The sequence below is a fragment of the Mastigoproctus giganteus genome, chromosome 7 (assembly GCF_048544385.1).
Source record: "Mastigoproctus giganteus isolate SK-2022 chromosome 7, ASM4854438v1, whole genome shotgun sequence".
In the NCBI taxonomy this organism is placed as follows: Eukaryota; Metazoa; Arthropoda; class Arachnida; order Uropygi; family Thelyphonidae; genus Mastigoproctus; species Mastigoproctus giganteus.
In genome coordinates this window covers 14200912-14345090 of record NC_143581.1, presented here as the reverse complement: position 1 = coordinate 14345090, position 144179 = coordinate 14200912, and the positions used below count along the sequence as shown (strand labels likewise).

At 36.7% G+C, this 144179-nt stretch overlaps 2 protein-coding genes and 1 long non-coding RNA gene across 3 annotated transcripts; 2 read left to right on the top strand and 1 right to left on the bottom strand.

Annotated features, from left to right (window-relative positions):
* Positions 1–5658: 5658 nt before the first annotated feature.
* Positions 5659–19386, bottom strand: LOC150082543 (uncharacterized). Its single transcript, XR_016547232.1, has 4 exons — positions 19353–19386; positions 11297–11339; positions 10936–10978; positions 5659–6186 (listed from the first exon to the last, which is right to left on the bottom strand). It is a non-coding gene; the product is annotated as an uncharacterized LOC150082543 (long non-coding RNA).
* A 19335-nt stretch (positions 19387–38721) lies between these two features.
* Pdp (pyruvate dehydrogenase [acetyl-transferring]-phosphatase 1-like protein, mitochondrial) lies at positions 38722–47247 on the top strand. The gene is made up of 2 exons (XM_090378678.1): positions 38722–38900; positions 45948–47247. Exons 1-2 carry the CDS (start codon positions 38739–38741, stop codon positions 47241–47243), a joined length of 1458 nt encoding a protein of 485 aa, XP_090234804.1. The 5' UTR covers positions 38722–38738; the 3' UTR covers positions 47244–47247.
* A 30157-nt stretch (positions 47248–77404) lies between these two features.
* LOC150082541 (ras-related protein Rab-31-like) lies at positions 77405–143184 on the top strand. Its single transcript, XM_090377837.1, has 7 exons — positions 77405–77470; positions 98080–98159; positions 110454–110535; positions 123480–123551; positions 131108–131231; positions 137634–137726; positions 143093–143184. Exons 3-7 carry the CDS (start codon positions 110464–110466, stop codon positions 143182–143184), a joined length of 453 nt encoding a protein of 150 aa, XP_090233963.1. The 5' UTR covers positions 77405–77470; positions 98080–98159; positions 110454–110463.
* The last annotated feature ends 995 nt before the right edge of the window (positions 143185–144179 follow it).

Below are 144179 nucleotides of genomic sequence, written 5' to 3'. Positions count from 1 at the left end.
TCAGGAATTTCGACAAGGAGGGTTGCTCTGCAAGAGTGTGTACTGAGTCAGTGTGTGTGGCAAATTTTACATTGCCAATCACTGTACCCCTACCATATCCAGAGTGAACTTTTGCCAGTGGATACAACAAGTCCTGAACCCCCAATTTTTAAACATTTTGTTCGCTGACAAAGCTGGGTTTACTCGTGATATTTTTAATTTTCATAACTGTCACGTTTGGTCCGACAAAAATCCTAATGCAATTCACGAGTTGTGATGTCAGCAATGTTTCTCATTGAATGCTGGGCAGGACTACCAGGAGACCATCTACTTGGACCACTTTCTGCAAAACAGGTTAACAGGCGGGCTGTACCTTCAATTTCTGCAGAATGTTCTAGACGATAATGTTCCACTTCAGCAATGCCAGAACGTTTCTGCATGATGGTGCACTAGCACATTTTGCTCAAGTTATGACTCGGTATCTAACTAGAAGGTATGGTCGACGGTGGATAAGTAGAGATAGGCCTGTAATGTGGCCTCCCAGATCACCAGACTTAAAATCCTATGGATTTTTGTATCTGGGGTCATGTAAAAAGCTTGTAAAGCTTAACACAGTTGAGGAATTGCAGCTTCAGGTTGAAGGAGACTTTCTGCAAATCAGAAATGACCCAGTAATGCCTGAAAATTATTTTCAACTCAATGCATAGAAGGCTACAAAGCTGAATACTGATGCAAGGACAGCATTTTGAGCACCCTTTGTAACATCATATAACATCTGTAAAATCCTGTGGTGTTGAAACCAAAAATTAAAAATGTATTATCTTATGTTTAATAAAACCACCCTTAGCAAAGGATTCACAGCTTTTAGCTATACTATAGACAGTGGCAGATCTTAACAGAAAATGTGCATTATCTCGATAACAGTTCATTTGTGGCCTAATGTTCACTGGGACTTTTTTGCTTATTTTAATTTGTACTTTTCACCTTTAAATTATTGACCATTTTTGAAATGCCATGTATAAAAAATTTTTGATCAATAAAACTTAGTCTAAAAATGTCAAATTCATTAAAGTATAAACCGATGAGCCAAAACATTGGCCAGTCATTATGCAAATCGAAGCAACTGGAGGTGAGCTACTGCGTGTCAGGAAACCATATAAAAAAACACTTGATACTGAGCTCCATTAATCAGTGTTACTCTTGTTCTTCAGATGGGAAAGACAGTGGACTTGGGCGAGTTTGACAAAGGCCAAATTGTAATGGCCAGCCCATATCCGAAACGGCATGGCTGGTGGGGGTGCTCACAGTCAGCCGTGGTTAGTACCTACTGAAAGTGATCCGAGAAGGGGAAACCCACAAACTGCCAGCAAAGTGTTAGACAACAACAGCTTGTTGATGCTCGAGGTAAGCGAAGGCTCTCCCGGATGGTATGTGGCAAGAGAAGGGCGACTGTGGCAAAACTTGCTGGTAATGGGAGTAATGTGTCACAACACACAGTACATAGAACCCTGCTGAAAACGGGGCTGCGTAGCCACAACTGAGTTCCCATGCTAACCATGGTTCAGCAGTGACATTGCCTACAATGGGCGTGCAAGCATCAAGGAAGAAGGTAGTCTGGGCCAACGAATCACGTTTTCTCCTGTACCATGTGGATGGCCAGGTACGTCATTTACATGGGGAAGTGATGGTGCTTGGATGCACTGTGGAATAAAAACAAGCTGGTGGTGGTGGGGTTGTGCTTTGGGAAACGTGCTGCCAGAATACCCTGGGTCCATTAATCCTTGTGCTGGGCACTAAACATCATTGCTGACCAGGTACACCCTTTCATGGCAATGGTCTTCCCCTCTGGTGGTGCCATCTTTCAGCAGAATAATACACCAGGCCACACAGCCCAGATTATTCGAGACTGGTTTGTGGAACATGAGGAAAACCTCCAAATTTTCCAGACATCAATCCCATCGAGCATCTGTGGTTTGCGTTGGAACAGTAACTCCGATCTGTAGTATCTCGACCACAGACCTTACATGATCTGGTTACGGGTTGGTACCTGATAAAAGACATTCAAAAATCTTGTAGTGTCCGCGCCTTGCCAGGTACAAGCTGTTTTCGCTGCACGTGGAGCTAGGTGGTCAAGTTTCAGCTCATCGGTGTATGATATAACAAAACACAATGGTGAAACTACCTTACAAATGATTTTCTTCCCACAAGCACAAGCAGACAGCTTTTCAATTAAGTCTTCACAGGTTAAAAAATGACACAAGATATGTATTAATAGATTAGTTGTCCTGGTGCATGCATGTAAATGACCATATGAATCAGAAATGAGGAACATTGATAGAATTACCATGCAACATTCATTTTCTGCCTACACCAGAGGTCACAACAATTGTAAGGCATTTATTTATCAGTCCAAACTAGATTGTTTGCGTGGTATTTTCTGACCTGCAATTTTATGCAGTTAATAGCAGAGGGTAACCTGTTCAAAAACCTGTTGGTTAATTCATCAATCTCTAAGTGTAAGGCAGACTGTGTAGTGGAATGGTGTCCAACCTACAGCCCACAAATAATTTTTAGGTGGCCCACACAGAAAGTAAAGTAAAACAGCATTTTAAATTTTAATTATTGCAAGAACCATGTACATTCAATAAGTGGAAATAAACAAATTTAAAAGCTTGTTGCTGCAAATGAGTTATGAAGACATGGTGTTGTGAATTTTTTTTGGATCAAATGTGCACATGCCTGTATATACGAAGTGCTGAAAATGTTCCCCGACTCCAATTATGGTGCACCTTCTGCTTGACCTTGGTGGCTGTGCAGCAAACTTCATTGAAAACACTAATTTTTCTTGAATCACTCAGTGCAGCCTGCAAAACATTCAACTCTGAATATGGCCCCTGTATGGGCAAAGGCTGGATGCCACTAGTGTAGTGGAATATTTATAGGTGTTGAACTGGTTAAATTTGATTTAACCAATGTAGTTGAATTGATTAATCCAAATATGGAATGATTGTGGGGTGGGAGCAAGAGATGCAAGTGCCAGTATCTTAACCAACATGGTTAAGTGTTCCTGTTCTGTGGTCTCACAAACCTACCATGACTAGCTGACACAACTGGGCAAGGCTGCCTTTGGCTTATCCAAGGTCACATGACACCCAGTAAAATGTAGGAATAGCAAGACCAATATTCACACGGATTATGCACATACAAGGCAATAGCAGTAAACAGCCATGCTTACTACACCTTGCACAGGCACCAACACTGGATGGATATGGGAAAATCTGTCTCCTGGTCTGATGACTCCTGTTTACAACTATATCATGTTGGTGGATGTATGCAAATTCAGAGAAAGCAACATGATGCTATGGCACCTTGATGCAGTGGTGTTTGGCAGGCAACAGAGGTATGGTTTGCAGTTTTTATGGAAAACCTGGATTCTCTCATCACTGTGAACAACTTGACTGGAACTACTACTTTTCTATTGTTACCAAGTTCTCTTTGTGATGGCACCGTATCCAGACAACTTTGGCATCTATAGACAAGGCCTGGCAGGTTGCTAACTATTCAGTCTACCCATGTTTCCCAACTCAACCGAATTGAGAATATTTAGGACCTGCTGGAAAAGGTCATTTTGTGCCATGACCACCAGAATGTGTCAGCATTACTGGACACATTGTGCAACACTTAGGTAGCAACCAGTAGTGCTGTGTTCCAATATACCACCAGTAAGCAAAATAAAAGTTGCCACCCTAAATGTTGAATACTGATAAGCAGTAACCAATTAGAAAACAATATTGAAAAAAAATTCTGTGCCCTCTTGAACTGTCACACAATTACCTCGCCTACCCACTTGTGGTGGACCTAGGTAGTACCACCACAGGCCAAGACAATGGCCCTGCAAAACATCAGGTGTTGCTAATGCAGTCAACTCAGTGTACATTAGCTGTACAGAACCATTGGCTTAGTTGAGTGAGCCCACAATCTTGAGATATGCCATAATTATTTCCATGACCAAAAACAATCTGTTGACAGCTGCAGTCCAGTTTTTCCTCTCCATCATAAATCAAGCAATGCTCCTGTAAAAAGATACTTTATATAAGAAGCAGCTTAAGTTAGTAACACCAATTGTGTACTTTTTTTTTTTGATGAACTAGTCTTTGAACCTTTAATGTCACTGTCCCCCAAACAAACTGACAAATACTCTTTGCTGTCAGCTATTCATGTTACCCATCAAAAATTAGAGCATTGCAGCATGATCACACTGCTGCCATGTGAGTTGCCTAGAAGTGTTCCACAACCAGTGTGCCACCACAGCATTTGAGGTGTTCTGCCAACTTTGCTGAAGCTGTTACCTATAAATAATACAATTTTATTTTATTTTTTGGTTAGTTGTTGCGGCATCGGCTTCTGTGGCCATAATGCACCTCCAAAAGGTTTTTGAAATACTCTGATCCAAGCTCGAGGTGGGATTCAAACCCACGACCTTTGGGTTGCCAGGCAGGCACTTTACCCACCCGGCTAGACTGGTCGGCAAATACTACACATATGATTACAAATTGACACCTGAGAACTTTTCTGCAATGCAAAAAAAATCTCTTCCAATTAACGTACAAGAGGAACTAAGAGATGTGAAGGTGAACAGAACAATGCAATCATAACATCCAAGTGCAGTTGGACACATTTTGGTTGTCAATAAGGAAAGAGTATCCAGCTAGCTCTGAGATAGCAATTAATGTGTCTACCATTTTCGACTACATATTTGTGCACTGGACTTTTTGACCTTGACTGAAATTAAAACAGAGAGAGGCCTAGATCCATTGATGAAGAAATGAGGCTTGCCTTGTCAACAATTCTGCCACACATCAGCTGTGTTTGGCAAAGCAGGCACAAGTATCAAAATTGAAGATATGCATAGTTATTTGGTTTAATTCTAATAGAATTTTTTTTGGCTTTGCTTTTGTACAGCAATTTATGATTCATAAAATGTTAATATATGCAGCTCTCCAGACAAAAATTTAATGTCTTGTAATTCATAGTATATAAAAATTAAAACAGATAACCAGTTACATAATTTAGTAGGGAAAGGTAAGACTTATTTGCAGATTTAAAAAAAATAGCAAGGGTTAGCAGATGTTGTTACAGATTTTACACTTGTCTTAGTTTTTTTATATATAAAAAAAACTGTCATAAAATAAATTTATTCAATATTCTTGAAAATAAATTTCAAAATGGATTTAAAAACATAATTACTTAAAATGATTGACAGTAACAAGTAATGCACTGTAAATTTTTAATAATAAATATAATTTTTTAAATATTTTTTCATCATTGTTTTAAAACTAAAAATGTTCTAGTTTTTTCCTAGCATTTGAATTCTAGATCTGGTAATCCTATGCTAGCAAAAGGTTAAACTAATTTTAGAACAACTAAATTATTCTCTCAGGTGGCCAATTTTTAGATGCCAACTTGCATGAAGGAAAACAAACTTTCTCCCATCTGTGATTGCTTTGGAAAATTGAATAACATGTTACTCGAGAAGATTTTATTAATACTAAATTTTTCTAACAAAAGATCAAATTCGGTAGTTTTCATTATGACAAATATCATTACAATGCTTTTAACAAAGGTGTATTTTAGCCTTTGCTGGGACTTTCATTTAGATAATAAATTTAAATGATTAATTGACAATACTGCACATATAGTTTTACATTATATCTTACGCTATCAAGTTCAAGATATGTTACACTATACCGTAACGATTACAATGTTAAATTAGTTATATCCTTAACAAAAAACGATGTCTGGAACGAGAACAGATTGAACAATAGTAATCGATGGATGTATATTCCCATTGTGAAGCAGTGCTTCAACTTAGTTAAAAACTTTCTATTGTCACTAATGCCAGTTTCTAGATAAATACCAATTCAAATCAAAACAGCACACAGATTCAGCAAGTGTAACGGTCTTTTTTTTCAGGCAGAAGTCTTGCAGCTGATAACCACTAGATTGCACTCTTAAACACTTCAACGACTCTGCACTTAATTAGAATTAAGTCCCTTAAGTTATCTAATTCTTGCTGATGAGGGAAGTGTGGCACTTTTGCTGGAATAGACTGAGGTGTAATCCCAATTGTCCTGTCACCAGATTAATCATCCAATTCTGGAGTTCTCTACAGAATTTGAAAATTCACCATTTGGTAGTCATGACAAACTAGAAGAGAAAAAAAATACAATTATATGAATACTACAGGCTGTTATAACTGCCCACTGGCTCGCTTATGTAATACATATAAACAATGAAAATACAATACCTCTTTCATCAACTGACATTATAGAAAAACAAACTACTGGATTTGGCACAAACTGAACAAGCTTTTTTAGCGTTAGGGAGGAGTCACTGTTCTTAAGTGACTATTATATAAACTTATCCTCTCCTCATGCCCTCTATGATCAGACAAGTTTTTCTTCAAGCTCTGAGAGGTAGTAAAACCCAGTTGAGATTAGTAATTTGGATTATTGCAACAGGGATGATCACAGAAGAGAGCAAAAGTTTTAAGCAAACAAGATACTGAACATATCAGTTTGCATTGGGTGTCTGCTATAACTTCATATAACAGTAAAAAATCGGGCTAAGAAAAATTCATATTGTCAAACAAACAGTTTGGATGCTTTTATGCAAATGGCTTCCCTAAAACCTATCCTTATCACTACTGTAAAATTATTTTATAGTGCTTGAAAGGAGAACAATATTGTGCTGGTTTTCAGTCTTTATGTACAAATTTTCAAAAGCAGCATTTGTGTACATGTTATGCAGAGTTATTAAGGATTTTGGACTAAAGATGATATGGCTAAAATAAAAGTAATGATGAACAAGTATGCCACATAAAGGGATATATAATCATTGAAGGAGCAATAATAGAAAAGGTGGATCCATACCTGGGACAAGTCATTAGCTGTAATAATGATAAATGGCTGGAATTCAAGAGAATAAATTTCAGGTGGATTGCATTCAGGAAATATAGTCACATATTGAGGAGTAATGAACCAATGCATACTCCCCACCCTGACTTATGCAAGTCAAATTTGGACACTCACCAAAAGAATGGAAGAGAAGCTGAAAACTTCACAGCAAAGAATGGAACAAATTATACTAGGAATCAGACCTTTAGATAAAAATAGAAACATGGATTAGGCAGCAAACATAAGTAAAGGACATTCTTATCAAAACTAAAGAACTGAAATGGACTTGGGCAGGACACAGCTCAAAGATATGACAGAAGAACTAAGAAAATTTTAGAGAATGGTACCCAAGGGGAGCTAGAAGATGGAGATGGGCCATTGCACAAAACAGAAGAAACTGGAAAGCTTCTGGAGAGATCATCGTACAGTGTATTGAAAATTGCTGCTGATGTGCACACATGCCACATACACACACACAAAAAAAAAACCCTTGTAAGTTAATGTATATTTGTTTGCTCTACATCCATCAGTTACTAAACTAGAGCACAAGATGGTATGCTGGAGAAGAAAGACCAGGGTCCAATCCATCATAAGATTTCATCTGCAAGGCAAAGAAGCAATCCAAATCCATGATATGAAAATTGTGGACAAAAATCCTATCATGTGAAACTGAAAAAGACAGTTGGGGAATGGGCAAAGCAGTGTTCATGATTACCATTGTGGCTAAAGTGAAGTGGAATAGCTAGTTCTTGAATAGAGATGTGATAATAAATTCTATAGCAAATGAAGAACATTAGGAGTGGGTCTGTGTGCACAAGAATTCAAAGTTGTATATGTCCAAGGATGGTTCTAAGATTGACACTTCCAGGAAAAATTTTTTTGAAGATCTGTAGACTTTACCCAAATTATGACAATGAAACTGTAAGATTGTAGTGATGTACAAAATTTGTGTATCATTAGCAACTACCTGATTTTCTCTGCTACCTCCCTGCTCCATGGATAAAATTATAGGCATTTCTTGGAGGTATTTACCCACTATATACAAATTTTTCCATGCCCATTGTGAAAATTCATGAATATTTGAGCATTACAATACTAGTTATCTAATGTATTCATGTCAAAGTAAAAAAAAAAAAAAAATATTACAATAGCAATTTTCACCTACAGTTGACTCACACTAAGAAAAGCTGCCTCATCCAATAGGTGGATCAGTTCCAAAATTCCAAAATGCATTTTATTTTGAGTTAACTCAAAATAAAACATTTTGTTTAAGAGTTAGTTAAGACTGGTGTACGAATGAGTGTAATTGGCAGACAGTGATTATAGATATAAATGTGTGAGTGTGATGTCAAGCAACCTGTATTCTGCAATGAATTGTGGGAGTCAGGCTCAGATGTTTATTTCTTCTGGTTTTATGTACCTGAAACAGTTTTTTTTTTTTTTTTTATTTCCAGCATTTTATGCTATTGGAAATATATACTGTTATTGTTAGTCCACTTTGCCTGCAAAAAAGCTGAAAGTAAAGACCTATTTTGTGTTTGATGGCTAAATATATATATTTTTGTTACCCATAACTTAGGCCACAAATGGTGGCTCCATCTAATGGTCCTTTCTGCAACTAAATTTTTTTCTCTATATTTGAAATATAATGGTTTTTACATTCTAAAAGTAACTTCCCAAAGTTGTTTTAAGGTTTTAAAACTATTAATTGTAAAATTTTATAAAGTTATTTCTCTAGTAACTAAGAAAAAGACACCATATTTACAAATAGATATTTTTTTTTGTACAAGATCTACTAAGAGAAAAATTAACACAGTCACTTATATAGGTACAAAGCTGGTCTATCTGAATGGATAGGCTGTATATTTCAATGTGTAGGCACAATTTAGTTAATTGATCTTACTGCACTGAATATGCCATATACGTTGAACTCAGTTTTATCCCCTCTTTCGGGCAAAATTTTTTCTGCTAAATGCCTGAAAGAGGCATTTAGCAGAAAAAGTTTTGAACGCTGGTATACGACTCAGCAGTTTGGAGATAATGTGCATAAACGTCGTTAAAAGATACATCGAATGAGTTTGTAAACACCGGAATTTTAAACGATCTCTAATGCTGTCAAGGTGTTCCAATATAACAGTTTGCATCAGTAGAAATGGCAGTTTTTCATTTTCTAAATGCTGAAGATATCAGAGATTCTAGTAGATAAGGCTACGTTAGACTACAGTACCCACCACCATTTGATGTAATTACCTCATTGCTCCAGATGAGCACTATCGACGCTCTGGATGTTGAAAAACCACTTTCATTAGCAGCATATGGATTCCACTCTGCATTAACGTTAACATTTACTTCGTCTTCATATTCAACATCAGCATTAATGTCTGGTGCATGAGCCTCATGCTTGCCACCGGCCGAACCTATTGATAACACCGAGGCTGATCGAGATATACTTGACAAAGATATATTGGCATGGTATGCCCAATGTAGGCTTATGCATGGTTTGAGATGTCCTTCAATGTTTCACCTAAGCTATAACTATCAACCAGTAATTGCTGTGTAGTCAGGGAATCGTCGCTGTATTGTTCATCACTAACAGGAGTTGAACATCACATATTGGGAAGATGATGACTCCCAAGCAAAACCTTCAACAATATCAGCTACTTCTAAAAGGTCTACATCATCACACAAATCCAAAGGGTTGCAGCACATGCTTTTTCCACTGTAAGGCTCAACTGATAACAAACACAGATTGTGGCTACAAGACTGTAAAAAAATGTGAGTAAGATGAAGACAACACCACAAAATTAGTCTTTAAATCCAAACGCAGATTCAATTGTTAAACCCAATATAACCAATCAGGCTGCTAGGAAATACGAAACTTAACCAATGAGGTGCTTGGGTATATATCTGTGTGAGCGTGCACCCGGATTCAGTACTTTTACTATGGAGTTTTTCTGAAATACAGATCACTCTAATATGTATAGATTTTAAAATGTGAGTTATAACTCAAAATAGAAATATTACACCAATGTCCATACAAAATTTTTCATCCCTATACTCAATAGAACATGCTCCCAAAGTTTGAAGAAACTTTTCAAGAACACCCATGTGCAGGGGATTATAATTAATGCATCATTTTAGTAAGTTTCTGCCACTTGAAACAGGGAGGGAGGAAGGAAAGAAAGAGGGGGAAAAAAAAAAATCACACCTGCATACAGTAAACAAGGCAAACTTGATACCCTTCCTAGAATTCATGTCGTATTTCCTTGGCATCTTACTGAAGGACACTGTTAATGATACACAATGCAAACCTGCTTTTTTTTTATTTTTGATACCCCGACATGATTAAAATAGTAGCACTCTTCAAGAAATCTGCACTAAACTTCTGTTAACAATACCTAAATCAGCGGTTCCCAAACTGGGGTCCACAAAATAATCCTCAGGAACTGGTCATATTATTCATTTTATGTATAGCAAATTGATGATAAAGATAGATTATATATTTATGTAAAGATAAGAATAAAGTTGAGTTGTTTTAAACAAAACTTTGAATTTTCTTTTCAGAAAACCCACTGTGCATACATACACACATAGAAACATATGTCCATAGATCTCAGTAGTTTGGGAACCACTGCCCTAAATGTAAACCATGATTTGGATGAAAAAATTTTTTTTTGAAACTAAAGTTTCCATATTCTGCATTACCATGAGAAATAACATTAAAAAGTTAAATTAAAAATCACTGTTATCAGTTCTCCAAGGTGAATGAGTTCTTCACAAATTCATAAGAAACAAAATATCATCATGTAACAGTGACATTTTGAAGAATAACCAAACTATTTCTCTGATAATACACTAGTTATCTTTCCATTTGTTACTTTTAACAATGTAAAGTAATTATAGAAAATATACTTGCATATAGAAAAGCCTAGTTCAAAATAAATTAGGATTTTGGATTAATGAACAAAATTTAAACATGACCCACCCCACCTGTCATTACCTTTGTCCATCACAATAAGTCTGCTCTTGAGTGCACCACTGATCTGGAAATAAAAGGAAGGCATAATTTAAAGAAAATGAACAATAAAAAAAGTTAAATTAAAAAAAAAAAAATATCACATCAGTTCTCCAAGGTGAATTAGTTCTTCACAAATTCATAAGAAAAAAGAAATCATCATCATGTAACAGTTTTGAATAATAACCTAAAACTATTTCATTGACTAAACCTAAACAGAAGAACTTAAATAACATTAGTTCTTTCCATTTATGTTACTTTCAATGACATAATTATGTCTACATAGGACAAACTTAATTCAAAAGCAGATTAGACTTAGGATTAACAAAGAAAATTTAAACATTACCTTTGTCCATCACAATAAATCTGCTCTTGACTGCACCACTGATCTGGAAATAAAAGGCATAATTTAAAGAAAATAAACTAAAAAAGTTAAATTAAATTTAAAAAAAAAAAATTCACTGTCATCAGTTCTCCAAGGTGAATGGGTTCTTCACAAATTCATAAGAAACAAAATATCATCATGCAACTGTGAATTTTGAAGAACAGCTAGAATGAGCACAACCAAATGGTTAGTAATCAAGCGTTTCAATAATTAAAATATTAACATTTGGCTGGCTTAGTTTAGTAGAGCTTAATGAGTCGATATAGGGGCAACAAAGGGCCAACCTTAAGACACAGCAGTCATGAAAAGATAACTATTGTGCTCTTCCTGCCCCCGTTGAAAAGGATTATGGTTAATAAAACCGATGGCACAGATTTTCAAAATAACCTGGTACAAAAACATCTTACACATCCATTGCAATGGGCACAATAAATTTCAATAAGTAAATAATTGCTACATTAATTATGAAACAAAAAATGCTAGTGAACAGAATTAAACTAAGGTTATCAAAAATCCATAATCAATTATGACCATTACTAGTCCTGTTAGTCCCAGCAACATTAATTCCTTTTAAATGGATTTTCTTCAAAACCATGTAAATAATAACCAAACAAAAACTAACTTTATGCATTTAACACGTTGAATGCCGAGTAAACTCATACTGGTATGACTTGCCTTTCAGGTGCAGCTATGAATATATTTGTAGCAAATATGTGCAACTGATGGATAGTTGGCTTCTGGGATAAGAATGAAAAATCAACCATGGCTTCAGAAAACAGAATTTCTTCACAAAAAGAAAAATATTTTCTTCACACAAAGAGCTAGCTTCTCTTAGCGTACTGGACAATAATAGTGTGTTTCGTGGCATTTATTTCTCGTACGTACTCAACACAGCTTAGTTGGGCATGGTTTTTTTTCCAGTTGGCAGTAGAGCCAACTGAAATTCTAAATAATGAATTTTACGTTCAGACCTAATCTTCTTTGGAATGTTTAATTTTTTCTCCAATCAAAGAATCAATGTAACTTTTCCATTAAGTTACCAGTTCCACCATAAAATGTCCGAAATTCAGAGAAGCCCATAACTTGATGGTAAAGGGTGTATGCATTTTGCATATATATATATATATAAAAAATGCAGTTGATGGTTTTTCTTAGTGCTGAATAATACGAGAGCATTTGATCCGACTGATCTATGAACTAGGACCGCCCAGCTTGCCAAAAAAGCTCTTCAAATTCCGAGTCACTCATATTAGCATAGAGCTCAAGCTCTTATCCAGTCAGTGGTCTCTTCTTATCCATGTTTTGGGTTCTTTTTAGTACGTAACAAAGTACTAAATACAACGTACACGGCAAAGTCTGCGTCATGGCAGCGGATTTACGCACAGCAGATATATATACAGAAAATTCTGCAAGTTACAACACTTCTGATTTAATCAAGTTAACTCTTAGTTAGCTGCCACGAAGAATTTTCTATTACATACGCCAACGAGATAATTCACAAGGCTTCTTTTTTTTTTTTTACAACAATAAGCATTTTTTTTATGAGTTTTAGCGAATATATATTATAATTTGGGTTTTGAATAATTTAACAAGCCTAACTCAAATTGGTGTCAGAGACCAATTAATTCTTTATTTTTTTTTTAATTGTTCTTACAGTTAAACTTGCAAGTCCTAAATTATGGCACACATCCGCTTGTCGTTGACCGGAATCGATTCGCTTCAAAACGTCTAATTTAATTTTAAAATTCAGTCTTTTTCTTACATTTATACCCTTCATTCTTATTGGCCATTATTAACTCTTTGCAAATGTAACTGCGTTGGTTGCATTAATTATGATACAATGTTCGAGTAAACTGTCCGTTACGCACAATGTCTAATACTGTACTGAGTGACGATTAGTCTTTGGAGAAATGCATATAACGCAAATATTACAAGCAATATATTTGATAATTTTTTAAAATGTTGATCTCGGAACTACGTAACAAGTCACTGTACTGCACTAAATTAGCGTGCGAGAAAATTTCACTGAGCATGGAAAACGTTTTAATGCTGTTTTGCTATTCGTTTTCAAGCTATCGACTCCATCAAATGAAACGATTTCGTATGGCAAAAATGCAATCCGTAAAAGAGCATTGTATGATCTGTGACAGTGTTATAGTCAGGTACGGGTTATAATATAATATAAGAAAGCGTTATAGCGAATCAGCGTAAAGCAAACCACGTTATAACGGGGGCCTGCTGTATACTATTATGTGGTAGTCACACTTAAAAAATACAATACCGTTCAATAAAATTTGAAATTAATTTGAATTAAACTTGCCATTTGGGAAGTTGTTTATAAGCTAATTCAAACGAAGTTTCTAATATAAATGAGGGGAGTACTAGAGCACACAGACAATCAATTTTATTTTAATCCACAAATAACAAAACAAGATACCCCAGATTTCTGACCCCTGTGCAGTAGCAATTCAGAGTACGGTGTTGTGAGGAGAATTTAGAGCTTTATGGGAAGGGATCCTGACACTTCTTGCATCTTCAGAATTGTCACGGATGATGAAACACTGGGATCCAGAGACCGAGCAAGAATCAATGCAATGGAAGCACAAGGGTTCTCCCCTACCCAAAAAAGTTGACAACTTCAGCTGGCAAGATTACAGCTGCCATTTTTTGTGATGCTGGGGGAATTTTCATTCATTACTTGGAGCACAAGCAGACAGTCATATGCATCTCTACTGTACAACCTAAGGGATGTCAAAGGAAAAATGCTACCAAAAACTTTCCAGAGATGTGCTTCTTCAGAATAGTGCACAGGTTACGTGCCATTGCTGCTGCTTTGAGAGATATAAACTTTACAAAATCTACCCATCCACCATACAGGCCAGATCTGGCCTGTACGGTGGATGGGTAGGAGAATTTGCCACTGGTCCCCAGTGACTATTTCTTGTTTCGACACCTCAAGAAAAACATGTAGACATCGCTTTGCTGGACAGACAGGACATAAATTTTATTTGTCTGGTATTTTCTCATTGCCAAGAAAATGGAACAAATGTATTGAGGTTCGGGGAAGTTACATTGAAAAATAAAACCAGATGATTTTCCCCCTATCTCATTTCTTTCATCAGATTTTTTTTGAACATCCCTTGTACTACCACTTACATTATAAACGTTACCCACTTAAGACTGTTAATCCATATAAAATTATGCAAATGAGGGGATATCAAACTGTCTTGGTGAATATTTTATTTTCTTCACTCAAGATAGTTGGTATTCAAATAAACACCACATACTTAAAACATTAAGTTGGGAGTGATTCAGACAATTTATAACAGCAGTTATAAGACCCTCCCAAGTTTCCATGGATTACAGCACAACAAACAAGCTGGATATCTATAGTCTAACACAGGCAGTGGGCAACATACCCCAATGATGTTTCCCCCCCCTTTCATTTATAAAAATTTCAAACACTAAAGGTGTTAGAATCTGTAGTACTTAGTACCATGCATGGGTTGAAAAGATGAAGAGAAATACTAGTTGAATAATGACTAGGCTTGAACTTGTTGTTTTTAATTTTCATGAAATACACGAATGGATAAATTGGGAAGAAAAATTGGTTCTGCAACTTTGTAGTTAGACAGTAAGTGAATGTCAACTAACTGCATCATGTGCATGGACTGGGTTTAAAAAGCGGGGAATTGTAGATGCCAATTCAGAAGAACAGTGCCCGGCTAAGTATCCATAGAAAAGGCACGCAGTAGAAACAACATCTACAGGACAGTGGAGATGGTTCAAAAATTAACCTGCTGCCCTCTTGAATTGGAGCCTAAACAAGGTGATGGGGTACCACTCCAAATGCAGGAACAATATTTCACAGGACAGATTTGATATTTCGAGAGTGAGTAGCCATTTAGAAGAAAATGTAGTGCTGAAAGCAAAAGAAAAAACCTGGTATTTTAGATGCAGAGGAAGAAATTTTTTGTGATGGGCTTATGCCAAGAGAGATTACAAGTCAGGGCAATCCCTAACAGAGATGTGATGTCTGGAAATCTGAGTGTGGGTCATCAAAGATCAGTACAGGGGCAGAGAAATCCTTTTTGAGATTAGACAATTTGAGTTTTAGAAGGATTGAAATTAAGATATTTTTGATCCGCTGTAAAAGTACCTGGAGATCGGCATTTAAGGAACTGATGGTGGTTGATATTCGAGAAGTTGAAGCTGTTTGCACAGGGCAAGGTTTCTCAAACTAGGTCAAATGCAATGTGATATCATTAGCAAAATTATAGATAGGATTTCCAGTCAGTGGACGAAATTCATCAGTACTCACTGGTGTGCAAAACTTAAGTACCAATACTATTTCTAAAGGTTACAACCACAAAATCAAAAGAAACAGCCTGTGGAGATTTGCATAACTGTAAGTAGAAAGCAGTAGAAAGGCCATTAAGTAGAAAGCAGATACACATGCAAAAATTTGAACCGTGATGAGAGGGCTCACATAAACAGATAAAAGCAGCAGCTCAGCAGTTATGTGCAAATTACCAAATGGTGAGCATGATTGTTAGACATTCAATTGGTTTCATACAGTGCTACAGACAACGAAATGGCCAGTAGATAACACTGTATGACCATACCCAGGGTGAATAATTGGGAAGCTCGAAGTGCGAGTGGAGTTTGGTATTGCCAATAGCATTGTCTCACTTACATGGTTGGCCGTCAGAATGACAGGTACAGCTGTTTGAAGGACCAGTGGTGGTCGTCCACAAAAAAACAATGCCCAATGATGACCACTATATACTCCTACAGGCCAAGAGGAACAGACACCAGACAGGACATCACAGTTTACCATGGCCAGGCAACTCCACAAAAGGTGAACTGTTTGCCCAACAGCCAGTCCGCTGTGTCCCTTTAACACCTGCCCATCAGAGACATCATTTACAGTGGTGCATTGAACACAAGGACGGGACAGCAGCGCAATGATGTAAGGTACTCTTTACTGATGAGAGTAGATTCAGTCTCAGCAGTGATTCTGGACGTCAGCTAATCTGGCAAGATAGGTTTGCACAGGGTACCACCCCACAAACATCACTGAAAGGGATTGATATGGTAGTCGAGGTGTTCTCGTCTGGGGAGGCATTATCTTGGATGGACGTACACAACTCCAGATACTGGAAGACAGTACTGTAACCAGTGCATGCTACTGTACTGAAGTAATCTTTCCCCATGTGTCTATTCCAAGGTGAAATTGGCCCCAAGTTAGTGTTTACGGATGATAGTCCCACATCCCATCGCACGGCAGCTGCGATATGTTTTTGGAAAGTGAGGACATTGTTTGTATGTGTTGGCCTGCCTATTTCCGCCGATCTAAGTCACATTGAGAACACATATGGGACACACTGGCGGCACACCCACCAGAAAATGTTCACCAGCTGAAGATGATAGAGGAATGGACAATGTTACCACAAGAACTTATCAACAATGTTGTTCTAAATATGAATAGGTGGTGCAAAGCCTGCATCGACATTAGGGGTGGCCATATCTCCTACTGAGGACCACCTCTTCCCTTTGTTCCATCTTTGGCAGTGATGCAACTGTATCACGGTAGCCAGAGCTATGTTGCTATTTTTGAATAAAGTCCCCCTGTACCGTTTTGTTTCCATTGTTTATCCTTAATCATTTCTGTACCTCACAAGGTTCCTTTCCCCATATCTAGGCCACTCCTACGAGTAGCTACAGGTGAAAACCTGACTGGCCCTTAAGTTTTGCACACCAGTGTACAAGAGGAAAAGAGAGGGAGAAAGAACTGAACCTTGGAGAACACCAGCATTAGTGAAGTTAGAAGACAGAGCTATCTACCACTGTCAAGTGAGAGAAAACTGGATACCCAATCACAAAAATAAAAAAGCCAATCCATAATTTGAAAGCTTATTTAGAATACCTTTATGCCAATCACAATCAAAAGCCTTTGTTCCACTGAATTTGTCCATGTGCAAATAAATCACCAGCTGATCAGTTGGAAGATTAAGATGGTTTAGTTAGGAGTTGGCAATTAATGGATTTCCCCATTACTTTAGAAAGAGTGGAAGTGAGTGCAACAAGATAATTAGATGGAAGATGTCTCACTCTTTTTAGGAACTGGCTGGATATCAGCAAATTTCCAAGCAGAGGGGAAAAATACCAGTGGAATAAGAAAGTATAAAAAGGCAACACAGAACAGGGGTAAACCAACAAGCACAGAAACATCAGGACCCAAAACTTTCTTGGCATGGATCATTCAAAATTCTTCTGACATCCTTTTGACGGAAGACCACAGGAGGCATCAAGTGGAGTGTTATGGGAATGGTAGGAGCTTAGTTTATCAAGATCACCAATAAGAGTTACATAAAAAGCTGGACACTAGTAAGTCAGCTTTTTTTTTTTTTTTAGCTGAAGTGACAAGGGAACCAGAGTAACTGAGGTGGGATGACAGAGGGACAAAAGCTGTGACCTATTGCTTTCATAAGAGACCAGAATGCCCGACTACCATTTAGACAAACAAATTTTCTACTGTCAGCTTGTTCAAAATTTCACTGCCAGTTTTTCGGACAACCTTTTTTAACCCAAAGATTAACCAAATGATTGATGTCTTTTGAGGTTATGATGAACACCATGGCGAGATCCAAACTTCCTTACATTTCGAGGGTGCAGCTCTAAAGCAGTGTTTGCAGGCCGGCCGCTAGTTAGTACACTGGACCGAACCTATTGGTAACTCTAGGAGGCATCCAGATCAGCTAGTGTATAATCATGCTACCTCTACTCTACCAGACAGTGACTGGAGGGAGTCCAAGTAGTAAATGGATGTTGGCCAGTGGCACATGCTGCCACCACACAACATCCATTTACTCTCCAACTACAAACTCACAGAACCAACTTTATCTTCTTCACTTAACTGCAGTTTTCTGGAGCAACCCTCCTTCATATGTATTTCCTGAAAATTACAATCTACAGAAATTCAAATCTAAGTACTATAGGTTCTAATACCTTTCATTTTTAGGGTTTGATTAAAAAAAATCTGCATTGGAGAGGGCAGACATTTTTGGGCTTTCTTTTCACTATGACTGAATTAGCCTGCAGCAAAGGCTGCTAGACAAATATATTTTTATATGTGAAATTGGAAGAAAAATTTCTAAAAGCAGGGTGGCTTTCCCTCCAAGGAGAGTGTGGAATAAAAGATTGCACTTCACACTAAAATAATTTCAACAGGATTGGAGCAAATATTGACATGAAGATTTAAAACACACAAGGAAAATTGAAATCTTGTAGGCCTCATTTTGCATTCTTGTAATGCCAAACGAGGCTGAGAATGGACATGAGAAAGGCTCCTGGAGAAGAGACCACAACCAAACTGTTATCTGAGGTGCCTAGAGGACCATTCATCTTGACCATGTACTTGGAAGGGTTATTCGTGAGAATCAAGTGTTGGTTGTTTGATTGGTGTACACGCAAGTATACATGCACCTGTTTCTATTCTTAGCTACCCTAACACAACCTATGTGTTTACTTGTAGGTAAATGAATAATCTGTACAATGTTTAGTTGCAAAAGCCCCAGCATCTTGGCCAGCTGCATGTATGCGAATAGAAAACTGAAGCTGTGAATATTAAAATCAAAGGAAAATCACCTCACTATTAGAAAAGTTAAACTGGAAAAAATTAGTGTTTCAAAGAAAGGATGTCAGAGTTTCCAGTGATTAGTGGAATTAGGAGATTGATACAGGTGAAAGATGAATCTGACAGAATGAGGTAGAGATTTTAAACCAGAGAAGATCAAAAAGAGGAAATTCCAAACTGCTTAGTCTCTGACAGGGAATATTGGTAAAAACAGTGATGCTAATCTGGACAAGCAGAAACTTCAGTGGTAAGTCCCCTCAACCACATAAGTGCCCATGTCAAAAAAAAAAAACACTTTAGGTTTTGCTCTCAAATCTTTATTAAAAAAATATTTTTTTTTGTCAAGTCCAACAAATATCTTGTTTCACTTGTACTTACATTTTATATTCGATTTGTCCAACGACCATTTGCCTAAAAAAAAATAATAAAAAAAATAATTAGTAAGCAATGATATAACTAATTGCATTTATAACTAATCATATTATCCTTAAATCAGATATAATTATCAATCATTAGTTTTCTGTAGTCTAACATGTGCAACTATTCACATCACTTTAAGGATGTTCTCTAAACACATAAGGGGGGGGGCGAAAAAAAATCATACAAGCTTTACTAAAAATTTTAAAACCAGAAGTCCAATAACCTCATTTCACTTGTACTTACCATGTTTTATAATCCATCAAGCCCAGGGTTACTTCTCTGAAAAGAGAACTAACAATTAGTAAGCAATAAATAATATATTTGCAATTATAGCTAATTACATCATCCTTAATCAGATATAATTATCAATCATTAGTTATCTGTAGTCTAACATGTGCAACTATTCACATCACTTCAAGGATGTCAGTATATTCTCTAAATACACAAGGGGAAAAAAATAATAAAACCTGGAGTTTTACTCTTGTAACGCTTTACTAAACCCAGAATTTTTTTTTTTTTTTTTTTATCAAATCCAATGATAACCTCATTTCACAAAGCAGCATTAATGAACAAACAAAAAGCCAAGTTGAAAAGTCATTCTACTACTGAAATTTCAATTCATTATTCCACTTCACTAATGGCAATTTTAATTTTTTGCTGAAGATAACTTTTATACCATTCCCAAAGATTAAGTTATTAATTTTTAGTATAAAAGTGCTGTTTGTCCAATAATATTGGTAGTGACTAATGAGCCTATTTCTCAGATAAACATTAATCAAATTACAAAACCATGTAAAACAGAAACATTTCATTCAAATTTGTGTCACAAAAAATAAAAAATTACATAGAATATTATGTTAGTTAACCTTTTCTGCTCCCTTGTCAAGTGGGACCCAACATGACAAACATGTACCCAGGACTTTTTTTTCTAAATATAGAGGTATTAAAATTCTAGTACCTCTATATAAAGAATAAAATTATTATATAAGTATATAATTTGAGAGTAATCAAAATTGAGTAGGAGTGTGCTATAAGCCTAATGACTCTAATGAGTATAATAAGAAACTGTACAGGGAAATAGTGGGCCAGTAAATCAGTCTTATAATGGGGGATTTTAATTTCCCAGATATTGACTGGAAATTGGGGGTTGGTCACTCACACACTAGCAAAGCTTTTGTGGATTTATTGGATGACTGTTTTCTACATCAGCATGTTCGAGGGGCAATTAGAGGGAGTAATACTCTTGATTTGATTATCAGTAGTGATTCTTCACGCATTAAGAATCTGCAGATAAATGAACTATTAAGTGGCAGTGATCACAGCGTGCTGAAGTGGAATTTACTCAAAGAGGTAACTACCATTGGGGTAAAGGGAAGGGTTATTGCTTTAGTAAAGGCGACTACGATGGACTGAGACAGTATTTAAATTCTATACAATGGGACCAACTGATGATGTTACCAACAGCAAATTCAAAATGGGAACCATTCAAAGAACTTATCTTGGAAGCTACTAGGCTTTACATACCAACTAAGAAACAATGTTCAAGGTTTAGGCCTAAATGGATGTCAGATGAACTAATGAGACATTGCAGAGAAGAAAAATGCATGGGATACATACAAATTAACACGTGACACAGAAGCCTATGATAGATACAAGTTGATCTGTAACCAAGTTACAAAGGAAGTTAGGCAGGCGAAGGCAGATTACGAGAAATCTTTGGCAAGGGATGCAAAGAAAAACAGCAAAGAGTTCTTTACTTATGTAAACTCTAGAAGGAAGGGGATGAATCAGATTGGTCCACTTGATATCGATGGTTCAACTGTTGATGATCCTGCTCAGGTTGCTAACAAACTAAATGAATATTTTGCATCGACATTCACAAATGAGGAGTTATTCAGCGAGGGGAATGCCAGGTGTATTCAACTCTGGCAGTAAGATAGAGAATCCTGTAATAACTAAGACAGTAAAGTGGAGGAGAAATTGTTGAAGATTAACACAAGAAAGGCACCCGGGGTGGATGGAATCTATCCAGTTATATTAAAGGAGGCAGCAAAGGAAGTAAGCAAACCCTTAGCCATAATTATGAGAGCTTCCTTGGACTCAGGGGAGGTACCCACAAACTAGAGATGTGCAAATGTGACCCCAATTCACAAAGGAGGATCAAAGGCTGACAAGTAATTATAGACCTGTGAGTTTAACTTCTGTTCCAGGAAAATTAATGGAGGCACTGGTTAAAGAAGCACTGCAGGATCATCTAGACAAGACTTCAATTATAGCTCAGACACAGCATGACTTTGTTAAGGGGAAGTCTTGCCTGACCAGTTTGATTGGATACTATGATGCAGTCACAAAAGAACTGGATGCAGGGAATAACTTTGATATTATATATTTGGATCTTAGAAAGGCTTTTGACACTGTTGCACATGGAAGACTGCTGCACAAATTGGAGCAGTGTGGCATTGGAGGCAAATTGCTGCTGTGGATTAAGGGGTGGTTGAGGGGGAGAAGACAGAGTGGTAATCAATGGACACTACTCATCGTGGACTAATGTTATTAGTGGAGTTCCTCAGGGTCTGTGTTGGGTCCATTGTTTTCTGTATTTATAAATAACATTGATAATGGTATATCAAGCTTAATTTCCAAGTTTGCAGACAATATGAAGGTTGGCAAGGTTGTCATGGACACTACTGACACTATGCTGCTGCAACAGGATCTGGAAAGGTTGAGCAGATGGGCTGAGAGGTGGCAAATGAAGTTTAACATTGACAAATGTAAAGTACTACATATGGGAAACAGCAACCCCAGCGCAACATATCAACTCTGGTACTACACTGACAGTGATAGAGAATGAAAGGGACCTGGAGGTGGTTGTGCAGGCAGATATGAAGTTCTCTGAGCAGTGCAAACGGGCTACATGGTGTATTGTCAATGATATATAGGAATTTTTCTAGCAGGGATAAGGAGGTGATTATTCCCTTGTATAAGGCAATGGTCAGGCCACACCAAGAGTACTGTATACCGGTCTGCAGGCCTCATTTCAAGATTGATGTAGAGCTGCTGGAACGAGTACAGAGAAGGGCAACAAGATTAGTGAATGGAACAAAGGGGTGCTCTTACGAAGAAAGGCTTAAGTTTTGCAAATTACAGTGTCTGGAGACTAGGCACCAGCGAGGTGATTTGATAGAGGTGTATAAAGCCTTGAATGGTTCGAGCATGCTCAATGCTGATGGGATTTTTCCTCTTGCTCAGAATAATCACCTGAGAGGGCATAAATTCAAATTGAGAAAAGACAGATGTAGGATAGGCGTGCCGAGTGGTTGGTTGGTGGAACAGACTTCCATCCCTGGAAGTTGATAGCCTAAATAAGTTTAAGGCTCAGCTGGACAGGTATTTTGAACGAACAGAGGGGTGAAGTGGAAGTGGTTTTCTTTTTCTTTTTTTTTGGCTGATGCTGCATATGCTTGCTTTCTTGCATCAAATGCCTCTACTAATGCTAATTTGTATTATGAATTGTAATTGTTTATAATTATATTATAACAACTATAGTTTATATATAAAATAAACATATATAATATATAGGAGTTGTCTTTGATGATTTTTAATTATTAAGGGGTGTTAACAGAGTTGTGCTACGTTAATGCAATTGTTTAGGGACAATTAGCCATTATACGTGCATAGTTTTTATATGTACTGAACTTATTTTTCTTATTGAATTTGGTTCTACATGGGGGCATCAGGTTTGTGGTGACCCCAACCAACCCACTAGTTATCTATTCTTGCATGGTGATAATGATCGGTGTCTTTACTTTATATGGTGTTTATAGTCCTGCAAGTAGGGTTTGAATCTGGACATCCAGGTACCTTGCAGATAGGTGATGAGCCTCGCCTATGCACAATTAACCTGGGGCTAATTTTTATCTCTAATAGGGGCGTTTTTATTTTGTGGAAAAGATTTTTTCTATGATACTATTAGGATTAATGTTCATTGGTTGCTGTTTGAGTTTTGCTTGTATGGCAGCATTTATATGGTGTCTGATGTAATTATTAGGTATATTGTTATTGTTGAGGGTATTTTACAGTTTTTTCAAACCTTCTATCATGTTATCTGGGTTATTGCATATATGTATAATTCTGTTGGTTTGTGTGTATATGCTTGGCTAAATTAGTTTCCCAGTTTGTTAGTTTAATAGCTGGGAAGCTGAATTGGTCTCGTTTACTGTAGTGGTTGGTGTATACTATGTCGTTTGCAATTTTGATTTGACTATCGAGGTAGGTGGCTCGTATGTTGCTTTCTGTGTTGGTTCTTTACGTGGTCAGATCTTTGGGATAAATCTTTTTAGCCATGTTGTCAAAATCTGCATAACTGATAACAAGTACATTGCGATGTATTTTGTGTCAACAAGATTGTTGTTTATAATGTTTAATTTGGTTTTCCATATGCAGCTAGCTGTTTTGGTGCAACTATTTCTGCGCATGGTGATGAACCTTTTTCCTGTTGGAATTTTGTGGAATTAAATTTCATATTTTTAATTTAATTTTCTTGTGTAATGATATTAGTTTTTTAGTAATGGTGTTAGGGGTGGAGTTGATGATCTTATAAGTGTCCCAGCAGGTGCACAACAGGAGTTGGCACCTCCATAGCCAGGAGCAGCAGTGCATAGCACACACTTCTCAATTAAACTGGGGTTCAAGCCCATGACCACTGCATATCCCAGGAGCAATATGGCCTTAGTTGCTAATGCTCCTAAAAAAAAAAAAAAAAAAAACACAGATAACCAACTCCTGTTTTAGGGTTTTGTAGAATCTCTTACAGATGATGCTTAAGTTATTTGCTTTGTATTGGTGATGACAAACTTATTTGGCAGGTTGATTTTTTGTTTAATACTATTTAAATTGTATATCTTGTGATCATATTGGTGTGCCATGTCTCTGAATCTAGTTATGATTAGCTTTGTGGCAATGTTAATCCATCTTTGAAACGCTTCCATCAGGGTGGTATATTTGTATGTTGTTTTATAAGTGAATTGCAATAGATCCATATTAATGGAGTTGTATGTTTTTCAAGCAATTTTGGAGTTTGGTCTGAATTTTGTTCCTTTGTTCATCACCTCTTGTAAGGTTTTGTCTTCAATAATTAAGGTCGCCAGTAAGGATGTGTTGTGGGTATATATAATTTTTGTATTTCTCTTAATGGCAGAAACAGGGTTGTTCTGTAGTGTCCATATTGGCTAGTTTTTTTTTTTTATAGTTATAGAAGGTAATCCCTATGGGCCTGTCATATCTATATCAGGTTTCTATACTGATATTATTTATTGGAAGGTATGTTTTTGTTTTATACAAGTTTCTGAGATTAACATGGTCGTAGACCCAATTTAGAAATTTAATTGGGCAATATTCTTTGTTTGTATTTTCAGGGTATACTAACCCGATTCTGAACTTAATATCTTCTAAAGTGTGTTTTAGATGTATATTTTTAATTAATAGACATTTTATGGTATAATACTATATGTTTTATATATATAGTATTATACCATAAAATATTGTATAGCTTGTTTAAGGCTAATACGGCTATGGAGATATTTGTAAATTTGTTTTTGGAAGTGTCTAAGCTCTATTTTGTTGGTGTATTTTTCTGTATCTGTGCTATTTCTTACCAACCTTATTCCAAAAATTTTCCCACCAAGTTTTGACCTAAAGTTAAACTAGCAAAACTGGTATAGAGATTACAAAAACGATGTGTGAAACATTCTTCTAGTTTGGCTGTGTCTGCTCAAAGCCCCTGAGGAAGTAGCAAACATTTCTCCAAATTACTCCAATTTACATTAATTTCAATGTTATATATTGCTATATATTTATACGTAACTATCGTACATTAGGCTATCCATTCCAGGGCTAGTTTATAGACTAGTGGTTTGTTTGGGGGGGTCACCACAAACCTGATGCTCCCATATAGAACCAAATTTAATAAGAAAAATCAGTTTACTTCATATACATATATAATATACAGAGATAATCAGATCTAACAGGCAGAAAATTGAGTAGGAGTGCCACAAAATAAAATAAATTACTTAAGGGTGCCATTATGGTCAAAAACCACTGGGCTGTTGCAAGAAGGGAGACAGTCTAATAAACAAATTAACATATTTTATCAATTTCTTTGCAAATATTTAATCCAATATAAATCAATTTAAATTCTATATATTCACCTAAATAGAAGATCCAAAAATTAAGAGGATAATTATAGCTTGACTATAATACTTATATCAAAATATGCCTGCATTTTTAATTTTAAGCTGTGCTCAGTTTGCTATATATGAACTCACTGAGAACTACAAAAGTAATTCTCTCAGTATTAGCATGGCTACCATCATTGCACAGTATGCTGGAAAACAAATAATGCAATAGTCAATACTAACAGAAGCACCAAGTGAATACCAACAAATGCACTGACACATTGTATATAAGATTACTGAATGTCCAGTCATTTTTCTCATGTCCGACAAGCATTTTAAATAATTTGATATTGTCCAGCTTTTCAGTCCCTCCAAATTGTATAAATTTCCTTTTTAGAGCACTTATGATCTCTTTGGTGGTCAGACTACTGTGTGTGTTACACAAATTCATATTTCATGATTTGCTTTGTTATAGTCTAGTATTTACTTACAACTTGTATAAAAAGAATACTATTCTGATGTTACTAGGACTGGATCATTAAGTAAGACGGAAGCACCACTTGCAAAATGCAGAGCATTTATTTATAATATATATTCTTCTATGTGTATAATATATAATCAACTATTTGGCATTACACTCAGGGTGACCAGGGGGTGTGTGTGTGGGGGGGGGGGGTAATTGTGCAGTCAGATACAAAGTTCTCTGCACAGCAAAGACAAGGAGGCGATTATACCATTGTACGAGGCAATGGTCAGGTCACATTTTTAAAGTAGTCTTTAGAAAAAAAAAAAAAACAACCCACTAAAATTTAAATAATTTTAATAATGAGAAACCTATGAAGGACTCCTTTGGGCAATCTTGGATAAATGCGATCAATTGGGATTCAATCAGAACCCACCACTGTGATGACCGATTTTGAACATGCAATGTCAATGCTATTTAGTCCCAGGCCCATGTGTCATCTCATGGCTGTTTTTACCATCTCACCTAAAGTACATGGCAAAAGGTGCAAGTTTAGAACAATACTGCACACAGGAAACATTTTTGTGGAGTGTTGAGTGGACTGGCTTTTCTACCTATAGATGAAGTGGCCAATGGGGTGGATTAATTGATGACGAATATACATGTTGAAGGATTGGAAGGCTAGTGGACTAGTCGTCATATCCAGCCACCAGCTGTTCCTGATGGAATACTTCCTCCAGTATGCATAGGAATAGTTCCTCCCCTGTCTTCACCAGTTATGGAATGTCCATCAGGCAACCACTGGTGAGGATTGCACCAGCAACCCATGCAAGAGCCACACTTTTGCTTTTCATGGGATTGTGGAGCATGACTACTCAACCAACTGGAAAGCCATTGAAAGTATTAGAAAGGTTCAAGCTCTTGCATCAATAGCCCTAATTAAGGATTCTCATGAGCCTCCATGAAAACAAGTCAAATGTACCACAAAGGAGTATCAACATGTCTGGACTATACGAATGAGAGAAAGACCTTGGAGGAATATCTGAATGGCATAGGTCTCAGCATCAAGTGGAAGCAAAATAAACCTTAAAGCTTATGAGATTTTTCACATTGTGCTTTATTTGTTTGATTTTTAATAGATATGATATGATGTTCCCTTTATGTTCATTTTTATGACTGTAAAGTTGGGTTCTGTGATTTGGTGATTATTGTGAATGAGTTTTGTATCGTCAAGGAGGAGGGTGCTTATCAACTCATCCTACTGTTTTAAAATTAGGCATGTCAACCTAGGACAGGAGAAAACAGGGAGTGGCGCCTGCCAATCACTGCCTTCTTTCTGAATTTTAGTTTAAGTATGGAGAGGTACCAAGATCTGAACCTTTACCTAATTTTGTTCTTCTGTAAAAGAGTGAGCAATAAATTTATAATACAAGTGTTAATGATACATTATAATACTAATAATGCATTCTTTATTGCAGGCTTATGATACAGTGAATGTAATATCTTACACTTACTGTTTGTCACGGGGGGGGGGGGGGTCCTCCAGTGGACCAAAAAACAAACCGACAAAAAAAAAAAAAAAAAAAGAAAAATATATATATATATACAGGCCTATCACAGACACCATTAAAGGTACAAAAAGCAATGACTGCTAATTCCAAGTCGGTCATAGGACAACACGAGACTACCACCAAAGTATGTGAAACGAAAGCGGATTTTATTTTATTTTTCTATTTTTGACTAAGGGCAAACTTATAGTATCTAGCTTGCTGCCAGCGTTTTGTTAACGCTAACACTCTTCTATCAAACTTGAGGTTTTCAGAACGCCCACTTAAAATGAACAAAACTCCAGAAACTTTTCCTATAGTTAGGGAAGGACCTTATGGTCATTATCAAAAAAACTCAAAAGTTACATTTTTAAGTTCAGAATAAAAATCAATTAAACAAAATTACATCACTGTTAATAATTTTGCGATTATTTCTTCTTTCCCTTTTAAGATTCCTTGGTTTATTTAAAAATAATAATAAACAAAAAAAATACATAAAAGAACACAAACACATACCTAACCGCGACAACTAACTCCAACGAACAAAAGAATGATCGCATAAATTGCGCTCAGCGATAAAGCACAATGCTACTACTGCCACCTACATCCCCAGAAAATCTAAAAATCGAAGCAGAGCACTTCACGACAACCGCCTACATCCCATAAATACTGACCAGAAAAATTCTAAATAGATTATAATTTCGAGGTCTTAAATATCGAAACAAATAATATTAGTGCCTTGTTATAATAAAACTTTAAGGGTGTTACCAGTCAATATCAGCTAGCCAGAATCAGTTATCAGTCAATAAATCAATATCATTTAATTGCGAAGGATCTGACACAAAGTAGTGTCTGCTGTATGTGCCACTGCTTTTCTGAATGCGTTTGATAGGATCACGCCACATTATAACTGTAGGTTGAAGCACATAACAAGCGAAGTGTTGCCAGAGCATTTTCATAAAACAAAAATGTCTAGGTGAAGTGCAACATCGTATGTCATTTAGCAAAAATTTGGGGGAAAGAAACCCCAGGGGTCACTTAAAAGCTAGAGTAAGAGGACTAAAATTTGTTCAAAGCGAAAAAGACAGGTGTTATACGCTGAGTGATCACTGAATTATGACAACCCCTATGAAAACTGAATGTGACCAGTTGACCACGTATGGTACGAGAGTGCGCAGTTAGTCGACCTACGTAGTATAGATAAGGTGTCAGTGGTTCAGTAGGTAGTAAAATTCCGAGAGTGATGGGTAAAAGGAAAGATTTATCGGACTTTGATAAAGGACAGATAGTGGGTGCTCGACAAGCTGGTGTCTCAGTTTCCCAAATGTCTGAACTGATGGGGTGCTCGAGAGCCTCTGTAGTTAAAGTGTACCAGTGGCGTCAAAACGGTCAAACAACGATCCGACGGCCAAAACTGCAAAGGTCAGCGAAAGGTTGATGTAAGAGGTGAGCGCCGGGTCCGACGAATCGTACAGGAGAACAGGCACAGCACTGTTGAAGAGTTGACTACCCAATACGACATGGGCCAACCTGGAACAATATCTGGCATGACCATGCGTCGCACGCTCGCACATATGTGCTATACCAGCAGACTACCACTACGGCATCCTCTCCTATCCAAGGTTCATTGGCGTAAAAGACTTGCCTGGTGCAAAGAGCATGCAAGTTGGACGTTAGAAGACTGGAAAAAGGTGTGCTGGTCGGATAAGTCACATAATTAACCCCAGGGGCTCACATCTGGTGAGTATGGGCTTGGCACACCCAGGGTCCTCAGCTGGATATCATCATTCTTCTCTTTCTTGGTGATTTCCTTCTACTTCTCTCTCTCTCTCTCTCTCTCTCTCTCTCTCTCTCTCTCTCTCTCTCTCTCTCTCTCTCTCTCTCTCTCTCTCTCTCTCTCTCTCTCTCTCACACACACACACACACACACACACACACACACACACACACACACACACACACACACACACAGGGTAACTCAGAAATTTTTTTTTGGCTGGTGCAGCATAAGCCTCAGGCTTCCTTGCACCATATGGCTAATAATAATAATAATAATAATAATAATAATAATAATAATAATAATTTACTCCACACATTGGATGGTCGTGTACAGATTTGGCGTCAACAGCATGAGGCTCTTCGACATCATGCATGGTATCAAAAGGGTATGCAGGGTATGCATGCCGGTGGAGACAGTTGTATGGTGTAGGGCATGTGTCACTTGCACTAACGTGAACCCCTGGTGCATGTGGAACAATGTATCACTGGTCTCCGCTATCGTCAACTGCTTGCTGACTGTGTACACCCCGCTATATTACACTTTTTCCCGAATAGCGATGGTGTCTTCCAAGATGACAATGCGCCAAGCCATCGAGCAAATGTTGTGCAGGAATAGTTTGAGGAACACAGTTCTGACTTCCAGCATATCGATTGGCCTCCGAACTCCACCGATATCAATCCCATAGAGCACTTGTGGGACACTATTGAAAGGTATCAGGCATCTGTATGCACAAATCACCTCCATTCCTGCATTGCTGACCGCGTTACACATAGCTTAGTTGGCCATACCTCCTGAACTTTTCTGATATCTTGTTGAATTAGTGCCACGTCGTATAGTTGCTGTATTGAGGGCAAAAGGGGGACCTACGAAGTATTAGGTAGGTGACCATAATTCAACGATCACTCAGTGTATGTCTAGACTTTCAGAGAATTCAATGTTCACTTATCCATATGGATTAGTGAACATTTAATTGTTGGACTAGCGTCAAAATGTTCAAACAATGATCCGACGGCAAAATTCAAAAGGTCAGCGAAAAGTTGATGTTAGAGTGAGCGCCGGGTCCGACGATTCGTACAGGCGAACAAGCGCAGCACTGTTGAAGAGTTGACTACCCAATACAACATGGGCCAACCCGAAAAAATATATGACATGATCATGCGTCGCACGTATGGGCTATACCAGTGAGGGCGAACCTTTTAGGCTCGTCATGTCAAAAATTCGAAAAATGTCTAACTTGACTCTGCTGGCGTGTCACCCCTCCCCCCAAGGGAACAAAAGAGAAACAATTCTTTACATATTCATTTATTTAAAAAAAATACAGTCCAATCATATGTGGTGTTATGAATTATAAATTGAAACGTCAAATAATTTCAAAAATGAAATACGAGTAAAACAAAGTAAAATAATAATAATGAAAAAACAGCTTCATTATAAAACAGTTTCATACTGCACATTAATCAAACAGGAGTTAAACAGCAATTATGCAGAAGTATAAAGTGAGAAAAAGTAAAAGAGAAATCAATAATTAACAATAGAGAAAACGATATACACACAGATAATTGGGCTTAAAATAGTGCACTAAAAATTACCCTACTTTTTAACAGTAATTTTGAATCTAACTGAAAAAAATATATATGGAACACATTGCATTTGATTTGATTAACATCAATGAATGACTTTTTTGTTGCTGAATCTTAAAGGTTAACCCCAGGGGCTCACATCTGGTGAGTATGGGCTTGGAACACCCAGGGTCCTGAGCTGCATATCATCATTCATCTCTTTCTTGGTGATTCCCTTCTCTCTCTCTCTCTCTCTCTCTCTCTCTCTCTCTCTCTCTCTCTCTCTCTCTCTCTCTCTCTCTCTCTCTCTCTCAGCGTAACTCAGAAGTTTTTTTGGCTGGTGCGGCATAAGCCTCAGGCTTCCTTGCACCATATGGCTAATAATAATAATAAGTCTGAAATTGAAGGTAGGTAGGTACTTTACGCACTTCAAGCCCAGGCCAGCAGCGCTAGCTTCATCTGTCAGTCGGTTTCTTTTGTCCGTTTTAATGTTATTTACCTCTGAGAATAAGGTCACGCAAGAGTATGTAGAGGAAAAAATTGTGAGTAAAGCTATTGCTAGATTTTTAAGGGTGCTAAAGGTTTCCGGTATTCGGTTCCAAGCATTCAAAATTTTTTGTTCGTAGTGGTACTCTTCATTCTGCAGGCGATTTATTTCCAGATTCTCAAGTTGAGACCTCAGATCGACAAACACTTGAGTCCAAATGCTGGCCTGGAACTTTGCTAACATCTCTAATCCTTCAATTTGCAGCCGTTGGAAATCGTTTAATTCCATAGTAGTGTAGACTACTACATCCGGATACGTAATTATTTTAATTGTCTGTTCTAAACTTCTGAATTGATTAAATCTTCCGCCAAACTGATCAATTATTGAGTTCAAAATGTGCTGGTACTTTATATGCAAGGGCTCCATTTCATTTTGCACATCTGAGCTGACCTCCTCGAAATATTTTTTTAGTCGAGGAAAATACTTATAAGTTTTACTCCCCACATCTCTTTCAAAATTTGAAGTTTAGTTTCAAAGACTTTTATGTATCCAAACATAACGTCAATACTTTTGCCAAAACCTTGTAAATTTAAGTTCAGTTCATTCATATGAACCGAGAGGTGTGTAAAAAAACATCAGTGTGCTAATCCATGTACAATCACTGAGCTGAGGAAACTTTTCCAAATTTTTATTCTCAACATACAAATATATATTATATATACAAATATATAATTTGTATAACTTAATTTCTTCGTAGAACTCCACAAATCTTTCGAGGACTTTCGTCAGCTCAACTACTCACAATGTTGTGCATAAGCAGTCCGCTGTAAGATGATTCACCTTCCTGCAATAGTGCAGAAAATTCTCGCTTTTGAAGGGGTCGAGCAGCTATTAAATTCACTATTTTTTTTACAAATGTCATTACATTAGTAGTTCTGTGAATCCTGCCTTGACACACAACACTTCCTGGTGGATAATGAAATGAAACTGCCCAATTAGATGTCCAATAGCTTCCATAAACAGTTTCACAAATCCGACCTTTTTTTCCCACCATATTGGATGCTCCATCTTTCATCACAGACACAACTTTAGACAAATCACTGCTTAGGTCATTGATAGAATATTTCGTCACTGTTGAATATTTCGTTGTCTGATGTACTTATTTTGGCACTGTTTCTAGCTTTACCAGCTCTTTTCTCATTGTCTGACCATCGGAAAATCTAGCACTGACGGTCAACCGAGCCGACGAGGTGACATCAGTAGTTTTGTCAAGACAAATCGAAAAATATTTACAATTATTTAAGTCTTCTTTTAATTGATGTCATACGTTGGAGATCATTGTCATCACTGAGTCTTTAATGGTATTTCTGCTGACTGGTAAATCAGAAATACGCTTAATAATAGCATATTTATCTTGCATATCTTGAAACAAAAAAGATGCACATTTCAGAAGAGTTTCTTTAATAAATTCCCCTTCACTGAAGCCTTTCCATGCTGAGCTATGGAGTGAACAAGCTGAAACTTGCTGATGTTAAATTTGTAGGGCCTGTTAAGAATTTAAGGAAATTATTTAATTGGCACTCTTTGCGGTGTAGCTGCTAAGAAACGTATTTTTTCCTTTCTTCCTAACTTTTTTGCAAAAGGCACTGATGATTTGTTTCAAAATGTCTTTTTACATTCCAAGTTCTGCTTATTACTGTTTCATGGCACAATAGGCACAATGATTTGCCATTTCTGTCAATAACGCCATACTTCTCAGTCCATGCATCTTGAAAGCTTCGACCACTTCCTTTACCACTCAATCGGGATTTTTTAATTTGAGGTTCCTCCATAACAGGGCTAGAACATTAAAGAAAAATAAAAACTTTGTATTACAAATTACGAATTTCACATGAAATGAGAAATATTTATTGATATTCGATGTGATTTAGATCGGCGGAAACAGGCAGGTCAACCCATACAAACAATGTCCTCACTTTCCAAAAGCATATCAACAGCCGCAGTGTAATGGGGTGTGGCAATATCATCCTAAACACAAACTCGGGGCCAATGGCACCTCAGAACAGACACACATGGGGAAGGATTACCTCAGTACATTAGCATGCACCGGTTACAGTACCGCCTTACAGCATCTGGATTTGTGTACGTCCATCCAAGATAACGCCTCCCAGACGAGAACATCTCAACTGCCATATCGATCCCTTTCAGTGATGTTTGCGGGGTGATACCATATCGCAACTTCTTGCCAGATTAGCTGACGTCCAGAATCGCTGCTGAGACTGAATCTACTCTCATCAGTAAAGAGTACCTTACACCATTGCGCTGCTGTCCAGTCCTTGTGTTCGATGCAACACTGTAAACGGTGTCTCCGATGGGCTGATGTTAAAGGGACACAGCGTACTGGCCGTCGGGCAAACAATCCACCTTTGTGGAGTCGCCTGGCTAGAGTAAACCACGATATCCTGCGTCCTGTGCAGCTGGTTTGCGATGGATCCCACTGTCTGGTGTCGGTCCCTCTTAGCCTGTAGGAGTATATAGCGGTCATCATTGGGCGTTGTTTTTCGTGGGCGACCACCACTGGTCCTTCGAACAACTGTACCTGTCTTTCTGAAGGCCAACCACGCACGTGAGACGATTATATGGGTGATACCAGACTCTGCAGCCATACTCTGAAAAACTGAAAAACTGAAAAACAAGATGCATGGTATTTCAGAGACTGCTGGGAGCCATTGCGGTACAAGTAAACACATGGGTTGTGTTAGGGTAGCTAAGAATAGAAACAGGTGCAGGTATACTTGCGTGTACACCAATGCTAGGAGTTTAGTAAATAAATTTGATGAATTTGAGGTATTGCTCAAAACATCAAAGGCAGATATTGTTGGGATATCAGAGACGTGGTGTCACACAGATATAAGGGATGCCGAACTGCAATTTGGGGAGTACAACGTCTACAGAAAGGATAGACAGGATAGGAAGGGGGGAGGGGTTATGCTATTAGTTAAGAAACACATAAAAACCAAGGAAGTGAAGCCAGTCGACATCGCTGGACAGTGCAGTGTTGAGTCAGTTTGGTGTGACATAAGCATTGGGAGATCAAAATTGAGAGTAGGAGTGTGCTATAGGCCTAATGACTCTGATGAGTATAATAAGGAACTGTACAGGGAAATAGAGTGGGCCAGTAAATCAGAGAGTCTTATAATGGGAGATTTTAATTTCCCAGATATTGACTGGAATTTGGGGGCTGGTTACTCACACACTAGCAGGGCTTTTGTGGATTTATTGGATGATTGTTTTCTACATCAGCATGTTCGGGAGGCAACTAGAGGAAGTAATACTCTTGATTTGATTATCAGCAGTGATTCTTCATGCATTAAGAATCTGCAGATAAATGAACCACTAGGTGGCAGTGATCACAGTGTGCTGAAGTGGGATTTACTGAAAGAGGTAACTACCATTAGGGGTAAAGGAGAGGGTTATTGCTTCCGTAAAGGCGACTACGATGGACTGAGACAGTATTTAAATTCTATACAGTGAGACCAACTGATGATGTTACCAACAGCAAATTCAAAATGGGAAGCATTCAAAGAACTTATCTTGGAAGCTACTAGGCTTTACATACCAACTAAGAAATATTGTTCAAGGTTTAGGCCAAAATGGATGTCAGATGAACTAATGAGGCATATGGCAGAGAAGAAAAATGCATGGGATACTTACAAATTAACACATGACACAGAAGCCTATGATAGATACAAGTTGATATGCAACCAAGTTACAAAGGAGGTTAGGCAGGCGAAGGCAGATTACGAGAAATCCTTGGCAAGGGATGCAAAGAAAAACAGCAAAGAGTTCTTTACTTATGTAAACTCTAGAAGGAAGGGGATGAATCAGATTGGTCCACTTGATATTGATGAGTCAACTGTTGATGATCCTGCTCAGGTAGCTAACAAACTAAATGAATATTTTGCATCGACATTCACACATGAGGAGTTATTCAGCAAGGGGAATGCCAGAGGTGTATTCAACTCTAGCAGTAAGCTACAGAATCTTGAAATAACTGGGAGTAAAGTGGAGGAGAAACTGTTGAAGATAAACACAAGAAAGGCACCCGGGGTGGATGGGATCTATCCAGTTATATTAAAGGAGGCAGCAAAGGAAGTAAGCAAACCCTTAGCCATAATTATGAGAGCTTCCTTGGACTCAGGGGAGGTACCCATACACTGGAAATGTGCAAATGTGACCCCAATTCACAAGGGAGGATCAAAGGCTGACACAAGTAATTATAGACCTGTGAGCTTAACTTCTGTTCCAGGAAAATTAATGGAGGCACTGGTTAAAGAAGCACTGCAGGATCATCTAGACAAGACTTCAGTTATAGCTCAGACACAGCATGGTTTTGTTAAGGGGAAGTCTTGCCTGACCAACTTGATTGGATACTATGATGCAGTCACAAAAGAACCGGATGCAGGGAATAACTTTGATATTATATACTTGGATCTTAGAAAGGCTTTTGATACTGTTGCACATGGAAGACTGCTACACAAATTGGAGCAGTGTGACATTGGAGGCAAATTGCTGCTATGGATAAAGGGGTGGTTGAGGGGGAGAAGGCAGAGAGTGGTAATCAATGGACACTGCTCATCGTGGACTAATGTTATTAGTGGAGTCCCTCAGGGCTCAGTGTTGGGTCCATTATTGTTTTCTGTATTTATAAATGATATTGATGATGGTATATCAAGTTTAATGTCCAAGTTTGCAGATGATACAAAGGTTGGCAGGGTTGTCAAGGACACTACTGACACTATGCTGCTGCAACAGGATCTGGAAAGGTTGAGCAGATGGGCTGAGAGGTGGCAAATGAAGTTTAACATTGACAAATGTAAAGTACTACACATGGGAAACAGCAACCCCAGAGCAACGTATCAACTCTGTGGTACTACACTGACAGTGGTAGAGAATGAAAGGGACTTGGGGGTGATTGTGCAGGCAGATATGAAGTTCTCTGAGCAGTGCAGACGGGCTGCAAGAGTAGCTCATGGAGTATTGTCAATGATATACAGGAATTTTTCCAGCAGGGATAAGGAGGTGATTATTCCCTTGTATAAGGCAATGGTCAGGCCACATCTAGAGTACTGTATACAGGTCTGGAGGCCTCATTTCAAGAAGGACGTAGAGCTGCTGGAACGAGTACAGAGAAGGGCAACAAGATTAGTGAATGGAACAAAGGGGTGCTCTTACGAAGAAAGGCTTAAGTTTTGCAAATTACAGTGTCTGGAGACTAGGCACCAGCGAGGTGATCTGATAGAGGTGTATAAAGCCTTGAATGGTTTAAGCATGCTCAATGCTGATGGGATTCTTCCTCTAGCTCAGAAAAATCACCTGAGAGGGCATAAATTCAAATTGAGGAAAGACAGATGTAGGATAGACGTGCGGAAATTTGCCTTTAGCCAGCGGGTGGTTGGTTGGTGGAACAGACTGCCATCCCTTGTGGTGGAGGTTGATAGCCTAAATAAGTTTAAGGCTCAGCTGGACAGGTATTTTGAACGAACAGAGGGGTGAAGTGGAAGTGGTTTTTTTTTTTTTTTTTTGGCTGATGCTGCATAAGCTTGCTTTCTTGCATCAAATGCCTCTACTAATGCTAATGCTAATGCTAATACTCCTCTCACTTCGACCTTCCCAATTATTCGACCCCAGGTAAAGTCATCCAGATGTTGTCTACTGGCCATTTCGTTGTCTGTAGCACTGTATGAAACCAATCGAAAGTCTGAACAAACTTGCTCACCATTCGGTAATTTACACATAACTGCTGAACTGCTGCTTTAACTATTTATGTGAGCCCTCTTATCACGATTCAAAATTTTGCATGTGCACCAGCTTTCTACCGAACGGCCACAGTTTTGCAAATCGCCACAGGCTGTTTTGTTTGATTTTGTCGTTGTAACCTTTAGAAATAATGTTGGTCTTTAAGTTTTGCACACCAGTGTATAATTTTTATCTGTAAAATAATGTCTTAATAAAAAATGAACTGTGCAGCCACCAGTCAAATCTCATGGCCATTTTTGCGGCCACTAGAAAAAAAATCTTGAAGCCACTGATGTAGAATCATCTATAATATTGAAACAGTACTTCCACTTTCGAGAATGTTCCAGAATTACTACAATGTTCATGAATCTTGTACAATGTTCTCTCACAGTGAGGAGTCTTCTATACCTTTCTGGAATATTCTCGAGAATTAATATTCTTGAAATTTCTTAATATTATTTTTGTGCTTTTGATTTTTATACACAATATAAAATATTTTAATAAAAATTGGAAAACAAGTTGGACCTATTTAAATAAAAACTTTGTAAATTAATAAAAATGAAAAGCGATTCCGAACTTTTAGGCGGGAGTGTGGGCATCAACTATTTGAATTTTTGAATTTATTTAAGGGAAGTGGACCATTCCCAAAATATATTTAGATCCATCAAGGAGGAGGGAGAAAGAATTCATTTACCTGCTAAGTTAGCAGACCGTGAGAGCGATGCTCTCTCTCTCACAATGACCAGTGCCTAAATGACGAGAGTCCCAACTAACTTTTTTATGGTTCTATATTTTGCTATTATTAGTTGCATGTTCATTGATCAATAAATTATTGGTAGAATTTGATGTAAATTTATTTATTGTACTTTTGTTTCATATCAAAGCATACCTCTTTCCAAATATTACTGATAAAAAATTAATGCATTTTGTGGATATGCGATTTTCACTGTTTGTTATTTAACTTTTGGACAGCAGTGTAGTATGACTCCCCCACATGTCCTTAACCAGGTGCTTTAGTTGACCATTCAGTATATTATAGTAATCAGTATGATATATTCAAATCCATACCAGAATAACTTAAATAGTAGCATATTTTAAAGAACTTTGAAGAAAAACAAATAAACTACAATAAGAGAGTTAAAAAAAAACTGTGACGTCACTGTGCAATTTAAAAATTAATTTTTATTGCCATTTTAAAATACTTTATTGAAAAGCCCCAATAAGCGGCAATAAAGAGTTATAATCTGTGACGTAATATCCTACTGTATTTCGTCATGGATTTTAACATGTGTGTATACATATCTTGTGAGTTTAGAGTTGCATGCTCGATGTTTTTAATCCAAATTATGTTTCTAATAACTTAAAGTTACCTTTTCATGCAAAATTACAATGGCTTGTGAGGGTAATCTGATATTTTAATCTGTTTTTGTTATATCACGTTTGTTATTTTGGTCGTGCAGGTGTAGTATCATCATGGCATAGCTTAAAAAAAAAAAAAAAAAAAAGGAATCTAAAAGGTTAACGAATAAAGAAGGAATGGATCTCCTACTGCAAATCAGTCGGCTTAAAATTCATCTTCTAGATCAAGTTCTACTTGGATCAAATGTCTATCGGGGGATCTCATTTTGGTCACGTTTTCGTGCTCGTTTTAAACGTTGGAAACATTCATACGGTGTTCCTATGCTTAGTCCACAAGAGGTAAGTAGAAGTGCTTATGGCGAAGTTATTTATGGGCCATTTTTAGATGCATTTAGATATAACAGGTATGTAAAATGGATTCGGGTAGCCATCTCACTTGTAGCAAAGAAAATTAACATCTTAGAAAAATCCACACCAAATGAACTTTAACTTTTATTAGGCTACCTTTTAGCCCATGATTTGTTACCTCACTTACCCTTTCTACGTAGGTTATGAATGAAATTTCAATGTTCAAGAACACCTTTTTTTCTTTTCCAACACTCTTAAGTTATGTGGGTTTGTTTTTTTAGAGAAGTATACATTTTATTTCCCATCCCCCGAGCGAATTAGAGAAATATGATACTATTTGAAAAAAAACCCCGCATGTATGGTCATAGAAACACAGATGTATAGTAGCTTTATATAGCTAGTGAAATTCTGCCGGCACCATAATATGCATTTTCTCTTTTATTATGCTTATAGTATTTTGTACGGACTATTTTAATATGCATTATAAGTAGAATGCGAATTATTTATTCCGTGTATACCAAACTTGGTGCTTAATTCTGCTTATGAGCAGGATAAAGCTTTGCATTAGAGCTAAAATAGTATTTAATGACCTATTTAACATTACTATGACATTGTAGAATTCAGATATGTTCATGTATCATATCTGTTCACTGTGTGAATATTACAGTATGAAAAACTGCCAAGAAGAAAATCCTGAACTTTTATTCTCCAGATAGAAATCTTAAGTAAACTAAGATTTTTGGAGGAGAGTGGAATTTAAGTGAAATTTCACCAGTTCCAATGACAGAGGATAAAAAATAAATATTCAGTTGGTAGAGAATTTATGTAGTTTTAAATAACTTAAAATAATGTTTTTCATATTCGTGTCAGCCCTTGTTTGCCAAAATAATGCACCTCCATCCAAGTAGCATTTTCCAAGGGACTTGGTGAAAGCCCTTGTTTGCCAAAATAATGCACCTCCATCCAAGTAGCATTTTCCAAGAATGGACTTGGTGAAATCACATTTTGGTAGAATAGTAAGAGTCTGGAAATTAATAAAAATGCAAGTTCAATTAATTTTCTTTTGAGTTGCTTAATTAAGTTCAGTTTTTCAGTGGTATGCTGTTGCATTCATACAATACCCAATAGCAATTAGAATACATATAGTCAGAATCTTAAGTGAAGAGCTTAAGAGTTTATGCTAAATATGCATCACTGGTATAATTAGGGTTGCCTCCTCATAGGTAGTTATTTCTACTTTTCTCCTAGGAGGATGGGGGGGGGGAATAAAAAACTTAGTGGCACCCCAAGGTGTCTCTATAAAAATGAAGTAAATTATCTAAGTTATTTATGTTGAATATTTATTTACAAGGTATGAGTAATCTGATTATTATGCTACTAAAGTACTTACCCACTTCTTTTCTGGACAGTAATAATTTTAAAAAAAACTAGTGGAAATTGTCCCAATAACCCATGTCACTAAAGATCAGCAAATTTCTTAGAACAGACTTGTATTTATTTACCTGTAATCTGGTTAACTAAAGTGGCTAAAATTCTGTACTTTACTTTCTTGGGGGTCATCCTTCATTTAAAAATATAAGAAAATATGTATTCCAGCAGTAGGATATTAAATATGGTGTAAATCAGGGCCAATGTCAAGGTGAGGTGCCTTGTTGTTGTTATTATTATTTGGTTTTTACGAGCATTAGCAACTAAGGCCATATTGCTCCGGGGATATGTGGTGGTCATTCCCTGACCTTTCCACATCCTCCATATTTGGTGGTCACGGGCTCGAACCCGGTCTAATCAAGAAGCGTGTGCTACGCACTGCTGCTCCTGCCCGCCTAGCTACAGAGGCGCCTGTGAGATGCCTTACTGATGTAACAGTCTTTATTACTGTAGGATACTGACATCATAGTTGAAGGATAGTATTTTTTGGCTTTCCTTTGCACCATGATTTTTTGCTATTTCATTTCTACCTTATTCTTTATTAGAATAAAGGACCTATGCCAATATTCTTTCTAATAGGCATAATCAGTAATGGATTATCCTCAGGAATAATATATATATATATATGTATATATATATTTTTTTTTAAAGAATGTTCTAACAGGATACCACAACAGAACTGAATAAGTGTTTTATATTCTAAAAATAATTATTAGAGTATATTACTTTTTTTAATGGCTTACTGTGTGCATTTTTAATAAATACTGTTAAAATAATCACTGATTTTTAATGGTATTTATGCATCATGATGTTAAAAAAATTTATTCCCATAAGATGCTACAAGTAAAATGAACAAAAGCAATAGCAGCTCCTGTTTAACTTTAAGCTATTCTTAGTTTGGAGTTGACTGTTATCAGCATCCTTCATGACTAGGTGCCTTCGACAGAACTTGGTCATGATATTAACCAATAGTCTAGCCTTTCTCGAAGGTTGTTTATTGTTAAGTTTTGCTTTCAAAGGAAATTTTTTCAAAGGTGGCCTTCAACACCAGTTGAGACCCAGAAAACTCCCCTTTTTAACTTCGAAATGTATACATTTTGAATAATTATATTGTTATTCTGTGTGATATTTCATTACACACATTGGCATGTTTATGCCTACATGCACTGGGCATGCTTTTAGGGAGCACCAGAAATTTAAAATATACATTCAAATACACTAAATTTTGTACCACTTAGGGTCCCAAGATCCCATAGCACACTTTGTCCCCATACTGATTTAAACATGCCGCTGATTACATATTGAAATTTGCTTAATCTCGTTCCCAAACTTTCGTGGGAGTCTGCTCTTCCATAGGGTCACTTACTAATATTAATCTTATATGTAAAAAAAGCTAGTAATTTTTTTAATTTCTGTTTTCTATGGAAAAAAATCCCATTGTCATAACTTTCAGTGTGCACATCTAAAGTTATGTCATTTTTACCATCTGTGACTACAACAAGTAAAAGAAGAAGAATACCTAAATTTATGGAACTTACCTATTTGATTCTTTTACTTCTTTTACTTTAATATAAAATATATCAATTAACGCCATGTAGCCTGTGAATAACAGACTACATGGCATTAATAATATAGTGAAAATAGAAAGGAACTGTGTGGTAATCATCTAAAGTAACTTTAAATACCACATTGTTTATTTTGATGGTATTAAATCGTTTATTTGTTTAATTGATGCTATCTTGTAATTAGTAACCCCGGGGGCTCACATCTGGTGAGTATGGGCTTGGCACACCCAGGGTCCTGAGCTGGATATCATTCTTCTCTTTCTTGGTGATTCCCTTCTACTTTTGACTCTCTCTCTCTCTCTCTCTCAGGGTTACTCGGGAACTTTTTTTTTTTTCCCTGGTGCAGCATAAGCCTCAGGCTTCCTTGCATCATATGGATATTAATAATAATAATAATAATAGATGGTGAAACTGATAATCATGATGGAGTCATTCTGAAGAATTAACAAATGTTTCAGAAATTATTCCATTATGATTATCAGTTTCACCATCTAAATTTTTAAATAAAGCAAGGGAATAAACTATTCTTCAATGGTATTGTTTGTTACAGCTAGGTGCACAAAAGAACTAAAAAAAAAACAAATGGTGATTGAAATGACCCACGCACATAAATGCCATTGGATTTTTTAAAATCCTATTTTGCCTGTGGCCCTGGGTTATTATGTGCAGACACCGTTACACACATTGCAAAATTGAGCCAATGTAGTAGTAATGGCATGTGATGCAAGAAAGCAATTGCATGAGCTTATGCAGCATCACCCAAAAAAAAAAAAAATCACACCATTCCCTCCAAATGCCTGTCCAGTTCCTCCTTAAATTTATTCAACCTATCAACTTCCACAACGACAGATGGAAGTTTGTTCCAGCAATTAACCACCTGCTGGCTAAAGGCAAATTTCCGCACATCTATTCTACATCTGTCTTTTGTTAATTTGAATTTATGCCCCCTTAGGTTCATAATCTGAACAAGTGGGAGTATCCCATCAGAATTCAGCGTGCTCACCCATTCATGGCCTTATACACCTCAATCAGATCACCGCCTAGGTGCCTAGTCTCCAGCCACTGCAATTTGCAGAACTTAAGCCTCTCTTGGTAAGAGGATCCCTTCATTCCCCTCACCAATCTTGTTGCCCTTCTTCGTACACGCTCAAGTAAATCTACATCCTTCCTAAAATGAGGCCTCCAGACCTGTATGCAGTGCTCAAGGCGTGGCCTGACCATTGCCTTACACAGAGGGACAATCACCTTCTTTTCCCTGCTAGCAAAATTCCTTTATATCATTGACAAAACCCCATGACCTGCCCTGGCAGCCTGTCTGCATTGCTCAGAAAACTTCATATCTGACTGCACAATTACTCCCAGGTCTTTTTCATTTTCTACCACCTTAAGTGTAGTACCACACAGTTGGTATGTTTCTCTGGGGTTACTTCTACCCATATGCAGTACTTTGCATTTGTCAAGGTTAAACTTCAGTTGCCACTTCTTAGCCCATCTGCCCAAATTATCTAGATCCTGTTGCAGTAGCACACTGCCTGCCATTACTGTCATTAACAACCCTGCCAACCTTTGTATCATCTGCAAACTTCGACATTAAGCCTGATATACCTTCATCAATATCATTGATAAATATACAAAACAAAAGTGGGCCCAACACCAAACCCTGTGGAACTCCACTAATAACATTAGTCCACAAAGAGCAGCACCCATTGATTACCACCCTCTGTCTTCTCCCACTTAATCATTTATCCATTGTAGCAACTTACCCTTAATACCATTCTGCTCCAATTTGTACAATAGTCTTCCATGCGCAACAGCGTCAAAAGCTTTCCTGAAATCCAAATATATGATATCAAAATTATTTTTTGCATCCAGTTCCTTTGTAAACACATCATTATATCCTATCAAATTTGTCAGACAAGACTTTCCCTTAACAAACCCATGCTGTGTCTGAATTATTGCTGCAGTCTTGTCTAGATGTCCTGCAATGCATCTTTAACCAGTGACTCCATTATTTTACCCGGAACAGAAGTTAAACTAACTGGTCTGTAATTACTCTTGTCACCCTTCAATCCCCCTTTGTGAATTGGGGATACATTTGCACATCTCCAGTCCGTGGGAACCTCCCCTGAGTCCAAGGATGCTCTCATAATTATGGCTAAGGGTTTGCTTAGTTGCTTTGCCACCTCCTTTAATATAACTGGATAGATCCCATCCACCCCAGGTGCTTTTCTTATGTTTAACTTCAACAATTTCTCCTCCACTTTGCTCTCAGTTATTACAAAACCATTAAGTATCCTGCTACAATTTGATAACCTTCTGCCATTTTCAAACCTTAATAATTCCTCATGTATGGATGTAGATGCAAAATGCTCATTCAGTTTGTTTGCTATCTGAGCAGGATCATCAACAGTCGAACCATCGATGTCAATTGGAACAATTTTTTAGAGTTTATATAAGTAAAGAAATCCTTGCTGTTTTTCTTAGCATCTTTTGCCAAGGATGTCTCGTAATCTGCCTTTGCCTGCCTAACCTCCTTTGTGACCTGATTACAGACTAGCTTATATCTGCTATAGGCTTCTGAGTCGCTTGATAATTTATATGCAACCCATGCATTTTTCTTCCCTGTCACGAGTCTCATTAGTTCAGTAGATAACCATTTAGGCCTAAACCTTGAACAATATTTCTTAATAGGTATGAAACTTTTAGTAGCATCCACGATTAATTCCTTGAATGCTTCCCACTTAGAATTTACTGTTGGTAACATCGTCAGTTGATCCCACTGTACAGAATTTAAAAACTTTCTGAGACCACTGTTGCCAAAAAACTGTGATGCCAAAAAAATTTCATTGCCCATTGTTAACTGTTATGCTGATTTATTACTGGAATAAAGCATTCACAATGAAGTTGGGAACTCCTATAATCTCTTGAGACCTCAAAAGAACCAAAAAAAATTAAGATCAAAATGACCATACATATACATGTAAATGGATTAAGATTTAAAAAAAGCTGCTAGCAGTTATGGTCCAGGGATAATGTATGCAGACACCTATGCACATTGCAAGATCAAGCCTCTCTCCTAACACATAAATTCAGCATCCATTTTTTAACTATTGTGCGGTTTGTTGACTGCAATAAAGCATTTATGATGAAGTTAGGAACTTGTCTGATCCCTAGGGGCCATAAGGGAATATAAATTTTATACTGTATATATAAAACTGACCATATTTATTTGTGCTTCTGAAAACTAGGCATACATCAGAAAAAATAAAGTTCTATTTTTCTTCTTTTAGTCAATTAATTTTCCTTAATAGCTGCCAATGAATTTGACCAAGAAACCAAGAATTATATCTTCCAAAGCAATTTTGTAAGAAAGGAGGGAACTTCACACCCTATAAATTATTAGCTGGGTGGGTAGACTGGCTGTAGTTACCACTGGCAGTTTTCGACAATTTTGGCCTCAAATTTTTTTTTTTTTTTTTTTTTTTCTCTCCAGCACACAACAAATGCTATTAGCCTGGTGGAAATCAGAAATCACTGCCTATCTGCCTGGGCCAGTCTGCTCTTGACCATTACCAAGCTAAAATAAGCCCCAAAAAATGTATTATCAAGGCAGTAACAGGAATTTGATTTCAATTTCCCCTGTTTATGATGTAATTTGAATTTAACAGGAATTTGATTTCAATTTCTCCTGTTTATGAAGTATGTAAATGCTATGGCTCCCATAATAAATATGTATTTATTAAACGTGAATTTGTTGTATTTAATGAAAGGTATATATGTGTATAGAAGTAAATTTTAAAATTAATTCTCAATGTATTGTATAACAGAAATGTGTGCATCTGTTTTCAGTGTATTTGTTCTTATATGATTTGTAAAATTGACCTATACAAGAACTGGTGCATTTCATATGCCAAAAAAAAAAAAAAAAAAAGTTGGAAATCTTAAGGTAATGACTTTTTTTATATTGTAGTCTACAACTTTCATTCTTTTTTGATAATAAGCACTAAATTTCCAAATAATTAAATCAGTTCTCTTAATTTTTCAGGTAACTACAATTTTGAGGGCATGTGAAACAAACTGCGAAATCAATTCAGGATCTATTCGTGCTTTTGATGCTAGTCAACTTGCTTCAAACTCTCCTATTGAGGATCGTCTCACGGGAGGCCGTTGTTTATTAACAACAGGATTGTTGTTTGGGGTATTTGATGGCCATGGTGGTCATCATTGTGGAGAAATTGTTAGTCATAGACTTTTAGATTATATAGCTGTTTCACTTTTACCTATACCTCTCCTACAAGAATTTATAGATTCTTCTAATGAATCTCTGCCATCATTATTAGAAACTTTTCATAAAGTAGAACTGACAGGGGAACAAAAAGCTATCCATCTATCAAGCTTAGTAAAATTTGCTGAAATTTTATTAACTAAGAGTTCACAAAGTTCAGAATTTCACATGCAGAAGGCAATGGTTCGTGCTTTTGTTAAGCTGGATGAAGATCTATCAATGGAAATTCAAAGAGGAATTGCCGAAGGTGATTTGGAAATGTACTCATTAGCAGTCACAGGTGCATGTGCATGTGTTGGCCACATAGATGGCTCTCATGTGCATTTAGCTACAAGTGGAGATTGCAAAGCTGTATTGGGAGTACTGGATGATGATGGTAAATGGATATGTAAGCCCCTTACTGTGGAGCATAATGCAGACAATGTTAAAGAATTAAAGCGTATCCTGGATGAACATCCAAAGAGTGAAGAAAATATTGTCATAAAGAATGAGAGACTGCTTGGACAGCTAGCACCATTACGTGCATTTGGAGATTTTACTTATAAATGGAAACTTAAACAACTGAAGGATATACTAGTGCCTGCATTTGGCCCAGGAGTTATTCCTCCCAACTATTATACTCCTCCTTATCTTACAGCATCACCCGAAGTCATCCATCATCGTCTAACACCTCGTGATAAATTCCTAGTCATTGCAACTGATGGTCTGTGGGAGCAGATGCTGCCTCACAAAGTTGTCAAGTTTGTTGGACAACACATGAGTGGGAAGCAAACACTTGACCTTCTCAAATTACCACGAAAACACATGATTTTGAAAGAAATAAATGATATATTGTTTCAGCGACGTTGGGGTTTGAGCAAAAAACCAACTGATACAAATGCTGCTACGCATCTAATACGCAATGCCTTGGGTCGTACTGAGTATGGTATTGAACACAGCAAACTTTCTGCAATGCTCTCTCTTCCTGAGGATGTAGTAAGAAACTTTAGGGATGACATTTCTATATTTGTTATTTTCTTCGATTCAGACTTCTTACGTCAGTCACCAGCATTATGATTAAAATGTAATGAATCAAACTCAGGTTATTTAGTTTTTAATAACATCATAATTATTTTCTTATCTTAAAACTGTAACCTTCAGAAATTTTAAAATATGATCTTCCCTTCGGCTTGTACTTAATATGCAACATAGTGTATATTGTAATTGACTATATTTTGTGTGCATCTTTTATTCCACCATTAGTAAATAATTTGTATAGTTAGTAAGATTTATTATTGTAATATAATTAATTTGTAGCATAGCCAGTGCTTGCCGATACCTAAAATATTGTATATATAAATATAAGATTAAATTAAGTTTGTACATAAATTAAAATAATGTACATATTAAAAGACATATTTATAAGATTGTGATCATTTTGCATTCTTACCTTTCTTTAAACAATGTTTAATTGAAAATCTTAACATTTCAATAATCCTTGAAGAGATGAAATACTTTTATAAAAATATTTTTGAAATTGTTTAAAGTGAAATACTTATTTTTCTAACATTTTTTTTTAACAAAGTTCATATAGACAAATTTGGACTTTCTTGCATCCTAAGCACAGCCTCATTGCAGGCCTGTTCATTCAAACATGTAAAATGCATGTTTGAGAACAAGCCTGCTACTACAGAATTTAGTCTCTTTTAGTATTACTATTGATAAACTGTTTAGATTAATTGTTCTAAAACTTTTTTATTCTTCTATTGACCCTGAGAACCTCTTCAACCTCTCTCTCCACTGCCAAGGTCAAGAAACTTGATTTGTAGCATATAATCATGCTTAATTTTTAACCTTACATTGCTGGTATGGCACTTTTTAAAATTTCTCTTATTTTTTGATATTGTACATTTGCCCATCAATATTCTCTAACTGGTATACAGTATTTTCTGTTTTCATTTTGATATACTATGAATTACGAGACAATTTTTTTTGTCTCATAATTCATACAGACACCAGATGAGTAAAAGTGTCTGTCTTTTTCCAGGAATTTCCCATTCCCACTTGGCCTCTGCGAAACACCAGCAATGGGCATCTAACCTTGCCATAGAGCTTTTATTTCACCAGCTAAATGCAAACAACTGACAAAAATGCAGACGTTTGTGTTGTGTTTACCAGAAACTACATGAGCATCTGGGTTTCAGTCCAGGGAATTAGTGACCTTAAATTCTAAAACATACAGTAAACTTATTATTAGTTTCTCTCGTTTTATCTTTGTTCATTATTTTTTAATTGAGTTAGCAGATCATATTATATCACTATTTTCAATTCAATAAAAAAGCTAAAATTTTTTATAATTAAAACAAAACAGGAATATCACACAGATGCCATGTGAGTATTTTTTAAATTGAGGTCCTGAGTAATAGAGGGCTAAGTTAGTTTTTAAACTTTCTTAGTGACAATTATTACAACAGCATAAGAAAGGGTTTGCAACCATCTGGAGAAGTCACAACTTGTTTGAGAAACACCGATTAGTTAACTCAATGTTATAAGCAACTGTAAATTGACAAAATCAGTATTTTTAAGTAATGGTCACTTTATCATTTATTGATTAGATAGAAAGATGCTTCTGTTTACTTAAATGGAAGCATATTCATAAAACTGGGTAATTCAGAATCCTATTAGAGGACGTTAAGCATGCATGTTGTAAATTAGCACAAGTCACTAAATGCTCCTGAACAATCTTGACAATATTATATCAAAATCATGAAAGGGTACAAACAGAAGTGCAGATATATCTTTCCTTGGGTAGAGGCCCCTGCTCTGTTTAAAACATGTCTTAATGAAAAATGGCAGATTGCTGAAAGTTTTCCTCACGTTAAATTATTGCTATTCGCAATAATTACATTCTCAGAAATTAATTGTGATTTCCTAGACTGCAAAGTTGAAGACATTCTTTTCTTCAAGACCTGTTCAGAATGATGCAATAAAGGCTTCTTTTCCTAACAAAGAATTAGGGGTTCCAAAATCAAAATTTGCACCTCCTATTGGACTGATGGAGTGTGATCAGTAATAAAGAAACTCATGAATATGTGTCCAAAAATGCTTTCTTTCCTATCTAATTCTTTATTTTACTACTCAGACTTTGGGGGAGGGGCAAAAGCCCCAATCACTTGTGAAAATTTTATGTTAAAAATATTAATTAATAAAAAAATTACTACTATAGATACAGTTGAAATGTAATCATGTAGGCTTTGCATTCCAAGTGAACAATGTGCTGTGGGCAGAAAGGGTCAAAGTCCTCCCAGATTCCAGAAGAATGTTAGCACAATATGGAGAAAAGTATTAAACAAAGATGTGTGAATGATTAAAAAGATATAGAAGTGCCAAAACAATTGTTGTTGACAAAGACGGTTCAGGCCATCTAAGAACTTCACCAATGATAAACAATGCTGATGAAGTTAATGCTTTTATTCAGGAAAACAGATTACGGTTTCAGCTGAGACTAATACGTTTTTCTCAATACTGTGCTAACATTTTGTTAATTTTAGAGGATTTGACTCATCACAAAAAATATGATCACAGCATGTTGTTCCAATTTGTTCCACTTACCAATTGCACTGTTAGTGCAACTGAAATGTGGACAAACATGATTATGCTTCAACTATATAAAACAGATTGAGTGCAGGAGACTGGTGACATGACACATGTCATAAAGGTGACTACAGTGGTCCCAGACAATTATTAAATTCTATACAGTGGGACCAACTGATGTTGTTACCATCAGCAAATTCTAAATAGGAAGCAGTCAAGGAATTAATCATAGAAGCTACTAGGCTTTTCATACAAACTAAGAAATACTCTTCAAGGTATAGATGGATGTTAGATGGATGTAAGAAATACTCTTCAAGGTATAGATGGATGTTAGATGAACTGACGAGACTCATGGCAGAGAAGAAAAATGCATGGGGTGCATATAAATTATCAGGCAATACAGACACCTATGGTAGATATAAACTGGACTGTAATCAAGTCACAAAGGAGGTTAGGCAAGTGAAGGCAGATTATGAGAAATCTTTGGCAAAGGATGCAAAGAAAATCAGCAAATACTTCTTTACTTATAAGGAAGGAAGAAACTAGAAGGAAGGGGATGAATAAAATTGGTCCACTTGATATCGATGGTTCAGCTATTAATGATTCTGCTCAGGTTGCTGACAAACTGAATGAGTATTTTGCATCTACATTCACACACAAGAAATTCTTTAGGGAAGTGGATGTTTATCAAACTCTAATACAGAGCTAAATGATTTTGTAATAACTGAGAGGAAAGGGAAAGAGAAAGTATTGAAGTTAAACATAAGAGGAGCACCTGGTGTGGATGGGATCAATCCAATTATATTAAGGGAGACAGCAAAGGAAGTTGTTGTTGCTTAAGGGCTTTACGGCACAAGGACAGCAAAGGCCATAATGCGCCTAGCAAAGGAAGTAAGCAAACCCTTAGTCATAATTATGAGAACATCTTTAGATTCAGGGGAGATCTCCACAAACTTCAGATATGTGAATATATCCCAAATTTGCAAAGGGGATCAAAGGGTGACATGAGTAAAAACAGACCTGTTAGTTTAACTTCTGTTCCATGGAAAATAGTGGTCACTGGTAAAAGAAGTAATGCAGAATCATTATAGACAAAGCTGCAATTATACTTCGGATACAGCCTGGGTTTGTTAAGGGGAAATCTTGGAGCGGTATGGCATTAAGGGTAAGTTACTACCATGTTTAAAAGGGATGGTTGAGTGGGGCAAGACAGAGAGTGGTAATCAATGGACATTGCTCTTTTTGGACTAATCTTATTAGTGGAGTTTCCCCAGGGTTCAGTGTTGGGCCATTGTTGTTTTCTATATTTATCAATGATAATCAAGGTATAATATTAGGCTTAATGTCCAAGTTTGTAGAAGATACAAAGATTTGCAGGGTAGTTAACGACAAGAATGATTATATACTAGTACAACAGGATCTAGAAAAGGTAGGCAGATTGGCTGAGAATGGCAATCGAAGTTTAACCTTGAGAAATGCAAAGTACTGCATGTGGGCAGCAGTTATCCCAGAGTAACACACCAACTGTGTGGTACTACACTCAGGGTAGTGGAAAATGAAAAAGACATAGAATCAGATATGAAGAATGCCGAGCAATGCACACAGGCTGCCAGGACAGTGCATGGGGTTTTGTCAATGATATACAGGTATTTTTCTAGCAGGGATAGGAGGTGATTATCCCCTTGTATGAGGCAGTGGTCAGGCCACATCTTGAGTACTGCATACAAGTCTGGAGGCCTCGCTTTAGATAGGATGTAGAGCTCCTGGAATGAGTGCAGAGAAGGGCAATGAGATTGGTGTGGGGGAAACGAAGGGGTGCTCTTTGTTAAGGCTTTCTATTGATTGAGCAATCTCAATACTAATGTGATTCTTCCTTTTGCTCAGACTACACACACAAGGAGCACAATTTTAAATTGAGGAAGGACAGTTGCAGAATAAATCTGCAGAAGTTTGCCTATAGTCAGTGGGTGGTTGATTGTTGATCAGCTGAATAAATCTCCATCTGTTGTGAAAGTTGATAGCTTAAATAAATTCAAGGAAGAACTAGACAAACTGTTGGAGGGAATGAATAGGTGAAATGGGAAGTGTCGTGTTTTTTTTAATTTATTGTTGCCGCATAAGCTTGCTTTCTTGCATCATTTGCAACTAATAATTCTAATGCTAACAATGTAATAGGGATGATGGCTGATATGGGAGATGTTAGTTTTACCCATTATTTTTATTTTTGATTTACCATCATATAATATTTAGCCGACCGGGCTAGCCGGGTGGGTAAAGTGCCTGCTTGGCAACCCAAAGGTCGCAGGTTCGATTCCCGCCTCGGGCTTGGATCAAAGTACTGCAAAAACCTTGGGAGGTGCATTATGGCCACAGAAGCCTATGTGCCAACAACTACCAAAAAAAAAAATATATATATATATACATATATATTGTATAAAATCATACTTCTTAAATTTAGTATAAATCAAAAATAATTACATTTTTTAGTAAATAAGTATATCAGGCTAAGTTTGCAGGTGATACGAAAGTTGGAAGGGTGGGTAATGACAGTATGCTGCTGCAACAAGTTCTAAAAAAAATTAAGAAGTTGTGCTGAGAAATGGCAAAAATGCCATTTTACTCAATTGTCATATTACATTGTACTTTATAAGTAGCTTTATGGATCTAGTTATGCTTGTTATTTTTAATTTAGATAGAGATTTTGTAGGTTACTACTTAATATACATAAAATCATTTCATTCGAATCTTGCTGCCATTGTTATAGTAGTGAGTAGTAGGGAATTCAAATTTTTAATTGTGGTAAATAGGTAGCTAATGAAAAACTAGATAGCATAGTATGTATCACTACATTTAGAAATCTATTAAATAGTGTAGTATTGATAATTGATTAATTAATTTTCATTGTATTCAATTGGATATCATGTCCCAGACTAGAGCAGCAAAGTTATTTTTGGTTTTTAGGAGCATTAGCAACTAAGGCCATATTGCTCCGGGGATATGCGGTGGTCATTCTCTGACCTTTCCGCATCCTCCGTATTTGGTGGTTACAGGCTCGAACCCCGAGTCTAATCAAGAAGCGTGTGCTGCGCACTGCTGCTCCTGCCCACCTGGCTACGGAGGCACTCCACAGCAAAGTAGTAGGGCTGGCTCAGGGAGAATCGAGGGAGATGGTTCTCCAAGGTATCACAGCCTCGAAAAATGTGCAGCTTGTGAAATATTTGTGGACTCTCTGGAACAGGACATGATCTAGCCAAGGAGGATGTCTTTTGTATATGCTAGTTGCAGAGAGTGTCAAGAAATTTGGCACCAACTCAGCATTCTGATGGGTGCCTATGACAGAGTGAAGAGTCTGGTAGTTGCCTTTTGAAGGTATTAAAGTGGAGGACCCAACAAGCCCTCAGCTGCTCAACTCAATGCTAGAGCTCTCTTGTGCATCAGGCTACACAGTGGCTATCTCCTTGTCTCTCAGGAGATGTCCAGGATCCGGCAGATTCTTTTTTCTCTCATGAAATTAGAATTCAATATTCGCTTTTGCTGGATCCCAAGCCACATTGGGATCCGGGGAAATGAATCGGCTGATGCCGCTGCCAAATCAGCCATTTCCCCGGATAATCATTGCCTGTCAGTCCCCTATACAGACTACAGGCAAATAATACGTTCTAAATTACTTTCCCAATGGCAAGATTCTTGGCACGGACAGGCCACAAATAAGCTACATCATATTAAGCCTGTAATTATGCAGTGGCAGTCCAGTCTACGCAGGGTCCGAAGAGAGGAAGTTGTTCTTGCTCGGCTCCGCATAGGTCATAGTCATTTAATCCATTCCTACTTGCTGAGGGCGGATGACCCACCTATGTGCTAGATGTGTAATGTTATTTTAACCGTTAGTCATATTTTAATAGAATGTCCTGTTTTTAGAGAAGCACGATGCTTGTATTTTACCGCTTTTAATAATGTGACTGAGCCATTTACACTCAGTCAGATTATAGGTGACAGACAATATGTCCGACGTCTTTAACTTTTTACAAGCTTTTAATTTTTATACAAAGATCTAAGTTTTTATGCTTTTAATTGTACCTCTTTTACATAAAAATTAATTGCTTGACGTGGTAGCCTTGGCTACCAAAATGTTTAGTAACGTTTTAAATTTGACTTGCCGCATTATGGTCTTAGCTGCCAATGCGCCATAAAAAATCAAATCAAATCTCTCAGGAGATAGTTATTGTTGGTATTACCTATTACCTATTACAGGTAATATATTACCTGTCTCCATTGTCAGGGAGACAGATAATATATTGTGTAAAAAATATAGGTGGAATAGGACCAGGGTATGTCTGCCAGGGGCAAAAGTTGATGAGCAGATAGCTTTTAAGAGCACAAAGGGTGATATTGTTGTACACGGCACTAATGACATTAAGAGTAGATGTGCAGACTTACTTAACAAGTACAGGTCAATGTTGAAGAAAAGTCGTGAGTTAGGGTTAAATTTGAAAGTGCAGTTCTGCCCAGACATGATAGGATGGAGTACACGATGAGAACCTTGTCGATTAATTTAGTCCTGGAGAGATTGTGCAAGGCTCATGGGGTAGATTTTTTTTTTCAGCGTGGTCTGTGCTTGTTAACAGGAGAGACTGCTTCTACAGGGATGGGATATACTTAAATAGAAGGTGCAGGAATAGGAATATTTTCTAATGCTATTGAGCCAGTGTTAAGTGGGTCAGAAAACTAGCTTGGGGGAATTCACAGACAAATAGATTAACTAGAGCCACAGGTGAAAGTGATTCTTGCACTGCTATTAGAATGGAGGACAGGATGCTGGGGTTTTCAGGGACTGGTTGGAGTCATCATAGAAGAAATAAATACATGGGCTATGTTAGGGTAACTAAGGTTAAGAATACATTCATGTATACTTGCATGTGCACCAATGCTAGAAGTATAGTAAATAAATTTGATGTGCTGGCAATGAGAGTAGGAATGTGTTATAGGACTAATGACTCTGATGAATACAATGATCAACTGTACAGAGAAATAGTGGGCGAGTAAATCAGATTGTTTTATAATGGGGGATTTTAACTTCCCAGATATTGACTAGAACTTGTGGGTTATTAGTAGTAATGGAGGCATGTGATGCAAGAAAGCAAGCATATGTGCTTATGTAGCATCAGCCAAAAAAAAAAAATTCATACATCCATTCCCTCTAAAAGTTTGTCTAGTTCCTCCTTAAATTTATTTAAGCCATCAACTTCCACAACGACAGATGGAAATTTGTTTCAGCAATTAACCACCTGCTGGCTAAAGGCAAATTTCCGCACATCTATTCTGAAGTTCTTGATAACCTCCTTCAAGTTGGTGCAATTTACACCAATATCTAAGACATTTCATAAAGTCCCGTCCAAAAAAAATTCTGGAAAAACTTAAGCTATATGGTATCCGTGACCCTTTGCTGTCATGGCTACATAGCTATATTACGCGTCGTTCCTTGAGCGTTATCATCAATCAAGTGAACTCGGAGGTGCAATATAGCCAAAGCAGCTTTTGCACCACAAAACTACAAACAACAAGTAAACTCGGACCATTTCATACCACTAAGTGGAGTACCTCAAGGCTCCCCCCCCCCCCAGGTCTTTTCATTGTGTTCATAAATGATCTTCCTTCTTTTGTCTGCACCACCAATATTCAAGTTGCTCTTCTCTGAATGGCTTGTCTGCTAACCCCTCAAAGTGCTCTCTCATCCTGCAGATCTCCACAACTAATAAATACGGAGTATACTTAACTCTGTGATCATCGAAAGGTGTGACCAGGTTAACGACTTGGGGATTCTCTTCTCCAGCAGTGCTAAATTTGATGCCTATGTCCATAAAATCACCAGGAAAGCATTCAAAACACTGGGATTTATCAAACGGAACACCTATATGTTTAAAAAACTACAGATATACTGTTATCCTTTATAAAACTTGTTCTGCCAATCCTTGAATTTAGCTCACCCATCTGGAGTCCTCACACAAAGACGTTAATTAACAAAATTGAAGCAGTTCAAAAAAAATTTATCCATTACCTTACATTCTGTAATCCTCTATTTTATCATTCAGTGTACTATAAATTGCTGTGAAATTACTTTCATCTGAGGCCTCAGTGCATTAGAAGAGATTGCTGACATCACCTTTCTAGCCAAAGTACTCACTGGAACTAAGGAAGCATCTGATATCCCTAGTAAAATCAACTTCCATGCTCCTTTAGAAAAGTCAGGAGTCATTTTCTGATTCTGTTCAGTCCACTGAACAGAATCAGAAAATGATTCTCTCATTGACTTTTTTTGACAACTCCCAATCATTAATGAACTCCATCCACAAGTATGCCTGTTCTCTTGAACTGCAAAATGACTAGCTCTCATTTGTTTATATAGCTTATTATTATTTTTTTAATTATTATTTTCCTATTCTCTAATTTATTTATTATTTGTTTTACTGGTAACTTAACCTAATGTGTACCTCTTTTGTACATATGATTTTAATGTTTGAATCTATATAGGTTATTAGTGGGGGTCCCCCAGGGTTCGGTGTTGGGCCTGCTGTTATTTTGTATATTTATCTATGATATGGATGAAGGTACATCAGGCTTAATGTCAAAGTTTTCAGATGATACAAAGGTTAGCAGGGTTGTTAGTGACAGTAATGGCAGTGTGCTAGAAAATGTAATGGCAGTGTGCAAGAGGATCTAGAAAATTTGGACAGAATGGCTGAGAAGTGGCAACTGAAGTTTAACATTGACAAATGCAAAGTACTGTATGTGTGTAGAAGTAACCGCGGAGAAACGTACCCTAAGTGTGGTACTACACTTAGGGTGGTAGAAAATGAAAAGGACCTGAGAGTAAATTGTGTAGTCAGATGTGAAATTTTCAGAGCAGTGCAGACAGGCTGCCAGAGCAGGTCATGGAGTATTTTCAATGATATACAGGAATTTTGTTAGTAGGGAAAAGAGATGATTATCCTTTTGTATAAGGCATTGGTCAAGCCACTCCTTGAGTACTGCATAGAGGGCGGGGAGGCCTCATTTTAGGAAGGATTCAGAGTTGCTTGAGTGAGTACAGAGAAAGGCAATGAGAATGGCGAGGATAACGAAGGGGTCCTCTTACCAAGAAAGGCTTAAGTTGTGCAAATTGTAGAGTCTGGAGACAAGGCACCTGTGAAGTGATCTGATTGAGGTGTATAAGGCCTTGAATGGTTTGAGCAGGCTCAATGCTGATGGGATTCTTCCTCTTGCTCAGGAATCTGAACAAGAGGAAGCATAAATTGAGGGGGCATAAATTAAAATTAAGGAAAGACAGTTGTAGAACAGATGTGTGGAGATTTGCCTTTAGCCGGCAGGTAGTTGATTGCTGGAACAAGCTTCCATCTGTTGTTTTGGAAGTTGATAGCTTAATAACGTTTAGAGGGAATGGACGAGAGTGAGAGTGAGTGCCACATATTGTAGTGTGTAGATCTCAAGCAGTTTATAGTCCTGAACTTGGTTTTTGCTTGGTTTTTTTACATTTTGTGTCCGGCGGTCCATTACTCTGACTGCTGGATAAACATCAATTTTACAAAATTAAATTACACAGTACATATTCTTGGACCAGTCATAATCTTCCCTCAGCACAGGGGGATTCTAAAATCCACAGTGTTTAACAGAGAGCAACACAGAATAAACAAAATGACTACCCACAACAATTTATTCTGGGCAGTCTCCACTTTTCACCTTCCTTCCCAGAAAAGTAGTGTCCAAGTAAATGTCTTGCTTTCTATGAGCCGGGTTCAACATTTCAGTTACTTCCTTGTAGATAATAAGGGTATAAAATAAGAAGTCAAGACCACTAAAGAAAGAAAATCTGATTGATTATTTAATTACAAAATGGTTTAACTTTTTCCCAGTATGTATTATGTGCGGACCATGTCAACCGTGGATTCGTTGCTTTGTACTTTTTCAACTGATCAGCTAGTTTTGAAATGTTCTGGAAACAAAATATCCCAATAGCTTAAAAAATAATATCACACCAGCATACTGAATAATAAATTGATATGGTAACACGACTCAGGCTGCATCTTTTGCATTTCGTCATTGGTAATTTTTTTTGGCTATGCGTGTGCAATATATTCCAATAAAATTGTTTTTCTGTGGGGATGTAAGTTTAATTTGTATAATAAATAATATTAGTTATACAAGGCCTGATCAAAAATTGAGGCACTTATGTTTTTATAAGTGGCCCCTCTTCCAGGAAGTATTACTAGTGGTAAATGATGCAAGAAAGCAAGCTTATATAGCATCCCCCCCCCAAAAAAAAGCCACTTTCCATAAGAGTATAAAATAAGAAGTCAAGAGACTTCTTGACTTCTTCAAACTATCCACTCCCACAGTACCAGATGGAACTTTGTTCCAATAAAACTACCTGGTGGATATTGTCAGCTGCTGTGTTGGGGTAGTTAGAGAACTGTGAAAGTTGCACTGCTCTTTCTGACATTCCCAGACATTCTCAATTGGATTTAAACCTGGAGAATAAGGTGGCCAGGGTAGATGTGGGAAATCTTTGAATGTACCTTGAACCATTCAGGAGCAATTTTTGCATTGTCTTGAAAGAATCCATCCCAATGTAGGTAAAAATTGTGTGGCGAGGTTTTTTGAAATTTTTAATGGAAAATTTTTATTGGAGGTAAGATGACCTAATGGCATGAGTGAATCTAGTTTGTACCTGCATAACATGTCCTATATCACCTCCCTCTGCTTGAGTGGTAGACATGAGATGCTGGGTGCACAGCTTTGTAAGATTTGTGCCACACTTTCACGTTATTGTTAGTACAAATAAAATGTAAATTGAGAATGGTCAGTCCACGTGATCTTTTTTCAGTGTTCCCCAGTCAGGTCTGAGCATTGATAGCAACACTCAGTCACACATTTTCTACATAAAGAGTTCATTTGTTATAGATACAACTTACTGAATCTCAGATTCAACTCCTACCGCATAGTTCTGCTGGAAATAGATCTTTCTTTGGATAAATTTAATTTTTCAGTCATTTGCTGCATGCTGGACCTTCTGTTGTGGTGCACAATTCTCTTTAAATTCCTGCATTCTCATTCTTTAGTTTGAATTTTCTGCTGCATTCTCCTAGGCGCCTCCGTAGCCAGGTGGGAAGGAGCAGCAGTGCGTAACACACGCTTCTTGATTAGACCGGGGTTCAATCTCGTCACCACCAAATACGGAAGATGCGGAAAGGTCAGGGAATGACCACCGCATATTCCTGGAGCAATATGGCCTTAGTTGATAATGCTCCTAAAAACCAAATAACAGCTGCATTCTCCATTCACTTTCCGCCTGATATACTGTTGAGATGGCTGCTTTTGAGACACCGGAGATTATGAGAGCTTCCTTGGACTCAGGGGAGGCACACACAGACTGGAGATGTGCAAATGTGACCCCAATTCACAAAGGAGGATCAAAGGCTGACACAAGTAATTATAGACCTGTGAGTTTAACTTCTGTTCCAGGAAAATTAATGGAGGCACTAGTTAAAGAAGCACTGCAGGATCATTTAGACAAGACTTCAGTTATAGCTCGGACACAGCATGGTTTTGTTAAGGGGAAGTCTTGCCTGACCAATTTGATTGGATACTATGATGCAATCACAAAGGAACTGGATGCAGGGAATAACTTTGATATTATATACTTGGATCTTAGAAAGACTTTTGATACTGTTGCACATGGAAGACTGCTGCACAAATTGGAGCAGTGTGACATTGGAGGCAAATTGCTGCTATGGATAAAGGGATGGTTGAGTGGGAGGAGAAGACAGTGGTAATTAATGGATACTGCTCTTCATGGAGTAATGTTATTAGTGGAGTCCCACAAGGATTCATTGTTGGGTCCGTTGTTGTTTTCTGTATTTAGAAATGATATTGATGATAGTATATCAGGCTTAATGTCCACGTTTGGACAATACGAAGGTTGGCAGGGTTGTTAAGGACACTAATGATAGTATGCTGCTGCAACAGAATCTAAGAAAGTTGAGCAGATGGGCTGAGAGGTGGCAACTGAAGTTTAACATTGACAAATGTAAAATATGGGAAGCAGTAACCCCAGAGTAACGTAACGACTATGTGGTACTACACTGAGAGTGGTAGGGAGTGAAAAGGACCTGGGGGTAATTTTGCAGGCAGATATGAAGTTTTCTGAGCAGTGCAGACCACCAGCAGTAGCTCATGATGTCTTGTCAATGATATACAGGAATTTTTCTAGCAGGGATAAGGAGGTGATTATCCCCTTGTATGAGGCAATGATCGGGCCACACCTTGAGTACTGTGTACAGGTCTGGAGGCTTTATTTTAAGAAGGGTGTAGAGCTGTTGAAACGAGTACAGTGATGGGAAACAAGATTAGTGAATGGAACAAAGGGCTGCTCTTACGAAGAAAGGCTTAAATTTTGCAAATTACAGTGTCTGGAAGCACCTGCGAGGTGATATGATTGAGGTATATAAAGCCTTGAATGGTTTGAGCATGCTCAGTGCTGATGGGATTCTCCCTCTTGCTCATTATAATCGCCTGAGAGGGCAGAAATTCAAATTGAGGAAAGACAGTTGTAGGAAAAATGTGTAGAAGTTTGTTTTTAGCCAGAGGGGGGGTTGCTGGAACAAACTTCCATCTGTAATTGTAAAAGTTGATAAATTAAACATATTTAAGGCAGAACTAGACAAACGTTTAGAGCGAGTGGACTGGTGAAATGAGTAGGGTGTTGTTCCGAAGTCTTTTCTGTAATAATGTAGGGCGCCTGCTGGGCAGCGTTTAATACGGATATCAAGACTCCCAGGCAGGTTTCCAGCACTAAAATGAGAAACCAGAAAGACTAGGATTTTATATGAGCGTCTAGCGTTAAATTAGGACAAGATTCTGTGCTCTAAAACTCACCCAGATGGACGTTGGGCAAGAATGCAGCAACGAGAATTGCGTTGTGATGATTAACTCTAAGGCCCTTTGTGTATTGGCCTTTGAGCCCGCCTTTAATGATAGTCTATTTAAATATATATATATGCTATCAAAAGTGTGTATTTCGGAATAGTCCTGAAGAAAGATAGATCAACAACAAGGTATAGTTTATTATACATACATGGACTTGTGTATTTATTTACAGTAAAAGAATTAATAAGTAAAACAGGGAATTAGAATTATATTATGTTGTAAGTGTTAGCTTTACTCAGGATAGCTTTACATTTTCTAGTTAATGGATAGTAGTAACATGGCACCTTTCTGCCATTCTTCGACATTCTTCATGTAGTTTCGGTAAACAATCGTTGTTAATATACAATAGGTAGAAGAGCATCCAGCTATTCGAATTTATAGGTGAATGTGTAAGATTGACATATAGTTATGTTTACCGTTACTGGAAACGCAGTATCCAGTAGTTGGTACAATAGATGACACATTCTGGCCTTAATATAGAAAATACATATGTGAATTTAGCTGGGAGGAGAGAGGTTAGTATGTGATATTAGGTGGGGAATATAATAGTAGCTGTGGTCGTTCAGTAATTCCAGATAACCGGTCGCTAAACTAAAGGACGAACTTACCCAAAAACTTTCCTCGCGACTTGCCAGGTACGACTTCTTCTTCGCTATATCTCATCATGGACGTTTTTAAACTCTGTTTCCATCTTCATCCCACCAAAAGACCCTCGGTTTTCCCATAGTCCCAATATATACATCCCTTTCCCCTTTTGATGGCCCTGTTTTTGATTGGTTAAGAGCCTATTTCTGTGGGGAAAAGCAAATCTAGGATCACCTGTCCTAGTAATTAGACACGTTTAATTTGAGAAATCTACCGTGAGAAAGGAGTAAATTATTAATTGATATACGATGATACTTCCGGGTTATACCAAGGTATTCTCTTCACTCAAAGTCTATTTACCTCTGTCCATCATTTTCCAACAAGAGTCAGTTCGCAGTAATCAGTTCGAATTTCTCTCAAGAATACCTTCCTCATTCCGATTTACTCACTGGCCCCCACAGATTTTGCCACTGTATATCTGAGTAATGCAAACGCAGCACTACTTAGCTGATCCTATCGAATGTCGGCTTCATGTAGTGGATTGACCGAACTATGGGAGTGAGATGGAAATTCGATTACTGCTTTCCTAAGAATAGAATCGGACAAAACAACTTTCAACACGGCCTTATTACTCTACACATATAGTGACTGGCAAAAGTAATGTGTGGCTATTTATGAGAATATTTTACGATATAAAAATGTTCACATTTTAATACACCTCCCGTCTACGCCGAAAATTTTCGAGCAGGGGGGAAAGAAATGACCTCTTGCTCAAAATTTTAGGGTTTGAGATGCTTTTCTAATGAAAAAAAAAACATTTGCATGGAGCTTTTTGGATGGGGGGGGAAGAACCAACCTGTCTCCTCTAACAAATTGAACTACCCTAATCTAATATATATAATACAATATCGAAAGATAATAACATAACAATTTTCCAAGAGTCATTTGGGTTCCTCTGGACAATAAAGTTATCTTGCTACTTTGAACAGAACAGTTCCTCCCTTCTTTTGTCTCTTCAACCTACCTTGGTCGTCACAGATTTCTTTCTGCAAGATCACATATGAACAAGCACTAATATATTTTGTAATGTTCTGTTTATGAAATAACAAATGTCTATAGGTTGTATAAAACATAAAAATGTCTCTTGTATCGCGCACTGTTCTTTATTGACTACGTTGTAAGAGTGTTCTCTCATTGATGACTGTCAATCTTGGGGAAACCATGCTTTGAGCTCCTGGAGAAACTCTACACTAACGGTCCAAAGGGCACTAGGGTAATTTTCTCTTCTAGGACTGGCTGCATGTAGCTGCTCCGTCAAACTCTTCTCTCCAATGTAACATGATATGAAACAGAGATAAACAACAATTAGTATCTGCTCTTGGCTTTAAAGACAATTACAAAGTATCATATACCTTTAGCATTAAACATGCTTCAATACCAAGTAATACGTTATACATACAATATTATTCAATGATTTGTATAGATATACATATATATATTTAGCATTGGATATGAATTTTGTTCCTGACCGTTATTATATAGTCAGCCTATACCTTAAACACACATGGTTATTATACACTTACGTTGATAAACATTTTGGCTACACATAAAATAGACTAGTTGATAGGATAATAAATTTGGTTAACTTAAAAATATAATTCTGCACGGGGTTGCATGGCTATTTTTTTTTTTTTTTTTTTTTTTTTAATTATATAGTCATATGTGCAGCAGCAAAAATCTTCATATTTAATAAGCCAATATGACAAACACTATATTGCTGTCTCACCAAAAATGTAATCAGACTCAATATTGCCTGGCTATAATATTTGGCTAGAAAAAGATGTAATATACTACCATAGAATGAGGTAAGCTCTCATAGAATAAGAACATCTACATATCTACCATTGGATATGTTCATTAGATAGATTACATAATGGATATATATATAACATACACTTAACATAGGTGGTACATATGATTAGATAACACTGCAAGTTTCTAATATACAATGCTTCCTGCAATGCTCTATGAGCACCAAGTTTACTATTAATAGTTATTCTGTTACTCCAACCCACCAAGGAAAAAAAAATTTTTTTTTTTTTTTTTTTATTTATAATTTTTTTGTTTGTTTTTTTTTTTTTTTTTTGAATAGATATAGTAATTTTAATTAGTAAGGTAATATATTTGGTTACTTAAAAATATGTATAATATTTGAGAACCTTATTATAGCTATACATACAAAGTGTGGTTACAAGGGTACATAAAATAAAATTACCTCTAATAGCAATATATCAAGCACTGTACAATGGAATTTTATTCCCACCATTCCTGGGTTGAGACAGGTCTGATCTTTATGAGGCCCTCAAATTCTGCCCATTGTGTGAGGACACCTACTGATCGAACCGCACAATGCTTTTCTTGGTGGTCCCAGGGGCACCGGAACTTGTGGTCCCTCACTTCAGGGAGTGCTTCCTGTTTGTGACCGAAGTCTTGTATATTAAGTACTGTCTTAAAAGGCAAGCTGCCTTGAAGGCTTCGTGCTTTCATCTTTCCATCCGTAAAGATGATCTTGTAGGGTCTTATCATGGGGCTTAACCATGTTCCGAAATGTGGGGATGAGAAGGTCCCTGGATTGAAAATGACCGCCAGATTTTGATTGTCGCATGTTATCAATGCAACTTCCTCCGGGGCAAGCGGCCCTTCCCGATCCCACACAAAACGAACATCAATAAAAACCCAACTAGGAAACGGGACTGCCATCATCTTGCGTGGATGTCGGGTCGTGAGAAACACTCCTGGAGAAATTCTGATGGCAGTTGGTTGGAAATCTACTCTCTGCTCCGGTGTCTCATCCCTCCGTGATCTCTTTATGGGTTGTGACCCTATTGATCTGCGACTTCTATAGGGCTCAGTAGGTACCCGAGGCGTCATCAGCAAGTCTGCCTCAGGGTGCTCCTGGCTTGTGGCCTCAGAAGAGGGAACATAAGTAGAGCCGGCAATCATCCATTGCACCAGAGTACTGAGGTAGGACCACATTCTGATGAAAAAGATGGCCACTGGTGAAACTGCAGATGGGAAGTCAGCAACACAGAAAAAAAAATAAGTATCAAAAGATGGGAAAAAGATAATTCCATTCACTCACTTCTTCTTCTCTCAGGTCCTCGTTTCAGTCACAAGATTTGCTTCATTTACTCTTCTTTCCTTCTCCTTTTATGCATAACTCCATGAAGAGAGAAGGGGGGGGGGTAGAAAATCTTATAGCATTTACGCTTCTCAGTTATACTTCCCATTTATTCTTCTTATTCTCACTCTCTGTCATAATTATCACTGTTTTGCTTCCCTTTCATTCGTCTTCAAGAAAAAATGGATCATTTGATTTATTTGCGAAAACATGCCAAACATGAAGAAACCACAAATATACTCAACAAGGCTATAGATAAGAGCAAAATTGGTATTTTGATCCAGGAGGTAAATCCTCCACCAACTAATTGATGAAACCATACTGACCAAGGGGATTGCCCTGGTGCAAAACTAGATATATAGGATACTTGTGAAAAGTTAGGGTGACTTATTTGTAGCGTTGGGTCTTCCAAACAAAACTCTATATCTTTACAGGCTGTGATAGTTCGAGCAATTAAGCACAAATTTTCTTTGTGACATTTAGTATCTGTCTTGAACTGGATAGTGTAAGTGGTTGTTTCTTGGGTTAATTTAACTGATCTTGTGGCCACTAATATGTTTTGGAAGTTTACTGAGACAGTTCCAGCTAGGCATGTCGAAAATGCTTGAAAAGTAAGAGTAGCTAGTGTGTCACATGTAAAACATCCAATTGGTCTAGTAATGTCTTCCACAAATTTGGGGCACACTGTATGTGTTTCCAGATAAAAATCAAACTCAAAAAATGACAGATCCAGGGTCAATGGGACTGATTGTATCATTGTTGACGTGAGCCGACCTGAGGGCTCGATTTCTAACTGGTGAAAAACTTGAATTTTTGGAAGTTTATTGATTTTGTTTGCCACCATTTGTTCCAAGTAAGATTCACTTTTTTGACATCTTATTTTCTCTTCATAAAACTGACATTGAATCATCCGGTCATCAAAAATGAACTGTTTTGAAACACTGTAATTTGCTTGTACATCACCGATTTCTCCGTATTTTGGTCTGGACACTAAAGCTGCTTGGTCTAAATAAGCCTCACTATTATCACCTACCCTCAAAATCACATGATGTTCAAGGATATCGGTGGGCTGATCAAAGGTTCCCAAGACTTGAATCTCAATATTATTTCGTGTAATTGCAAAATTCTTTAGAGAAATAGTTTCAATGGTCTCATTAGCACGTGTCTGAACTTCAACTATGTAACGACAAGAAACTCCTTCAATTTTGCGGACTTCGTACACCCTTGTAAAGTCTGGAACTAACCATACTCGATAGTGTAAACAGGACTGACTATCAATGATGAGACAGTTTGAACCGCTGTCTCCTGCGATGCAGTTAGTAATTCCTGGCCAACTCAAGGATTCTTTGGTGATACCCTCAAAAAGGTAGTCACCCACACAATGTTGGCCCCAAGCACAGAAGGCATTCTGGGGGCATGCCACTTGACTTATGAGATGTAATTCTGTGGGGAAAGTGTAATACATTCGTTTTGTCTGCCAATGACACTGCACTTGTTTAAAGGTTAACTGCAATTGGAAAAGAGTTTGTTCTACGTCAGAAACGAACCATAAGCACTGTTTGTATTCCAAATTTAACAAAGTCACACGGGCTTTAGTGGTGATTTTACAAGGTTGAGATAAGTCTGCTTGACATTCTTTTATTTTGGCATGTAAGATCTGGTGATTGGTACATGTTGACCCTACTATAAGTATAAGGGCTGATAGGTATACAATGATTTGCAGGGGTGCAGCCTGCAAAAGTCGTCTCGGCTCCATGGGGATATGTTCTTCCAAATATTCTTGTACCCTTCCTGTGGTTGTTCTAATAGTTGCCCCGGTGGTTAGGCCTGCCATACTTGTTAGGCGCCAAACAATTCGAAACATTTTCCACATGACACTAATCAACATGAAAAATCCCCTGACTGTTTGCACTATAGATTCGATGATGAGCTTAGAGTACCAAATAATGATTGCTGCTAGAATACCCAAAACTAGGTATATTAAATAAGATACAATAGGTGGGAAGCAATGTCTATTGTTTATGAATTCCCAACAAAAAATACAAGTCATCTTTTTACATTCATCTCTTCCGGCCAAATGTATTGTTCCTTGCATTATTTTCCCTTGTTGGGAAACAAAAAGAAATTTTAATGGTCCTGGGGTTAACATAAACTCGCGAGGAACTTCTGCCTGAAATGGTTCTTTATCTATTACAAAAGTTCGTTCATGGCCAAACCTTCTTATTATTAAGGTACCCTTTTCTAATGTAGAGAAAACCGGGTCTGTAAACTTGACGTCTAATCCTTGCTCTTCAAAATGAGCTTGCTCATCAGACAACACATGTCTTGTGTGCCTAATTCGATGCACATGTTCAACGGGTGGTGTCAAACAGACTTTATAGGAAATCACTGGCGGATTCCTGATAGTCTGCGAGCCCCACTCCACTAACCAATATGTTTCAGCTGGTTGTCTCTGACATACACATGACGCTTGCTGATTGCACTCAGTTTCGTAACAATACTCAATACTTCCCCTGCATCTTTCTTTGCTACACTCACAACTCTCTCCATTTCTTTGACACTGATAAATAACTGAAGTGCCATTCTCTTTCAGGGACTGTTTTAATATAAAATGGGCTGGTGGGACCAAAGTGCCGTTTTCAAGGAGAATTCGAGATACCCATTGCTTGAGGCAATTTCCGCAGTTCATTATTGAACAACTATTCTGGGGAAGTGATTTTCGTAGAGACAAAGATGGTTTGGTCATCTCACACTTGTACACTCCATGTTTGACTTGACAAATTTCAACTTCAGCTTGACAAAACAGGAGAAAAGTTCCTAGGATGATCATTCTCAGCAAATAACTCATATTGGGCGTCACACTTGTTATAGGACACGAAAACCAAACTATAAAGGGAGAAAAAAAAATTACTCAGGTGCGTCTTTACTGCGTCCCACTAACAACAACAAAAATAACAAAAAAAAATCTTCTCTCTCTCCTTTTTTTTTTCAATCTTTCCATGCATCTCTAATAAGACCCACCAAATCAAGTCCTTTGTCTTCATGTTGTGGGTCTAACCTTGATGCAAGCGGACCTAACATCCACTGTAGTGCTCTATCGACACCACTTGGCTGTTCGTTTTGATTAATATTTTCCTGCTCACTGGGTGGATTATTTGGTTCTGCTCTTTCTCTTCCCTCCGGAACTGATTCAGGAACTAACACTTCCTTTTGGGTTGGAGGTTTGATAGTTACTATATGTGGAGTGTGGGTCACATGATCACGACTGCGCAAGTTATACCCATGTGACGGGGTTGGTTTATGGGCAGCTTCCACTAATGCTTCAGGTTGTTTTGTCTTTGTTTGCTCATTTTGATCCTTATTGGGGAGGAGGTTTAAAGGGATTGACACTGGAATAGTTGCAGCTCTTCTAGTTAGCTGGGTTGTCACTGGTAGTGGGTCTACAGGGGGCATACAATCACACTCTTCCACAAGGGGATCATCAAAGATCCAGGTTTCTTTAGGTATTGTTTCAGTACATGTTTGATCTGATAATTCACTGTCTTCTGATTCCTCCATTCTGAGATCAGGAAAAACTTTCCTATCAATTAATTTTGTCAATCTATCTACATGCACTAACTGTCTGTCCTTTGGGATGTATACATTCTGTATTTCAAAATTGACTGGAGAGGTCTGATTGATTACACGGTACGGGCCTGTACTCAGGCGAGCTAGTTTCTTGGTTGTTCCCACCTTCACCTTAGGTGTAAAAAGATACACTAGATTTCCCACACGAATGTTTTTGTCAACAGCTACTGCTGTTCTACGTTGCTCTTGTTTCTGGACAGCTTCCTCCAAATGTTCAGAAACAATTTCGTAGGTTCTACGGAGTCGTGCACACATCTCTTCTGAATAATTCTCCAGGGATGAGTATGACTGTCTCGCTTTAGCGTGCCATAAATCTGATGGTAACACTAGATCTCTTCCATAAATTAAGAAATTGGGTGTTTCTTGAGTAGAACTGTGAGTGGCAGCATGATATACAGCGACAGCCAATGGTACCATCTCATCCCAATCTGACTGGGTCTGATTTATGACATGAGATAATATGTTCGCTAAGGTACGGTTTAACCGTTCCACCTTGGCATTGCACTGCGCATGAAACGGAGAGGTATGAATTTGGTGAATGTTCAATTTTTCACATACTTGTCGCAATAATGAGGACATGAAATTAGTACCTCGATCTGTGAGTATGTATTTAGGAATTCCATGTCTCGCTATCACATTGTTTATAAATGCTGTGGCTACTTCATCTGCCTTCTGAGTTTTGAGTGGAACTGCTTCAACATAACGCGTGAAATTATCTACTGCTAACAATAAATATTTATGTCCTCTCAAGGACATAGGGAGAGGTCCTAGAATGTCTAATGACACTCGCACCCAAGGTGAATTTTCAACGGGAACTCTCATCAGAGCTGCTTTGGCTTTAGGGTTATAACCTTTACGTTGCATACATGATGGACATGTCTCAATATAGTTCTTCACTTCCGAAAACATCCCAATCCAAAAAAAATTTTCCTGAGTTTCTCCAATGTCTTCTGTAGCGCAAAATGGCCTCCACTTAAAGAATTGTCGTGGCATGCTTTCAACACTTCTGATTTCAGGCCAACAGGCACTACTAGTTGTTCCGTTGGCTCTTCTCTTGTCGCTCCAGGGTCAGATAAAGTGTAGTGATATAGTATTCCCTCTTTAGATAAGTAGAAGGAATCTGGGATTTTCACTGATGCTTGGGGTATTCCCTCCAACTGTTCGATTAACTTTTGCAAAATAGGATCTTCTCTTTGCAGAGTTTTAATCAGAGTTCTGGTTTGTTGCTGAGGCATAACCAGTGATTCTATGGTTACATCAGCCGATATGGGAGCGACTAACTCAGTTGTTCTTGTTACCTTTGACCTTTTTGGTTTTTCCTCTGCTTCTAACACAGGTCGCGAGAGGAAATCTGCATTTGAATGCACTTTACCCGGACGATACACAATTTTATAGTCATACTCTTGTAACAGCATGCTCCATCTTGCTAAGCGGGGCGAAGGATTTTTCAAATTGAGCAGAAAGCTCAATGGTTGGTGGTCCGTTATGAGCGTAAAGTGATTGCCCACTAGAAAAGGTCTAAATTGCATAACTGCAAAGATAATAGCCAATGCTTCCTTTTCTGTTGTACTATAATTTACTTCGGATTTCTTCAATAATCTCGAAGCATAGGCAACTGGTTGTCTTGAATTTTCATCTACTTGCGATTCTAAACATGCGGCAATTGCATAGGACGAGGCATCGGCCGAAAGGACGAATGATTTAGTGAAATCAGGGTAAACCAATAATGGAGGAGTGGTCAAAATAGTTTTCAACTGGTCAAAAGCCTGCTGCGTAGAGCAATCCCAAACAAATGGCGTTTCCTTTTTGGTCAGCTGGGTCAATGGACGGGCGATTTCAGCGTAATCTGGGATAAATTTCCTATAAAATCCCGCCATTCCAAGAAACGATCGGACTTGTTTGATTGTCCTCGGAATTTTACAATCTCGGATTGCAGTGACGTTGGCCGGATCCGGACGAATACCGTCACCGCTGACTAAATGACCTAAATATTTCAATTGCTCCTTCAGAAACTCACACTTCTTAGGTTTCAATTTCAGATCACATTCTCTGAGACGCTGAAAGACTTTTCGCAATTTCAGGAGATGCGAATCGAAGTCGGATGAGGCGACAATCAAATCGTCCAGGTAGGCAAAAATGGAGTCTTTATGCAAATTTTGTAAGGTCAAGGTCATTGCTCGCACAAAAGAACAGGGCGCGTTCTTTAATCCGAACGGCATTTTTCGGAACTGGAATAAGGATTCACCAGTGGTGAAGGCAGTTTTGTGACGATCGGCGGGGTGAACTTCAATTTGGTGGAATCCGCTCTGCAGATCAAGCGAAGTAAAGTAGCGCGCTTTCCCTAGAAGCTGAAGAATTTGATTTAAATCCGGGATTGGGTACGAATCGGAGACAGTCTTAGCATTTAGCTTGCGAAAATCTATGCAGAGCCGATATGTGCCATCTTTCTTCTTTACTAAAACTATCGGGGCAGAGTAAGGTGAATTGCTGGGTTCGATAATATTTGATTCCAAAAGATCGTTTACCTGCTTCCGGACTTCATCTTTCAACTTGAAAGGAACCCTATAAGCTGATTGCCTAACTGGTATACTGTCTGTCAATTTAATTCTATGTTTAAATACCTTTGAATTTCCTAGCTGAGCTGGACACTTGGCAAAAACATCTCTATATTCATACAACAAGTCCGATAGTTTATGTTTCTGATCACCACTCAAATGATCAAGATCAAAATCTTTTAAAGTCACAGGAGATGCCTTATTTTCTTCTACTTCCTTACCTGCAAAAGTAACTGGATTATTTTCAACCCTTTCCAAACTAGCAATGCCCATCCCCTTTGGAAGATGTAAAGGCTCAGCCGACAAATTTGCCACCAAGACTGATATCAATCCATCGGACTGTACTTTGTCGATTGAACACCTGACAGCTAAGTCTTCACTACTTAGGTTAAAATTAGGCTCTGTTAGCACCAATTGTTCAGTGGAAACAGCAAGTTGGTTACAATATGCTGTCACTACCCTCTCTGACGCAGGGGGTTGCACATGTTTACATGTGAGCTTAGCTACCACGGGTTTAGAACTCATGACTTGTTCCCTAACACCTACTTCTCTTAAACAATGGAATTGATCGGATCATTTTTTTGCCTAAGTCAACTATGAAGGAAAAACGTCTCAAAACATTCAACCCCAAAATAACGTCATAATGCCCCTTAAAATTCCCATTAGCCACCAAAACATTATCCTGAAAGGTCGCATTATCCAATTTCAGATTAGCTGTAATTTCCATATTGATAGGAACAATGTAACCTGATACTCCCGTTACGGTCAAATCTGGTGACCTTGGGTTTAATAATTTCTCATGCTTGATTTTATTATATAGATCGGTACTCAAAAGGGAGACACTTGCTCCTGTATCGACTAAAAATTTAGCTGGAACATTTTGAACAAATCCGGATATTATCGGTAATTTGGCGTCATTGTCCAAAATATAGACCCCGTGTTGCACTATTTTATGTTGGGTACTAAGTTTGTGGGTTCTATAGTAATCTTGACATGGTAAAACGGTTCTATGACCTTGACAGTCTCTTTTATCTAGTCCTGACCTTTGTTTTAGTCAAAAAGATCTCTCTGCACCTTGTCTACAACTTCCACTGCCTACCTGATTAATTGGCCTACCTAAAACCGCTTTAGGGGATGTTCGATCAAAATTAAACTCATTTCTAAATATGCCCCTTCTTTCCCGTGGATATGAGTTCATATTTCTGCTATTCTGACCGTTATAATACCTTCCATTTGCATTATTGCCTCTATTCCCATCAAAATTGTAACTTTGCCTATTAACATGGGGCGTCCTAATTTTTGGTAATGCAGTGTATTCGTTCGCTCCGCGATTTGTGTACCGATAAGGAGAAGAAATTGGCGTCGGGCGATAGGTGCTCTGTTGGCCGCGATATGTAGAACGATTCTCCCTTTGTCTTGCTCCACAGGCAGTATTTGGTAATAGATGCCTCTCAGCATGGTGTGTAGCAGGAGAACGTCTCCAGTAAGGTCCTCTGACCTGCGCGGTCAAGGCCACGGTGTCTCCTTGCCTGTTTGGCTGTGGATATTGTGAACTAAACCCTTCACAAGTACTGATAAGGGGGGGTGCATAGGCTACTGTCTTGCAATTTTGATAGCGGTCTATTTCATTAACAGGTGTGACTCGGTTTTCTGAATTATTATGAGTGGAATTGTTAATTGTCAATGCATTTAATGTTTGTTGGATGTTCTGTATTTGTTCTTGTATGGGTCTAATAATGTTTTCAAAATAATTTTTGTGTTGATTCCCGACTTCATTGTTAGTTTGACTCAAAATAGCATTAATTGGCCTATTTCTTGTTTCTATGATTTCATTATTGGTTTCCTCCCTTTTTGCTATTGTAACCGCTTCTGAAAAATTTAGGGGGTTCTGGGTAAGCACGATTCGTTTAATTTTATTAGAAATCCCCCTGAGAAATTGGGCCAACATAGCCTGATCAAGTATATTTAAAGATTCTGGAGAATCATTTTGAGTTTTAAACGCTAAGAGTGCTAAGTTTTTCACTCTCGCACTGTAGCTGGCAATTGGCTCTGCCACCCCCTGTATAGCTGTTGCGAATTGGTGAAGGCTGGTTACTAATGGTTCTGTTTTCTCAAATTGTGCCAAAAAGGCTTTTTTAAATACACTATAATTTTTATCTTTGCGTAAATCGGTTGATTGAGCCAAAAATTCGGCTGCAACGGAGCGAACTTTTGCCTTACAGACTAGTAATAATTCAATGTCCCGCCAGAGGGCTAACTCTCCAACGCTCTCTAAGGTCTCAAAAAACATTTGTACTGAGGGGCCCTCATCAACTTTTCCAAAAAAAGTAGGCACTAAACCAATGTAGCCTGCAATATTAGCCAAATGAGACCTAACTGGATCAGGAGGGGATGGTTGTGTCTGTTGCATCTCAAACAAGGGGGCTGATAGGTCTACTTCTGTAATCTGTGTAGTCTGGGGGCTCTGACCTTCCATTTTAAATATCTAAAATTTGGGTAAAGTCAAGTGACCCTATTTATATCTTTGATTCTGAACTGGGGTGAGTCTATCTGTATTTTGTGGAACCCCCAAAATAGTGTCACTTACCTTTCCGTTGAGCTAGAAGAAATTATAAGGTTAATAATCACACTACTAAAATAATAAGTGTTCCAACATATAGCAACTGTACAAGAGAGAAAAAAAAAAATTACTCCCTTTTTTTTTTTTTTTTTTGAAAATAAATAATTCAAAAGGTTACTAGTTGCTAATTGTTAACTAGTATGAGTGTACTTTCAGACGTCTGTGTTGTTTGTACAGCTGAAAGGGAAAACAATATTAGATAAAATGTCTCTGACTATTACTCAGGCTGTCAAAAAAAAATTTTTTTTTTTTTTTTTTTTGACTACTTCAGTAATCCCCTTTATTTCATCCCCTATTTCTAGTGTCTGTTATTGTCACTCTCCTCAGTTTAGAGCTCTTAGAATTGATCATAAGCATTGATCAAAGAGTGGTTTTTCATCCCGCAAAAACACAATAAATCCTGGTCGCGCTATAGCACCAGTTGTTCCGAAGTCTTTTCTGTAATAATGTAGGGCGCCTGCTGGGCAGCGTTTAATACGGATATCAAGACTCCCAGGCAGGTTTCCAGCACTAAAATGAGAAACCAGAAAGACTAGGATTTTATATGAGCGTCTAGTGTTAAATTAGGACAAGATTCTGTGCTCTAAAACTCACCCAGATGGACGTTGGGCAAGAATGCAGCAACGAGAATTGCGTTGTGATGATTAACTCTAAGGCCCTTTGTGTATTGGCCTTTGAGCCCGCCTTTAATGATAGTCTATTTAAATATATATATATGCTATCAAAAGTGTGTATTTCGGAATAGTCCTGAAGAAAGATAGATCAACAACAAGGTATAGTTTATTATACATACATGGACTTGTGTATTTATTTACAGTAAAAGAATTAATAAGTAAAACAGGGAATTAGAATTATATTATGTTGTAAGTGTTAGCTTTACTCAGGATAGCTTTACATTTTCTAGTTAATGGATAGTAGTAACATGGCACCTTTCTGCCATTCTTCGACATTCTTCATGTAGTTTCGGTAAACAATCGTTGTTAATATACAATAGGTAGAAGAGCATCCAGCTATTCGAATTTATAGGTGAATGTGTAAGATTGACATATAGTTATGTTTACCGTTACTGGAAACGCAGTATCCAGTAGTTGGTACAATAGATGACACATTCTGGCCTTAATATAGAAAATACATATGTGAATTTAGCTGGGAGGAGAGAGGTTAGTATGTGATATTAGGTGGGGAATATAATAGTAGCTGTGGTCGTTCAGTAATTCCAGATAACCGGTCGCTAAACTAAAGGACGAACTTACCCAAAAACTTTCCTCGCGACTTGCCAGGTACGACTTCTTCTTCGCTATATCTCATCATGGACGTTTTTAACTCTGTTTCCATCTTCATCCCACCAAAAGACCCTCGGTTTTCCCATAGTCCCAATATATACATCCCTTTCCCCTTTTGATGGCCCTGTTTTTGATTGGTTAAGAGCCTATTTCTGTGGGGAAAAGCAAATCTAGGATCACCTGTCCTAGTAATTAGACACGTTTAATTTGAGAAATCTACCGTGAGAAAGGAGTAAATTATTAATTGATATACGATGATACTTCCGGGTTATACCAAGGTATTCTCTTCACTCAAAGTCTATTTACCTCTGTCCATCATTTTCCAACAAGAGTCAGTTCGCAGTAATCAGTTCGAATTTCTCTCAAGAATACCTTCCTCATTCCGATTTACTCACTGGCCCCCACAGATTTTGCCACTGTATATCTGAGTAATGCAAACGCAGCACTACTTAGCTGATCCTATCGAATGTCGGCTTCATGTAGTGGATTGACCGAACTATGGGAGTGAGATGGAAATTCGATTACTGCTTTCCTAAGAATAGAATCGGACAAAACAACTTTCAACACGGCCTTATTACTCTACACATATAGTGACTGGCAAAAGTAATGTGTGGCTATTTATGAGAATATTTTACGATATAAAAATGTTCACATTTTAATAGTGTTGTGTTTTTTTTTTTTTTTTTTTGGCTTATGCGATATAAGCTTGCTTTCTTGCATTATGTACTAATGTTAATGATATTAGGGCCACCCATAATTTTTTATATATACCCGTATATATATTATGTCTGTAAATTGCGCGTGTTCTCTGGTCGATTTACCTGTTTTTATGGACAAAAAACCCATTTCGGGTGGGAAAAACCTTGCTATCTATGCCTGAGATCGACTAACTCGGCTACAGAATGAAAAAAAAATAAAAAGCTCATTAGAGTTCCTCGCGTAATCGACGAGGTTTGAACCCGGTCCTTTTTCGCGATGTGGGGGAGGACGGTGAGAATACCACTTTGCTACCGAGCAGACTGTGTACTTTTAAAACGATAATACTACTGTCCACTATGCAAAAATTGTATTTGAATGGCTAGGGGAATATTTCCAAGATTTCAACATCTATGCTGGTCGCTGAATTCTCTACTTCTGAATCCAATTGTGATACGTTGGAAAGGGCAGTTTGGCTTCACAGATTACAATACAGCAACTGACAAATATCCTGACGGAAGATTGGTCAAATCTGGAGCTATACTCTGTCAAACACCTAGTTGAACGTATATCACGACGTTGCCGGTTTATAATTCAGGCAAAAGGTGGTCCGGCTGCTAGGTATTGAATATAGCAATTTTTGGCAGTGAGTGTATTTCTTATGTATGATTACACCCTCAATAATTACTGAATTATGACCATCTACCTAATACTGTGTTCGGTCACCGTTCGCACTGATAACAGTCATTATTCGCCTAGGCATTGACTCCACTAGATTTCTGAAGACATCTACGGCCATGCTGCCTGCAACGCTTTCCACAGTGTATGAATACATGACGTTGCGTGTCCATGCGTCTCACTTCCTATTCCAAAACATCCTGCAGTTGTACAATTTGAGTTCAGGCGAATTTGGAGGCCAATCAAAATGGGTGATATCTTTATTGAGTTTCTTGAACCACTCGTGCACATTGCGGGTCCGATGACATGGCGAATTATCATCTTGGAAGATCCAGTTTCTGTGTTACAAAAAATGCGACACAGCAGGGTGTACGTGATCTGCTGGTAGACCTGATCAGTGAAACATTAGTCCATACACACCACGGATCCTAATTGTTACCATCAAAACCTGCCCCATATTAAGCAACACCCTCACTTGCATGGATATTGGGCACCATTCCCAATGGGTCCACGGACTCCTGCAGCTTGTGCTACACACGAAGGCGTCTGTCGGCTTGCTGCACCAGGTATTTAGACTCATCCGACCAGCACATTGTTTTTAGTCCTCCAGTGTCCAACCAACGTCTTGTTGACATCACAGCATACGCCGTCGACGATAATAACCGGTAAGAAGAGAGCGTTTCTGGGGTCGTCTGCTGTGCATGCAGCGCACCGTCATTTGGGTTGTTGTTGCATTCCGTATATTGTATGGCGACGTCAACTGTTGTACAGTGACCTGTCCTTGAGTCCGTACAAGGTGCGGAACCCTTCGCTTACCACGAAAATCCACCTTGTGTAATTCTTTACGGTTCTGTCGGCAGGCGGTGGTATGATATGTTTTACACCATTCTTTTTACACGACCTGAGACCACACGCAGTTTACGACAATATACACGGAGCAACATTATCTTAGTCGCTGATGCTTTTAAAATCCTACATCAAGACCAACAACGTAATTTTTTCTTCCTTTTTTATTTTTTTAGCTTAGAGTTGTGGTGTGACTGCAGTTCAGTATGATAAGCCACTGGTTCAAAACTCAGAAGAAGGTTTTAAGAGTTAGCCCTCTCCTTCGCATTTTGCGAGGTATAGTTCACATTCTTAAAAAAACTTTCTTTCCCTCCCTCCTGGTCACAATTTTTTAGGCCTGCTGATTTATTCCACTAAGTTTCCTTTAGCTGAATAAATAGGTCCATTAGCCACCAAGGCTGAAATTATTTATTTAACTACATTTAGCAAAGATAGGTAGCGGTGTTGTCGTTTATGTTTAGAACACGTGCTTTCCTTACGGTGGGTGTCATCAATTGGATAATTGCTGTGTTGAGGACGTTTTTGATGAATGACTGTCAAAGTTAGGTACGTCGTAGTTGTATTAAAAAATATTTGCTTGCCGTTTTCTTAAATTCCTTCTTTTAATCACTTGAAGTCTTTGTAATAAATTATTCGCATGTACAGATTCCCAAATTCAGGTGAGCATTTTCTAATTTTTTCCCATTTTAGAGTGGTTATGTATTTTTGAACGCTCAAGTAGAAAAAAAGTTTCTTGATAAAATAAAATAAAATAAAATTTAAAAATGGATAGTAACCTATGATTGTGGGTAATATTGAAATTACCCACAATCATAGATTATTTCCAAATTGTACATCAATAGAGCCAGGACCATGCATTATCTTGGAACACTGGGTTGTGTGTTTTATGTGAAAAAGCTCCCCCCCCCCCCCTAGTTTTATTATAACAATTTAACAAACTCGTAGGACCCCTTTCATGTCGAGGCCGGATGCTTCATCAATTATAACCTCCTTCCTTTTGGACGAGTCTTAATGGAATGTGGTGAATCGCTACTGTTTGTTTGCCTTACTCTAGTTTATGACTAGAATACTCCTTTTTTGGTTGCTTCAGTGTAATTCTTTGAGCGTTTTGTGACCGAAAGGCTTTAAAAAAATTAATTAAATTAAAAAAAAACGCAGAATTTTTATTTCTACAATGGCAAAAAGTGTAGGATTCTGCAAATTGATATATTTTTATAATTGCATTTAATCATTGTAAATTTAAATTAAAAATTGGTTAAAATCACAATTATTATAATATGTATGTGAAAGGTGCCTTGCTTAACTCCAGACAGCATTTAAATTGTTTAATTAATAGCTGTCACTATTTTGACTGTTTTTTTGAACTGTATCACTAATGAATTTATTAGGGGACTTGGATTACAGGAAAGTCCCAGTGGAAACTGTAGTCAGAAATTCACAGTGGTATATATGACACATAGTTTTGTAAAATCTTGCACTTTACAAATTATAGAATGCTTTAAAATCTGGCATATTTTACAAAAAAAAAAAAAAAAAAAAACACACACACACACACACACACACATTACAATCTGGAGTTGCTAAGAAAGCAATCAGGCACTTATCAACAATTGCATTTGTTGTTAAGAATACACTCAAAAAAAGGTTGACATTTTCCTCTTTTAGCAATTACTTACTCAGTAATCATTATAACTTAATGTAAACTGCCCTTGAAATTACCTACGTGGCTGGTCATATGGTGCTTGTGAGCTGGTGACCAGTTTGATGTCACTTTAGAACAGCAGACAGTGGAGAGAGAGAGAGAGAGAGAGAGAAAATGCCATGTAGGTACAGTGAGAAAATATGCTTTGTTAAATCTGCAGTTCTCAATAAATAGCAACTTGCTAATGCCCACAAAAAATAAATTTAATTCAGTACAACCAAGGTTTTTTGTCATTATTATACCTATTCATTTTCATGCAGCTTGTCAGCTGCATGACAAGTTATAATGGCAGCAAAAATGAAATTTGGGGATCTATTATTAATTGAGTTTCTCCACACTATGTAAATGAGAATGTCATGTCAGTTGATAAAAAAATAATTGCACATATTATAATTCTTCCTTAAGAAGAATAGTTTTTCTTAATTAGCATCTTACTTAATTTACTTAGTACACTGATCTCATATTGCAGAAGCATCTTCCACATGAATTGCCCTGATATTTCACTACTCCAAATAAAACAATGCTTCAGTGGAAAAGTATATTGCTATTTTATTTAAAATGTTTTTCACTGTCTGGCCTCAAGTTTAGACTCTGAAGTCTCATCAGTTTAAATGCACAAGTACTAGGTATGCATTTAAAATTGACATTACATGATGTTTGCTGAGACTTTAATTTGTTAAAACATAAACAAATGGTCATTTACATTTTTAACTGCCAGCACTACCTTTTTAGTCATAAATGTTTACAGATATAATCAGTTTAAATAAATGTGCTTTTCCAAAACTGCTCAGCCACTAGATATTCCTCTAAAATCCAGAAAATGTTAAAATTTTACACCTCTTAATTCTCAGGTGTGCCAGATTTCAAAGAATGTACTAACCTGTTACAAGCAAACAGGTCAGATAGTTAAAGAAATTGATTGTTTGCTGTGTAGGCGTGGATGTTGCATAATATATACATGGGCTGATCATGTAATTCATGAAATAGCAGTCATCATCATCAGCCATTTTCAATCCACTGCAGGATGAAGGTCTCTTCAGCAACTTTCCAGTTCCTTCTGTTTTGTGCATGTGCTGGAGGGTTTGGTTTTTTCCTCCTCATGCTGATCAGGTGTCTTGAAGGGAACCACTCTACACGTTCGTTACCACCTAAGTGACGCAACAGGGCTTACTATCGAGAAGGTGTGCATGAGTGGATTTTAGGGAGGCAGGCCAACCGGACTTCTTCTAAATCTTCTGAAATAGAAAGATATTGGATCCATCAGTGTTTTAGACTTAGTGTCTGATAACATACAGAATGCCTGTTTCCCTCTAAGCTCTGAAATAGCAGTGCCACTGTACAATTACTCCAATTTTGGTGGATGGCAGAAGAGTATATATCCAAGAATACTCTGACACAGTTGCAAGTTCTGACATGTTTGGTAGTTGCAAAGTGGCCTTGGGTTATGTGCTGTTAGTGTGAAGCATTCTGTGAGCTGCATAATGGAAGATTTGAGGACAGCAATGTTTTGTCATTTGCTGTTTTGTTTGATATGATATGAGTGCCTACAAAGACTCTGAGAGAAATGTCAGAGGTTTGTAGAGACAAATGTTTGAAGAAAACTGCAATTTTCAAGTGGCACAGGCATTGAACAAGGTTAAGAATCTGTGGCCACTAAAGACATGACCATTTATAAAGATCTGTTAAGAAATGGCTTCTGGGAGTGATTCTAAAAGTGGATTCATTGGTGGTGCAAGTGTATGCATCTTAAAGGAAATTATTTCGAAAAGGCAACAGCACTGGCAGACCTCAGAAATGAAGATTTAAAATTAAGTTAGGTCCATTCTTTAAATTAAATGATCGATCATCATTTCTCAACTATTAAGAACATATTCCATATGTTCTCAATAGTTGAGGAATGGTAAAGCTTACTGGGTGTTCTGGTGGATCTCCTTTGGAGCAATCTCCTTGATGCTATTTACACTGATTCCAATGTTACTGCAACTTCTGAAAACACTCCTGATAGGCTTCTTTTGGTGTAATTCCTGTGCTGAGTTTTGAATTATTTCTTCATTTTTTGTATATCTGCAACCTTTCAAGGGAACTTTTGCATTTTGGGAAACAAAAATTTCATAGGGAGCTAAATCTGATGAGCATAGTGGGTGGGGAATCACAGTGATGGAGTGCTTTTTAAGAAATTCTTGAATGCAAATCACTGAGTGTGCAGGGGCATTGTCATGATGAAAGTGCTAATTCCACAAAGCTTACTATTCCAGCCATTTTCTGTGAACAGCATCAGACAATTGCAGTAGAACTATGTTCCTGATTTGACTGTGCAGGACAAATTCATAATGAACAATGCTCTGTGAGTTAAAAAATATAATAATCATGATCTTCGCATTTGATTGAAATTGTCTTGCTTTTTTGGACCTTGGAGAAGATGGAGCCTTCCATTGAGAGGACTGTGCCTTTGTTTCCAGGTCATAGCCGTTTACCCATGATTCATCACCTATAATGATGGAAGAAACAAAATGAGTTAGCAGCAGCTTGATGGAAATTCTAACATGTGATAACTTGCAACTATCAATGATCAGCAGTGAAGGTGCAGGGCACAAACTTGTCTGAAATGCATTGCATTCCCAAATGTTGTGTAAAATTGACTGATGTCTTGTAATAAATACCAGTTTTGCAGTGATAGTCAGTCACTCTGTTCAGATTAAATCATTGGTGTTTTAAGTTGAAGGGCAACTAGAATGAGGATAATTGGCCTTTCGCAACTTTGCTGACCACTGAAAAGTCTTTGAATGACATGTAGTGTCTTCTTTAAAAGCTGATGTTTTTAAAGTTTTGTGGATTTCCATTACAACATTTTCCTAATTTGATTAAAAGCTTGATGCAAATTCCTACTAAAATCACTCATCTTAAAATGCAGTGAAATGCATAAAGCACCTTCTATTCAACGTGTGCTAGTTCAGACAGACTGTCTGCAGACAAACAGGAAATTCATGAGTTACTATGAGATGAGTCAACAAACATGACAATTTGTCACAACTCACTATAATTTTTTGATACAAAATCAGTCCCAGAACTTTTTGATTACATTTCATATATCACAGAGGAATTACCCAGTGAGCATTTTACAAGTGTGTGTGTGTGTACTGACATAATAAGAAACTTTAAGAGTTTAAATTATTTTGTGTATATTGCACAATTACTTGATTTATTAAAGAGCAAAAAATGATAGGACATATCCCCCAAAATTAGTTAAAGCATAATGAACTTATTTAAATACAAAATGGTAATGGATATCGATTTACTAACGACAGTTTTTTTTTTTTTTTTATGTGAACCCCAAACACGAGAGGTATTAGAACCTATAGTACTTAGTACCGTGCTTGGGTTGGAGGTTGAGAAGACGAAAGAAGATATTTGTTGACATTGGACTTGAACTTCTGTAGATTGTAATTTTCAGGAAATACATATGAAGGAAGGTTGTTCCAGAAAACGGCAGTTGAATGAATAAATGAGGAAGATGAAAAGTTGGTTCTGTGGGTTTGAAGTTGGACAGTAAATGGATGTTGGCTGGTGGCAGCACGTGTTCGGACTGTTTTGAAAGAGAGAGCGAGAATTATAGAAGCCAATTCAGAAGAGCCCATGGAAGTATGTAGAAGAGGCATGCAGCAGAAACAGTACGTCTATGAGAAAGCGAGTGGAGAGACTCTGTTAGAGATGAATCATTAATTAACCTAACTGCCCTCTTCTGAATGGAATTAAGAAGCCTGAGAGAGGTTTTGGGGGCACCACCCCAGATGTGGGAACAATATTCCATGGTAGGGCAGATTTGCGATTTATACAGAGTGAGCAGCTGTTTGAAAGAAAAGTAACGCCAAGAGCGAAAGAGAAAACCAAGTTTTTTAGATGCAGAGGAAGCAATATTTGTAATGTGCTTGTGCCAAAAGAGATTATAAGTCAGGGTAATCCCCAAAAGAGATATATCATTTTGCCTAGAAATCGGAGTGTCACTAAAAATAAGCATAGGAGCAGAAGAATCCTTTTTGCGAGATATAAGACAAGACTGAGTTTTAGAAGGGTTGAAATCAACTAAGTTGTCTTTGCCCCACTGGAGAATTGCCTGAAGATCGGCATTTAAGGAATTGGTAGCAAATTTTCGAGAAATTGAAGCTGATTGAGCAGGACAAGGTTTCTCAAAATGGAAAGTGGAATGCAATGTGCTATCATCGGCAAAACTATGGATAGGATTTCCAGTCAATGGAAGAAGGTCATTAATATACAAGAGGAAAAGAGTGGGGGAAAGAACTGAACCTTGGGGGACACCGGCATTAGTGGAGAAGTTAGAAGACAGAGAGCCATCTACCATCACCCTCAGTGAGCGATCAGAGAGAAAACTGGATAACCAATTACTAAAAACAGTTGGCAAACCATAAGATGGAAGCTTGTTAAGAAGACCTTTATGCCAAACACGATCAAAAGCCTTTGAGATGTCAAGAGCAACTACTTGTGTTTCACCGAACCTTTCCATTGAATTAGTCATTAAATGGGTAACATAAGCCAGAATATCACCAGTTATTCAAGTTATATCATGGCACCCAGTTTATATATAAAATACAGTCGCTCCCCTGCTTACGTGATACTTGACTTACGGAAATTCGACTTTACGTAAGTTTTTGCTGGCCCGTGCAAACTTAAAAAAAATCATGGAAACATTTTTGCAACCTGTAAGAATAAATGGAGATATTGTGAAAATATCATAATGTGAACCCAATAATACATTTTTTTTTTTTTTTTTTTTTTTTTGGTAATTCATTGCAAGACCTCGGAAGTTGAAATTTTCGCTATATAACTAAGCTATTTATCTCTCTAAAAGGTCATATTTTTAATGGAAATTGCATTACACTTTCATCGTTTTCATATGTTCCATTATAAGAATCAATTTTGAATGCCTTTGTGATATTTTTCGAAAACACAATTTCTGGACGTCACTATCATAAAACTATAAAAACAATTTGCACCTTCCAGTTTATTGGGATTTTCTGTTGGCGCAATCTATGTTGGTAGTAAACTCTATCTTATTGCATTTGATAACTGGAATTGTGTGGGTTTTTGCGTTATGGTATTATGGTGAAATGAATTTCCCTTCACTGAAATCTTCAATTGTATTGCACAGAATTAGGTCTCGCTGCTTCAACAGGGATAGTACGCATATAAAAGAACATGTTAAAGGATGAACGCATTTAAGATCAACAGTGATCACAAAACAGCGTTCAGTTGCTATACCAAAGATGGAAAAGCTAAATAATATGGATGGAAATATCAGATTCAGGAGCAAGTGCCCCTGAGTCCAATGGCCATTCAAGCAAAAGCAAGAAGTATTTATGAAGATATTAAGGATAAGTATGGCGACCCCCAAGCCAAATTCGTGACAAGCAATGGGCAGGTTTAATAGGTTCATGCTTCGCTCTGGTTTCCAAAACATTAAAGTTGTGGTGAAGTCGCCAGTGCCGATTCTGCAGCTGCAGAGAAATTTTGTGAAGTGTTGGAAAAACCCCTTCTAAATCTCCACAGCCCTCAACATCCGCAGCAGCATGCTTATCAGCTGGAGAGTTAATTCTGGCAATAATGCTCGAAAGGTAAAACTTGCCGATGTTATGCCTATCCCCTCTCTCTTTTTGTAATTTTATAATTTTGAAATTTTTTCCATTTTGTACACTTTTGTAAACTTTCCTGCGCATGAGATAAAAATTTAATAAATAATTCTATTTACATGTTCATTGAACATTTCTTTTTTTGCTTCAATCAAATTTGCGAGTGTTGCATAAGCATTTAGGGAAATTCCGACTTAACGTAGAGTTTTGCGGAACGCAATCCTTATGTAATTTGTGGGGAGTGGCTGTATTCTTACAGCTTTCTGTTTGTAGGGTAAATCATCATAGGTATGTTACTTTGACATTTGTCTGTCATTCCAACCTCTTGCTGCATAGTTCCATAAGCCAGTCCCCAGTTAATCAGGCAGTTCTGGATTTAGGCATAATCTAAATAAGCCATAGCTTAGGGTCCTTGCTATTGTGGGGGGGGAAGACTCCTTGCCTGTTTTTTTTTTTTTTTTTTTGTGATAATAAAAATCTACAATTACATGTTTTGTGGCCTCTTTATATACTTTGGCTTAGAGCCTCATAATGTCTAAATCAGTTGTAATCAATGATTGTAACACTGACATCTTTTATGCCATATCAGGACTTTAAAAAAACTTCAGTAAAGTGCTGTTCAATCATTTTTTCAGTCTCAGATACCTATAAGATTTGTGTCCAGCCTTCTGTCTTCCTTTTACTCAATAAATTGATTTGCAACTTGCCTTATATTATTGAGTGTAAATATATTACTACCTTGATGTTTGTGGAAAATAAGAACTGCATGATTGTTATTCACTTTGTTTGGTTTGTCACCATTCTTAGCAAAACTGCCTTTTGTTATTACACATTTTGTAGGGGAAATTTCTAATAAATTAATATATGAATTATATATATTAATATCTACATAATATATCTATATAAATAAAGTAATAAATATATTTATCTAAATAAATTAATAAATGCCTAGATGACAGAACTGAAATTAGTGCTTGTTGTGAGGAACTCTGTCTGTATTGTTATAGAATGGCTTTAATGTAACAAATCTACACATGTAAGTTGAAATTAAGGTGACTTGCTGTTTCTGTTGTATGTATTAGTATTAGCCATATTTCACAAGAAGCCTCAGGCTTTTGCTGCACAGGTTGTTACTTAATTTTAGTTACATTAAATCATTCTACAGTAGCAACAGTGAGTGTGAGTTCCTTATAATATTAATATGATTACATATCTAATAAAATCAGTAATGGATACATGAATTACACTTAATAGAAGAGGAAATCAGTGTTGGTTGAACATGGCTTATAATTAGTGGACCTCCTCTCCACCCAAAGAGGCTGATCTACATGATCTTTGCTTCCTTGCATAATTGTGCCAGCACTTAATACCAGTTTTAACACAGGCAAAGCATTTCATTAACAATAAACTCACAAAAACTGTACATTATACTGACTTTTCCAAAATATTAGAGGTAGTAATAAGTTGGCTCTCTTTCAGCAAAGATTAGAGTAGAATTTCTCCCTAGAATTGATTCCATGAGGTATACTTAGGTATTATCCATAGTGATGTTAGTTTGAGTACCTGAAGTGAAGTTTGTTCACTTCAGGTACTCATTATTCATCATCAGTTGTTAGTTACTTGCTGATGTATTTATAAACTGTCTTCATTTAGGTAGATCAACTCTGGGGACTGAGCACCAAATCTGTGACATATTCCATATGCTCTTAAAACCATCCTCACATACGAGGGGGTATATAATATATACCCCTCGTATACAAGAGAGAGGGGGAGGGGGTACCTATAGGTACCCCCTCCCTCCCTCTCATGCCACATCAAGAGCTAATACTCGTAAACTTTGCTTTGTATAAAGTGGGATTTTCATCTTGGAATGTTCTATTATCAGCTGATGCAACATAGACACTTCAAGAAGAACTAGCCCACAACAATACTTAGGTACACTCAAGAGTTAACAGCACTCTCAGAGGCTTGTATAGATGGTACACTTCACTGGACCCATTGCTTCATGTTGCCTCTTCCATATATCTGTTAATGGTAAAAAGTGTGAAACAGGATTAGCTAATGTTGCCATTATTTGTGACACTGCAAATGGTTGACTGTTCTACTCAGGAGAAGATTATGGAATGAATATAGCTGTATAGACCATTGCCATTAGCTCCTGATGTGGCATTGTTTGATGTAGGTAGCCCCCGCCCTCTCTCTCTCACACATTGAAAGTGCTCATGATATTCCAAGGTTGGTTGGAAGAAGATACTCCTTAATAAGGACCAGTGACTTCTGCAATGTTAATGAAAATCAAAACTCAGTGCCTTGTGTTTGCCTCTGCAAATTTTTCTGATTGATAGCCACTGATTATAAACCCCTGACAATCTGTACTGGTGTAACATCTGCTGTTGCCCTTAAGATGCTCCCACTGTACATGCATGGCGCCTCTGTAGCCAGGTGGGAAGGAGCAGCAGTGCGTAGCACATGCTTCTTGATTAGACCGGGGTTCGAGCCCGTCACCACCAAATACGGAGGATGCGGAAAGGTCAGGGAATGACCACCGCAAATCCCGGAGCAATATGGCCTTAGTTGCTAATGCTCTTAAAAAAACCCAAATAACTGTACATGCATAGAAAATTGTCTCCCTTGTGAACTTGCTCATATTGCCTACTTTTTCTATGGGTGAGCTTTAATAATGACACTGAGGCTGTGCAGCTCTATTTATAGATAGGCTGATTTCCATGGATTACTAAGTGACATGTTTCATTTATATTTTATAGGAAGCACTCTCATTTTGCAGTGTCCAGTTCTCTAATATTTTGGTTGAGCTGTATGGTTTTACTATGTTACCATATGCTTATAAATATGCTTGCATACAATAACTAATAATAATTAAATAACAAGTTTACTTGGAGATGTAAATGTGGCATGGAAATAGTTCTCACTAGTTGTTTAATCAATAGTATTAACTTTCAGATTAACATTAAACTAAATAATTTTTACAAAATTCTTAATACTCTTTGCATGGAAAAGATGTAATGCAATTAAAATTGATTTTTTCCTTTTCACATAGGATTTAATTCATTATATTGTCACTATCTGTTGCTCATATTTATTTTATGAAAGGTGCAGTTATTTAAAATGACATATGAGGAATTGAAGCTGTGTTTATTAGGAGTAAGTATGGTTATTAGGAGTAAGTATATGTTACTTTCTTTTATATATTTGATTAATTGCATATTTTTCATACTTAAAAATAGTATACATTCCACAAATATGGAATGTATGCTGTAATAGCATGCATTCTGCTATGTACAAGCTTTATAACAGCATACTTTGTACTAAATAAGTGGTTCCAGGCCTATGTACCATATGCATATATACATATATTGTTATAAATCAGCAGTTATACCTGTGTACCACAGGTATAACTGCACTGTACAGGTTGAGAACTGCAGATCTAATGATCTGCAGTTCTCAACAGAGTTAAGTATACGGGGTGATTCACTACCAGTGCGACAAACTTGCAGGAGGTGTAGGGGGCACAAAGACGAATCGGAATCACATAGCATTGCAGGGTCCGAAATGCCTTTGTCGTGCGGTAGAGGACGTTGAACGGGAGGTCGCGTGAACAGCAATCCCGCTGGAAGTCAGCATTTGCAAACCGGTTCCCGAGGCAGTAGGATGGACGAGTATTCAAACGTTGAACTGGCCGACATGCACCTCGTGTATGGAGCTGCGGACTGTAACGGGCGCGCCGCTCTGCACTTGTACCCAGGAACGTGTCCCGCACAGGCATGCTCCTCATCATACGATTAAAATCGTATGATGAGAAGGTTACGTGAGACTCGTTGTTTCACGAGAGGTACCATGAATCGAGAGTGAATGACGAGGACGCCAGACAATGAGGAGAATGTCCTACGTCTTGCAGAAGGCAATCTGAGTACGAGTACTCGAGTGATAGGCCAACGATTGGGTATTTCCCAATCCACTGTATGGAGGATACTGTCAACAAACCAAATGAGTTCATACCATCTGCAATGCATTCAATCATTGGAGCCTGCGGATTATTCACTCCGGAGGACTTTTGCTACTTGGTTTCTTCAACAGAAACAGTTCGCAAATGCTGACTTCCAGCGGGATTGCTGTTCACGTGACCTCCCATTCAACGTCCTCTACCGCATGATGAAGCCATTTCGGACCCTGCAATGCTATGTGATTCCGATTTGTCTTTGTGCCCCCTACACCTCCTGCAAGTTTGTCGCACTGGTAGTGAATCACCCTGTATATGTCATACCTGTAGAATGTACGATGGTACACAGGCAAAAAATAAAAATGGCATTTGAGAAAATGTTTCCCCCCACCACTATAAGTGAAGGTAAGTGAAGAAAAATTGCAGATTTTGAATTGAAGTATGATTGGCTGCTTACTAGTTGGTGCATGGCTTCAAATTGCTGTGGAAGTTAGCATTGAATGAAAAATGCCAGTTTACTAAAAAAAAACAAACTATGGAAATATATCTAGAAAAAAAAAGTACCTAGCAGAAAAAAAAAGGAACAAGTGCATAATTGGAGAAATAGCAGTAAGTGTGGGGAAGGGTTAATTGATTAATCAGACTGCTGTTCTGGACAGAATTAAGTTTGAGAGGCTGTTGTTGTTGTTTAGTTTTTAGGAGCATTAGTAACTAAGGCCATATTGCTCCGGGGATATGCAGTGGTCATTCCCTGACCTTTCTGCATCCTCCGTATTTGGTGGTCACGGGCTCAAACTCTGGTCTAATCAAGAAGCGTGTGCTATGCACTGCCGCTCCTGCCCACCTGGCTATGGAAGCACCAATTGAGAGGCTGTGAAAGTACTACCAGGTACAATATTCTGTATGTATATGAAAAGTTAACTATATGGGTTAAATGTTTGATGTTCGCTATTATTTTTGGTATGCCAACTAAAAATAAGCAGCATCGGAACTTCCATACTCCTTGTTCTTGATTGTCTGAGCAGTTAGTATTAGTAGTGGCAAGTGATGCAAGAAAGCAAGCTTATACGGCATCAGCCAAAAAATAAAAAAACTTCCCATTTTACTTATCCAATCCCTTCAATAGTTTTTCTAGTTCTTTGTTGAATTTATTTATTTAAGCTACAAACTTTTGCAACTACAGGTTTATCAGATATGAGGCACAGGAAAAATGTTTCCTGTGCCTCAGCTTCTGAAACTGAAAACACAAAGAAATTTGGTATTTATATATTTTAAGGTGAGCTGTAGACAATAGTGTAAGCACCTTGGGTAAAATTGTCTTCAAGATGATAAACGAAGCTTTGGAGAGATAAGTGTTAGCATTTTCAACAGCTTGTAGGACTGTTGGCAGAAATTCAATTCAGAACAGTATTTATGATCTTGGCAAGATTGGTTTAGATGAATTGGAGCCTGAGAACATGAAAAATTTGATTTCTACATCAGCTCCATAGAACATCCAGGATTCAAAACTAGGCCTTGATTACTTTTACATATTAAGCACCTTAAGAAGTCCCAAGAATGACTTTGATAGGTTTGGCGCATAAAGTCTATCATGTATGCTGTAACGACATAATGAACTTGTAATTTTAATTTGTTTGAGAAATAATGCAACATTGCATTGTTTTTATGAAACCAGTATGTAGTTCTTATAGTATTTCAAAACCAAAATTTATGAGGAGGCCTTCATCCACTGCAGGATGAAAGCCTGCTCAACAAGTTTCCCACAATTGCAGTTCTGTGTTTTCTGTTGCCATTGTACACCAGCAAATTTTACAATTTCATCTACCCACCAAAACACCAAAGATGACTTTGATATTTTTCTTCAGCATTTAGAGTTAAGTGGTATCCATTCAAAAATTCATTTGGTCCATTTATTGCCAGTGCTTCTTGATATGTGATCTGCCCATTTCCATTTTAAGCATTTTGTTCTTTCAATAATGTTGCAAACCTTGGTTTGTTGATCAATCCATGCATGTATTTCAGTCTCTTTTTTGGTTATGTTCAAAATTCGACACTCCGTACTTCTCTGTGTTGATCCTCAGTCTCTGTAAAGCTTTGGCATTCAATGTCCATGTTTCATAACCATATGTTAGGACAGGGAGGATACATTGATCAACTTTTGAGACGGAGTGGAAAGTTTGTCTTGAAGACTATTAAGCTTTCCAAATGCTTGCCATCCAAATTTTATGCACCGTTCAGTTTCCATCACGATGCTTGCATCTGTTGAAATTTCTTGTCCAAGGTAAGCATACCTTTCCACTTATTCTAGTTCTTGCCCATCAGCCATGATTTCCTTTGATCCAGTAAATTTGTTGAACATAACCTGTATATTCTTGCTTCTTGCTTTCAACCTGTGGTTCCTCAATGTTTTGCTGCAATTCTTCTGGATCATTGGCAAAGAGAATGATATCATCTGCAAATCTTAAGTGATTCAGGTAATCTCCATTTATTTTGAGTCCTTCATTATCCCAACTTAGCTTGTAAAAAATTCCTTCTAAACAGGCAGAAAATAGTTTTGGGGAGTTTGTCTCCTTGTCAGAAACCCTAAACTATTTTCTGCCTGTTTAAAAGAAATTTTTGAACTTTATCATTGTTGACCCATATTGATGCAGTTGCCTTTTCATATATTGATTAGAAAATATTGACAAGTTCTGTCTATATCTTGGTTGATTAAGACATTGATTATTTCTTGTTTGCTTTTTCATAGTCAATGAAGGCTAAACATAATGAAAGGTGGCATTCATTGTGCCCCTCTATAACTTGCTGAACTGTTTGGATATGATCCATTGTACTGAAGCCACTCTTGAAACCTGCTTGTTCTTTGGGTTGCATTGCATCAAGTATTGTGCCTATTCTTCTTGCAAGTATCTTTGTGAAAACCTTGTAGACAACTGGCAGTAGGCTTTGTTCCAACAGTTAACTATCCTCTGGCTTATGACAAACTTCTGTACTTCTATCCTGCAACCATCCTTCCTCACTTTTTGAATTTTATGTTCCCTCATGTGTGTAGTCTAAGCAAGAGGGAGAGTGCTATCAGCATTGAGCTTGCTCAATCCATTCAAAGCCTTAAACACCTCAATCAGATCACGTCACAGGTGCCTACTCTTCGATGCTGTGATTTGTAGAACTGCAGGCTTTCCTGGTAAGATCATCTTTTTGTTCACTTCACCAATTTCTTCATTTTAGGAAGGATGAAGAAGGATCTTCATACTTCCTAAAATGAGACCTCCAGATCTGTATGCAGTACTCAAGATGTGGCCTAAACATTGCCTTGTACAATGGGATAATCATCTTATCTCTGCTAGCACATCACCACCAAATATGTAGAATGCGGAAAGGTCAGGGAATGACCACCGCATATTCCCGGAGCAATGTGGCCTTAGTTGCTAATGCTCCTAAAAACCAAATAACAAACAAACTCTGCTAGCAAAGTACCTGTGTATCAGGACAAAACTGCATGAACTGTCCTGTCAGCCTGTCTGCACTGCTCAGAGAACTTCATATCTAACTGTACAATTAGCCCCATGTCTTTTTCTCTTCCACTCAACCATCCCTTTATCTATAGCAGTAACTTACCTTTAATTTCACACTACTCCAATTTATATAGCAGTCTTTATGTGCAACAATTAAAGAGTTTTTCACAAACAAAGAGGCCTTAAGATACTTTTTCTTTTGTGTGCCCTGAGGGCTACAATAACCCTATCACCATAATTGTAATAAAGTTTAAAAGTGCTTTACGTGTATGTAACATTTTAAAATGAACTTGACTGGACCTGCTTGCACTTTAATGATGGTGGGACTGTTAGTAATTCTGGATATAACCTCCATGCACAAGCACACTGTGGGTGACCACCCAGGTGTGAACTAAAGTAAGCAGAGGTCAAGGTGTGGCGCCAACACCACATAGAGGAATGTTGCCCCTCTGTGTTACCAGGCAATACTAGGTGGTAGATGACTCTCATCAACCGGTGCAATACCACCACTTTGCTTATTGGAGTCTTGAAGTAGTGGAACCCTTGTTTAGTCTCCAGAGCTAAGTTCCGGCCAACCCATCCCCATCTCTTCCATTGTGCAGTATGACTGATGACTTTTGAGGTTATGATGAACGTCATGGCGAGATCCAATCTTCCTTACATTTCGAGGATACAGCTCTAAAACAGCGTTTGCAGATTGGTTGCTAGTTAGTACACTGGACCGAACCTATTGGTAATTCTTTAGGAGACTTCCGGATCAGCTAGTGTATAATCTTGCTACCTCTACTCTGCCAGATAGTGACTAGAGGGAGTCTGAGTAGTGTGTATGCGAGGGGGGGGGGCATTGTCGAGGTCACGTTATGTCAAGAATCTGGGTATATTCTTACCATGTGTACGCCATATCCAAAAATTTCATTACTTCATACAGCATGTCCCCCCCCCCCCACTTTTTCTTACTATTGTCTATTACTCTATTAGTTTGAATTGTCAAACTAATAGAGTAAGCTTATCTGCGAAAAGATCTAACCCCCCCCCCCCCCCAAAAAAAAAAAAAAAAAAACTTCCTAGTTCATTTCACAAATATATGTGGTCTCAATCCTAATCTCAACGATGTCTTTCCACTTGCAGTCTGCCAAACCCTATGTACTTTTTCTGACAGAATCTCAGTTATTGGTTGATTCAACTACTATTCATCTCAGTTGCCCAAATTATTTGCTGTATGATTCCTTTTGCCTTTCCATGCCTCCATTCAATGCCTCCTGTGGTCTTCTTTGAAAAGGATGTCAGAAGGATTTTGATGAATCTTGATGCTAAGAAAGCTTCAGGTCCTGATGGTATTTCTTCACTTGTTCTCAAGACCTGTGCTCCTGAACTTACTCCGGTTCTTTGCTGCCTTTTATTCTCTTTCTTATTCCAAAGGTGTTTTTTCTTCTGCTTGGAAATTTTCTCATATCCAGCCAGTTCCTAAAAGGGTGACAAATCCTTCCGAACCAATTATCATCCCATTGCAATTACTACTACTCTTCATAAAGTAATGGAGAAATCAATTAACCGCCAACTCTTAAACTATCTAGAAACCTTCCATCTGATCACTGATCACCAGTATGGATTCCATCAGTGTTGATCCACTGGTGATATTCTGGCTTATGTTACCCATTATGGACAAATTCAATGGTAAAGTTCAGTGAAACACAAGCAGTTGCTCTTGACATCTCAAAGTCTTTTGATCGTGTTTGGCATAAAGGTCTTCTGAATAAGCTTCCATCTTACGGTTTGCCAACTGTTTTTTGTAATTGGTTATCCAGTTTTCTCTCTGATCGCTCACTGAGGATGATGGTAGATGGCTCTCTGTCTTCTAACTTCTCCACTAATGTCGGTGTCCCCCAAGGTTCAGTTCTTTCCCACACTCTTTTCCTCTTGTATATTAATGACCTTCTTCAATTGACTGGGAATCCTATCCATAGTTTTGCTGATGATAGCACATTGCATTCCACTTTCCATTTTGAGAAACCTTGCCCTCCTCAATCAGCTTCAACTTCTTGAATATCTGCTACCAATTCCTTAAATGCCAATCTCTAGGTAATTCTCCAGTGGGGCAAAGACAACTTAGTTGATTTAATTCCTTCTAAAACTCAGTCTTGTCTTATATCTCGCAGAAAGGATTCTTCTGCTCCTATGCTTATCTTTGGTGACACTCCGATTTCTAGGCAAAATGATATATCTCTTTTGGTGATTACCCTGACTTCTAATATTAGCATTAGCATTAGTAGAGGCATTTGATGCAAGAAAGCAAGCTTATGCAGCATCAGCCAAAAAAAAAAAAAAAACCCACTTCCACTTCACCCCTCTGTTCGTTCAAAATACCTGTCCAGCTGAGCCTTAAACTTATTTAGGCTATCAACCTCCACCACAAGGGATGGCAGTCTGTTCCACCAACCAACCACCCGCTGGCTAAAGGCAAATTTCCGCACGTCTATCCTACATCTGTCTTTCCTCAATTTGAATTTATGCCCTCTCAGGTGATTTTTCTGAGCTAGAGGAAGAATCCCATCAGCATTGAGCATGCTTAAACCATTCAAGGCTTTATACACCTCTATCAGATCACCTCGCTGGTGCCTAGTCTCCAGACACTGTAATTTGCAAAACTTAAGCCTTTCTTCGTAAGAGCACCCTTTTGTTCCATTCACTAATCTTGTTGCCCTTCTCTGTACTCGTTCCAGCAGCTCTACATCCTTCTTGAAATGAGGCCTCCAGACCTGTATACAGTACTCTAGGTGTGGCCTGACCATTGCCTTATACAAGGGAATAATCACCTCCTTATCCCTGCTGGAAAAATTCCTGTATATCATTGACAATACTCCATGAGCTACCCTTGCAGCCAGTCTGCACTGCTCAGAGAACTTCATATCTGCCTGCACAATCACCCCCAAGTCCCTTTCATTCTCTACCACTGTCAGTGTAGTACCACAGAGTTGATACGTTGCTCTGGGGTTGCTTTTTCCCATGTGTAGTACTTTACATTTGTCAATGTTAAACTTCATTTGCCACCTCTCAGCCCATCTGCTCAACCTTTCCAGATCCTGTTGCAGCAGCATAGTGTCAGTAGTGTCCTTGACAACCCTGCCAACCTTTGTATCATCTGCAAACTTGGACATTAAGCTTGATATACCATCATCAATATCATTTATAAATACAGAAAACAATAATGGACCCAACACTGAGCCCTGAGGGACTCCACTAATAACATTAGTCCACGATGAGCAGTGTCCATTGATTACCACTCTCTGTCTTCTCCCCCTCAACCACCCCTTTATCCATAGCAGCAATTTGCCTCCAATGTCACACTGCTCCAATTTGTGTAGCAGTCTTCCATGTGCAACAGTATCAAAAGCCTTTCTAAGATCCAAGTATATAATATCAAAGTTATTCCCTGCATCCAGTTATTTTGTGACTGCATCATAGTATCCAATCAAGTTGGTCAGGCAAGACTTCCTCTTAACAAAACCATGCTGTGTCTGAGCTATAACTGAAGTCTTGTCTACATGATCCTGCAGTGCTTCTTTAACCAGTGCCTCCATTAATTTTCCTGGAACAGAAGTTAAGCTCACAGGTCTATAATTACTTGTGTCAGCCTTTGATCCTCCTTTGTGAATTGGGGTCACATTTGCACATTTCCAGTCTATGGGTACCTCCCCTGAGTCCAAGGAAGCTCTCATAATTATGGCTAAGGGTTTGCTTACTTCCTTTGCTGCCTCCTTTAATATAACTGGATAGATCCCATCCACCCCGGGTGCCTTTCTTGTGTTTATCTTCAACAGTTTCTCCTCCACTTTACTCCCAGTTATTTCAAGATTCTGTAGCTTACTGCTAGAGTTGAATACACCTCTGGCATTCCCCTTGCTGAATAACTCCTCATGTGTGAATGTCGATGCAAAATATTCATTTAGTTTGTTAGCTACCTGAGCAGGATCATCAACAGTTGACCCATCAATATCAAGTGGACCAATCTGATTCATCCCCTTCCTTCTAGAGTTTACATAAGTAAAGAACTCTTTGCTGTTTTTCTTTGCATCCCTTGCCAAGGATTTCTCGTAATCTACCTAACCTCCTTTGTAACTTGGTTGCATATCAACTTGTATCTATCATAGGCTTCTGTGTCATGTGTTAATTTGTAAGTATCCCATGCATTTTTCTTCTCTGCCATATGCTTCATTAGTTCATCTGACATCCATTTTGGCCTAAACCTTGAGCACAAGCACATTACAAATATTGCTTCCTCTGCATTTAAAAAACTTGGTTTTCTCTTTCGCTCTTGCCGTTACTTTTCTTCCAAACAGCTGTTCACTCTGTACAAATCGCGAATCTGCTCTACCATGGAATATTGTTCCCACATCTGGGGTAGTGCCCCCAAAACCTCTCTCAGGCTTCTAGATTCCATTCTAGAATCTAGAAGAGGGCAGTTAGGTTAATTAATGACTCCTCTTTAACAGAGTCTCTCCACTCTCTGTCTCATATACGTACTGTTTCTGCTGCATGCCTTTTCTACAGATACTTCCATGGGCACTGTTTTCCTGAATTGGCTTCTAATTCTAGCTCTATCTCTTTCAAAACAGTCCAAACACGTGCTGCCAACATCCATATACTGTCCAACTCCAAACTCACAGAACCAACTTTTCATCTTCCTCGTTTATTCATTCAACTAACGTTTTCTGGAACAGCCTTCCTTCATACGTATTTCCTGAAAATTACAGTCTACAGAAGTTCAAGTCTAATGTCAACAAATATCGTCTTTCGTCTTCTCTATCTCCAACCCAAGCACGGTACTAAGTACTATAGGTTTTAATACATCTGGTGTTTGGGGTTTTCATTTAAAAAAAAAAAAAATCAAAGTATCTGTTAAGTTAGGGCTACAGCTTCAAACTTTATTTTGGTTGTGAAGAATAAGACCATGATGCTCAAACACTCATTCTCTGATCCCCGAATAATTTTGTCTTAGCCCTCTTGTGACCACTTTTTCAATAAGTGGGAAATACCTTTACAACTACCCTATATATTTTTACTTAATAGTTTGCACAAAAATAGGAAAATAGAATTTCTCAGAAAAAAATAGTATACCTGGTGAACATTTATTTTTGTTTAAATTTGTTTATATTGACTTTTTTGGTAGGACTGTGATTTCATACTTTGATCCTGGTGCCTGAGTTTTGCAAGGGGTAAACTTTTTCTAATGCCTAGATTGGAACAAATTTACCAATTATGGATTGCTGTACACAGATGGTTTCATAAAAATTGTTGTTGGTGTGTTTATTTTTACTTGTTTCTGTTTATATTATAATAGTGGGCCTGAGCAGTAAAATTTCACCATAGTTTTATAATTTTTTAATAATCTACAAATAATGAAGCAAATTGTTACTAAAACTCTTAGTTCACTAAGATTGTTTGTGTTGAGAGAAATACATTACATGTTGTTCATAATGAATTAATACAAAATATGTATAACACTAATTAAATGGTGAATATATGAATTGTTATGAGTGAATAACTGTAGAAGAGGTTCTGTCCTCCAGTTAATCTCAGCTTTCACTCTTTTCTGATTAAGATTGATGACAGGATTCAATATGGATTTCAGAAATATTGTCAATTATTAAATAGTTCTACTGTGTGGGACTTTAGCTTGTTTTAATACACAATGAAATTCACTTCATATGTAATTCAAGGTTTGTCAGACAAGAAAAGAAGCCTAGTGCTATTTTCAGAAGAAATATGGATAGGATATGCATTAATGAAAAGTCACTAATATACAGAAGGAAAAAAGCAAAACATTTAAGGTACTTAATCATCATGAATTGTTATTGAGTGAATATCTGTAGAAGAGCATTTCTCTCCTCCAGTTAATCTCAGCTTTCACTCTTTTCTGATTAAGCTTGATGACAGAATTCAACATGGATTTCAGAAATATTGTCAATTATTAAATAGTTATACTATATTAAAACAAGCTAGACTTTAGCTTGTTTTAATACACAATGAAATTTACTTGATAACAAAGGTCAACTGTGGTTTTGATAACAGTTGACCTTTTGATTTTGATAACAGTTGATAGCAATTTACTTGAATCAGTACAATTTATATTGTGTTTTTCTTGCCTTTTATAATTAGAGACCTAGTTTTATCTTTGGTGTCTCATTGCACATGATGACAGATTTGCTCATTGTCTTTAAACCTCAACTGATGATAGAGTACCTTAATGCTTTGCTTTTTTCCTCCTGTATATTAGTGAGTTTTCATTAATGCAGATCCTATCCATATTTTTTATGAATATAGCACTAGGCTTCTTTTCTTGTCTAACAAACCTTGAATTGCATAAACAACAAAAACTATATTTTTTTTGGAATTCTATTCATATATTAACATGTGAAATAAATGAAAATATACTTTTCTGTTTATTTGATTTTAGGATTCTGGTGTTGGAAAGTCCAGTATAGTGCAAAGATTTGTTAATGATGTTTTTAATCCTGCATCAGAAAGTACAATAGGGTAAGGCAACATTTTGTATTTCACATAGTCAACTGTTATTTTATTTAAAAAAAATTAAAAATATGTAATATAATAGTATTAAAAATATTATTCTTAAATGAAAATTTGTTTACAAAGAATTTATAGAAAATGATCTAAACTTTGCACATATTGATGTCAATTCAGCATGCATAATTCTGTGCTTTCATGCTGACTAACCACTCAGCTGGTGTTGTGCCATTTGCCCTAAAGACTTCTCTTAATCTAGTGTCCCCCATGCTTACACTCACAAATCAGCTGAAGTATTCTGTAGCTTGTTTGATTTCAAATCCGAATCAGGTCTCTTCCATTAAGAATAGTCTATAAGGGATCGTGAATAAAAACTTTATGTACTGTATGGCTTTTGTACTCACCATTTGAATTTCATTTATCAAGTTTAATGTTCATATGTTACATTCATCATTACATTTACTAACATTTATCAGTAAGTAACCATCTTTGATGAAAGTTTTCAAAATTATCCTCACTTTAATAGTGCTCAGGTATGCATAACTCCTGTCATTTCTGATGGTAAATTGAACAAATTGTGTGTTCAAATTGGGGATTATTGACTATCAGATGCTACGAGAAGAATGCTGCCTGTTAACTGACTGCTGCATTGTTGGCTGTCCTGCCAATCAGGGCTCCCACTCCTGGGTTTTTCCACCCAGATCTGGGTTTTTTGATTGTCATCTGGGTTGATAGGTTTTTTTCACAAAAATATCTCATTATCTGGGTTTTTTCGGTAATTTTTAATTTTAAGTCAAAATTTATTTTTATTTCTTGTAAATACAAGAAAATTTAATACATTTAATAACAGTTTACAATTTTCTTAATTTTATATTCTAACAATACTGATCATAATTTGTAATATCTCAAGTGCTTGTACAAAATACTACAAATGTAAAAGGATTTCAAAGTTTTCGCAGGGTTCTACACTATGAAATTATGCTTACATGTTCATACATGTAAGCATACATGTTCGTGTTACTAACATGTATGCGCAGCCTACTGAGCAGGCGGAAGGCGGTCTTTACTGCACAGTCTTTAGTGATCGTTCGTGGTATTATTGCATTATTTGGTGTGATTTTTACATTTATGCGTGTACTACATACAGTGATATAATAAATTTAAATTGTAGTGGCTATTTCTATTTTATGTTAATGGATTAGTGATTTATTTTTTATTTTATAGAACATTTTAAATAAGATAACTGCTAATTAGCCATACCCACAAATTTCCCACAATGTCTGAAACTTGTTCTCCACAGAGAAAGATGAGTAAACGGTGGTATACTCAAAATTTTAGAAATGAATGGTTAGAAGATCCGGAATTAAAGGATTGGTTGAAAGAAGACAGTAATGAAAAAGGTGCATCTTACTGTATTTGTTGTGAAATAAAATTAAAGAATGCCAATAAATCGATGTTACTAGCGCATAAAAATACAGTTAAACATAAAAAAAGTGCAAATATTGCTAAGACAAGTTCAACGTTAGACACGTTCTTCACAAAACGTAAACCTACGGAGAATGAAGAAGTAGCAAAGGCAGAGTTAACAATTGCTGCACTCATTTCTGAGCATAATATTCCATTTGCGCAATGTGATCACCTTATAGAAGAATGTAAGAAAGCATTTCATGATAGCAATATTGCAAAACAAGTTCAGATGAAGGCAACTAAAGTCTTATCTTATACAAGATGGCATAGCCCATCATGAAAAAATATACATTTCTAACATATGCAGAAACAACAAGTTTTCAATGATAATAGATGAAAGTACAGATTTATCTTTATCGCAAGTTCTAGCTGTTGTTGTTAGATATTTTGATATTCAAAAACTTGATGTTGTAGATGTGTTACTTGACACTGTTTGTGTCGAAAATGGTACTTCAGAAGGGCTTTATCAAGCTGTAAAAGATCTTTTCATAGAAAAAAAACATTCAAATAAGTAATCTCGTTGGCTTTAGAAGTGATAATTGTGCCACTAAGAGTGGGTTCCAGTCATTGCTAAAAAAGGATGTACCATCAGTATTTATAATGGGATGTGTTTGCCATTCTTTTGCATTATGTGCTAGTCATTCAGTCAAGGTACTACCGTCATATCTAGAAATATTTATAAAAGATATCTCTTGTTATTTTTCCCGTAGTAGTAAAAGATTAAACGAGTTCAAAATGATTCAAGATGTTGTAGACACTGCTAAGCATAAAATCCCCAAATTAGCACAAACACGTTGGTTATCCCGTGGCAATGTAATAAAAATTATTATTGAGCAGTGGGATGCGTTAGTTCTTTATTTTCAGTCTCAATCAAAAATTGACAAAATCGATGGTGCAGGGAATATTTACAATATTCTCCAAAGGATCTAAGGATCACCAAAGGAACTAAGCATATGTTGTTGTTTTTAGGATATGTACTGGAGAAAATAAACTGCCTGAATATTGAATTTCAATCTGAACATTTCAGATTGCACTTACTTCATTCAATGGTTTCAATTGAGTATAAAAATATTCTTAGTTTTTTCATAAAAGAAGAAGTCATTACTTCGTGCAAGCTGGTTGAAATTGATCCAAGCAATGCAATAAATCATAAGCCTCTGAATAAAATATATTTGGGAGGCCGTTGTATGTCCTTATTAAATTCAACACCACTTGGTGACAGTGAAAGCAGGTTTAAAAATGATTGTTTAAAATTTCTTGTTGAACTTTGTATGGAAATCAGAAAAAGATTTCCTCTAAATGATGATGGAATTATCGCCAGTCTCAATGTTCTTGACCCAGTAGTGATACATGATCGTGCCAATTCGCCATCCTCAATTTTCCATTTAGCAATGCAGTTCCCTCACCTTGTTTCTGAAGACAAACTAGATCTTCTAGATGATGAATGGAGATCATTTCGTTTAAATCAAGATTTAGATTTCTCTTACAAAACCATCCCCGAGTTTTGGTATCTGTTACGTAATGTAAAAGATGGCTTTAATAATTCTAAATATGAGATTTTATCTAACTTTATGACCAGTCTAACTATTTTACCTCACTCTTCGGCAAGCGTAGAAAGAATCTTCTCCCAAGTAAACCACATAAAAACAAAAGCCACAAACTCCCTTAAACCAGAAACTGTGAAAAATCGACTAATGGCAAAACAGGCGATAAATAGATCTAATCAAAATTGCTATACATGAAAACCTAAATCAGAATTGGTAAAAGAAGTCATACAAGGAACTTGTCATAAAAGATATGAAGAACATTTGAAAAAAATGAAAGAACTTTAAAAAATAAATGTGGAGGGAACTGAATGAGATGAAAATTCTGATTACAATTAAATAAAAGATATTTTTGCATGGTAAGTTTTATCTTATTTGTGTTGCTATACTATATGATGAAAACTAGGTTTTTTTTGGGTTTATTTAAGTTGCAATCTAAGTTTTTTTAAAATTTGTGAGTGGGAGCCCTGCTGCCAATGGAGGCGTGAACTTTTGGCCATCCTGGAGTATAAAGAAAAATATTTCTTCAGAAAGAGAAATGAAAACGAGTTGTCAAACTCTTATTCTGACCCCTTTCTATTGGCATTACCAAAAGTGTCTTTTCAGTGCTGCTACTTATTCTAAGTTTTCAACAACCTGAGAAGTTTTTTCCCAGTATGCATTGCAAAAATTATGCACAAATCCTGCTGTTGCACAAGGTAAATTTTATATATTGCCAAAAGTTTGTTCCACACTGTCTCTTAGTGCTTCTGTCTGCATCTTGAGCTACTTTACTTTGACTTGCCCAGTACATTTTGAGATCTGGGAAGCACTTGTGGCCAATGCAGTGGGTACAAATTGCCATTCTAATTGTGTGGAAAGGCCTGAGTTCAACTGTTGTCATGAAAGGAGAAATCTTTTATAGTTAGCCGGTCCTTGGTGAAGGTATAGGGTATTTTAAAAAAAATAACTATTTTGTGCAGTATTATATGCCTGTCAGTTTTGCAAGACAATTAAAGTAGTCACTGTTATTTATTTTTTTGCATTTAGTATAATGTGAAAAATGAGCTTTACATACTACTGCTGATAAAAAGAAACTGATGATATCTAAAATAAAAGGAAATGCAAGGATGTTGATGGAGTATGTATCAAATTTTATTAGTATTGGGGGAAAAACTAATTACCCTATTCTTGGATGAGTTGTGGCATGCTAACACTTTTACATTACAATTTCAAAGTTTGAAATTGAATTTAAAATTTGAATTTTTTTTATATAAGAAATGTTTGCTTACTACTGATCTAATAAATACATTGGCTTGTAATTTAATTCATAGACAGTAAAAGTTGTCTAAAATTTTAAGGTCGACTTATGTGCTGAGTATAAAATTGTTGGCTTGAATTAAAGGCAAACACTTAGCTTAGAAAGACAAAAATTAATACCACCATATTTACAATTTACTGCAATATATATTTTTACACTAATATATATTGTTGCACACCTTTTTAAAACCAAAGAATTTGGATTTTAAAAGGTGAGCAACAATGTAAAAGCGAAACATTTTTTCATCTTCTTCCTCAGACGAAAACAGTTATGAAATTCATTTTGGGTTTACTTTTTAAGTTCTCAAATTAAAACTTAGGGATCGCTAATTTTTTATGACAAACAAGCTTTCCATATTGAGGCATTGTTTACGGATAAACCGATTTGCATTACACCATAAAACAGGCAGTAAGGATTGGTTTGGTTACATAAAGCTTCCCATGAGCTTATATAGAATCAATAGCAGCAATTTTACTTATCTGTAGATTTTGGTTTTGTGACCTTCTACATATGGGTGTGCTGTATATACTTACTGCTTTCTTTGCAGTTTACTGTGCAGTGTAATAAAGTGCCAAAATTAAACTTTTAAAAGAAAGAGAAAAAATAACTGAATTAAAAAGTGGACAGTAGTTTTTAATGCAGATTTTACAGTTATCACTGCTTTTGTTTCACTTACCTGTTTTTGAGTAACATACGAGATACAAAAAATTACTTTAAAAAAGGAGTTGACTTATATGGTTAATTTGTAATTAAGCATAAGTTAAGGCAAAAATTAGAGGTCAACTTATATACGAAAATATGAGAAACTTTGACCAAATCTCTCTAGAATGCACTGATGTGTATGTCTGAGAATGCCCTCAGGCAGTTACACATTCTAGCATGTCATCATTTGCTCAGCAGCAGGTCAAATTGTTTTCAGTCCTGATCATTTCATCTTTGTGATTTTTTCGCTTTTTAATAGGAAATATAGACTAAATAACGGCATAGTGTGTTGCTTTGCTTGAAGAGGTCTGAGTTATGTGGGTACCATAAAAGAAATGACAGAAGTTCAAAGTGATCAGTATAGAAGTGATTGCAATTTTTAAGTGGCACACCCATTTCAAGGAAGGATAAGAATCACTGACAACTTACAGCATGGGCAGCTGGAGACTTTGACTATCGCAATTTACAAACTAAATGGTGAAATTCCAATCTCGTACAGCAATGCATATGCCGTTGTGAAAGAACACCTAAAAGTATTGAGAATCTGGGTGCACTGGATTCTGTACCATTTAACACCTGAATAGAAACATGTTGATGTATGAACATATGCTGATATAGTTTGAGCAAGAAGGTCAAAGATTTCTTAGCCTTTTAAGGACCACTGACATGGCAGGAATCTACCAAATTTGCAGGAAGCTTTTGCAGTTGAGAACCTCAGTGGCACAAATGTATCCATTTGTAGAAAGAAACCATTGTTTCTACAAATGAAAAACTTGTTTATCTTTATATCTGTTACAGTGAATATTCTGTACACTATAATGCAAGTGTTTATATATTCTGTTAGAAGTGAAGCAACTGTGGCAGTTTGCCAGCATTCATTCATCAGTACTACTGATTATTAATTAAGATTATAAAACAGGTAAGAGGTGGGACTGCTGCTGTCTCTTACCAGTTTTTGAGTAATTGTAGACACAGTTTGTAATAGATGGCTGCTTAAAAAAAATGTTCAGGAACTTAAAAAACAACACAAACTGCAAGGGAATTGTTGAAGTTAAAATTACAGAAGTCCCACTAAGAGCAAGTTTTTTCTTATTGACAGAATGCTAAAAATAAAATGAATTTTATTTATGAAAACCCCAAACACAAAAAGTATTATAGCCTATAATACTTCGTACTATGCATGGGTTTGAAGGCTGAGAAGAAGATACTTGTTGACATTACACTTGAATTTCTGTAAATTGTAGTTTTTAATAAATATATATATTTGCAAGGTTGCATAAATATTATACTCGTAGGATTTATTTAAAATTTCTTTCTTGATGAGGATAAACTATTAAAGTAACATGATATAAAGAGCGAGGTTGGCCTTTGTGTGGGAAGTTGCTGCAGAGTTTACTGAACATCATCCACAGGTATGAGAGCTTCCCAGTCAAACTCACTGTATTAAGACAGATTTAGTCATATATTCATTATTAGAAAATGCTTCCAGGTTGAAGATAACAATTTGAACACTTAATTTTATAAATAACAAGGTATGATGTTATTTTAAATCACTATTTTGCAGAAATTTTGTGTGACTCCATATCCCTGTGTATATACACATACTAGTAATAAATTATATCAGCTACATTATATATAAAATATGATGTATCCACAAAGTTCCTTTTATTGTTTTAAATGAAAGCTGTAGATAAACGACTGCAACTATAGACATGCAATTTGTAGTAAACTCTCATAGTTTCATTGCTTATCTTAATATACCTCTATATGGTCACCCTTGGCAGCATGAAATGGATCTAGCCAATAATAGATTTCCTCCACATTTGTTGCAATGGTATTCATAATACAAGTCTTCAAATCATCAATCCTAGTGACTTAATAATGCTATGTCCTTAATTTGGTTGGCTCATCTCTGCCAATCCATCTTCTCAGAAATTTTTATTGTTGAGATATTTAGATCAACTTTATACAGGCACAATTTGGCTATAGTATCCCTTTCTCTGTTAAACCACTATTAGGACCACTGTTGTTTTTAATTTTCTTAAATGTTATTGATGAAGGGATATAAGGCATGATGTCTAAACTTGCAGATGATGTAAAGATTGGTAGAGTAGTTGATGATCACTGCCAAGCAGAGCTTTTTTGGAGTGACCTAGGTAGACTTCAGGGATGGTCAGAAAAGTGGCAGCTGTGCTTTAATTTAGCAAAATGCAAGGTCTTATGCTTGGGGAACAGCAACCCCAAAATAACTTATACACTTGGTGGAGTTGAATTAAAGTCAGTAGTGGAAGAAAAAGGGACTTGGTAGTTGTGATATGGTCAGATATGAAGTTCTCTGAGCATCATAGACAGGTTTCAAGCTGCCAAGGGTGACCATAACACCACCTTAGAGGAGACTTGATTGAGGTGTTTAAGGCTCTGAGAGGTAAGATGAACGAGGGCAAATCTTTGTTTATAAATGATCCTAGGATGAGGCCATAAATTTAAAGTTATTGGGGGGGGGGAGAAGTTTAGACTGGATTGCAGGAAGTTTTATTTTAGCTAGCAAGTTAAATTACTGGAATAAGTTGCCTATGGGAGGAGGGAAATGCGTATGTTTCCTTTTCTTTTATTATTAATTTTTTATATTTTATTTTTTTGGCTGGTGAAGTATAAGCCTTATGCTTCCTTGCACTATGTGGCCATTACTAATACTAATAATCAACTCCAGCAATGTTATGCAGTGTATCAGATTCAGCACCTGTGACCACATGTCATTCTGCAACAAGACTGCATCCCTTCATTGGGGTTGCAAAATATTAGTCTCTTAACAACAAATTTCTGGGAAGATGGATTGGCTAGGATGGGCAAATCCATTGGCTTACCCACTCTTCAGACATAACCACCTCTTAATTTCTTTGTGCGGGGGGAAAATGCTAAGGATATGGTATATTGCACTATAGTAACTGAGAACGATGATGTAAAGATCTATATTATGAATGCCATTGTGGTGATAAATAGTACAATGAACGTGGAGGAAATTGATTATCAGCTGGATATACTCTGCTACTAAGGATGCTCACATTGAAGATTTTAGTGATGTCTAAATTTGCAGCTGATGTAAGATTGGTAGAGCTTCTTCAGAGTGACCTAGTATTAATGAAACTTTGAGAGATTTACTAAAATTATAATTTAAACGGCATGTCTATAGTTATATTCATTTTTCTAGTGTTTATCAAGAAATCTCCAAGGAACTTTATGGCCACTATATATTTTGTCAGGACATTAAGTTATTGTGGCTATTTGGTGGTGTCCACTGGAGCATTTGGGATTCTGCTCAGTTCTCAGATTGGCCACTTTGCATTATACTGTCTTATTTTTAATACTCACTTTTCCATGTAAAAGTTATGATTTACCCTCCCCCAAACCACCACATCAGAAACTAGTTACATATACACTGGTGTTCAAAGAAAGTGCATCACCCCTTAAAATTATAATTGTCGTCCGAATAACGTACGTGGCAATATTTCTTATAGATTGCATCAGATAAGATTGACATGCGTAGGTGATGACGTAATATTGCATCAGCTGTTACTTTCAGCTATATAAGCATGCTCTGCAAGAGTTGCAGTCATTCCTTGCTTGTCAAGATGGCGAGTTACGTGCAGTTGACACCATGAAGAAAGAGTACTATTGTTGCTTTACATGAGGAAGGACGTTCTTCTCATCATATTGCTTATAAAGTGTCTTGTAATCGGTTGACAGTGGGTAGATTTCTTTCCAAACTCAAGAATACTGGTTCTGCTGAAAGGAAAAAAGGAACTGGATGCAAACTAGTTTCTATGCCAAAACAGAATCACATTTTGAAGCTTATGCCTTAAAAACAGTAAAGCTTCTTCGTCTGACTGAAAAGAGAATGTGAAGAACATACAGGAGTGGTAGCAAGTGTAGTAACAGTCAGAAGATGCTTCTTCAAAAATGGACTTGTAGCCTTTGTCCTAAGAAGAAACCCCTCCTCACACAAAAAATGAAAAAAGCCCAATTAATTTGGTGTAAGGAGCATGTCAAATGGACCCCCCGTGCAGTGGAAGTCAGTTATTTTCTCAGATGAGAAGAAATTCAACCTGCAAGGCTCTGATGAGAGACAACGATTTGTCGTAGACATGGTGAAGAATACCATCCAGACTGTATGGTGTCTACAGTGAAATTCCCCTACCAGCCAAATGATATGGGGGTGCATTTCGTATCATGGAGTAGGTCACCTGTAGTTTATAAAAGGTTCCATAAATGGCAATGGATACCTGGCTATATTGGAAGACATTGCAATCATTAGACTGCTAACCATTAGAGACCATTTCAACCTGTCAAGTAACTGCATCTTTCAGGACGACTCTGCTCCTTGTCATTGGGCAAAAAATGTAAATAGGCACTTCTGTAGTTACTTTAGCTTCATTTCTGCACTTGAGGTTCGACAGTAATGAGTTTACATTTGTTACAGCTGAAAAAATGGTTGGAAGAACAGTCCATTACATTTCTTAGCTGGCCAGGAAACAGCCTAGACCTGAATCCTATAGAGAACTGTTGGCATCGTATGGAATCTGCAATTGCTAGAAAGAAACCAAAGACCCTTCGTGAACTTCATAATTCGTGTTTGAAACCACTAACTATCAGTTGATTATCTTCAGAAATTGATCTTGTCAATGCCTCGACAGTGTGCTGCTGCTGTCATCAGGGCCAGAGGCGATTCAACTAAATATCAACTTTTGTTGGTATTTAGGTGAACTTTTCATTCGGTTTTCCATTTAAAATGATAAACTGAAATAAATGAGGGCTTCTGATAACATTTCAGTCATAATTGTCATGTTTACCAAAACTGTTGTATAAAGGTTGCAAATGCTCATTTTGGAATATTTTGAGAACACCTGTCAAATCTTACTTAGATTACAAAGATTACTTATCTTTGCCTTAAGTATTAATAAATATCTTTTGTTTATGTTTCTATTTGTGATGCTAGTCATTAATGTAATATACCATCTCAAAAAACGGCTAGGAATGTGAAATTGTGATGCACACTGGTGTTCAAAGAAAGTGCATCACACTTTCTTTGAACACCAGTGTGTATACAACCCATCATCTAAACATTATGTGATAGCTAGCATGATATGAGTTTCAAAATGAGGTAACCCAAATAATTTTGGCTTGGTAACTGCTGATTGAGCAGCAGCTACTGTACTAATTAAGTTTAATCAATTTTTCTGTAGTTTAAGTATTCAGAAATATTTTCTTAGCATATTGTTGCAACTCAGTTTCTTGTATCACTGGCTAGTATATAAAATGAAAAAAATTTCTTTCCCACAAAGAGGCAGAAAAAAAAAAAAAAAAAAAGTAAAATAAACATCCATCTAGTTTGTATTTCCAGTATTCAGCTATTTTCCTTTGGCCAAGCAAAACAACTAGCTGATAAAAGTATACTTTTTTTTTTTTTTTTTGTACATTGAAATTTAAAATTTTTCTCATCTTAAAAGTTGATAGAAAATGAACTTTTATCTTTTTTAATTTTGAACTTTTGAACAGAGTCCTGCTGAATCGTGATTCAGTGTAGTTTTTGAATTTTTCTTCTAAATAAGTAAATATTGAAATTGTGGAAAATAATAAAAATAGTGGTTATCCATTTCACTTATAAAGATACAGGCGACCCCTGCTTAACGCTGATAATTTTTTCCCGAAAAAAAAAAGCTAAGTGAATCAGCGCTAAGCGAGCGCTGTATTCCTGTAATATAACATATGTATTTGTAAGTCATGGTCTGTGCCATAGGATATTTCCTAATCAATAATAAACGGTAGCGAAAAGATGCACAAAATGTCGGTCAAAATATTTAATATTAAAAATTTGTACATATAAAATATTCTCCATTGCATACGTATATAATTATGTGATAAGTAACTACATTACGTATCAAAATTAAACTTAAAATCATGAATTTGTTAATCCGATGGCCCTGGGCTGTTGAGTTTTTGTAGTTTTGGTAGATTTTGGGTTGTACTTTGGCCGTCTTCCTAGTAAGCTAAAAGGGGTTTTACTTTAAAGTTACCACCCAACAATAAAGTCAACCGATCCTTCACTGCTTTGAAGCCTGGCATGTTTTTTTTTTTTTTCTCTCTCTTCTTTCGATATGAAATTTCTTTTAGGCATTCATTTCCAAAAGTCCTGTTTCATCTATGTTAAAAACTTGTTGAGAAGTTTAACACCACTCTTCAATAATTTTTAGAAAGTTTCGGCTCCTTCTTGATCTGCACTTTCAGCTTCTCCCTGGATTTTAAATATCTTTAAATGGTTCCACTTTTTTTTTTTTTTTTTAAGGTGAGCTAAAAGGGGGTATCATATAAGCTAATCTCTTTTTCTTTTTAATAATATTTAACTTAACGGAATTGTGCATTGGATTATCTTCAATAAGATTATTTAGAAGTCTCTCCATTTCAATTATAATAGCCGGCCTAGTTGCTTGTAGTGGAACAGCTGTCTTTCCTGTTGCTAAAATTAATTCTTTATTTTTTATAATTGTTCTTATAGTTGAACCTGCCGGTCCTAAATTATTGCACACATCCACTTGTGGTTGAACGGAATTGATTCGCATCAAACCGTATAATTTAATTTTCAAATTCAGTATTTTTCTTACCTTAGTGGGTTTCGTACCGCATCCAGATGTTGTTCCTTTTTAATTTTTATCTGCCATTATTAATATTCGAAAATGTAACTGAGTTGCCTTAATTATGATACAATGTTCTAGTAAACTGTCCATTACGGATGATGTCTAACACTGTACTGAGTGATGAGCAGACTTTGGATAAATGCATATAACTCAAATATTACAAGCAATATACTTGATAATTTTTAAAATGTTGATCGTAACAAGTCACCATAGTGCAGTTAAATTAGCATGGGAGAAAATTTCACTGAGCGTGGGAAAATTTTGCAAGTCAGCATATGAAACTTTGCTATTCATTTTCAAGCTATTGACTACATCAGATGAAACGTTTTCGTTAAACATGCCAAAAAATTCAACCTGTACACGGGTAAAAGAGCGCTATAGTGAGTTGTGACAGCGTTAGAGTGAGATTTGGGTTATAATATAAAAACAGCTTTATAGTGAATCGTGTTATAGCATGGGCTGCTGTACTGTTAGGAAACAATTTTGATTCTGTCCTTTTTTTACTAACATGTAATAAGTATTGAAAAAGGCAATGTAGGTAACATTAATAAAGCTAAGTTTATTATTAATAACATTTTTAATTCCTTTAATATTTCTTTTTTAGGGCTTCTTTTATGACAAAAAATATAGTAGTAGGTGATCGGACTCTGAAGATTAACATATGGGACACAGCAGGCCAAGAAAGGGTATATTTTGCTTATACATAGTTTTCAGTTATTATTTATTAATTTGCTCAGTAGACTCGCATGTTAAAATATTCAGTGTAGCTTGTAAAATATATTTAGCTTATTCCTTTTTTATTTTATTTTTCTGATTACTTATCAACCTCCTGATTAGGTGGCCCCTGAGTTCCACAAAAATATTTAGTGATCACTGAGACTTCTTTTTATGATTTATATCCAAACTGTATATAATTTTCCACTTTTTGATTAGACAAATATCTTATTTTGTAAAAGTTCTAGAGTTAACTAACATAATACAACAGAATCTGGAAAAGTTGGGTAGATGGGCTGAGAAGTGGCAACTTGAAGTTTAACATAGACAAATGTAAAGTACTGCATATGGATAGCAGTAACCCCAGAGAAATGTACCAACTATGTGGTGTTACACTTGGGTAGGGAGAATGAAAGAGACTAGGGGATAATTGTGCAGTCAGATATGAAGTTTTCTGAGCAGTTCAGACAGGCTGCCAGAGTAGGTCATGGAGTATTGTCAATGATATACAGGAATTTTGCGAGCAGGGATAAGGAGGCGATTATCCCCTTGTGTAAGGCAATGGTCAGGCCACACCTCGAGTACTGCGTACAGGTCTGGAAGCCTCATTTTAGGAAGGATGTAGAGTTGCTAGAACGAGTACAGAAAAGGGCAACAAGACTGATGAAGGGAACAAAGGGGTGCTCTTATGAAAAAAGGTTTAAGTTCTGCAAATTGCAGCATATTGATGTTGGTGGGATTCTTCCTCTTGCTCAGATTATAAACCTGAGGGGCCATAGATTCAAACTGAGGAAAGTTGTAGAATAGATGTGCAGAAGTTTGCCTTTAGTCGGCAGGTAGTTGATTGCTGGAACAAACTTCCATCTGTTGTTGTGGAAGGTGATAGCTTAACATTTGGAATGAATATTCTAAACCAAGACTGTCCAACCTTAGGTAATCCGAGGGCTACATTATAGAAAGAAAAAAAAAAGATCAATCCGAGGGCTGCATCCAAAATAATAAATACAGTACAGATATTAAAATATTTGGAGAGTCCTACCATTAGGTTTAGCAAGCACTTCTAAAATTTCGTAATAAAGGAAAGTCATGTTGCTTATAAAAGTTTTTATTGAAACAGTAGACAAGGTACAATTGCTTATAATTATTATTTCGTTTTAATGAGAGCTCTGCGGTTGTTCATTTTCATTTACTAATGTAGCTATATCAATATCGAGGCTTGTAGTTGTCAATTGCAGTAAATGTGAAAGCAATTTATCAGTCAATGAACATCTGTATTTGGATTTTATGAATTTCATCATTGAAAAAGTGCTTTCGCAAAGATATGTGCTCCCAAGCATTGAGCACATCTTGAGTCCAAAGTCCCTCAATTTTAGATAGTGCTGTCTTGGTAATAATTTAAAAAAATCTTCTCCTTTTTCGATTCTGCCAGTATAAAAATGGTCGGATTGCAAATCACACAATTTCAGTTGGAGGTCAGATCTTACGTTTTCAATGCTTGGTTGTAAACGTTTTCAATGGTTGAATGAAAACTGAAATATCTTTTTCAGTTTCCTTAATATCACCAAATCGATTTCAAAGTCCTCCGTGATTGTTTCAATGCACTTTATATGAGCTGAAAATGTTCTCAAAATTCTTCATTTTTTGAAATTAGGAAAAAAAGTAAAAATATTATTGGCCAATGCTGGTTTCAAAAGCTTCAATTTACTTTTAAAACCATTCAAATTACCATATAAGTTGGCAATATTCTGTTGTTTGCCCTGCAGCTTTAAGTTCAACTCATTCAAATGGTTGGTCATATCTGTTAAAAATGCAAGATCAGATAAAAAGGTGGGATCTTGCATTTGATTTTCAAGTTCTGTTGTGTCAGACTTCTTTTTAAGAAATATGGGTATTTCTTTCAGAATGGCAAAAAAGCGCTCCAGACATTTTCCGACACTTAACCTCAATTTTTTTTCCCTTGGATACCACTGGAGGTATGCCAATTTAAACTGTATGTTACGTATTTCAAGTTCTTTAAGAACATACATTTTTTTTCTGCTGGTGAACCAGAGTCTGCATCCTCCCATGAAATTTGCTGTCAGCCACCAAAAGCCACTTTCTGATGGTTGCAATGATAGCATTATTATTAGCAGAACAGCCCCTCTGAATTCCATAATGGCCTTTCTTGTCAGGATACTAGTATGGGATCTGTCATTATTGTACTGAAGGAGAAATAAGTTTTCCTTTCCTTTCTGGCCTCACTCTAGCAATTAATCTTCATCCTCTTCATTGTCTGCACATAGTGGAATGTGTCCTCATTACAGGAAATCCACAAGGATGATGCATCTCTTGTCCAAAATAATGGAGCACACGGCTAATTAAACTTGAGAAGAACATTACACTGATGAGCTAAAGATTATGACTAGCGAGTCGTTATGCAAATTGAAGCAACTGCAGGTGAACTACGGCACGGGTTGGGACACGGTATAAAAAACAACTGATACTGAGCTCCGTTAAACAGTGTTACTCTTGTTCTTCAGATGGGAAAGGCAGCGGACTTAAGCGAGTTTGACAAAGGCCAAATTGTTATAGCCATACGACTGGGTCAGAGTATATCCGAAATGGCATGGCTGGTTGGATGCTCACGGTCAGCAGCGGTTAGTACCCACCAAAAGTGGTCAGAGGAGGGAAAAGTGTTGGATGACCATGGCTCATTGAGGTGAGCGAAGGCTCTCCTGGATGGTACGTGGCAACAGAAGGGCGACTGTAGCACAACTCACTGGTAATTGGAATGCTATTGATGGGAGTAATGTGCCACAACACAGAGTAAATCGAACCCTGCTGAAAATGGGGCTGCATAGCTGCAGGCCGCTCTGAGTGCCCATGCTAACTACGGTTCGCTGGCGACAGCGCCTACAATGGGCACACAAGCATCGAAACTGGACCTTGAGTGATTGGAAGAAGGTCGTCTGGTTCAGTGGATCACATTTCCTGTTGCACCATGTGGATGGCAGGGTACGTGTACGTCGTTAACCTGAGGAAGTGATGGTACCTGGATGCACTGTGGGACGAAAACAAGCTGGTGGCGGCGATGTCATGCTTTGGGCAATGTTCTGCTGTGATACCCTGGTTCCAGTCATCCATGTGCCAAGCACTCTGACGTCTACCACCTACCTAAACATCACAATGGCCAGAAGAGAGATGCCATATTACAAGAAGAAATGAAGCGGCTAATGGGGGAAACTCTAGGCTCCGCTCAGGCAGCTCAACAAACACACACACCTAAACATCATTGCTCACCAGGTACACCCTTTCATGGCAACGGTCTTCCCTTGTGGTGGTGCCGTCTTTCAGCAGGATAATGCTCCATGCCACACTGCCTGGATTGTTTGAGACTGGTTCATGGAACATGAGCAAGACTTCCAGGTATTGCCCTGGTCTCCCAAGTCCCCAGACATCAGTCCCATTGAGCATCTGTGGTTTGTGTTGAAACAGCAACTCCGATCTGCGGCATCTTAACCACGGGCCTTACAGCAGTTAAAGGGGTGCCTCCGTAGCCAGGTGGACAGGAGTAGCAGTGTGTAGCACACGCTTCTTGATCAGACTGGGGTTCGAGCCCGTGACTACCAAATACGGAGGATGCGGAAAGGTCAGGAAATTACCACCGCATAACCACGGAGCAATATGGCCTTAGTTGCTAATGCTCCTAAAAATAAATAACAAACAAACAAGCAGTTAAAGGATCTGCTGGTTACGTGTTGGTACCAGATACCATAAGACACATTTAGAAATCTTGTAGCATCCATGCCTCACCGGGTACAAGCTGTTTTAGCTGCACGTGGAGGGCCAACATCATATTAGGTAGGTGGTCATAATGTTTTGGCTCGTCGGTGGATGGGGAATTACTAATAAGTCGGTTAGTAAAGATTTTTTTTAGTTAAAAAAAACCTCTCAGTTTGTATCTTTGGATATCTTTGCATATAGCTAACTTCTCTTGTATATATTATAGAACTAGAAATGGATTTCAACACAGAAATCCAAAATGTAACCAATTTATTTGGTTGTTGAGACTGTTTGAATGTGTTGTAATAATTGTCTTCTCATTTCAGTAAACTAATTAAAACACTTCATGTGGTAAAGGGCCTCTACTAAACCTGTTTAAGAACATGTGATTTTTTCCAGTGAAAGGCTGAGACTTTAATTTCTTCCTTATAAGTTGAGTCCTTGTTCTGCTCCTTGTGATGCGGTGTTAGGTTTTGTGGAACCCATCACAACTGTATCCTAGATTGTCTAGAATTGTTTTTAATACATTAAAGCCTATCTCCCCTCTCTCCCTCCCCCATTGCTGCAGCGTGAGGAGAGGATGTCCTGATCCTGGTATGTTCTTCAAACCACTACCAACATCAGTGATGCAACTAACCCATAGTCTAATTGGCCTCACATTTTATGTTCCCATAAAACTACTTTCAGGAACTCAGTAACACACCACTGCTTCATATATCAATGTGACTGTCTATTTTGATAGGCTAATACAGCACTGCCACCTGGTTTTGCACTTATGAAAATTGAAGGATGCCAATTTTCAATTCAATGGGCTAGGCCCATTGTTGGTGGTAATGTTTACTTTTAAACCAGACACTGCTACATTTTGCATGCAGCATCACTTGGACAGGGAAAAAATTGAGTGATAATTCTGGAGTGGCTCTGATTGCTTCCTATTGTGCTGGAACTGTAATCTTGCAGTCATTTTGCCAGTTGATCTTACCACCAATCAGCTAGCAAAAACCTGCCTGATTAGCTAGTTTTGAACATTATTCTAAACAGCTGATGAAATAAAACTGAGGGAGCAGTCAAAAAGATGTTTAATTTTTGTTTATGATTGTAATTGGTTCAGATTCATCTGATTAAATGCTAAATATTATATGGATTGCAGTTTTCTTATAGGTGTGACAGTGAGAAAATTTAGTTTCTTTTGGAAATTTTAAATGAAATGGTAATTATATATATATATAATTTTTTTATATAACTTGATTTTTGTACACACACACACACACACACACACATATATATATGTATGTATAAAAATCAAGAATGAAATCCAAGAATCAAACTGAAAACTAAAAAAATACCTACTCATATTTCACAAAGTTGTTTATATAATTTTTTTCAGGAATAATCAACTAGTTGCAACTTTCATTTTGCTCAGGAGTTTTGTGATAGAAATATCATTAGAAATACTTCTAATTTAAGAAGTGTCACAAAGTTTTGAGATTCTCTGATATAAGTAAACTATGATAAGTGCATAAATAAAATAATAATAATAAAAAAAAGAAATAATAGCAGCTCAGTAGTGATAGCAACACTTGAAGCAGTTAATCTTAGTCTCATTAAGGAAAAAATATTTTCTGCTTAATTTTCCTTGTGTTCATCCTTGCATGAAAATTCTTCTAGGAAGTACTGTCTAATATGCACTTACAAACACTTATAGGCAGAGCCTCTTGTGCACATTATGGGTATTGTGTTGAATGGAAGAGCAAGGAAGTATTTTCCCCTTTTCTTTGCATTTTATATAACTTTGCTTTTTTATATTATTCCTGGGCTTTTATGGGCTTTCTAGTGATGTTCATGCTATTACATGCACTTTCCAGATAGCAAAGAACCTAAATTGCATTCTGCCTCTAAAATGAAACTTAGACTTAATTCAATCTTTTTTTGCTTTTCGTTCCATGCATATCTATAAATACAGTGCCCCAAATCCAATGGTAATTTGTTCTACAAAACCCATTGTATGTTGAAAATATTGTAAGTTGAAACCAATAATACATTAATTTCCTGTAATTCGTTCCCCAAGAATACATAAAATAGGTATTTCTTGCATGTTACACATCATTTTAACATTAAAAATTAGTGATTGATAAAGATTATTTAATAAATAGTCATAAAACATCTTAAAAAAAAAAAACAAATTAGCATTTACCTTAGATGAAGTGCAGAGCTGATGAAATCAATGGTGGTGGGACTATATCACGTGTCTTTTCAGTCTTTTGTTGCTACTGGCAAAGAAACTGTCCAAAAGTGGACTGTTTTTTATGACTTTTTTGTAGTTTCCTGAAGTAAGAAATGACTTTGTCTTCCATTTTGCATGAGTTCAATGTTTTCAATGTCGGGGTGTTTTTTTACCACTTCTCTTAAATGCTCCCAACAAGAAATGGCAGTCTTCAGCTGACACTTTTTGGTGTCATTGGGTGTCTTTTTCTTCCTCTTCCTCTCCAGTGTCACTCTATAATTTTCTCCAACTCTTGTAGCTCCTCTGCTGTTAGCTCACACCCATGAATGCCACTAAGGTCCTCTATGTCCTCTTCGCCAACCTCCAGACCCATCGATTTACCAAGAGTAACAGTATCATTTGTCAAAGCACCATCTCAAACCCATCAACATTATGGATAATTAAAGGCCAGATATTTTTCAAGGCTGAATTTTTAAGCACTTGGTGGAAACATCATTCCAACAACTTACAGTCAGCCTCGCACAATCCAGCATGTTGAACTTCGACCTCCAAAAATCTTTGAGGGTGACAGAATTTTCATCAGAGATCACTGCAAAGCAACTTGCGAACATTTTCCTGGTGTAGATTTTCTTGAGGTTTGCAATCACTTGCTGGTCATTGGTTGAAGAAGAGGATTGGTGTTGGGTGGCAAAAATTTGGCTTTAACAAAGTCAAATTGTGCCTCAAGAGATTGAACAAGGTTGGGATCATGGCCTGGTGCATTATCCAGCAGGAGCAGTGCCTTCACAGGAAGCTTATCTTTTTCTCAAGATAACTCTTCACTGAAGAACAGAAAACTTCAAGCTCCCATTCATTGAAGACATATCTTGTAACCCATCATCATCATCATCATCATCAGCCATTTTTGATCCACTGCAGGATGAAGGCCTCTCCAGCAACTTTACTGTGCCAGAACACTCCCAGCATGCCTTTATTGACCTTTTGTTGTTTAAATACTCTGGGGGTGCTAGAGTGATACACAAGCAAAGGCTTCAGCTTAAAATCTCAAGAGGCATTGGCACCCAAGAGTGAGCCTATCTTTCATAGGCTTATGCCCAGGTAAACTAGCCTCATCCTTAGTGATGTACGTTCTCCTGGGCATTCACTTCCAGAAGAGGCCAGTTTCATCAATGTTAAAAACCTGCTGAGCAAGATACCCTCCTGATCAACAAACTCTTGGAATTCAATTTTAAAAGTCTCGGCTGCTTTTTTATCAGCACTGGATGCGTCCCCATGCCTTTCAACACTTGATATTCACCCTTTTTTTTTTTTCGAACCAGCCTCTGCTGGCTTTAAAGTTTTCAAAGCACACAGCACTGACACTGGTTGATGGAGCTTTTAAGTTTCAGATCTATGATGGAGCGGCATAGATCTGAAACAATCGTATGAATGATGTTCCACGTGTTGAACAATAAAAAAAAAGACACTAATTGGTTGAGAACAATCGTACGAGTGATGTTCCGTGTGGCATGTGTCTTAAAAATTTCACCCATGTATCGTTCCAGCTATATCAGAAAGCCATCGGTACCTGCAAATATCATCGGTCCTTAAAATAAACGATCGTATGGAAGGTATATCAGTTCCTGAGAATATAGGATGTCAATGTCATTGTAAGTCGAGGCCCCACTGTATCAATTTTAAATGTCTCAGATTTTTTTATTTTTATTTCCCTAATATTTTAACTTAGTATTGCAAACAGAAGTCATTAGAAACAGCTGTAATAATAATCATTAAAAAAAAATTAACAAATTATTTTTGTTTTAACAACAGAAAGTGCACTTTAGATTTAGCACTGTTAGGTGATCAGTTGCCATGGGAACATCCTTCCAGCTGGCTGTGATCAATTTACACTTTTCACAATGGTCACAGGTGTAGATCAGGATTAATTATTTTGCAATTAAAAATTTATTTATTATTTTTATGTTCTAGTCCAAAAGTAGCAGAAAATAAAGATTTTAATTTTGCAGTGAGAAGCTTGACTAGCATCTATCACATTTAATTTTTACTTTTGTGACCATGGTGAAAATTGTAAATTGACCACAGCCAGCTAGAAGGATGTTCTAACACTGTTAAGTGACTTTGGATGTTCCATGGTCACCTAACAGTGCTAAATCTAGAGTGTGTTTGTTGCGGTTAAAACTAAAACAAACCTAGTAGTACCAGAAGGCAATGGAAAGTGGAAGGTAGGAAAAACTCTCATCCCCCTCACTACCCACAGTAGTATTCTGTTTTTAAAACTGTCTAGCTGGCACATGTGGGTCTTTTACTTTCACCACTTTGCTGCCCTTGGTTGAATTTCAGCACCCAAGTGCATGTGAAACAGATTGCAAATGAAATCAGTAATATTGTATGCTGCCGTTAATTATAAAGGATTTACTATTTTATTTTTTTTAGTACTTTGGACAGTAACGATGGCCACATGTGAAATTGAAGTGCCGATACATTCTGAAATTTTATCATATTATCAATCCGTTACTGACTATTGTATTTGGCATGCCATGCTGCACTTGCTGAACTCTAACACTAAAAAAATTGCAAGAAGTTATTAAAATGATAATTCCACTATTAACAGTTGACTGGACAACATTGACCAAAAACTTGTAATCCAACCACCAGAAAATTATAACCCAGTTAAAACACTTCAAACTGAAACAATGACACGTAGGATCAGAAATCAACACCAAACAAATTAATATCAGATATCTACGAACCTCTAGAAGTAACTTTTTCTAACCCATGATGTTCATTTTTACTACAAACACTTGCTGTTCCGAACAAATGCCTAAATCATGTTGTTACATGAACCAGCACAGAGGCATACACAAAATGCTTAAAACCCAGATCTGATATTTTTATGGACACACTTCTCACATGCAGATCAAAGTCAGAATTATTCTTAAGGAATATTAAAATTCATATTTACATCACTCTCATAGCCATTTTACTTTTCAAGTTTTTTTATTTGGCACATGCCATGCACCATCTCTGGGTTAATCTATCTTTCAAAAATGGAAAGTTTGCTTGATAGAGATGTTTTCATTTTGTTCTGTCATTTCAAAACAAGATGGCCACCACTCAAATTATAAACAGTGCTTGTCTAAACCAAATTTATATTACGTGTAAGGAATTGGGTATCGTAATAAGACATATTTTGGGTCCTCTATCTTGAAACAAGGTTATTGCCATTCAAATTTTAAACACAGTTTATATATAATTCTACACCTGCTGACTTTTCCATTTTAGCTAGATTTTCAGAAATCATCTATCTTTTGTGGTTTTATGGAAAGTTAACATCTCGTCCACATTTCAGTGAAGTTTGTAGTTATCGAATATGTGTATTGTTTTTGTCAAAACAGTACACACACACATTCTGTAACCACAAACTCTGACCTACTGAATTGATATATAGGTTTTCAAAGCCACGATTAAATTAATTTTCCCATCTTTATTGGAAAGCATAGTATGCAATGAGGGCAGGATTAAACAAGGTTTGATCAAAAAGTTCAGTGACTGCTGAACAAATTAATTTTATTCACTGATATATGTTTACATTGTTAATATTCTTCATTATAATTTCTTTACAATTATACACTTATTCCATCATGTCTGCCACTGATAAAAACATTTTTAGAAGTCTTGTGAATGCTTTTAGGTGGTCCATCTTGTTTGACTGGATTGGTTCATTTGAATAGACAAGTCAATTTTCTTCCTGTTTTAATTTTGGGAATAGCCAAAAGTCACGTGGGGCCAAATCGGGCAAATAAAGGTATATGTAATGATTTTGTCTGTCATGGTGTTAAAATTTTGTTATTTTAAGTACTTGTAACAAATGAGAAAAACAAGTGTTCACTGAAAATAGCTTTCTGCTAGACTAGTATATAACATCTTGTGAGCATGCACACACCATGTTAAAACTTAATGTCTGCATACTCAAAAGATATTGTAAGCCCATCTCACAATCTTTTAACTACCACTGTGCATTCATGAATTACAAGATCATTCTCTGAGCTCTTTAATCAAACCTTGTATTGTAATTTCAGTTTTTTTTTTAAGTACTGGACAGTAGCAATAGCTCCGTATTTACTGCTTCTGCCCTTGAATATTTGTATGGTTGTTTTTAATAAATGTGTTCTTAGGTTAATTCCCTTAATCATTTGCTCTCATAAAAACATTGGATTGGATATATACCACTTGCCCAAAGAGTAGTTTATTTTCTGAGAGTATTATTTTCTTCAAGTGTATTGAGGACACCGCAATACATTCCATTTTCTATGATATTTCAAGCATTACTGCAGTTAGAAGACAGTGTGGCTATAAATTTTGGTTTTCCAGTATTCAGTGTATATAATTTTAAGTGTGATGATATCCGAAGTTTTATCTATGCCCATCATTCTTCACAGATGATGCAGAATTTGTACATCTTTTTGTCTTGTCACAAAAAAAGGGAAAAAAAATCAGATATCTGTACCAAATAAAGCATTAATTCACTTTAATTTTAAAAAGCAGAAAATTGGCTCTTACTACGAACAGTATATTAATGTAAATTTCTGGTGGGGGGAGCAAAGCAAGCTACTGCTTTTTAATGTATTCCACATTGAGATAGCTGATAAAGAAACACCTCACATTTTGTATGTCTAGCAGATGTGTTATGTGGTTATATTGGATTTCTATTGAGTAGCATTAATTAATCAGTTTGACCTGCTTTATATACTGTTGCACATAAGACTGCTGCATACTGCACATTGCTCCAGTTTATGCAAACTGGAGCAACATGGCATTAATTGAAAGTTACTGCTATGGATAAAGGGATGGTTAAGTAGAAGAACACAGAGTGATTTCAATGCGCACTTCTCATTGTGGACTAATGTTATCGGGTCTGCTAGGGTTCTGTGTTAGGCTCGTTGTTTTCAATATTTATTAATGATATTGATGAAGGTATGTCAGGTTTAATGTCAAAGTTTGCAGATGATACAAAGGTTGGCAGGGTGGTTAACGACAGTAATCAGGGTGAGGTACTGTAACAAGATCTAGGAAAATTGGGTCAGTGGGCTGAAAAATGGAAAATGCAATTGACAAATGCAGGGTACTGCATATGGGTAGCAGTAATCCCAGAGTAACTTACCAACTGTGTAGTACAACACTCAGTGTAGTGGAAAATGAAAAAAGACCTAGGGATAATTGTGCAGTCAGATATAATTCTTTGAACAGTGCAGACAGGCTGCCAGAACAGCTTATGGGGTCTTGTCAATGATATACTGAAACTGTTAACAGGAATAAGGAGGTGATTATCCCTTTGTACAAGGCCATGGTAGGCTGCATCTTGAGTATTGTATATATGTCTGGAGGCCTCCTTTTTGGAAGGATGTAGATCTGCTGGAATGGATACAGAGTGCAGAGAAGAGCAACCAGATTGGTGAAGAGAACAAAAAAGGTCCTCTTACCTAGAAAGACTTCAGTTTTGCAAATTGAAGCTGGAGATTAGGCACCTGCTGGGTGATCTGACGGGTGTTTAAGGCATTGAACGGATTGAGTAAGCTGAATGTGAATGGCATTCTTTCTCTTGCTGTGACGACACACATGAATATATTAGACAACACACATGAACTTTCATTTGAATATATTACACCTGGAGTCCCCTTTCTTTTTATTTGTTATTCATATTCTTTGGAGCCATTTTGCACACCTTTCTCAATTTTGGTTACAGTCAACCTGACAGTCTCTCTCTCTCTCTCTCTCTCTCTCTCTCTCTCTCTCTCTCTCTGATCAGGTTCAGTTTATTCAGTTTCTGTCATTTTAATTCAAATATGCTTTCTCATAATCCATATTTTCATTCAGTTTGGAATATGATAGATGTCATAACTGCATATTTCTTCCTTCTACAATCTTTTTAATTTGCTCAAAAAAGAAGGTCCCATCATTGCAATGTCAATATAGACTTAATATCTGAGCTCTAAGGGCATCCAACTGTAAAAGCCAGTAAGATCCATCAACTCTATCCACACAATCAAGACAATTCAACTTCAAATTCTAGAGAGCAGCCATCTTGCTCAACAGAAACAGAATTAATTCCCTTCATTGATGACTTTCAATCTTCCAGGAGCTCTTCAACACAACTGCATCAGTTCAAAGGATTCTTTTAACGGACTAAGCAGAATACTGGAACAAAAAAGATTCAAAGTTCGGGCCACAATAAAGACACTTTCAAGCTAGAGAAACTCTAAAACCAGCAGGCAGCATCATCAAAACAAAGATCTCTTCAGGTACCTTTTCTTCAGAGATTGATCCCAGAGAACTACAGAAAAAGGTGCACCTCCAACTCTGGGAGGGGTGCATTGAAGATTACTGTCTCCTCTGCATCTGTAGTGATTCAGACAAGATCTCCTGTTTATGCTGATTTTAATCACCTTTCCCCCAACCAAAACACTTTAATATTAATGAATCTACCCCATCAGTTAAGCAATTCCCAAGTGTAATTAACTCAAGAACCAACTCTAAGATCTTGGCTTTAATCTCATGTCTGAACTTTATTCCTACATATTCCATACTTAATTTTGTAGTGCAAATTGATACTAGCATATAGAATATTCAATATTTTAAGATGAGAAGAATAATTAATCTGGAAATAATGTTGCTCCTATACAGACAAAATATGAAGATATACACACTTGAGAGATACAAGTTAGCAGTGCTCTTATCTTGAGCGATACAAGTTTGCCAGTGCTGTTATCTGGCAAGGAAAAGATCAGTCCTGGATTTGTCTTTTTTTTTTTTTTTTTTTTTAAGGTATTTTTTATTTTAGTTTTTTTTTAACATCTGATCGTTTAGTAAAGTTAACTTATGCAAATGAAATATTAAACTCTTAAAAATTACTCTTTTTGCATTTCTTTGCAGTATCGTGCATTAGCTCCTATGTATTATCGTGGAGCAGGAGCAGCAATCATTGTTTATGATATTACTTGTCATGTAAGTAAGCCATATTTTTGCATTCTATGTTTACTATAAAATTTTTAGCTAGCTGTTTATCTTATGTTAATTTATTAGTGTTTTTTTTTTTGGATCAATTTTGTTGAATAATAATAGCATTTTAATTGTATTCATCTATGAATTTTAGAAATTTTTTATTAACACTATTTGGAGATGAGAGAGCAAAGATATTCATTATGTAGAGCACTGTTAATTTTGTGATTATTTTCTTAATTACTTTTCTGTAAATTATGGAAAATAAGTTTAGGAAATAAAGTACATTTCAATATAATTGTTTTTCTTTAGTAGGACAGAAATTCATATCAGTGCTCGAGCGATAGCTTTATTCAGCATGAGCTTTAAAAAAAAAAGTGACTTTGTTTTGTGTAGTTATCTGCCCCACACTTCCTTAAATTTATATAAATTCTCTAATTCTACAAGATTAGATGGGAAAATTATTCCAAAATGAAAATTTTCTTTTTGCTGATCCACAACTATCTTTCCTTTAATGTGTGTATCCTCTAGTTTTTACCACCTAAAAAAAAAGGGGGGGGGAGAAAGATCACCATTATTTGATTTACTCAAGTCTTTCAAAGACTTAAATATATTGATCAAATTTTCATACAGACAGACATCTATAATCTTGAGAAACATCAGTAATCTTGAGATTTTACACCAACAAAAGACTGAGGTCATTCTCCAAAGAAATATTTCATTATATCAATAATCAACCTTTTTGCTGTTTGTTACACAATTTTCAGCAAATGCTTTACAGTTTTGGAATCCCCATTCCATTCAGAAATGGGGATTCCAAACTGTATAGAATATAATTACTAAGATGTGATTACTTCTTTATCCCTACCAGCTTACTAGTTCTAAGAGCGAAGCAGATAACTATAGACCAGTCAGTCTGAATTCAGTAGTAGAGAAAATCACGGAAGCATTGATAAAGAGTGCAATACAGAGATGTTTAGATAGAAATACAATTCTGAAGAATACACATCAAAGTTTTGTTAAGGTAAAAATCATGTTTAACCAACCTGGTTAGCTATTTTGTCACATTCTCATGAGCTGGATATAGGAAATAATTTTGGCATTGTTTATTTTTATCAAAGTTCATTTAGGAAAGATGTTTCTCTGTTTGCCATTTGACTCAGTCCCTCACAAGAGCTTACTGTATAACTGTATAAGCTGAAACATGTTGGGATCACTGGTAAGATTTTGAGATGGATTGCAGAGTGACTGCAGGTAGGAGACAGAGGGTTGTAACAAATGTTAGAGGTCGGGCGTCCCAATGCATCACTTCTGTGACTGCTGTTTCTGGTTTTCATAAATGATATCATGAAGCAGTAGAGGACATGATGCCATAATTTGCAGATGACGAGATTGGGAGACTGGTTAATGATCAGCATCAAGCAGCATCCCTTCAGGATAACTTGGATAGACTTCAGGGACAGTCAGAAAAGTGACAGTTATGTTTTAATTCAGCAAAATGCAAAGTCTTGCATTTGGGGAATAGCAACGCCAAAATAACATACACTTGTTAGACTTGAATTAAAAGACAGTAAAGGAAGAAAGTGATTTAGAAGTTACGAGTGGACACAAAACTGATCAGTGCAGATAGGATCCTAGGACAGTTCATGGGGTTCTGTCAAATACAGAAACGAGGCACTTTGATTAGACGTGATAGAAGTGTTTAAGGCTTTAAATGGATTGAGTAAACTAAATGTTGATGTTGTCCTTACTTTTCCTGGAAGACATATGTAAAAGGACATAAATTGAAAAAAGATGGTTGTGGATAATGTGCAAAAATTTGCTTTCAATCAGAGAGTAATTGATTGTTGAATAAACTTTCCATCTGATGTTATGAAAATGAGTAGTTAGAATAAATTTAATGAAGGATTGGACAATTATAGAGGGGATGGATAAATGATGGGGCTAGGTTTTTTTTTTTTTTTTATTGATTGATGCTGTATATGTTTTCTTCCTTACATACAGAGCCTGGTTCCACTTGTACAATCATCATTCATAAGTTGTTAATTGAGCACCTCCTGAGGTTTATTTCATCTAATTTTTTTATTTCTCCAGTGGTGACATTAAATAGATAAACTTATAATAAATGCTTTCCATTTCCACAATGCAAGCTACAAAGATAATAACAGTAAGCCTCCTACAATATTTTTAGTTTTGGTTGGATTTAAACAACATTAACAGAAAACTAACATGAAATCTTAATATTGTTTATCACTGAATTTCTAATGGTTATACTTATGAATTATGTTACAGAAAGAATTTAGATTTGAAAGCTTTGACCCAGCTGTTCCCTAACAGCCTTTCTCTTATAATAAACATATATTCTGTGCTATCTTGAGTATTTTTATTTGCAGGTAATGTTTCTCATTTTGCTTAATGCACAGTGAATGCACATTTTCAATTAGCTGCTATTTCATTCATATCTCTTACAAAAATTATATATTACAGTTTCACAGTGCACAATACAAAATGCTATATGGGGTGGACAAACTGTTTAGGTGTAGAGAAACTGAGTTGTACAGTATTATATGATTTCAATGGAATATTTCACTGCAGTAGTTAAAATAAAATTTGTATGCTTTACTGTATTTGATTTTGATCATGGGGCTTTTTCTGTTTCCACTGAATACCAGGGCAGTACTCATCAGAGTGAGTGTGCAAGCATCAAGGCTTGAGTTTATCTTCAACTTAAAGACAAATACCATTATCCATAGCTTTGCCTAGGTTGCAAATATCTTTTTAAATTGTATAGTATACCTGAAAAGGTAAATCAAAATTTACACTTCTCTTCAGCTGGTAGGTAATCTATATTAATCAACATGTGCTGGACTGTACATAACTATTATGCATACCTTTTATGTACAAAAATAACAGCTGAGCTGTGTTTGTGCTACACAGTAAAATTCTGTAGGATTACAGAAATATCACTTGAATCATTTGTTTTTCGCTACTGTGCTGAAATATCACACCTCCTCTGTAGGATAACAGAGGGGTGAAACAGTGATATTTCAGCACAGTAGCGAAAATCAAATAAAATTATAAAATTTGTATGCTTTTTTTAAAAAATATTTTAAAAGATATTAGCAACTTAAACAAAACTGTGGATAACAGCATTTGTCTCCAATAAGTCAAATACTTGGTTTCAATCTTCAGTGGGCATAGAAAATGCCCATTGAAGATCGAAGTTATAATGCACTTCTGAATTCATTTGTTGTATATAGTTGGTATAAATAATGCCTTACTTTGAACAAATTTAATGCATTCAAGAATGACATCCAGACTTTATTTATAATTTTAAAAACTTGTTTTTTGTAGCCTAAGAACCATTACCTCTAGCTGACCTACATTGTTTTGTAATAGCCTGAGACCTCTTAACTTTACTGATTTCTCTAATTTCATTGGCTAGCAGCTTGGGCATTAGCACCTCCTATAGCATCAGTAGCATCATCCTCCATTAAGTGAAGGAGGCTATTTTACCATTTGACCAATTCAGCTATGAAGGATATTCAACCAGAAGTACGAAAGCTTTTTTAAAATCATTAATTATTTTGTTCCTTTCTTGTTCTTTAATATTATGGTTTATAGTCCCAGCTTATTATAATGATTATTAAAAGTCCTTTAATGCATTTCCAGTTATTTATGTTTATTTAGGGCATTATTACAGGCATATGATGCAAGAAAGCAGATTATACAGCATCAGCAAAAAAAAAAAAAAAAAAAAAAATGCACCTTCCTGTTTCACCTATCCATTTGCTCTAAAAGTTTGTTCAGTTCTTCCTTGTATTTATTTAAGCTATCAACTTCCAAAACAGATGGAAGTTTGTTCCAGCAATCAACTACCTGCTGGCTAAAGACAAATTTTCACACATCTATTTTGCAACTGCCTTTCCTCAATTGTGTAATATTAGCAACAGGAAGAATCCCATCAGCGTTGAGCTTGCTCAAACCTTTCAAAGCCTTATACACCTCCATTAAATAACCTTTCAGATGCCTCGACTCCAGATGCTGCAATTTACAGAACTTAAGCCTTTCTTGTTAAGAGCAACCCTTTGTTCCCCTCACCAATCTCGTTACACTTCTCTTTACTCATTCATGCAGCTCAACATCCTTCTTAAAATGAGGCATCCAGACCTGTGCAGTACTCAAGGTGCAGCCTGACAATTGCCTTATACAATGGAATTATTACCTTCTTATCCCTGCTAGCAAAATTCCTTTATATCATAGATAAAATCCTATGTGCTATCTTGCAGTCTGTCTGCACTGTTGTTGTTATTTTGGTTTTTAGGAGCATTAGCAACTAAGGCCATATTGCTCCGGGGATATGCGGTGGTCATTCCCTGACCTTTCCACATCCTCCGTATTTGGTGGTCATGGGCTCGAACCTCAGTCTAATCAAGAAGCGTGTGCTACGTACTGCTGCTCCTGCCCACCTGGCTACGGAGGCACCCTGTCTGCACTGCTCAGAGAACTTCATATCTGACTGACAATTACCCCAGGTCCTGTCCTTTTCATTCTTCACTACCCTGAGTGTAGTAACACACAGTTGGTAAATCACTCTGGAGTTACTGCTACCCATATGCAGTTCTTTGCATTTGTCAATGTTAAACTTCAGTTGCCACTTCTCAGCCCATCTGTCCAACTTTTATAGATCCAGGATCTAGAAAAGTTGGATAGATGTTGGACAAAAGCGTACTGTCATTAACAACCATGCCAATCTTCATATCATCTTCAATCATTAACATTAAGCCTGATATATCTTCTTCAATATCATTGATAAATATAGAAAACAACAATGGGCCCAACATCGAAACCTGGGGGACTCTTCTAATAACATTAGTCCACAAAGAGCAGTGTCGATTGATTACCACTCTGCCTTCTCCCACTCAACCATCCCTCTATCCATAGCAGCAACTTGCCCTTAATGAAGTACTGGTCCAATTTGTACTGCAATATCATGTGCTACAGTATGAAAAGCTTTCTTTAAATCCAAGTATATAGCAAAATTATTTTTTGTATTATCCAATTCCTTTGTGATCACATCATAGTATTCAATCAAATTGGTCTGACAAGATTTCCCCTTAACAAACCCATGCTGTGTCTCAACTATAACTGTAGTCTTGTCTCAATGATCCTGCAATGCTTCTTTAACTAGTGACTCCATTATTTTCTCTGGAATAGAAGTTAAACTAACAGGTCTGTAATTACTCATATCACCCTTCGATCCCCCTTTGTGAACTGGGGATACATCTGCACATCTGAAGTCTGGGGAACTCCCCTGAATCCAAGGATCATCTCATAATAAAGGTTTGATTACTTCCTTTCCTGCCTCCTTTAATATAACTGGATGGATCCCACCCACCCCAGGTGCCTTATGTTGAACTTCAACAATTTCTCCTCCACTTTCTTCTCAATTATTACAAAATCATTTAGCACCCTGTTAAAGTTTGGAAAACTTCTGGCCTAAACTTCCCTACAGAATTTCTCATGTGCGAGAGTTGATGCATAATACTCATTTAATTTTTCAGCTACCTGAGCAGGATCATCATCAGTTGAACCATCGATATGAAGTGGACCAATCTGATTCATCCCCTTCCTTCTAGAGTTTACATAAGTAAAGAAGTCTTTGCTGTTTTTCTTTGTATCTTTTGCCAAAGATTTTTCGTAATCTGCCTTCGCCTGCCTAACCTCCTTTGTGATTTGATTACAGACTAGCTTATGTCTACTGTAGACTTCTGTATCACCTATTAATTTATATGTATCCCATGAATTTTTCTTCTCCCACGTGTCTTATTAGTTCATCTGACATCCGTTTAGAACAGTAGTTCTTAGTTGCTATGAAAAGCCCTAATAGCTTCCAAGATTACTTCCTTGAGTGCTTCCCATTTAGTATTTGCTGTTCGTAACATCATTAGTTGGTCCCACTGTATAGAATTTAAAAAACTGTCTGAGACTACCATAGTTCTTTACGAAAGCAAAAACTCTTCCCTCTACCCCTAATGGTAGTTACATCTTTAAGTAAATCCCACTTCAGTACACTGTGATCACTCCCACCTAGTGATTCCTATATCTGCAGGTTTTTAATATATGAATAATCACTGCTAATAATCAGATCAAGAGATTACATCTTCTGGTTGCCTCTTGAACGTGCTGCTATAGAAAATAGTCATCCAATAAATCCAGAAATATGTTGCTAATGTGCATATGACCAACCCACAAGTTCCATATTTGGGAAGTTAAAATCCCTTATTATAAGACATTCTGATTTACTGGCCCACTCTCATTTTTACTTCCCCAGTGAAAATCTTATATCACACCAAACCCATGTCAACTGGATGCACTGCCTTAGTTTTTCTATCCTGTCTATCCTTTCTCTACACATTGTACTCCCCAAATTCCAATTTTGCATTCCTTATATCTGTGGACACCACTTGTCTGATATCACAAGAATATCCACCTTTGATGTCTTAACCAGCACTTCAAATTTATTTACTATACTCCTAGCATTGGTGTATGTGCAAGTGTATGTGCACTTGTTCATACTCTTAGTTACCCTGACACAGCCAATGTATTTACTGTTTTCCATGATGACTCCCAGCAGTTCTTGAAATTCCCAGCACCTTGCTTTCCAGGCTACTGCTCATTCGAATAGAAGCAGTGCAAGAATCACTTTCCCTCTGTCTGCAGTTAGTGTTAATCTTTTAGACTGTGAATCCTCCCCCTCCATATTATGGCACCTCCATAGCCAGGTGGGCAGGAGCAGCAGTGTGTAGCACACGCTTCTTGATTAGACCGGAGTTTGAGCCTGTGACCACCAAATGCAGAGGATGCGGAAAGGTCAGGGAATGACCACCGCATATCCCCGGAGCAATATGTCCTTAGTTGCTAATGCTTCTAAAAACAAACAAACAAACCTCCATATTATCAGAGATTGATTAAAAATTTCTCAAATTTTTAAGAAAAACAGTGGCAAGAAATTACTTTGAAAGTATTGTGTTACTCTTGAACAAACAGAATGGTTTTCAAATGAAAGTGAGAATGAAATAACAAAGGGGGTCTCAAAATGACACCCGGATGACCAACAATAGGTTAAAATTTATAAATGCGGAAATTTATGCTATTGTAGTGTACATTATCTATGCATTAAGTATGTGGATAATTATACTGTTGGTGTTTCCATTTCTCTTAATATGTGGCTAGCTTGTATATTTTGTTCAACATTTTTGACCAGTCTTTGTGAGTTTTTGGCATTTAAATCATCCCTGATTCATATATATATATATATATATATATATATATTTTTTTTTTTTTTTGTTTGTTTGTTTTTCTGCATCATGGTAAAACTGCAATAGGCTATAAAGTGATATATTTTGTTTTGAAAATAAGATAGTATATGCAGATGATAAATTGATATTCATGTGGTTTACTGGTATATAGTGTAATGATATGAAACATAAGTTACAGTAACTTAATGTTATATGACATACCAGTGCTGTTACAATTTCAATGTATGCTTTATTTTGCAGAATACATTTAATGCAGTCAAGAAGTGGGTACGTGAATTAAGCATGCACGGACCACCAGCAATCATATTAGCTATTGCTGGCAATAAATGCGATTTGGAAGCAAGGCGAGAAGTCAGCTTTGAGGGTAAATATCTCTTTTATTGTTATTTATACTTTAGTACAAGCATGCAGCATAAATTTCTATATTAGGTTTTTTTTATTCATTATGTCACATTGCCTAATAAACATGGTTCATGTTTCTCTTTGTAATATAAATTGTTTACGTTTTTTATTTTATTTTATTGTTTTTTTTTTTTTTTTTTTTTTACTGAAATTCTGACATTTTTGTGTTTTGTATTTTCCTTTTATGTTATTTTCTTCTTGTTTCTTCCCTAATTCTGAAGCAGTCATTTTAAGAAATGAGATAGTAAAGGTTTTAAGTTTTTTTCTTTTTTTATGCATATAGGTCAAGGATAGCTTTGAACCCTTCATGTCAGGTTACTTAAGGGTCTGAGGCTATCTCTAACCAGAAAGAGACTGCCAAATCTCTTAATAAAAATGTTCTTGTTTATTAATAATAACTTAATAAAATGTTCTTGTTTACTCTGGCATGACCACCAGGTCAGTGGAGTTTACAATAAATCATCAATATAAACATTAATCATATTTTGCAGTCATGGGCTTGAATCTAGGCTTGTAAACTAACCTGGATTCAGATTCAATTGCTAATCCCTACCATCTTATGGGGTAACCTGTTGGTTACAGAGGTAGTGTTAGTAGGAGCCGTCTACTGGATGAGCTGCAAATATGACACTAGGCAGATCAAATTGGATGAATTGTAGGCCAAAACCTTATCACCATGGTAGGACAAAGCAATTGAGATTCATACTGGCTGGGTCTTCAACTTGGTTATCAAGGGCCTTGCTGTTTTTTCTCAGATGCTAAATATACTAAAAGAAAAAAAAAATTTAAAAATCAAGTTAATTAGCATGACTGTCAGAAACTTGCAAAGCAGAGAAGTGGAATCAAACAGAAGAATTAGGTTAATATGATATCAGTTTGGTCTTTTTATAAAAGATAGGTAACACAGAAACCAAAAGGTTGAATGCAGGGGTACTGCTACTAAACAATTTTAAAGTAATATATATATATATATATTTTTTTTTATGAAAACCCCAAACACGAGAGGTATTAGAACCTCTAGTACTTAGTACCATGCTTGGGTTGGAGGTTGAGAAGATGAAAGATATTTGTTGACATTAGACTTTAACTTCTTTCTGTAGACTAATTTTCAGGAAATACGTATGAAGGAAGGTTGTTACAGAAAACAGCAGTTTAATGAATAAACGAGGAAGATGAAAAGTTGGTTCTGTGAATTTGAAGTTGGACATTAAATGGATGTTGGCTGGTGACGGCACGTGTTTGGACTGTTTTTAAAGGGAGAGTTGGAATTATAGAAGCCAATTCAGAAGAACAGTGCCCATGGAAGTATCTGTAAAAAAGGAATGGAGCAGAAACAGTACGTCTATGAGACAGCAAGTGGAGAGACTCAGTTAGAGATGAGTCACTAATTAACCTAACTGCCCTCTTCTGAATGGAATCTAGAATCCTGAGAGAGGTTTTTGGGGCACTGCCCCAGATGTGGGAACAATATTCCATGGTAGGGGGGATTAGCGATTTGTACAGAGTGAACAGCTGTTTGGAAGAAAAGTAATGCCGAGAGCAAAAGAGAAAACCAAGTTTTTTAGATGCAGAGGAAGCAATATTTGTAATGTGCTTGTGCCAAGAGATATTAGAAGTCAGGGTAATCCTTAAAACAGATATATCATCTTGCCTAGAAATCGGAGTGTCACCAAAGATAAGCATAGGAGCAGAAGAATCCTTTTTGCGAGATATAAGACAAGACTGAGTTTTAGAAGGATTAAAATCAACTAAGTTGTCTTTGCCCCACTGGAGATCAGCATTAAAGGAATTACTAACATATTCGAGAAGTTGATGCTGATTGAGCAGGGTGAGATTTCTCAAACTGGAAAGTGGAATGCAATGTGCTATCATCAGCAAAACTATGGATAGGATTTCCAGTCAATGGAAGATTGTCATTAATATACAAGAGGAAAAGAGTGGGGGGAAAGAACTGAACCTTGGGGGACACCAGCATTAGTGGAGAACTTAGAAGACAGAGAGCCATCTACCATCACCCTCCGTGAGCGATCAGAGGGTTTCACATCTCAAAGCCTTCGAGATGTCGAGCAACTGCTTGTGTTTCACCAAAATTTCCATTGAATTTGTCCATAAATGGGTAACATAAGCCAGAATATCACCAGTGGATCGACACTGACAGAATCCATACTGCAATCGTTGATCAGACGGAAGGTTTCTAGATAGTTTAAGAGTTGGCAGTTAATTGATTTCTCCATTACTTTAGAAGCAGTAGAAGTAATTGCAATGGGACGATAATTGGATGGGAGGGATTTGTCACCCTTTTTAGGAACTGGCTGGATATGAGCAAATTTCCAAGCTGAAGAAAAAATACCTTTGGAATAAAAGTGAAAAAAGGCAGCAAAGAACAGGAGTAAGTTGAGGAGCACAGGTTTTGAGAAGTGGAGAAATAACATCAGGATGTGGAGCTTTCTGAGCATCAAGTTTCGTCAAAATCCTTCTGACCTTTTGATGGTAGACCACAGGAGGCATTGAATGGAGCGTATTGGGAATGGTGGGAGGTGTTTTACCAAGATCATTAATACATGAGTTGGAAAAAAAATGGGATTCTAGCAGGTCAGCTTTATCCCTGGTTGAAGGATAAAGCTTACCTGCAGAACCATCCAGTTTTGACAGAGGTGGGAGCAAAGATGGGCAAAAGTTGCAGCCAATAGCTTTGGCAAGAGACCAGAATGCTCGGCTACCATTAGGGCAAGAAGCAAGTTTTCTACTCTTAGCCTGTTCAAACTCTAGTTTGGACTGATTAATAACTGCTTTACAATTGTTGCGAGCTTTGGTGTAGGCAGAAAATGAAACTGAAGAAATAGAAACAAGCCAATTACGATATGCAATGTTCTTCTCTTGAACAGCCTTAGCACATTTATTGGAAAACCAAGGTTTAGATAAAGGACGAGATTTTAAAGTGGAGTGTGGAATAAAGGATTCCATTTCTATAAGAATAATTTCACTGACACAATCTGAGCAAACATTGACATCAGAAGTTTTGAAACAGTAATCCAACCAAGGAAAAGAAATCTCGCAGGTCATCCCATTTTGCATTCTTGTAGTGCCGAATAACACGAGGTTGGGAATAGCCATGAGATAAAGGCTCCATTGGAGAAGAGACAATCACCAAGTTGTGATCTGAGGTGCCTAAAGGACCACTCACTTCAACTGTGTACTTAGAAGGGTTGTTTGTGAGAAAAAGATCAAGTGTGTTGGCTGTATGGTTAGGATTGTATGGTATTCTGGTAGGTAAATGAATCTGTGCGAGGTCATTAGTAATTGCAAAAGCCTCAGCATCTTGACCAGCTGGGTCAGTGTGACTAGAAAACGGAAGCCAGCTGGAGTTGTGAACATTAAAATCACCAAGGAAACTTACCTCAGTGTTAGGAAAGTTGGACTGGAGAAAGTAAAGTTGCGAAGAGAGGAAGTCAAAGAGCTCGCAAGTGATTAGTGCAGTTGGGGGAACAGTAGAGACAACAGATGAATTTGACACAATGGGGTAGAGAGATTTTAATCCAGAAAAGATCGAAAAGAGGAAATTTCAAATTACCAAGTCTCTGACTCGGAATATTGGAACAGACATTGCACAAGTACCACCTTTGAGGCGAAAAGAATCATACAGTGAATAATTTGGGCAACTGAGATGAGCAGTAGTTGAATCAACTGATAGCTGAGATTCTCTCAGAAAAAGTACATGGGGTTTGGCAGACTGCAAGTGGAAATGGATATCGTTGAGATTAGAATTGAGACCACGTTTATTTGCGAAATGAACTAGGAAGTGTTTGGGAGGTTTAGATCTTTTTGCAGATAAGCTTACTCAGTCAGTTTGACTATTCATGGTGTATTCAATAGTAAGAAAAAGTGGGGGGGGACACATGTATGGCGTACACATGTTAAGAATATACCCAGATCCTTGACATAATTTGGCCTCGACAATGCCTCCCCCTGCATACACACTACTCGGACTCCGTCCAGTCACTATCTGGCAGAGTAGAGGTAGCAAGATTAAACACTAGCTGATCTGGAAGCTTCCTAGAGAGTTACCAATAGGTTCAGTCCAGTGTACTAACTAGCAGCCGGCATATAAGTTTTGAGATAATACTAAGGTTGGCAGGGTGTTTAATGACTGTAATCAGGGAATGCTATTACAACAATATGTATCAAAATTAGTCAGTTGGGCTGACAGTTTTTCATGCAGCCAGAACAGGATTGTCAATGGTTACATCATTCATATCTAGTGTGCCAATGTGTACAGAAAATTCAAAACAATGTGGTGGATCCAAGAAATGAAAGGCCCAGTTAGAGTAAAGAAAAAATATTATAAGAGATTTTTTGAAGATAAAAATAATAAATACTTTTTTGAGTATAAAGGAAAGTGCAGGTGGATTAAGATATCCATGAAATAGGCTAAAAAAAACTTTGGGATGATTTTGTAAGAAAGATATACTCAAGCGGGAAACTGTTTTGGCATTAAATCTCAGAGTGGGAGTTTAAAAAAAAAAAAAAAAAAAACTAAGGAAATCAAAAATGATAAGAGCAAAGTTATAACAGAAGAAAAGTTATTTTAAATGTATTGAGTAAGGGGCTGAAGAAGAGGAAATGATTGAAATGGAAAAAAATTTGGATATTGTCTCAATTATTGAAGTAGAAAAGGTGAAGTGTAGATGAATGTAGACCTGAAAGTTGGAGGAAATAGTGTTCTAGTATTTACATATATCAACCACATCCAAAGACAAACTTTTCCTCTAGAAAAGAAGTACTGTTGAATATAAACTTGGCAAAGAAACAAGTAAGTTTTAGCCAAGCAAGGGGATGCCAAGAAAAAATATTTGCACTAAGATGAGATAAATTTTAGAAAAGTGATTAGTGCATAAGAGGAATCTGTATTTAGGACTGATGTTGAAAAAGCTTATGACCAAGTACCTAGAAATCTGTAAAATTTTAATAAAAAAGATGAACCTCAAGGTTAATCTTTTTAAGGAGAATAAAAAGTGTGTATAATGGCAAATCTGTAATAATGATTGAATAAAATACTGAAAGTGATTTAAGGTTAAACTTGGAGTGAGGCAGGGCTGCACCTTATCACCACTTATTTATAATTTTTATGGATTATTTAATGAAAGAATGCAGATCACTAACAGAGTTTAGTGTTGGTGATATGAAAATTGGATCATTATTATATGCAGGTGATATTGTTCCATTAAGCTTGCAAGAATCTCTGAATAAATTAGATACAGTTCCTAGACAATTTAGCATGGAAGTTAGGAGAGACAAGGAAAATTTAGATTGTAGACTAAATAACCACAATTTGAAAGAGGTTAGTAATTTTGAATATCTAGGAATAGGCATTAATTAAGATAAAAGATTGTACATGGAAATAAACAATGGGTTTCTCAACCTTCAGCCTCTGCATGGTTCTAAGTACTACGAGTTTTAATACCTTTTGTGTTCACAGTTTTCATATATATATATATATATATATATATATATATATATATATATAAAAAGCAAGCCTGAGTAAAGGAGGAAGTATAGGAAGCCACTTAAATTTATTTGTAACAAAAGAAAAATTAGCTGTTTACGACACGGTTTTTAAATGTATTTTAACCTTATTATAGGCTTCAGCTGGGTGTGAAATACAAAAAACCTGATCAAAAATGTTCAAAAATTTGTGTCTTTGAGAAATGAATTTTAATAAAAAAAATTTTTTTTTAAAAACTTTGTCTATGTATGTTATCTAATATTTGAATGTTTCCATATTTGCTTCCTTGTACATTCCAACATGAAATAAATAAATAAATGGAATTCACAGATGAAAGCAATGGAAAACCATAATACAAATGAGGAAATGAAAAAAAAAATCTAGGAATAAAAGTAAGTTAAGCAAACTTAAGATGATAAGAAAGGATTTGAGAAGAGAGAGAGAGATTAACTAAACATATTTGGAGCAGAAATGAGTGGATCAGTGGTGTCAAGCACACATTAGAGGAAGGAGGAAAGATCTAGCAGGAAATAGATTAGCATGGCAGAAAATGGCAAATGGTTAGAACTGATTTGTGCTATCGTAGTGATCTGTACACCAATTAGGTATAGCAGATTTGGATCATGATAAGGTCAAGGATATTAATTATTTGTTCCAACATTGACTGTACGAAATTAATCTTAGTAAATCTATTTATAGAACTTATAAGCAGCACTGATTGTAGCTGACATTTTGTAATAAAAATTACCTGTGCATAAATTTATTAGAATAAAAACTGTTAGTATAGTTATATCTCATAGTTATTTTGTGAATAGAATAAATATATTGACTTTAAGCAAATTTACTGAATTTTCTTAACAGAAGCAGGCAAATATGCCGAAAGTATTGGAGCTTTGTTTGTAGAAACAAGCGCTGTAAATGCTGTCAACATTAGTGAAATATTTCAACAAATCTGTAAGTTAGTTTTTGTTTTTATTATTATATATATTTTTTCTTTTTTATTATTTCATTATTTTGGTGAAGAAATTGATATTATATTTGTTACTGCATCAGAAAATCAAACAGAATAAAATCTTTATTGAACTAATATTTTTTTATTGTTTTCTATATTTATTAATGATATTTATGAAGGTATATCAGGCTTAATGTGCAGGTTTGGAGGTGATATAAAGGCTAGCATGATGGTTAATGACAGTAATCAGGGTAAACTACTACAACAAGATCTAGAAAAATTAGCACGTGGGCTAAGAAATGGCAGTTGAAGTTTAACATTGACAAATGCAAGGTACTGCATATGGGCAGCAGTAATCCCAGATTAATGTACCAACTGTGTGGTACTACACTCAGCATAGTGGGGGAAAAAAACCTGGAGGGGGTTAATTGTGCACTCTGATATGAAGTTTTCTAAGCAGTGCAGACAGGCTGCCAGGACAGCTCGTGGGTTTTTGTCAATGATGTATAGAAACTTTGTTAGCATAAGGAGATGATTATTCCATTGTACTAAGCAAAGGTCAGGCTGCATCTTGAATACTGCATACAGGTCTGGAGGTCTCATTTTAGGAAGGATGTAGATCTGCTGGCAAGGGTGCAGAGAAGGGTTAACATCAGTGGACCCGATGTTGACCCTTCACTACACCTCTGCATCACGAGATGGGTGTCTTTACCAAGAAAGGCATAAGTTTTGCAAAAGGATTAATTCAATTTTAACAAAATTTGGAAAGGCATGACAAATCATTGTAAATGAGCCAAATATAAAATTTCATGAAAATCTGTCCATTAGGAATAGTTATGTGCAAATGGACAGAAAAAAAAAAAAAAAAACACTTTTGGATTTCTATTGGTCGAGAAATTTGGGATGGTATGACAAATCATTCTTTAGAGTGATCAATGAAAGTTTGCAGAGAATTGTTTGTTCCCTTTATAAGCATAGTTTGAAAATATCTATTGCTAAAACTAAATTGAATAAATATAAATAAATAAAATGAAAAGAAAATTAATATTGCAAACATCAGTGGCAGCATTTAATACACTCTCCACCAAATACTGCTCAAAAGAAGTTAATTAATAGGGTATACATATAGAAGCCTCCGTAGCCGAGTGGTCAGGAGCTGGAGTGCAGTAGCACATGCTCTTTGAGTAGACCAGGGTTCAAGCCCCTGACTGCTGAATACGGTCGCCCTGCCAACCCACACTGGACCAGCGTGGCAGATTATGGTCCATTTCCCTCAGCATGAATTGTTGAGGAGGCTTCCATCCCTGCAGTGGGTTGATAATGGCTGCACTTTACCTCTATACATATAGAAACATTCGGCTGTAGATGGCAGTATCAGCGCAGCATTAGCTTATTGTGTCAATACTAACCATGTAACAGAAAGATTAAGGTCTATGAATAAATATAAACCAAAAAATGAAAAACGAAAATTAATACTGCAAACATCCATAATTTTCTGCATTCGTAGTTTTTAACATGGTTAGTATTGAGGCAATAAGCTAAGAATATGAAGTATAATAGGAGTAATAGTAATAATACCAGTTACTGCCTGAATATATCCATAGGTACTCAATCAGGGACCAACACCCATTGATGCACCAGTAAAAATAATTAGCAATAGGCACTGTTTCTCTGACCCTATACCATTAGAACAATATATATCAAAATTCAATGGATATTATGTAAAGTGTAGGATAACAGTAAACTCTCACTAATCCAGATGTTGGATAATCCAAATTGAAATATGAAAAATTCTGTTTACAATTCCTGTATCTTTCAACATACTTGAAAGACACACTGGATTTAGGAAGTCAGATCAGTCACTTTGACTGCGCATAGAGAGAGACGGAATATACATTACATTGTCTTGCATGTTTGTGTTCAGCATTGTTGTTGACTCTGAGTCAGATGGATGTTATTACTTATATCACTTCATTTGTATACTTCTTTATATGTGTATAACGTAAGTTAACATATTTTATATAATTATGGGTTCTAAAGAATTGAAAAGTGGAATAAAAAGAAAACACTTTACTTTAACTATCATTAATGAGCTCAGTGATAGAATAACTTGAAAATGGTGTTCCTGAAAAAAATTGCTGAAGAATTTGGTATTGGCCAGCAGACTGTGTCAGATATTTAAAAACAAAAAGCATCTATAAAGACATTTGTTTTATACAATGTGGGGAGTGATAAAAGCAGTGTATCAAATAGACAGACATTAAAAAAAAAGAAATGTTTGCTGGAAGAAGCTGTATTTAAGTGGTATTCACAAATTGAACAAGTTACTGCATAGCATCATGTTAGTTCATAGTAAAGCACTGAAGCAGGTGAAATGGCATTGTTTTTGTTATCTCATATTGTGAATGCCTTCACGAGTTGCCCTGTTATTGCACTATCTCGAATGAGCAACACTTCCCCAGTGAAAAAGAAAATGTTACTTATTCTTGGTGGATACCACCACCTGTATATGGTATCCGCTGGGTAGTGCAACATCAGGGAAACTTGTTGTGAAGGTGTGTTCACAATATGAGATATAATAAAAATGATGCCATTTCACCCACTTTGGTGATGTACTACAAACTAACATGATGCTGAACTAACTTATTCGATTAGTGAGTTTTCCATAGTCTGAGGCTTTTAGCCCTAAAACCTTTTTAGTGGTAATCATAGCAACGATCAAGTGGTGTTTAGCTAAAGGCAGCAGCAGAGAAGATTGCAAAGCATTTGATGTTACACAATTTTACTTGCAGTTTAGGGTTCCACGATGCACCATTGTGAATGGATGCTTGCTTCTTTGTTTTTATTTTTTTTTTTATATTTTTCTCTAGTATGGACAACTAGAGAAATCTGCTGGTACTTATTGATTTAGCACTGCCTTTGGTGGGTGCGGGATCTGCTCTTTTTTGGCCAATTAAGTTTATACAGGCCCGCCTCCTCTTGCTGAAGATGGGTGCTGCTTTGCTGCTGCCCGTTTAATGTGGCACATACAAACCACTTGATCTACATTTGGCCAAACTATAGCATTCTGTAAAAAATACAATGTTAACTGGCGGAGTTGGAGTTGAACTCTGTTCTAGGTGCTGCCGTTACACTGAACAGTTGCATGTATATATTTATATATATGTAAATAAAAAAATAATAATAAAATTTTAAAATTGTGGCAATTTAGACAAAGGCACAATATCACTAATAAAAAAATTTGTTGTGAAGCCGTAATTAGTGATATTGAAGGTGTTGAGCGATTTAGAAAAAAATTAAATGTAATAATAATACAATTGAGACAAAACTTGACAGTTTCTTTAAACCTGCATTATTGTGTTCAAAAACAGGTACAACTTCTGAATCTTTGATAGAAGACTCAGAAGTTTAAGCCTGCATAAAAGGAAAAAAATTGAACCATAATAAAATATCTTTACAAAAGGTAAAGGTGTAAAGTGCAGCCATTATCAAACCACTGCAGGATGGAAGCCTCCTCAACAATTCATGCTGAGGGAAATGGACCATAATCTGCCATGCTGGTCCAGTGCCGGTTGCCAGATCGACCGTATTCAGCAGTCAGGGGCTTGAACCCTGGTCTACTCAAGGAGTGTGTGGTATGCACCTCCGCTCCTGACCACCCGGCTACGGAGGCCCTGTCTTTACAAAAGGAGTTACAAGCAAATATATTTAGGAAGACATTAGGAAAAGCTGCCCCATCATATGCAGCTATCGAAAATTGGGTGGATGAATAGTGCAGTGGATGTCTGTGAACAGACTACTCCACAGACATCAATAAAGTTCATGACATGATGGATGATCATGTCATGAACATGTCAAGATGATTGGCAAGTAACTGTTAGAGAAATAGTAGAGGCTACAGGCATCCAACTGAATGAGTGCAAAGCATTCTGTCAAATGAATTATGTATGGCAAAGTTTCCTTTGTGATAGGTCACCCACCTTTTGACACCCGATTTAGAAACATCTTCGGTTCAAAACTTCAGAGCAAGTTTTTGCTCATTACCAAGAAGATCCTAAAAAATTTGTGGTCAAATACATAATGTAACTATGGACAATACATGGCTTATCACTGCCAACTGTAGTCAAAATTACAATAAAAACAATGGAAGCATTCTGATTCACCATTTCCAAAGAAGGCCAAGTCAGTCCAATTAACAGACAAGGCCATGTAATCTATCTTCTGGGATTAAAAAGAGTTAATAATAGTAGATTGTCTTTCAAAAAGACAATACTAAATAGTAACCAAATTATAAAGTATAGCCATGTCAAAGAGACTAGGAAAGCTGTTATGTTATGAAATGTGTTTTGTTCACATATCAGCTATTTTCATGGCTGCAATTTATCAAACTGGCTATGAATTGTTGTCCCACCCACCTAGACCTAGCTGCATCTGATTTCCACCTATTCTCAAAGCTAAAAACCAAATTGTCTGGAAGTAAATTTCAGTTGGATGATAGATATAATAATGGTGCACACACCCCCCCCCCCCCAGATACTTCAAAACTAGGATCATGAATTTGGTATCACTGGAAAAAAGCACATTAAGTTACCAGGGAATGTCATCAAAAAATAGTGCAAAGCCAACATCAGATAACTGCTATGCTAAGCTAGAAACTTTACAAAAAACCTTCCTGGAAAACATGCAGCTTTTGCCACCTTGCTGCCCACTTTCTCTTTGTCTTGTTAAAGTCAATATATTAGCTAAAAATTTTGTTTTATATAAAAATTTGCTCTTTTGATATTTATAAACATCTCTCACTAATATTCTTTCATAAATTAAATTATTTATGTCTTCTGGATGAACATTAAAATTGTGATCATTGTTTGATATTGATGATTGTGTATTAGCAATGGCCACTTGGTGCAAGGAAGCCTATGGCTTGTGCTGCACCAGCCAAAATAAAATAAAATAAGAATAAAATTTTAAAAAAAATTAATAAGAGAAAAAGAAATAAACAACCTATGCATTTCCCTCTCGCATAGGTAATTATCCAGCTGACCTTTGAATTTCCCCAAACTGTCAACCTCTATCACCTATGTAGGTAACTTATTCCAATAATTTGTAACTTGCTGGCTAAAATGAAACTTCCTGCAAACCAGGATTAAATTTTGCTTTATATAAAAATTTACTCTTTTGATATTTATCAACATCTTTCACTAATATTATTTCATATATTAAATTACTTACCTTTCATCTTCTGGATGAACATTTTAATGTTCATCCAGAATGAACATGTATTTAAAGAATTCAGCTGTTCTTCTGTTGTAGTTAATAAGGCATACCAAATTCATCTTTTTTTGAATCTGCTTTTCTTTTTTTTTATTAGGCATTAAACTTCCTAGAAACAATGAACCAAAAGCTCCAAAGCTTGATGTGACACTGACAGCAGAAGGAAAGTCGTCTAGAAAGTGTTGTTGACTTGACTTTTTTTTTTCTTTTTTTTTTAATCATTCACCACTGTTGTTCTGTTATGTTGACAGATGTCTAGTTTCCTGTTGTGGTATTGAGGTCTCACTAACATTTTAATGATTTATGATATAATTTTTATTTAATATTTCATTGAATATTTATAAGGAAATGTATATATTACTTCAATATCAATGATAATGGTTACTGAACAGTGATTTAAAAAAAAAATTATAGATTATATACCCCCCCTCCCCAATTCAAGTTTACATAATTATTTTATTTTGAAGACTAAATGCTCAAGGCATAAAAAGTTATGGGTTGAAATCAATTATATAATATCGCTGTAAATACACCATAGTTTACTCATAAGTTTAACTACATACGTAGTGTAACAGCATCGTTTAGATTTTATCTCATATTGTGGCTACCTTCACAATGAGATACCCGGTGTTGTACTACTTCAAATAAATAATGCTTCTCTAGTAGAGGAGACTACTGTTATTTATTCTCAGTGGGCACCACCACCCAGATGCATTTCAGAGCTCGTTGGCTCACTCATGAGTGCGCCACCAATGAGAGAAGCATTATTTATTTGAAGTAGTGCAACACCGGGTATCTTGTTGGGAAGGTAGCCACAATATGAGATAAAATCTAAACGATGCCGTTATACTATGTATGTAGTTAAACTTATGGGTAAACTGTGGTGTATTTACACCGTTATTATATAGATAATTATTTTATGAAATTCAGTCTGTGGACTGAAGTCAAGTCCCAATCATGAAAGAATGTTTTAAATATTTTTGTAAATGAAGCAATTGAATTTTTAGATGTACAAAGTTTATTTTGGGGTTAGTATTTTAATGGTCTGGTTTTTACAATGAATTTGCAAAAAAAAATTTTTTAGAATATAATAATTTATTTAAATGATAAAGAAATCAGACCTGCGATAGTATTACTTATGAATATGCCCAACCATGTATCAGTTAACTAGAACTGAATTCTAC

Excerpts from the sequence above, each read along its gene's own strand:
- Pdp (XM_090378678.1), top strand. The coding sequence starts at position 38,739 with ATGGATCTCCTACTGCAAATCAGTCGGCTTAAAATTCATCTTCTAGAT. Across the intron at positions 38,901-45,947 it reads CTATGCTTAGTCCACAAGAG|GTAACTACAATTTTGAGGGC; the intron begins GTAAGTAGAAGT and ends TTAATTTTTCAG.
- LOC150082541 (XM_090377837.1), top strand. The coding sequence starts at position 110,464 with ATGACAAAAAATATAGTAGTAGGTGATCGGACTCTGAAGATTAACATA. Across the intron at positions 110,536-123,479 it reads ACACAGCAGGCCAAGAAAGG|TATCGTGCATTAGCTCCTAT; the intron begins GTATATTTTGCT and ends ATTTCTTTGCAG. Across the intron at positions 137,727-143,092 it reads TGAAATATTTCAACAAATCT|GCATTAAACTTCCTAGAAAC; the intron begins GTAAGTTAGTTT and ends TTTTTTTATTAG.